The sequence below is a fragment of the Haliotis rufescens genome, unplaced genomic scaffold (assembly GCF_023055435.1).
Source record: "Haliotis rufescens isolate VD_foot unplaced genomic scaffold, xgHalRufe1.0.p SCAF_9, whole genome shotgun sequence".
Taxonomy (NCBI): Eukaryota; Metazoa; Mollusca; class Gastropoda; order Lepetellida; family Haliotidae; genus Haliotis; species Haliotis rufescens.
Window position 1 is genome coordinate 15,361,175 of NW_025964383.1, and position 144,179 is coordinate 15,505,353.

Below are 144,179 nucleotides of genomic sequence, written 5' to 3' on the forward strand. Positions count from 1 at the left end.
ATCTTCAATTATTTGCAAAAGATTAATCTATATGACGTCGCGTTGCTAAGTAATCAATTTGCACGAACTAGCCAATCAACGTAAAGCTGAACTTATAATGCTGAGCGAGTATGTCACCTTCATCCATGTCCATGTGGGTAATATTTATACTTAATACGCTAATGCATGATGTATGTATGTAAATACCTTAGCATTTCAACTGTAGTCTGAACTTTCACATTAGCATGCTCCCTGTGGCAGCGTATTGTGCATCTGAGCTTGGATCACTAAATATCTTTCTGCGCATACAACTAGTGAGTGAGTTGTGTTTAACGCCGCTTTTAACAGTATTTCAGTTATATCACGGCGTGTCAGCTTAATGTGGGAGGAAAGCCCAAAGTCGTGCAGGTCTCAGACGTTTACCACGTCAGTGAAACCCACGAGTACGGGTATGGTGCTGATAAACCTACATACGTAATCGGGGCGAACTGGGATTTGAACCACAATCATAGGTTTCTGGCGTGCCCAAGGGACACAACTCTGCACAGCAAATCGTGGTGCGTTTGACGACTGGGGCCACACGTTTCCCCCACGCCCGCCTACCCCTACAGGGTGGGCCACAAATTCCTGGAAACATATTGCAGCTGAAATACTGGGTAAAATGGCAACAAAAATAACCAATATCACATGATGTCTTAATGTATTTTATTCCGGTACAACACATATTCTGCACATGCACAGAGTGTCAGTTTGTGGCATAGAAAAATAGCTAGAAATTATCTCCTATATCTGCATGTAACTTTTAAGCACATTTCAAGTGTAGGTCATTTGCAGCAATGATGCATCACAGCAACCATCCATACTACAGTCTCTCTACACATCCCTGACAACACAACAGCATTCATTATACATGCTCCTAAAACCAGTGCCGGTGGCACATTCCCTCAACAGTATACATCATGCCAGCTTAATCTTAAAACTACGACTAGCATAAATCAAAGTTGGAAACTGGTCTCAATTTGAGCTTTCCCTTACAATGCATCCTGTCTAAACCATTCATGTGGAACAAAACTATATATCTTAGAGGTTTTGCAGCTTCAGAAACTATGGAAAACGCAAAAATATGTTTGACTCAGCACCAGAAGTCCACTGCTCACTAAACATGCTGGTTGTCCTGAAAGAAAATGTCTTCATATTTTTTTCATCTCTTTTATGAAAGAAGATAATTTGTCTTGAAGGACGGAACAGCAATAGTATCCTGTTTCTAGCAAAGATCCCAGTTTCCATCAGAATATTAAATGTTTGGTTCCTAAGGCCTGTTTAGACGGATCATGAGAATGTTCATGATATAGTAATATAGTGTGTGAGTGAGTGAGTGAGTGAGTGAGTGAGTTGTGTTTTACGCCGCTTTTAACAGTATTCCAGTTATATCGCAGCGTGTCAGCTTAATGTGGGAGGAAAGCCCAAAGTGATGCAGATCTCAGACGTTTACCACTTCGGTGAAACCCACGAGCACGGGTATGGTGCTGACAAACCTAGAAACATAATCGGGGCGAACCGGGATTTGAACTCGCCCAAGGGACAATATAATAATGTAGCATTCTGCAGAGGTGAAGACTTACTGGTTTAGACAGAGTGCATGTATTCTTGTTACCGAGATGAACGCCCAATGAAGTTCACCTTGTATTACCAGTCAGAACACACATCGTGTATTACAGCACACAACAGGTCTTGTTCAATTTTTTTTTGCATAGCAACATTCTGTATTTTACGAATCCGTGTGCAAACATTAAATTAGATCCTGAATACAACCACACAAAATAGTTATTGTACCATGTTAGAAACCTTTTAGTTAAATCCACCTATACTATTGCTTGATTACTAGGGTCAGTTTGGCCGATGGTTCACCTCCTAGATCTGTCTCCATGACATTTACACACACTGTATGTACACATTTGATCTGAAGTATGAAAAACAACCAGTGAATGGAATGTATGATATCACAAATGCTTCAAAAAACCATACCTGGTATCCACGCATACAATATTACAAGACTTTTGGCAGAAGCCGGACATACATAGAGACCTCCCAGATGTGTAGCCAGCTTACTTGTGTGAGTGAGTGAGTGAGTGAGTGAGTGAGTGAGTTTGGTTCAACGCCGCTTTTAACATTATTCCAGTTATATCACGGCGTGTCAGCTTCATGTGGGAGGAAAGTCCGAAGTGATGCAGGTCTCAGATGTCTACCACTTCGGTGAAACCCACGAGCACGGGTATGGTGCTGAAAAACATAATCGGGGCGAACCGGAATTCAAACCCACAATCATAGGTTTCTGGCGTGCCCAAGAGACGCAACTCTGCACGGTGAAACGCTGCGCCTTGGACAACTGGGCCACCTGTGCCCCCACCAAGCTTACAAGAATGAGGGAGTGAGTTGGGTTTAACGCTGTTTTTAACAGTATTCCAGTTGAATCACAGCGTGTCAGCTTAGGACCTTTAGGAGGACATACCGAAGTGATGCAGGTACTTGATGTTTACTTCGGTGAAAACCACGAGCACGGGTATGGTGCTGACAAACCTAGAAACATAACCCACAATCAGAGGTTTCTGGCATGCCCAAGGGACGCAACTAGGCACAGATACTTGCACCGCCTTGGACCACTTGGCCACCCGTGCCTCCACAAGAGTCAGGAATATTTCAAGACACTTTCGGGGATGAAACACCGAGAATGGGGAAAAAGGACATCACATTTTATTTCTATCTCCAGTGGAAACTAAGGCAAACCATTTGACTTACTTACCAAAATAACTGAAATCAATTCAGGAAATAAAATCCTGTACATTATATCTATTTTATACCTGAATTGGAAGTGGTTCTTGTGCAGTGGTGCCCTGTTTCATCCAACACCTGTCAATTTTCAAGGAAGGTGGAGTAACAAGGTTTTACTGTATACAAAACCAGAGGGAACACTGAACAGTGCAGTCCACGCCAGTTAGGCATGGATACAGCTTCAAGGTGGAGTAACAAGGTTTTACTGTATACAAAACCAGAGGGAACATTGAACAGTGCAGTCCACGCCAGTTAGGCAGTGACCATCAAAGAGTGGATACAGCTGCTCAAGGAGCATTTGAAGTTTTGGCAATTTATGTTTTGTTATCATGTAATTTTGTTGAATATCTATCATCAAGTGAGTTTGTGTATTCTGAAAGTACAGGACTTTTGCAATCATCTGAATGTATCAATGTTGAGTACGTATCAGAAGGGATGGGGTGGGGTGGTAGGTGGCAGGGGGAGGGTGTGGGTGTGTTTTCGTGGTGGGTGGGTGTGGGTGTGGGTGCACATGCCTGCTGTGGATCTGCACATGTAAGATGGACAGAGACCACATGTCTTGTACTCCATGCATTAGCTACTTCGTCTGTGTGCTCTGCTGGGAGGTCTGTGTGCAGGACAATCACATGAAACATGGACAAGCTTGCTAACACATCAACTAAACACAATTTCATTGCAAAAACACTGAGTATTTTCATTAAGCATTTGTTACACACATTGGAACAAACTTAAAGAACAATGTTCACATTGTCGCTAGAACATTATACATCATACAGATAGTCAGCTTTTCTGACTGAGTGAAATTTAGCATTTAGCATACAAAGTGTATGCTTGTTAATTATAAATCATGTTTGATTTGACCTACTGAAAATACTGTTATGTGAATAGGTACTAAAAATTGTGCATAAACAGTTTTCTTGATAAACGTTTTGAAATATAAATATATATTCTCTGTATTACTTTGCATTCCTACTGACATATCAGATAACATCTACTTCACAGTCCTATCACACCTCTCACAAGGACTTTTAGTCTTAAACCCTCACAAAGGAGGGTTTGGTTTTGTTCAACTAAGAATATTGAAATAAGTTCAGTAAACACTTACGTAATGAAAAATCAATGAGGTGGTCGAACAATACCCTCATCGGGTGTAGACATTTGTATATTACCTAGCCAGGTGTCTCTATAATATAGGATCACTCAAATCTTGTCTTGAGATTCTCATTAACCTCTTTCAAATGTAAACAAGATAATTGACACATACCTGTACCAAAAGGATACCTCATCCTCAGGTTAACAAAATCTATCCTTTATCCGCACATGTGGAGAATGTAGTGTAAATATATCAAACATTATCAACACAAACATTAGGACACAAGTGATATTCATCTTTCAGACTTGTTTCTCCTGTCAATACACAAATAAAAAAACAAAATATGACTGAGAAAAATATGACTGTCAGACTGGCGAGTCCTGAAAACAAATGGCTGACAACTAATTGTCAGCTAGAGTTAAAACATTGTTGCACATTTCCTCTGTTAGAGTCAGCCTTTATAAAGGGAGGCATGTATGGGTTTTAAAATAAGAGCCAGGACTCTGAAAAGGGGTCGGATAGTTACATGACAATACTGCTTGATTTCAAGGTTGAAAGTAGTAACTGAGAACACTACTGATACATAAATTTGTATCATTAACACAGTAGGCATTTGTCACTGTGACGTAGACCGTTAAAGATTTCTTCCCATTGCATTTTACAACCATACAGTTAACAAAACAAAGCCTCCCTTTTCATCACTGATGTGACATGAATAAGTGCCGACCTTCTAATAAGGCTGGCATCTGACATGGGCAATGTCTTAAAGTAATTTGAAGCTATTATGCCATCTCAGAGTTAAGAAGTAATTCTATGTCAAGGTAAGGGAGTTACGACAATTGTGGCCCCAAGATTGCGTTGCTGAATGGGCTCCTGGGCTCCTGGGCTCCTGGGCTCCTAACAGAGGTGATGTGGCAGAATATTATGTCCGTGGGACAGAGGTTTATATGAGGAAAGATCTTCCTTGTAAAATAAAACAATGAATGCTGATTGAGATACCGGCTGTAAAACAAGCAATCACAACTAGAGACTTTTAAATAAAACTGTGGAGGTGACAACCATGTGTAAAATTCAGTTAAGATGAATGCTGATAACAAACTAATTGCTGTCACATGATGGATTACGTACACATAGTGTAAGTTCTGAGACACTGACTACACCTGTGACGATCTGATGATGCTCAGGTGAAGCTCCATCTTCCTGAGGCAAGGGAATTAACTGACTGTAAAAGTCTATGCATAGTCCAATCAAAATCGCTTAACGAAAACAACATCCGGTTCGTAAACTGATTTTCGTCGATTACAGGATTTGCAAAGCATATTTTCCAAATATTTTGTTTTAATCAAGGTGCTTACGTCATTTGATGCAAGTAAGACCCGTTTTATTACAATATAGATCTTGATTATCGATCAGATATCCATTTGAAACAAATGCAAGTGATATCAGAGGTGAAATCTGATTGGTCAATAGGAGGGACATACAAGGGACATAATTTGTAATAGCCAATGGTGCAATCAAGCCCAGAACTTCCAGCCTAGTTTGGCAAGGGTGAAAACTGGACTTTTTCAGTCAGATAACTCCCTTGCCTCAGGAAGATGGTGAAGCACAGGTTATGCATCAGTCACACTCCTGTGAGAAAATGCTCTGGTGAAGCTCTGGTTATGCAGTAGTTACAAACCACTGACACTTGGACAATGCTCTGGTGAAGCTCCGGTTATGCAGGAGTTACATACCAGTGACACTTGGACAATGCTCTGGTGAAACTCATTACTCCACGACTACCAGTAATGGATTTTAAACCTTTTTGTCAACCTAATTAACATGTGAATCAATATTTGGACAGTGACAGTGACATCCGCAGACAAAATAAAACAGAATAAAAGAGATTCCCTTGCCAGTGATAGCTTACATCACGAACAACCTTCAACAAAACTATAATGTCCATAACAATGCACAAGGAATGAGATCCCAGGCTGATTCCTAGATGACCCACTGTCGGCACTCTTCGCCCCCACTCCTCTGGGTACAACCTCCATAACAATGCACAAGGAATGAGATCCCAGGCTGATTCCTAGATGACCCACTGTCGGCACTCTTCGCCCCAACTCCTCTGGGTACAATGTTCATGTTAATATTCACTCTTGATTAGTCTCCTTTTCAAACAGTAAAAAAATATAGAATAACTGTATGATATGCATATTAACTAATAATACTTCATAAATATCTGAAATATGTGCATCATACAAATACAGCGATGAGTCGACGTGGTACAGAGGGTCTTTGCATCACCATTCAGGGCTTGATTCAGCTATAAAAAAACATGCACCAGTGCAACCTATGATTGTAACATGCATCCTAATATTTATGTCTAAATGCGTATCAATTTTTTTCCAATTTGTGTCTAACCCTTACATGTCCATACAACATTGAGAATTGAACACATTCAAAACTTGAGAGCTTATTTTCCATACAAAAGCAATAATCTCCCTTATAATGTGTTATTTGCATTGCATTTCAGGGCTTGATGTCAAAATGGGAGTACTTCAAGATAATGTGCATGTTTTAACTTCGATAAATTTATAGGTACAGGGTGCAAGCAGTTTTCTTTTCTGGTACAACTAGGTTTGCGTGTCAACATGCACCTGGACAAGTTAAATCAAGTTCCTTAAATCAAGCCCTGGCAGTGTTGGTCCACCACGCACACAACAACTTGGATTTAGTATCAGTTGGTTTTCAACAAATTGGGCCTAAATTTAATGGGGGTGGTGGAAAGATTAACAAAGAAATCATGTATAAGTTTCTATGAATGGACGAAAAAGAAACAAGTTTGGTACGTAATCGATGATTTGTCGCTAGTTCCAGCTGATTCTGTCCTCTTGACACCTGCAAACAGCAGTGGATGTTGAGGAATGAGTGAGTTGGGTTTAACGCCGCTTTTAACAGTATTCTAGTTACATCACGGCGTGTCAGCTTAATGTGGGAGGAAAGCCCGAAGTGATGTACGTCTCATACGTTTACCACTTCGGTGAAACCCACGAGCACGGGTATGGTGCTGACAAACCTAGAAACATAATCGGGGCGAACCGGGATTTGAACCCACAATCACAGGTTTCTGGCATGCTTAAGGGACGCAACTCTGCACAGCGAATCGTGGCGCCTTAGACGACTGGGCCACCCGTGCCGTGGAAGTTGAGAACATCAAACTGTGTATTGGGTTTCAGACTGTTTAGTTTCTGAAGCCATCAGCAGCCCTATAGATAAGCTGTGGGTTATTTGGGATTTTACTCAGGGGTTCGATTTTGAGTGTGTATCCACAAGTTTTAGATGGTATTCAAAACATTTTTACCCACCTCTTTCTCGGCATTTGGGAATTTAACTTAAAACCTGTTTCGTAACAATCCCGTTTAAAACTATGTGAATAGTAGTATACCCGTCTGCGTCTGTTTGCGGCTCCCTCCCCGGGAAGACAATTTTTGTTTACAAAACCTAGCATTGTAAGAAAGCTATTGTTTTAATTACCAATCTGCGACTAATTAAGATACAACACGTACATTTGCCTAGGCACAACGTGCTTTTCCGAATGTAACTGTCGGTAAGTGAATTTGGTGATCGTCTGATACACAATAATTTTTTCTAACAGTTGTAATGTTCGCAACGGTTATATCAAATAGTTGTAATATACGCATTATTTTTATTTCAATAGTGTATTTATAGTTTTTGTTGCGTATTTTATACGCTAGTATTTTATTTGTCTGCAAACTTCAGTTTATTTAATGTGTATTTTACGCAAATACGCAACTTATCTCGAGCTCTGCATAAGTTTGAATACAGAAGTGGTTTCATCCTCTCACCGCCCACAAATGAAATTCAGTTCCCCATTGCAAAATATGTCAAAAGTAATTTCTTTTCTTCTGGTGTTTTAAAGTCATTCGGTCACAAAAATCAACCAACAGACAACAAAAGGCCCTGTGGTAGCACCAACACTGTCTATGAACCAGGTTCTGAAGTTCACCTTCACAATACCTGATAAAACCAAAGGACTGCGCCTCTAGGGTTAACTGAAAGGTGGCCACCCTACCCCAGTCACTCCGACAGGTCATCCTTCATACACACTGACCAAGGCAGTAGGAAACATAACATATACGTTGTAGCAAGTGATATCAAAGGGCAACAGCTCCACCATACACGCTGTACTCACAAACTGTGGCTCAAGGTACGTTCAATATTTTCACATTTGGTCATGAAATAAAGTTTCTCATCAGCTCATGAAAACATGAAATAAAGTTTCTCATCAGCTCATGAAAACATGAACTAAAGTTTCTCTCAGTTGCAGAATTTTGATAAACTCATAAGCAATGATGGCATCATATATATTGACACACTAAATAATGTTCAGACAAATGACAAAAAAACAAAGAAATTGGTTAGTGAGGCCTGAAGGCATGCTAGGTAATGTTGTCTGAGTTTGAATCCTCATTCCCGTTGTCATACCCGGACATAAGCTTCCCGTAACACTTGACTTGAAAGAGTCAAAATCAACTCTATGTATTCAAAGTGTTTCTGTATTGTTTAGACTAAAATTTCTTGCTGGCCAAAACCAAAATTATACATTTCAATGACACGGGATGAGAAACTTTATTTCCACTTTTCCTATCCGTACCTCACTGACGATCTGACAAGAAGTCTACTGATACAGCAGTCCTCTGTTTGTTGCAAAGCCTTCCCTGTTTCATGACAAGGAGCAAAGCAATTAACCCATTTTTCTTGGAATGATCCAATGTCACAACACGTTCACACACAGCCAGAGAGCCACACACAACTACCTGCCTTTGACAAAGACGACTACCAGACGTTCCGTGACACAGTGACGTAAGCTCACAAGGCTGTGTGTACCAATAAATACACCGTAATACACAGATAAAAATATTGCATCCAAACTTGTAGTGTCACAAAGAAAGACTATTGTCACATTGACCACCGGCCAGCTCTACTCCACTTCATACTTGCTGTCGGGGAAGGTGTTTCCGTTGTGGTATTGGCTGGCGTAGGGGTCGTTGTTGATGGAGGCCATGGAGTAGGATGATGCGGGCTGGTTGACCACGCCGCCGTGCCCGGCAGCCCGCGCCTCCACCTCCTCCACGAGGTCCCCGTCCGTCATGTTGTAGAGCAACTTCTCCTTCATGTTGCGAGATCGGTGGCCCTGGGCGCTGCGGGCGGCGCTGTTCAGGGAGATGGTCTCAGGACTGAAGGAAGTCCCGTATAATCGGATTCTGTAAATAGAATGTCACATGTCTTAGGCTGGTACATCTTTTATTTATCCAACACTTTTGTAAGTGTTGAGTGTGATTATGATCTAATCAGTGTTCTAATTGAATAGCAGTTTCAAACCTGTATGTTTAAGATATTCTGGACTTAAGATAACCCCCTTAAATCAAAACAATACACTCTTGGCTGGTTGGTTTGTTGTTTTACGCCGTACTCAGCAATATTCCAGCTATATGACCGCGGTCTGTAAAATAATCGAGTCTGGACCAGACAATCCAGTGATTGATATCATGAGCATCGATCCATGCAATTGGGATCGATGAAATACATCAACCAAGTCAGCGAGCCTGACCACCCGATCCCGTTTGTCGCCTTTTACGACAAGCATAGTCGCCTTTTATGGCAAGCATGGGTTGCTGAAGACCTATTCTACCCCGGATCTTCACGGGTCCAATACACTGTTGAAACAAGTTAAAACTTGTAATGTATACAACACTACAGTAGACCACGGATATAACGAACACGGAAAGAGCGAACACGGATAGAGCGAACAAAGGGATACAACTACCTGTCACAAAATCCATGACTTATCTCCTATATATTATCATATAAAATTTACGTACAGGACAAACTCTCTTCAGCAAATTTACGTATCTATCGAACTGATATCTGATCCCCGATAAGCACAAATTAGTGACATGTATAGCGAACTGAGAAATCTCATTCAGTGTCAAATGTCACTGACAATTGGCTATACGCAATCAGCAGTGAATCAACACAATCAACTGCGAATCCACACAATCGCGGCGAATCCACACAATCGCAGTGAATCCACACAATTGCGGCGAATCCACACAATCAGAGTAGATCCACACAATCGCAGCGAATCCACACAATTGCGGTGAGTCAACACAATCGCGGTGAATCAACACCATCGGCTGCGAATCACAATCAGCGTCGCTTGAACGCAACCAGGTTCGAAACAACACAATCAGCGGCGTTCACAATCAGCGTCGAATGAACGCAACCAGCTGCGAAACAACACAATCAGTGGCGAATCACAATCAGCGTAGAATGAACACAATCAGCGGCGTATCAACACAATCAGCGGCAAATCAACACAATCAACCTTGAATCAACACAATCAGCTGCAAATCACAATCAGCATCCCATCAACACAATCAGCGGCGTATCAACACAATCAGCGGCAAATCAACACAATCAACCTTGAATCAACACAATCAGCTGCGAATCACAATCAGCGTCGCATCACCACAATCAGCGGCAAATCAACACAATCAAAATGGAATCAACACAATCAGCTGCGAATCACAATTAGCGTTGCATCAACACAATCAGCGGCGTATCAACACAATCAGTAGCAAATCAACACAATCAACCTTGAATCAACACAATCAGCGGCGTATCAACACAATCAGCGGCGTATCAACACAATCAGCTGTGAATCAACACAATCAGAGGCGTATCAACACAATCAGCTGTGAATCAACACAATCAGCGGCGTATCAACACAATCAGCGGCGTATCAACACAATCAGCTGTGAATCAACACAGTCAACCTTGAATCAACACAATCAGCGGCGTATCAACACAATCAGCGGCGTATCAACACAATCAGCGGCGTATCAACTCAATCAGCTGTGAATCAACACAATCAACCTTGAATCAACTCAATCAGCTGTGAATCAACACAATCAGCGGCGTATCAACACAATCAGTAGCAAATCAACACAATCAGCGGCAAATCAACACAATCAACCTTGAATCAACACAATCAGCGGCAAATCAACACAATCAGCGGTGAATCAACACAATCAGCGGAGAATCAACACAATCAGCGGAGAATCAACACAATCAGCGGCGAATCAACACAATCAACCTTGAATCAACACAATCAGCTGTGAATCAACACAATCAGCGGTGAATCAACACAATCAGCGGCAAATCAACACAATCAGCTGTGAATCAACACAATCAGCGGTGAATCAACACAATCAGCGGCAAATCAACACAATCAGCGGAGAATCAACACAATCAGCGGAGAATCAACACAATCAGCGGCGAATCAACACAATCAACCTTGAATCAACACAATCAGCTGTGAATCAACACAATCAGCTGTGAATCAACACAATCAGCTGCGAATCAACACAATCAGCGGCGTTTCAACACAATCAGCTGCGAATCAACACAGTCAGCGGCGTATCAACACAATCAGCTGCGAATCAACACAATCAGCGGCGTGTCAACACAATCAGCGGCAAATCAACACAATCAACCTTGAATCAACACAATCAGCTGCGAATTAACACAATCAGCGGCGTATCAACACAATCAGCGTCACATCAACACAATCAGCTGCGTATCAACACAATCAGCTGCGAATCAACACAATCAGCTGCGAATCAACACAATCAATGGCAAATCAACACAATCAGCGGCGTATCAACACAATCAGCTGAAAATCAACACAATCAGCGGCGTATCAACACAATCAGCGGCAAATCAACACAATCAGCTGCGTATCAACACAATCAGCTGAAAATCAACACAATCAGCTGCGTATCAACACAATCAGCTGAAAATCAACACAATCAGCGGCGTATCAACACAATCAGCGGCAAATCAACACAATCAGCTGCGTATCAACACAATCAGCTGAAAATCAACACAATCAGCTGCAAATCAACACAATCAGCGGCGTATCAACACAATCAGCGGCAAATCAACACAATCAGCTGCGTATCAACACAATCAGCGGCAAATCAACACAATCAGCTGCAAATCAACACAATCAGCGGCGTATCAACACAATCAGCGGCGTATCAACACAATCAGCTGCGTATCAACACAATCAGCATTGCATCAACACAATCAGCGGCGTATCAACACATTCAGCTGCGTATCAACACAATCAGCTGCGAATCACAATCAGCATCGCATTAACACAATCAGCTGCGAATCAACACAATCAGCGGCGTATCAACACAATCAGCTGCGAATCACAATCAGCATCGCATCAACACAATCAGCGGCGTATCAACACAATCAGCGGCAAATCAACACAATCAGCCGCGAATCACAATCAGCATCGCATCAACACAATCAGCGGCGTATCAACGCAATCAGCGGCAAATCAGCACAATCAGCTGCGAATCACAATCAGTGTCGCATCAACACAATCAGCGGCGTATCAAACAATCAGCTGCAAATCATAATCAGCGGCGTATCAACACAATCAACGGCAAATCAACCTTGTTTAACTTTATGCTTTATGTTAATCTTAGTATTCATACCCGTTCATGTAATTGGACTAATCTTGTCTGTAAAACAAACATTAAATCTTTGCAGTTTCACGACTGCAGTTTGCAGAACGAGGCCAGAGCAAAATCGCCGACTACACATCTCCCCATATGTAAATCGTGAAATGCTAAATTCATATTTGATAAACAACCTTCTAAAAATGATATGAAATGTTATCAGTTGAATGCTATGACGTAATTACTGCTAATACAAGTCAATGCTACAATTATGTATTTTGTATTTTGCTTTATCCAAGATCATGATGGCAGACATTTCCAAGCGAAAACGTACATCACAAACAACATATAACGAACTGATTTCTCCAATCTACAGGCAAATGCTCTACCACTAGACCTCGGAGGCGGCCTACGGGCAATTGTACTATCCACTAGACCACAGAAGTGGTATATTGGCAAATGCTCTACAACTAGACCACAGAAGCAGTCTACATGTAGATGCACTATCCACTAGACCACGGAGACAGTCTACGGGCAGATGCACTATCCACTAGACCACAGATGGCGGTCTATGGGCAGATGCACTATCTACTAGACCACAGATGGCGGTCTACGGGCAGATGCACTATCCACTAGACCACGGAGACAGTCTACGGGCAGATGCACTATCCACTAGACCACGGAGACAGTCTACGGGCAGATGCACTATCCACTAGACCACGGAGACAGTCTACGGGCAGATGCACTATCCACTAGACCACAGATGGCGGTCTACGGGCAGATGCACTATCCACTAGACCACGGAGACAGTCTACGGGCAGATGCACTATCCACTAGACCACGGAGACAGTCTACGGGCAGATGCACTATCCACTAGACCACGGAGACAGTCTACGGGCAGATGCACTATCCACTAGACCACGGAGACAGTCTACGTGTAGATGCACTACCCACTAGACCACGGAGACAGTCTACGTGTAGATGCACTATCCACTAGACCACGGAGACAGTCTACGGGCAGATGCACTATCCACTAGACCACGGATGGCGGTCTACGAGCAGATGCACTATCCACTAGACCACGGAGACAGTCTACGGGCAGATGCACTGTCCACTAGACCACGGAGACAGACCATGTTTTGTTGGATGAGACCAAGGTAATGGACCTTGAGTGATGTACATACCTCTGTACTATGAACACCGTGATGACTATCACAGCTGACAACACGTCCACAGTCACCCACAGGATCAGGTAGCTGGCCGGCACCTGCACCAAACAAACACATTCGTTAACTCAAAGTGATGGACACTTTTCTCAACATTCAACACACATCCCCCATTTTCTGAAGAGACTGAGTGAGAAGTTGTTCATCCATATATCTTATCCTTACTTAGCCTGAGTGAGGTTTAATGAACAGAGTGAGAGTGACAGAGAGTGAGAAAGTGAGAGAGAAAGTGAGAGACGAAAGCGAAAGAAAGAGAGAAAAAATAAAAAATGAGGCAGTGAGTGTGTATGGTTTTACGCCGCTTGGAGCAAAACCACAGCGGGGGACACCAGAAATGGGCTTCACACATTGTACCCATGTCGGGAATTGAACCCGGGTCTTCGGCGCGACGATGCGAACTACCACCGACCACCCCTAAATGAGGCAGTGAGTAACACCAATGGAAACAACATCTTGCACCATAAGAACAGAACAGAACAGACTTTCATTCCAAACACAATATGTGATAATACTATCAATACTTGATTCTAATCATGAGGATAAGTGATTGATTGAGTAAGTCCGTGGGTGCATGGGTTTTCCTGCCTTGGTTCTGATAATGCATGCGTAGATGGTTGCGTGTGCGTGTGCGTGTGCGTGTGCGTGTGCGTGTGCGTGAGTGATTGAGTGATTGACTCACCAGATGCCAGATGGGCGCCTGGACGTGCCTGAGCGTGTGGCAGCTGTCTGCCGTGACGGAGGAGATGCCCATGCACCAACACAGGGAGTACATCCACTCGGAGTTCACCGTCCACATATTGATGCTGATGTTGGAGGCCTGGTACTCCCTGAAACACAAACAGTTGTCATAGTAACAGCTTGGAACTTCTAAGGAAGAGTCAGTGACTGAATTGAGGTTATCACAGCTGTGAACACTGTGTATATGATATCACAGCATGAAGTGGGATGTTTCACAGTGCTGACAAATCAGGAAAAATCTGGGCTCAAAGCCCAAATCATAGGATTCTGGCATGCCTAAGGGAAGCAACTCTGCACAGCAAATTATGAAATTATGGTGTCTTAGATGATTAAACCATCTTAGGCCTGTTATAAGAAAGAAATAAGACAGGGTTATGTCCCTTACATTACCAAATATTATTAGAACATGTACCCTACTGGTAATTTCCTGTGCAACAGTAGAACAGCCGACTTGTATTATTTGGGATGGCATGTTTATTTTGTAATCAAATCGGTGCTACAGACATTCTGGGATTCTGATCCCATTGTGCTGGCCTGATATTGTGTCCAGCATGTTCAACACGTGACAAACTGGTCCACACTGACTGATCGTGTGATGCCTACTGCAGGAAATGCCTGGTTCTGTGACTCACTCTATCTGGTCGTCGGTCAGCTCCGTGTACTGGACATTGACGATGGACATGTTGGCCTTCCTGAGACTGCTGACGGGGATGTAGTATTCGCCCACGACGGTGACACCGGTGGGGCGGCTGTTGTTGAATGTGGTCTGTAGCCACCAGACCTGAAGCAGGGATATGACTGTAACTCACACTGGTAGACCTATCCAGCATTCTACTGTGCCTGGATGCCTGGAGGTGCCCAGGGGTCCCGGGGGCTGCCTGGAGACACCTAGGATGCATGGCATGTCAGGGTGTTTGGGGGTGTCTGAGCTGTCTGAATGTGTGCCTAGTATGCCATGGAGTGTCTGAGATGTCTTGGGGTGCCTAGTTTGCCTATGAGGGTGTCTGGGGGTGTCTAGTATGCCTGAGGGTGTCTGGGGGTGTCTAGTATGCCTGAGGGTGTCTGGGGGCGTCTGAGGGTGTCTCGGTGTGTCTAGTATGCCTGAGGGTGTCTGGGGGTGTCTAGTATGCCTGAGGGTGTCTGGGGGTGTCTAGTATGTCTGGGGGTGTCTAATACGCCTGAGGGTGTCTGGGGGTGTCTAGTATGCCTGAGGGTGTCTGGGGGTGTCTAGTATGTCTGGGGGTGTCTAATATGCCTGAGGGTGTCTGGGGGTGTCTAGTATGCCTGAGGGTGTCTGGGGGTGTCTAGTATGTCTGGGGGTGTCAAGTATGCCTGAGGGTGTCTGGGGGTGTCTCGTATGCCTATGAGGGTGTCTGGGGATGCCTAGGTTGCCTGAGGGTGTCTAGTATGCCTGGGGGTGTCTAGTATGCCTGAGGGTGTCTGGGGGTGTCTAGTATGTCTGAGGGTGTCTGGGGATGCCTTGGTTGCCTGAGGATACCTGGGGGTGTCTAGTATGCCTTGGGGTGTCTAGTATGCCTGAGGGTGTCTCGGTGTGTCTAGTATGCCTGAGGGTGTCCGGGGGTGTCTAGTATGTCTGAGGGTGTCTGGGGATGCCTAGGTTGCCTGAGGGTGTCTAGTATGCCTGGGGGTGTCTAGTATGCCTGAGGGTGTCTCAGTGTGTCTAGTATGCCTGAGGGTGTCTGGGGGTGTCAAGTATGCCTGAGGGTGTCTGGGGGTGTCTCGTATGCCTATGAGGGTGTCTGGGGATGCCTAGGTTGCCTGAGGGTGTCTAGTATGCCTGGGGGTGTCTAGTATGCCTGAGGGTGTCTGGGGGTGTCTAGTATGCCTGAGGGTGTCTGGGGGTGTCTAGTATGTCTGAGGGTGTCTGGGGATGCCTAGGTTGCCTGAGGGTGTCTAGTATGCCTGGGGGTGTCTAGTATGCCTGAGGGTGTCTCGGTGTGTCTAGTATGCCTGAGGGTGTCTGGGGGTGTCTAGTATGCCTGAGGGTGTCTGGGGGTGTCTAGTATGTCTGAAGGTGTCTGGGGATGCCTAGGTTGCCTGAGGGTGTCTAGTATGCCTGGGGGTGTCAAGTATGCCTGAGGGTGTCTCGGTGTGTCTAGTATGCCTGAGGGTGTCTGGGGGTGTCTAGTATGCCTGAGGGTGTCTGGAGGTGTCTAGTATGCCTGGAATGTCTGGGTTGTCTGGGGATCCACGGGGAGTCTGGGATGCCTTGTCAGGATTTAGAATATCAAATGGTTGGTCGATAAGAGGCGAGAAAATGAATCGGGATGCGAGGCTGAGTTGACTATGTCTTGGTATTCTCCATTGAAGGCAAGCATGATGGCAATAGCTGGATTGTCTGGACATGACTAGATTACTTACAGACGCCGCTCATAACACACACAACAGGTTTGCCTATTGAGAGTCTGCCATGATATTGATGGAATATTTCCAACCGTGTCGTCACTCAATCACACATGCTGACTCACTCACACCGTATCCTTACGTTTTGTAGTGGGAATCCTGCTCTCGTGAGGGCTTGTATGGTGTAGTTGACGCTCAGATTGAAGCAGGGGTGTGACTGTGGCGGGGCCCGCAGGTCGAACATCAACACATTGTCACTGTAGTTTCGGCCCAATCGTGCAAGCTCCTCCAATGTCGGCAGCGTCTGATTGGCTACCTGTTTCCGCTGAGCATCGGTCAAGTCTCCGGCAGTCCAGAAAGGGTCATTCTGAGGAGAAGGTGAACATGGTTGTCAGGACATACAGTTTCAATGTACGACATTCCCATCAGAATAGGTATATCCCGAGAAACCAAGGATCATATCATCTTCTTGAGGCAAGGGTGTTAACTAACTATAAAAATCCAGTTTCAACCCTTCCTCTCTCATTAGTCTCAACCCCAGTAAACTGGAACCTGAACTTCTGGATGACGACTTAAAAAAATAAAAGAAATGGTTCTCAGGCAATGAATTTTGAAAATATAGTGCAGGCAGGCGGTGGGCATTTTTTGTTTGCTTGTTCAAACTGGTATATTACCAAACAAACAATATGGGAATCTGGAAAAGGGCCTCCATACATTCAGAGTGAGTGAGTGAGTGAGTTGGGTTTAACGCTGCTTTTAACAGTATTCCAGTCATTTTGGGGCGTGTCAGCTTAATGTGGGAGGAAAGCCAAAAGTGATGCAGGTCTCAGACATTTACCACTTTGGTGAAACCCACAAGCACGGGTATGGAGCTGACAAACCTAGAACCATAAAAGGGGCGAACCGGGATTCGAACCCACAATCATAGGTTTCTGGCTTGTCCAAGGGACACAACTCTGCACAGCGAATCGCGGCGCCTTAGACGACTTGGCCACCCGTGTCCCCCCATACATTAAGAAGAATACAAAGTTCTATTTGCCGCTATGACCATAATATGAGATGCACATTAAAGCTGTGTGCATGTGAAAGGAAGTAACTGCTATATTGGATCGCATTGTTTTTGAGTATTAGTATTAATTCATATTTTTTTTAAATGGAAACGAAATGTGCTACAGATGTAATTATGATGTGATCAGTGCCTGAGAACCAAGACTTTTATTTTTTTGGGAGTAGTATGAGTTGGTCTTGCTAGACTAGAAGTAAGTATACTTGACTCGGACTTTAGAATAGCGGATACAAGTTGCTGTTTATCAGCTGGTGTATAGATATTCAGTAAACTACATTTATAACGAACACGCTTATACCAAAATGAGGAATATAATGAACTGTTTGTGTGCCTAGGATGATCTCAGTTATAACGAACTAATATAAGGGGTCCCTTTTAGTGTGTTTGTATGCTATTCTTATAAGTAAAGGGAGGTAAGTTGGTAGAGTAACCTCAACTCCCCACAAAGATATATCCTGAAAGGGCATCCTTCATTGTTCTGCGGTACTCACTTGTATAAACCAGGAACCAGCATTCAAAGCTTTTAAATCCGACATGTTGAAAGACGATGGATCATCATTTACTCGGTCCGGGAAAACATCTTTTATATTTGTGGTCCTCTCTAAGCTCCTGTCATGGAGGATGAAGGGCACACAGTCCAGGCTGAAACAGGCACCAGCCATCAGTGGTTGTAGTGTAACGCTGCACCTACCAATATTCCAACTATATACTCAAGTCTGGACCAGGCAATCCAGTGATCAATATTGTCAGCAACTATCCATGCAGTTTAGGTACAAAACTAAGCACAACTGATCCACATATCCCCACGTCATCCAGAACAACTAATCCTCATGTCCCCACGTCATCCAGCACAACTAATCCACATATCCCCACGTCATCCAGCACAACTAATCCCCATATCCCCACGTCATCCAGCACAACTGATCCTCATATTCCCACATCATCCAGCACAACTAATCCTCATATACCCACATCATCCAGCACAACTGATCCTCATATTCCCACATCATCCAGCACAACTAATCCTCATATACCCACGTCATCCAGCACAACTAATCCACATATTCCCACGTCATCCAGCACAACTAATCCTCATGTCCCCACGTCATCCAGCACAACTAATCCTCATATACCCACATCATCCAGCACAACTAATGCTCATATCCCCACATCATCCAGCACAACTAATCCTCATATTCCCACGTCATCCAGCACAACTAATGCTCATATCCCCACGTCACATGTTTTCGAGCCCTTAAACAATAGGTCACCACAAGCCTTATAACGTAATTTAGGTGTTTTTTTTTGGTTTTTGGTTTAACACTGAACTCAGCAATATTCCAGCTATATGAAGGCGGTCTGTAAATAATTGAGTCTGGACCACACAATCCAGTGATTGTCATCATGATCATCAATCCAAGCAATTGGGATACAATGACATGCATCAACCAAGTCAGCAAGCCTGACCACTCGATTCCATTAGTCGCATTTCACTGCAAGCATGGGTTGCTGAAGACCTATTCTACCCCGGATCTTCACGGGTACATGGATGCGTTCATGAGCATAAGTTCACACAACATACCAGTATGTTTGTTTGTGCATCGAACCAATCTTATATCTCTTGAATATGAGTAATTCTTCATATATTAACCAAAATGCACGGTAATCACGTTTCTTTTGGGAGCAATGGGTCAGTGGCTTGGGGCTACGCTGATTTGAACACATCGTACCTGAAATCCTAGTATGTGTTTTGTTTGTTTGTCTGTTTGTTGTTTGTTGCAATATCACGGCGGGGAACAAATGGGCTTCATACATTGTACCCATGTGGGAAATCAAACCGAGGCACTGGGTGTGACGAGCGGACACTTTAACCACTGGGCCCAACCGCCCAACTATTCAAACAGTCCCTTATTGTGAGCATGACGTACTGGGAAACTGTTGAAGCAACTACAGCCTCCGGACCTACAGAGGAGGATGTCAGACTCACCTGATCTGCACGTCGCTCTCCACACCATAGCCTCCATCCTGGTAGGCAAACTCATACGCCATCAGTGTGTTCTCGGGTAAAATCTACAAACAGAACAGCTACATCATAACAACTTTAAACAATTAGTTGTACAACTCACCCACCCATGGTGGCTACACTGGACATCTCACACAGAGACCTGTAGCATGTTCCAAGCTGCTGGAGATGAGTGTGTGAGTTGGGTTTTACGTCAGCTACAGATATTCCACTTTAGTGAAACCAACATGAAAAGGGGCCAGGATTCTACAGGGCACAAAAGTATAGAATGGACACAAAAATAATTAAAGTGTGTTTTCAGGATGCACAGTAATATTCAGTGTAACAAATTATTGACAAGAAATATAAGGTCCATTAATGAAAGTGTTTACTTAATCTTACAGTAAAGTAAACACCACCGTATTATTACTTTACAGGAGCCTCATATTTCCTGTAAGGTAAGGGTAACAACAAGTACCATCTTTCAACATCTCTTGGTATGACGCGGCTGGGGATCGAACCCCACTTCTCCGGGTGGACACTCTACCACTTGACCACGGAGGCGGTCCAGGGCATGATAAGAGTGGAGACATTAAGTGTCGAGCCATGTAACACTAACCTCTGATGCTCCTCGGTGGGCTAGTATGAGACGCTCTACCACTTGACCACGGAGGCGGTCCAGGGCATGATAAGAGTGGAGACATTAAGCTTGGAGCCATGTAACACTAACCTCTGATGCTCCTCGGTGGGCTAGTATGAGACGCTCTACCACTTGACCACGGAGGCGGTCCAGGGCATGATAAGAGTGGTGACATTAAGCCTGGAGCCATGTAACACTAACCTCTGATGCTCCTCGGTGGGCTAGTATGAGACGCTCTACCACTTGACCACGGAGGCGGTCCAGGGCATGATAAGAGTGGTGACATTAAGCCTGGAGCCATGTAACACTAACCTCTGATGCTCCTCGGTGGGCTAGTATGAGACGCTCTACCACTTGACCACGGAGGCGGTCCAAGGCATGATAAGAGTGGAGACATTAAGCGTCGAGCCATGTAACACTAACCTCTGATGCTCCTCGGTGGGCTAGTACGAGGGGCTTACTAGGCAAGTTGTCGGCGTGAGTGACACACGGGGAATTGATGAAGTACGGGGATATGTACAGTCCGATCATAACAGCAACATACACGGTCAGCCACAACAGCTTCAACGCTGAAAGAGGACACAAAAAGAAAATATGTGAGCCTTAATTCTGCATTGAGTATTTTGTTGTTTAACTGCACCATCAGTACTGTTCCAGCTATATGACAGCAGCATATAATTAAAAGAGCCTGGACCTAACAACCCTGTGACTGTTATTATGAGCAACGATTCACGCCATCGGGGTATAATGAAATAATCCAAATCACCAAGCCTGCCTACTGGATCCATTAAGTTTCCTCATACAAGAAGCATAGGTTGTTTGGGGACAGTTCTAACCTGGAATCCCCACAGGGTCATGTAGGGGTATAATGTCCCTACATACTTTGTGTGATGACTTACACGTAGGTAACAGATTAGAATTGGTCTTTAGCAACCCATGCTTGTCATAAAAGGCGACCATGCTTGTCATAAGTGGCGACTATGCTTGTCATAAAAGGCGACTATGCTTGTCATAAAAGGCGACTATGCTTGTCATAAAAGGCGACTATGCTTGTCATAAAAGGCGACTATGCTTGTCATAAAAGGCGACTATGCTTGTCATAAAAGGCGACTATGCTTGTCATAAAAGGCGACTATGCTTGTCATAAAAGGCGACAAACGGGATCAGGTGGTCTGGCTCGCTGACTTGGTGGATGCATGTCATCGTATTCCAGTTTCTTACATCAATGCTAATGATGTCAATCACTGGATTGTCTAATCCAGATTTGATAATCTACAGACAGCTGTCATATAGCAGGAATATTGCTGAGTGCTGCCTTAAACAAGAAACTAACAAACAAATAAACAAACAAAAATATGTAGGAATCTGAGGTATACAACCCAGGGCCAATAAAATGTCCTATTTTTCTGATACGAGCAGAGTGACTCATCCATGCCAACATTTATGTCATGAAATAAACTCATGAATAGCTATCAAATTCTAATCACGAACTAAGGACCAGGACTCTCACAAACATCCAAGTAAATTTGGAACCTGATCACATTTGCAAGTCAATATATGTTAATGCCAATTAGCTGTTTGTGAAGGAGCAATAAACTCTCATGTCAAGGGCAGGATCAGGACCTTTGACATGCATTTGCAATCAAGGACAGGCAGGGTTACACTGAAGCACTACCACTGTCAAGTGATCGTGTCCCACAGAGAGTACGTGCAGGCAGAGTGTGCCCCAAGAACTGTGTTGAAACCTAAGCATGGAAGTCAAGGGGCACCTGTCACAGCCCTAATCAGGGCTCGAAAAAAAAATTTCAACCCTACTTGTCCTGCAGGGCAAGTACTTTTTATTTTGTACTCGTACTGCCAAATTATCACTTGCCCTATTGCTCAATGCTGAACAGACAATATCATGTATAATGTACCAACCACTGAAAACAAAGTAAATAAATTGTTTCAAGATATATTTTGTGTTTTTATTTCCACAGTAAGACAATATTGAATAAACTAAGGAATAATAAGTTAAGTTATTTTGAACAGTTAAGTTATGATGAAAGACACATCAGTCTGTCACTGTCAAAAACTTGGAAATTTTGAAAATGGTTCCCCTTCTATTGCAACATAGTAGGCTGTTGTGAAAAGCTTTTCATAAACTTCAGTTTTTTTCGTCAACTTTTTGCATTGACTTGGCAAACTGTGCAGATCAAAAATTTTATCATGTTCACAGCACTAAATATGCTTCCTACTTTTAGGGTGAAATTTCAAAGTTTCTTTTCTGAGTCCACATTTGGGATCAGATAGTTTGGGGTATTTTCGACAGACGGTGCAATACAACTCGCTGTCATCATCGTCAAATTTTGCCCATTCAAATTCACTCAACCACGCAGATTGTACAACACGTTTCCGCTTTTGTGTATCGTATTGTTTTTGACTAAGTTTTCGTTTCTCCGCCTGTGCAGTCAACTTTTTGTCGGCACGACTGTCCGATGAGAAAAACTTTCTCATATCCGCCATTTTGGTTCAGTTAGCAACCGGCCGCTTACATCAATAAATAAAGACTGGTTTCAGCGCAAAGCCTGCGCAAAGATACATCAAGAGACAAACCTCAGCCTAATTGTTAATGCTATACTCGACATAGATATCGATCGGCTGAATGGCCGTGATTTCCGTGTCAATATACCGCACATCAAATCAAATATAAATTAAACTGCTGTAAGCATCTGCTCGTCTGTCAGGACGAGTATTTGATCATTTTAGCTTGCCCGACATCAGTTACCACTCGTCAATACGAGCGGACGAGTGGATTTTTCGAGCCCTGCTAATGTTAAAAGTTGAGGACCTGGGAGGTCCCTAGATTCAAATACCATAGAAGACCTCAATGACCCGTCAACCCCTAATATGGAACATTGCAATTCCATTTTTGTATAAGACTAGTCCTTGACTAGTGAAAACCTTATGTCAATAGTCCTCCGAGTTTATAGCTAGTCCTGTCAGCCATCTAACCCACTCAGCCACCGAGGCCGTGCCAATTTACATGTCAGAGGGGTACTCCTAGTATGTGATCTAGACTACCAGTTGCCCGGCTTTCACTTTTGTGGCAGCCTCAGTGGGTTAGATCGCTGACTTTGTGTGCTGGTGATTGGGTGCCTCACTCTGGCAAGTACGGGCTTGAATCACAGATGGGACTCAACCCAAAAGAGTACGAGAATCTGTACTTTACTAAGAAAGTGTTATCCCAAATATAACATTTGTTACATGCGACCACGTTCTTAACGGCATCGTGTATTCCTGGTTTGAGGGGGTTAACATTTCCTGTGAAGGTGAGAGGATAAGGTTCAACAACAGCTGAATCAGTTGTGTCATTATTAGGATACCAGTGCACGTAATGAGACACATCTGTGAAATGAGCACTGCTTGCCCTCCTTTCATCACACCCACAGGTCAGAGGTCACGCAACTAATGAGTCCAATAACAGCCTGCAAAGGGAGATAACCCTTGTTGAGGCCCTCCCAGATGTGATCTGTGTGAAACATTCGATGATTGCAGTGCTGCCCAAACTCAAACCTTTATCAGTTTTTCAACAGATGGCATAAACCATGATGGCAGTCATCATTGTTTTAGCTAAGAACCCATCAGTGTGGCCAAAGGAACAAAACAAAAAGTTACAAACATTAGACTTAAAAAAATAAAAGAACTGGTTCTCAGGCAATGACTTTTGAAAATATAGTGCAGGCGGGGAGTGTTTTTTTGTCCTTTTTTTTGCTTGTTCAAACTAGTATGTACCCAAATAAACAGTTGTGTACCATCAACCTGGAAAAGGGCCTCCCTACATAAACAAGCATACAAACTCCTATTGCCGCCATGACCATAACATGAGATTAGCAGTAAAGCTGTGCACATGTTAAGGGAAGTAACTGCCTGCTGTTTTGGATCACATTGTGTTTAAGTATAAGGAAGTAATAGTCTTGGTTCTCAGGCACTGCCTGCATCATCATAAAGTCTTCCACACGTTTCGTTTTAATTTCCATTTTCCCAAAAAATAAAAAAATCATAAGTTACACAGTTACTTCCCATTACTGCACATCTCGTGATATGGTAGCAATAGGAGTTTGTATGCTTGTTTATGTTGGGAGGCCCTTTCCCAGGTTGATAGAAAACAACTGTTTATTTGGTTAAAAACTAGTTTGAACAAGTAAAAAAACACACGCCTGCCCGCACTATATTTTCAAAAGTCATTGCCTTAGAACCAATTTTTATTTTATTTTTTAAGCCTAATAATAATAATATTACATGGTGAACATGGCATCATGAGATTAACAATAAATATTAGGCTAAAAAAAATACTAGTCTTGGTTCTCAGGCACTGCCCGCATCATCATAAAGTCTGCCGCATGTTTCGTTTTATTTCGATTTTCAAAAAAAATTAAATCCTAATTCTTAAAAATAATGCGTTCCAATATAGAACTAGTATACGCTCTTATTAGACAATGCAAGCATGCTTCAGCTTTTTGCAGAACAACTCAGGTCCAACAGTTTGTTTCTTCATGCCATAGCCATCAATATTCCAGTCATGTAATGGTGGCTTATAGTTAATCTGTAAGACCTATAAGTGGTTGATATTACGGGCAATGTCTCTTGGCGTTGATGTTCAATGACACCCGACCCTTTCAGGATCGTCACTAAATGAATAATTTAACCCTTATGAACCGTGCCTTTACTGTTTAGTGGTGTTCCGAGCTGTGTCAGCAGAAGTGCCTACCTACCCCAATGTGAGAGTTTAAACCACTGAAGGGAGATAACCCATGTCATCAGAGTCATCAGCACAACTGCACCGATCTGGAGGAAGGGTCCCGTGATCTGCAACCAGAGAACGCAACATTGCACTACACTGATACACACTCCACATTTACTCACCGACAAAAGAAACGTGATTACCATGCATTTTGGTTAATATATGAAGAATTACTCATATTCAAGAGATATAAGATTGGTTTGATGCACAAACTAACATACTAGTATGTTGTGTGAACATCCCATGTGACGATATAGATCCATGACTTGAGATGCACCATTTATCTCATGCAGGATTAGCGTGTGAAGATTGGAAATCACGTGGATCATATCGTGATACAATAAAGACACTTTGTGGTAACACTTGACTGATTGTCAGTCTTGTCATTAAGTGGTACACATTGGAAACATGTCTTCTCAACTACATTCTTCTCTATATCAGTATATGTTTCTATGGTTTGCGTTTCTTTTGGTGGTGAGTATACTTGCGAGACTAGATTCAGTACATTGGGTGCTACAGCAAGTGTAAACCACCATCCCAAAAAACAAAATTGCATGGTCAGCATAGTGAGTAGTGAGGTGAGGTAAAATGGGGTTTGATGTCGCGTCCAAGATTATTGCACTTATATAGCGAAATGCATGCAGGTGTGTGTAAGTGTGGCTGCTCTTGCTAGACCAAATTAATGCCGATTTTATGGTGCTAGCCCACTGAGATACCACGCCACAGTTTAACATGAATATCCCACTCTGACACAGCATACTGACACCGAGCATAGAGTAACAACAAGTAGCATCTTTTGGCATAATGTGGCCGTGGATGAAACCCAGGAACTTCTGCTCTCTGGGATGATGCTCTACCACTAGACCACAGAGGCGGTTCAGTATAGTGAGTGATTGAGTGGGTTATGTTTTCTTAGTAACCATGCTTTCAACCAAAGAGTTTTTGTTTGTTTGTTTATTTGTTGTTTAAATTCCAGCTATATGAAGGGGTCTGTAAAAAATCAAGTCCGGATCAGACAATGAAGTGATTGACGTCATGAGCATTGACTCATGCATTTGGGACATGATGACAAGCAAATCAGCGAGCCTGACCACCCGACCACCTGATCCTGTTCGTCGCCTCTTTAGACAAGCATACGGTGCTGGTTACTAAGGGTGCGTGTTATTCCCAGTATGTCGGTAAATTGAGGTTCACTCTTTCCACGATACGTATCATAATATCATATTTAATGCTCGGTATATCGGGTGATTAAAAATGCCGATTTTGTAATGTGTTTAATGTGACACACTTGCCAAATACCCAAAGCCTGCATCACGAGCATGCATCAGCGCCTTTTTATTGAATGGCTAAACATAATGTTGTACTACTGAGTACCAGCATCTTTTGTTCCATTTCTAAACTTCAAATCATACACTGGTGTTTCAAATTGCTTCTGAATTCAAAATGTAGAATCATACACTGTATCGTGATACGTATCACAATACAGCCTTGCACATCCTGAAATATTGAGCTGAAGAGGTGAACTCACCCTGAGAGAGAGTAATACTAGTGTCCATTCAGAGCGCCACATCAACTCCACGGCAACCGTGATGGCAACGCAGCCCAGCAGGCTGAAAAGGATGACAGCGATGTGGACCGGGTGGATGTAGAGTTGGTGGCCGTGCAGGACGTGGCACAACACCAGGCACTGCAAGTACAGCACAACACAGAGGATGTTACACAGTAGTCAGACAAGAAAATAGCACAAAACATAGGACATTGGCACCATGGTTAGAGGTGGAGCAATGGGTCAGTGGCTTGGGACTACGCTGCTTTGAACATAGGACATTGGCACCATGGTTAGAGGTGGAGCAATGGGTCAGTGGCTTGGGACTACGCTGCTTTGAACATAGGACATTGGTACTATGGTGAGAGGTGGAGCAATGGGTCAGTGGCTTGGGACTACGCTGCTTTGAACATAGGACATTTGTACCATGGTTAGAAGTGGAGCAATGGGTCAGTGGCTTGGGGCTAAGCTGCTTTGAACACATCGTACCTGAAATCCTAGTATGTGTTTTGTTTGTTTGTTTGTCTGTTGTTTAAAGCCGCACTCAGCAATATTCCAGCTATATGATGGCGGTTTGTAAATAATCGAGTCTGGACCAGACAATCCAGTGATTGACATCATGAGCATCGATCTACGGAATTGGGATACGATGACATGCATCAACCAAGTCAGCAAGTCTGACCACCCAATCCCATTAGTCGCCTGTTACGACAAGCATAGTTGCCTTTTACGGCAAGCATGGGTTGCTGAAGACCTATTGTACCCCGGATCTTCACGGGTCTACCTGGATGTGTGAGTAATGGGATGCAGGTTCTATCATACAGCAGTAGTCGAAGTATGAATGGAAATCAAGGGGTCCTTGGCTTAATCAAAATTAAAAAAAGTTAAAGATATAAAGAGTTCCCTTGAAGCAAAAACTATGGGAGAAGATTTCAAGGACCACAGTACCACATGACACTGTACAGGATGTTAGTAGAACAACTAGTTCAAAACACAGGACCAGGGTCAGGGAAACGGCACGGTCCAAAGTAACCGCCAGCCCCCCTGGCCGTGACTGTCTGGCAGATAATTTTAAGACTACTTACATATTCACTTTTTTTATAACTGCTCACAGCTTCTCAATTAGTTGTTTGCATTATTTCAACTGAATCAAGATGCGATATGACTCTTATTTTTCGTGATTTTTCAACATTTATAACATCTGAAATCGGCAGATAACTTTGAAGATGGGCAGGCAACATTTACAGGTCACATGTGGGGAGTGAGTGAGTATGGTTTTACGCCACTTTTAGCAATATTCTCGCAATATCACGGCGGGGAACACCAGAAATAGGTTTCACACATTGTACCCATGTGGAGAATCGAACCCGGGTCTTAGTCGTGACGACCAAATGCTTAATCCCCGAGGCCAACACTCTAGCCACTACACGACCCTGGCGCCCACATGTCACACCCCCAGGCCATGACAACCCAGTGTCAGCATGGTAAGGGTGGTGGTGGTGGGCTGGTATCCTGTACAGCTACCCACCATGACTATAATGAAGTAGGCCAACACTCTAGCCACTACACGACCCTGGCACCCACATGTCACACCCCCAGGCCATGACAACCCAGTGTCAGCATGGTAGGGGCGGTGGTGGTGGGCTGGTATCCTGTACAGCTACCCACCATGACTATAATGAAGTAGGCCAACACGGCGCAGGTCAGCCCCAGGATGATTCTGTACCAGGGAACCCATGTCCTCAGCAGCCCAAACATGTGCCTGAAACCACAAACCATATGTGAAATCATACAGTGAAACCATAGACAGTGAAATCATAGACAGTGAAACCATAGACAGTGAAATCATTGACAGTGAAACCATAGACAGTGAAATCATACACAGTGAAATCATTGACACTGAAACCATAGACAGTGAAATCCTAGACATTGAAACCATAGACAGTGAAATCATAGACATTGAAACCATAGACAGTGAAATAATAGACACTGAAACCATAGACAGTGAAACCATAGACAGTGAAATCATAGACAATGAAATCATACAGTGAAACCAGAGACAATGAAATCATACACAATGAAACCAAAGACAGTGAAATCATACACAATGAAACCAAAGACAGTGAAATCATAGACAATGAAAACATAGTCAGTGAAACTATAGCGAGAAATCATAGACAGTGAAATCATAGACTGGGAAATCATACAGTGAAACCACAGACAGTGAAATCATTGTGTGAAACACTAGACAATGAAATCATACAATCAAACCAAAGACGGTGAAATCATAGACACTCCAACCATAGACAGTGAAATCATAGACAGTGAAATCATAAACATTGAAACCATAGACAGTGAAATCATACTGTGAAACTGGAGAGAGTGAAATCATAGACAATGAAAACATAGACAATGAAACCATAGACAGTGAAATTATAGAGTGAAATCATAGACTGGGAAATCATACAGTGAAACCACAGACAGTGAAATCATTCTGTGAATCACTAGACAATGAAATCATAGACAGTGAAACCAGAGACAGTGAAATAATAGTGAAACCATAGACAGTGAAATCATACAGTGAAATCATAGACAGTGAAACCAGAGACAGTTAAATCATAGTGTAACCAGAGACAGTGAAATCATAGACAATGAAACCATAGACATTGAAATCAAAGACAGTGACATCATAGTGAAACAATAGACAGTGAAACAAGAGACAGTGAAATCATAGTCAGTGAAACCAGAGACGGTGAAATCATAGTGAAACCATAGACAGTGAAATCATATACAATGAAACCAGAGACCGTGAAATCATAGTGAAACCAGAGACAGTGAAATTATATAAAGACCAAAGACCATGAAACCATAAACAGTGAAATCATACAGTGAAACCATAGACAGTGTTACTCCAGACAGTAACCTTCCAATGGAAATCATCTGGATAAACAATTTCCAATTCAACATGTTATTGGTACATAGATATATTTAATTAAATATATATAAATGCTGAAAAGTTGATCGGATCCTGACTATGGAGGTTTCACACAGAACTGTCAAGGCATATTGTCACCCTGAACAGAACCTCCAATGTGACTCCTGGGTTCCCCAGTGCTCCATGTTTTCTATAAGTCTATGTTTGTTTGTTTGTTTGTTTGTTTGTTGTTTTATGCCACATAATAATCCAGCTGTATGATGTCTGTCTGAAAATAATCGAGTCAGGACCAGACAATCAATTGATTGACATCATGAGCATCGATCCAGGCAATTGGGATACGATAATATGCATCAGCCACATCAGCGAGCCAAACCCCCAATTCCTGTTAGTTGCCTCTTATGACAAGCATAGTCGCCTTTTATAGCAAGCATGGGTTGCTGAAGACCTATTCTCTACCCGGATATTCACGGGTCTATCCACAGATGCAGTCTATTCATCGTAGGTAGTAGATGGATAAATACCCTTTTTTTACTTGCGGAAAAACAAACTCAACCCAGCTCCATTTCAACATGAAGGCCCATGACTATATATTGTGCAATTAGTGTGGAGGTATGGCTGTGGTCACTCACCAGTTGAGGTCATCAAAGCTGTTCTTGACGATGAGCCAGAAGTAGAAGTAGAAGATGATGTAGAGGAATGTCAGGCAGAAGAGGCTGAACCAGAACAGGTCTCGCTGAAACACAAGTGTAAATCTCAAACACATGATACAGTCTCGCTGAAACACAAGCGTAAATCTCAAACACATGATACAGTCTCACTGAAACACAAGCGTAAATCTCAAACACATGATACAGTCTCACTGAAACACAAACGTAAATCTCAAACACATGATACGGTCTCGCTGAAACACAAGCGTAAATCTCAAACCCATGGTATGGTCTCACTGAAACACAAGCGTAAATCTCAAACACATGATACGGTCTCACTGAAACACAAACACGAATCTCAAACACAAGATACCGTCTTGCTGAAACACAAACACAAATGTCATGAACAGATCACAGTGAAACTAAAACATAAATCTCAAGCACAGGATTTTGCTTTTGTTTTGTTCGTTTGCTGTTTAACACTGCACTCATCAGCCTGTTCATTCAAACCAGTGAGTGAGTGAGTATGGTTTTACACTGCTTTTAGCAATATTCCAGCAATATCACCAGAAATCGGCTTCACACACTGTACCCATGTCGGGAATCGAACCCGGATCTTCGGCGTGATGAGCGAACACTTTAAACACTAGGCTACCCGACCGCCCCATTCAAACCAGTATCTGATAACATTGACAACGATCCACACCATCAGGGTACAATGACACGCCATCAACCAAGTCACTGAGCCATATGCGATCATTTAGTCGCCTCTCATGTCTGGCAGAACCCCCATGGGGCTGTCTCAGAGAAAGGAACTGGTCATTATGAAACATAGACACAGGGATGGATATCAGCACTAGACCGGACCAGTATTGTTAATGTTAAAGATAACCATAAGAGCTGTTTCAATTATTTTATGGGGAGGGGGTATTGCTATGTGTTATCACTTTTCAGGATAGTGGACGTTCTTGGTTAATTTTCCTCCCAGACATAGAGACCTCCAACACCAGACCAGGTCACAGAGACACACCCTATCTCCAACACACACAATCATGGTGTAAAGGAGCTGTGCTGCCGTGAAACAAGAGACAGTTTCAAACAAACACTTACAGATATAAAAGCATCTCTTCATCAACCCACTTGAGTACTTGACAGCCCATAAATCACATTCCATACCAACTCCAGGTAGCCAGCTACAGTGCATGTTCACAACTGATGTGCACGTGTTCCTCCTGGTGGGACATTGGACAGCTAGGACCCATTCCGGACAAAATATAACATAAGCCTAAAGCTCAATCGTGAATTTAGACGTTGGTCCGGAGCGGAATCTACGAATATTCAGGTTTGGTATTAGCTCAACTATTAAACGTCCATGTACAAAGACTGATCTAAACAAAATTCTATAAATAACATGAGCCTAAAGCCAGTGATAGAAATTGGTGCTAGTCCTATAGTGAGTGAGTGAGTATGGTTTTACGCCGCTGTTAGCATTATTCCAGCAATATCACGGCAGGGGACACATGAAATGGGCTTCACACATTGTACCCATGTCGGGAATCGAACCCGGGTCTTCGGCGTGACGAGCGAATGCTTTAACCACAAGGCTACCCGACTGCCCTTCTAGTCCTATAGTTCTTGCCAAACTGCCCAATAGTTAAGGTATCCTAAGGATGAGTAGAAAATTGCCCTTTTTACCTTGTGGACTAAAACTGTTAGTTTCTACCGCACGCCACTAGTCCGGAGCGGAATCTACGAATATTCTGTTTGGTATTAGCTCAACTATTAAATGTCCATGTACAAAGACTAATCTGAAAAAATTTGTGAGTGTTGGCCTTCCAGACTCAAAAGCTTTTCTCACAGACTGGATTCTACCTGTTTCTTGCCTTAACCTACTGTCTGTTCTCTGATAAACCAAACTTGTATTGTACTCTCAGGCCTCAAAGTTTACATTTTTACCAAGTTATGGCTACAAATATTTTTTTCCAGGTAGCCAGTGGTATATTAAAGAGGTCAAGCCAATATTGTAAGTAGCCCAAAGCATTTGAAATGATCTTTTATCAAATAACTATTAAATGCACAGGTCATAGCACTAGTCTTGGAATTGTATATGAGTGGAAACTGTACTTGAGTTTTATTATTTATGACTCGAACAATGATGCAATACATGTATATATTACTAGATTATAGGTATATCCTTGCTTATCCAATAAACTATCAACTAAAATAAAATACTAATTAAATTAATATTCATGTATTTCGGTTCATTGTTGACTTTAGGAGGAATTATTTGTGAGTACAATTAGTAGCAGACATGTTTATTTTTGTGTCTACATATGTGAAGCAATAGAATTTAGTCGCCACAAGATATTTTTCAAGGTAGTCATTTGGCTACCTCTGAATTTTAGACAGTAGACAAATTGAAATTTAGGTCGCATTGGCGACCGTTTTAGTGGCAACTTTGAGGCCTGACTCTGGGCCACGAGTCCTCCAATACTGTAATGAAGAATCTTGAACACTGAATCTTGAATTTACACCAGGTGAGCCAGCTGACCATACCCAACTGTACACAATCAACCTTGCTCCACTGTCTGCAATGTGGATAAGAACTTATTTATACAAAGATAATTAACAGTCGATAAATGGTGTCATTTCAGAGACGAAATTGTTATTAAGTTACTATATAACAACATTGCTACACATGGTAATCTCGTCTGACAAGGATGAGGCACAGATGAAGGATTAACCCAGAGAAGCAGGGCCTCCCGTCCAGCAGACATCAGGAGCTGCTGTGTATTTTATGTGTTTGTTTTGCCGTTTTTGATAGACTGCTCGGACCCTCCAAGCCCATCACACAGAAGGAACTTCACATCAACACCAGCATCAATAGCCTCTGTATCATCACAGCGTGTAGCCCTGTGCAGACCACCTACCATATCAGTTTGTGACCAACTCGTGTTATTCTGGGACAAGCCGAATAACAACTTGTGCCCTTCTCATGGCCATTTTTGCGACCAGGTTCCGTCTTAGCGCAAAACCTAAAACAATTGTCAACTCGTTGCGTAATGGTTCACATATATTTTTTAATTATACAGTATGATTGAACACATTTCACTGTGTCTTGGGTACATTTTTAGATGCAAGTCATATGTAAAACCAAAAATTATTTCTGAGGGATTCTTTGACAAAAAACTTGAAATCATACCCCCATTCTGTTTGGTTTGTCATATTTTCACACAAAACATTCATCGATAGGGGGACGAGTCTTCTTGCAGGTTATAGAAAGGAGCGAGCGGTGACGAATGCTACCATTTATGACTGCAGATAAACCAAATATTGAGGACCAGTAAAATATTCTGTAGAAAAGGGTCGGCTTATGTATGGGTTAATCTTTCATCAAATTCTTTTTCTCTTTGTAAAAAAACATTGTATCGTTTCAGGTGAAGGAACAACACCATAACAAACTTTGTCAATGAAAATGTGCAATTTGCGATTAAACATCACTAGTCATGATGATTTACCATTCAGATTGTATTTCTTGTTATGCTAGGCATTGTTTTATATGCAGGGATAAAGATTACTGTGTGTATTGTCTCGTAAACTAAGCCAGAAATAGCAATCAGCTGTATATATACACACATGTTCTCCCAATCTACCGGTGATTACGTTACTACCTCGGTTTATCTATGAGATCGAATCAACTATGGTTATATACGGTACTGAAGCACTCCCTCATCCTGATGATGTGTGAATGTGCACACCTCCTGTGAATACTGCTGCAGCACCAGCCAGTAGGGCTGGCAAAAAGATTGATAATCAGAATTATCGTCGATGTGAAGAAATATTAACAATTATCAATATGAGTGAGGGAGTATGGTTTTACGCCGCTTTTAGCAATATTCCAGCAATATCACGACGGACGACACCAGAAATGGGCTTCACAGATTGTACCCATGTCGGGAATCTAACACGGGTCTTCGGAGTAACACGGGTCTTCGGAGAGGCAAGTGAACGCTTTAACCACTAGGCTACCCAACCACCCCTATCATCAATATGAAAATTGTGTCATCGATAATATCTTTTCACACTATTGTTATGAAAAAAAAGTTTTAACTACTGAAGCAGACTTGTTTTTGTCCATTGCCGAAGACAGGAAGCAGCTGAGTTTGTTATATCTCAAATGTCCACAAAGTAATCCATGCATGAATGTGTCGCCACTAACCAGAGACGTGAAAAATGTTGTTTTGTCTCTGAACTTTTTGCATATTTGCTCCAAGTTACTTAACGATTTTCAATCTCTGAGGTTTATATCAATAGCCAGCCATACCGGCTGGCCTGTCTGTCAGCGAGCTGGCATGGTGCAGTAATCGACAGTCGGACAAGAGGCCTGCAGTTCATAATCAGGCCTACCAATGAAATCCAGCAGAGAGCCAACAAACTACGGAATACGTACTTTAATCATTACGATGCACAATAGTCCTGCACCATGACTGAGGAATATATTTATTTTATGAAAAAAAATAAAAAAATCTAGAAACATATACAAAAGTAAGTCCAGCCAGCTCTAGCTAGCTCACATATCAGCATAGGGAAAATTATTTTTTTTATTTTTAGATTCGAGAAGGGTATTGTGTAATATGAGATTTCATAGACCAAATGTGAGTCTAGCCTACAGGGGATGTACAGCAATCTTCAGACAAGAGTCTTGATCCCATGGGACTGTGACTGGGGCTTACTTCACACAATCACAGATACCCATCTCTGCAGGGAGGGCACACTTCCTGTGACAAGGGAAGTAGAACTTTGTTGCAAGTAGTTGAACAACAACCTGCCACTCTACTGAAACGACTTCCACTGAGAACTGCAGTCAGAAATGGACACCTGATTACTATTTTTCCAACAGTATACAGACAAAGTGAAGTACAGAACGCCTGCTGCCTGACAGATCCTGGTTATTTGAGGACGAGACCCTGGAACAACCACTGTTTCAAACCCATTTGTGACCACGCACCATCTTGTTTATGTATGCAGGCTACAGTCTCAACACCTCTCATCGTTCTTTGCTTGCGCCAGAACACTTACCAAACTGGCCTGGAGAAATCACACTAATATTTCCCCATTCATGTTAATCACCATACATGTTATTGATGGTGGTACTGCTGTGTAGAGGTGACCTGCACTTCACTGACAACAGGACAGATATAGAGGATGAGGCCTCAACAGTTTGGTTAACATCATTGCACTGAATGCAGTGTTATCACACCTGTCTAAAATACCACTGAATTTAAGAAAATAAGAACAAAATGATCGATTTTCCCAATTTCTCTTCCAGAGACCCTTAATCTCGAATCCTAGATAAATCCCTGGATATTGTGAGCCACAATCTATGACATGAGAGTCGGAGGACCAGCAAGTCACCGAACCGCACCACCCAATCCACGACATGAGAGTCGGAGGACCAGCAAGTCACCAACCTGACCACCCAATCCACAACATGAGAGTTGAAGGACCAGCAAGTCACCAAGCCTCACCACCCAATCCACAACATGAGAGTCGAAGGACCAGCCCTGACCACCCAATCCACAACATGAGAGTCGAAGGACCAGCAAGTCACCAAGCCTCACCACCCAATCCACAACATGAGAGTCGGAGGACCAGCAAGTCACCAACCTGACCACCCAATCCACAACATGAGAGTCGAAGGACCAGCAAGTCACCAAGCCTCACCACCCAATCCACAACATGAGAGTCAGAGGACCAGCAAGTCACCAACCTAACCACCCAATCCACAACATGAGAGTCGGAGGACCAGCAAGTCACCAACCTGTAACTTATAAAGCACAGCACTCTACTGGGTGCCCAACAAACACCTTGAGAAGCTGTAACTAACCACACCACTCTACTGGGTGCCCAACAAACACCTTGAGAAGCTGTAACTAACCACAGCACTCTACTGGGTGCTCAACAAACACCTTGAGAAGCTGTAACTAACCACAGCACTCTACTGGGTGCCCAACAAACACCTTGAGAAGCTGTAACTAACCACAGCACTCTACTGGGTGCCCAACAAACACCTTGAGAAGCTGTAACTAACCACACCACTCTACTGGGTGCCCAACAAACACCTTGAGAAGCTGTAACTAACCACAGCACTCTACTGGATGCCCAACAAACACCTTGTGAAGCTGTAACTAACCACACCACTCTACTGGATGCCCAACAAACACCTTGAGAAGCTGTAACTAACCACACCACTCTACTGGGTGACCTCACAAACCCACTGAGGTGTGGAGTAGGAAATTGGGTCAGTAGGAACACTCTCTCCTGCCTCTTGAACACACACTGACACAAGTCTCCTGGCCGACCTAAACTTAACCTGCTGGAGTAAGACTCAAGACACAGCGGAGATGAGGCCCAGGCCTGGAAGTGCACGCCAGGGAGTTTCCTCCCATCAAAGGCCAGCAATCACCTCCAGCTGCCGACTCACTCACACATCTGCCCAATCCTCAGTGAAGTAATTAAACATTTAAGTGTGTTATTTTCAACGTGTTAAGTCATATGTGATGAAAAGGGAACAAGTCATATTTTTCCCATTTCTTTGTCGAAAAATTGCCGACGTGTTGTTTTTATCTGTGAAGTCCATTTCCCCTGGCGACTTGGTCTCGCAATCTTATCCTGCGTTACACGTGTCTCAACTCAGGCATGGATGTCGACATGCTATACACTTCACAACTACCCATCCAAACTAATGACTTTACAACATCATCTTCTCGACAGCTTTTTCACTTTTGAAACAAAATACGAAACAAACATGATAAACAATTACATTTTTTCAAAAGTAAATTGAGGAAATATACCATTTTATTCAATATTCAAATGAAAAAAAAAATGTAAACATTTAAATCAAGTTCTAAGAAATGAACAGCTTGACAACACCAAGCATGCTTGACATTGACTGGGAACTGCTGGCAAGCATGGAGGCGCCTCGCCCAAGCTGTTCACATCTCATTCCACACCACCTAGTTATAACATGTTATTCAATGTTCAAATGAAAAAAAAAATGTAAACATTTAAATCAAGTTCTAAACAAGGGCAAAAGTGAGCGACCCCCGACCCACCTAGTGTGTCAGTAGTTTCAAATTAAATAATGGATAGGGTTAGGGTTTGAAAAATTCATAAAAAAATGGAACATTAATATAAACAATTTTTTTCTTTTGACTGCACCCCTCCATATGACACAGATTATATGTACTAAGTTCGAAATGAATCCACTGAATAGTTTAAAAGAAATCGCACGGATAACATTTTCGGACGGACGGACGGATGGAACCTTGGTATAACTATATATTGACATTGACTGGGAACTGCTGCCAAGCATGGAGGCGCCTCCCCCAAGCTGTTCACATCTCATTCCACACCACCTAGTTATAAACTCCTGAGGAATGCTTCCTACAGATATAGACAAGTTTTATACATAACCTCTTATCACAACTCTTACTCTCTTTACGCTAAAAGCTTTTAAGTTGTGCGACAAGTAAAAAGTTCATTTTTAACATTTCTGTGAGATTCCAGATACTGTGGTCATCCTATTATGATTAGTTCTCAATATGCAGTCTCTCAAAATGTATTGTTTTGATAGAAAGAAGCAACTACATGTAAATTGAAATGGAGCCCCTGTATCACGTGACTTTCGGAACCTGTGGAATATCCAGACTTGCTTGAGTTTGGGTCACAGTATTACAGAAAGGACTGGGTGGAAGGGAAATCTTGATATGGTTCAGACACTGAGACAGACTAAGTGAGTGAGTTGGGTTTAACGCAACTTTCAACAGTATTCCAGTATAAGCCAGTCAGCTTAATGTGGTAGGAAAGCCCAATGTGATACAGGTCTCAGAGGTTTACCACTTTGTGAAACCCATAAACATGGGTATGGTGCTGACAAACCTAGAAACAGACTCAGGGTGAACAGGGATTTCAACCCACAATCATAGGTTTCTGGCGTGCCCAAGGGACGCAACTCTGCACAGCGAATCGCGCCACCTTAGACGACTGGGCCACCCGTGCCCCCAGACAGACAGAGAGTCCAGCAAACAGGAAACAAAACAATATATAAAGGGTATGAGTCTCAGATCAGAATATGTACCCAGCAACCTTCTGCTTGTCGTTAGAGGTGAATTAACAGTATCGGTTTATTGCACGTGTCAACGTACCTAGATGACGTGGACCGTTCTTTTATCAAACAATAACTTGCAGCATTTGACATTAAGGGGGGTGCCAGGGTCCTTTAGGTCATATTTTAATGTCGGTTGAATGTTTGGACCTCATTAATGTCTAACATTAGGGTTATGACAAGGACCCTTGACTTATTTCTGACTGGTTAATCTTGCCTTGATTTATCATTTACAGGCTGCCATGGTGTAGCTCCTGTGTTGTTGATGTGGCATACAACAACATCTAGGAGGATTTGACGAGACCAGAACGTTGATACACATACTCCAGATCAGTTACTGCAACCCCTGACCCGTGAAGATCCGGGGTAGAAGAGGTCCACAAAAGGTGACTATGTTTGTCTTAAGAGGCGACTAACGGAATCGGGTGGTCAGGCTCTCTGACTTTGTTGATGCATGTCATGGTATCCCAGTTGCGTAGATCGATGCTCATGATGTCAATCACTGGATTGTCTGGTCCAGACTTGATTATTTACGAACCACCGTCACATAGCTGGAACATTGCTTGAGTGCGGTGTTAAACAACAAACAAACAATTCGGAGCCAGCATTTTGCCAGTGGTCCCATGGACTTATCTGCATGAGCCCCGGACATTCCACTCCAATCTCCCCTGCATCAACAGGTGGTCAGTGTATGGCGGCCCACTCACCCCACTGATGCCCCATGTCAGAATCTTATCTCCCTCCAACATGTGGGATGGTTTTTTTCCAGGTTGTAGTGATTATGACCCTTGACATACATAAACATACTTTAAACGCCACTCTTTGACTGGTCGGGCAGCCATCACTGATCTTTCTTTTATCTGGCTGTTCCTGAGGGCGAGATTTATCCTCCATTAAACAAAGCCCCTGCTTCTAATCAGCCGTGTGTGTTCTGTGTCTCACCAAGAAAAAATGGCAGCTGTCCAGAAGTAAAATGTTATCATATTTTTTATGTGTGTAGAGATAAGGGTACATTAGGATACCATATATTTGCAAAAAGAGGCCCTCTCAACAGGAGTTACCTTCATTGTTAATTTCAGAGATTTAACTATCTCATTGACACTGTGTATTGAGGTGTATTTTGTCACAAGTGCTACTTTAGACGATCATTTAGTCTATGAAATCTTAAACTACACAATACCCTTCTTGACTTCTTGAAATGAAAAAAATAATTTTACCTATGCTGATTTCTGTGCAATAGCGCTAGCTAGAGCTGGCTAGACTTGCTTTTACATACGTTTCTAGATTTATTTATTTTTCATAAAATAAAAATATATTCCACAGTCATGGTGCAGGACTAGTAGGGCTGGGACGAGTCCAAATTTACTACCCAGGTACCCACCTCCCTATTACCCGACCCTACCCAGGTACCCGCTGTAGGTCTCAAGAGATAGGTAAACCATGTCCTAATGGGTATTGACCGCCTCCGTGGTCTTGTGGTAGAGCGTCCGCCCGGAGAGCGGAAGGTCCAGGGTTCGATCCCCGGCCGCGTCATACAAAAAGACGTTAAAAGATTGTACTTGTTGTTACCCTGTCTGGCGCTCGGCATTAAGGGGCTAAAACAAGGACTGGTCGGCTCGGAGTCAGTATACTGTGTCTGAGTGGGGTATTCATGTTAAACTGCGGCATGGTATCTCAGTGAGCTAGCACTATAAATCGGCATCAGTCCGGACTAGTACAAGCAGCCACACACACACATACACATGCATGCACGTCGCTATATAAGTGCAATAATCTTGGACGCGACGTTAAACCCAATTTCACCTCACCTCACCTAATGGGTATTACCAAGATTGACAGTACTCCTGCCAAATTCATTTGGATGCACGTATAAACCGATCTTCTCTTGCATACACTGAAGTTGACTGATGTTTTATCATTATGCAAACATATAAAGTCAGAAAGAAATGTGAACATTTATCACATATAGTGTAACCATAGAGTTCTAGGTAATTTTTGCCATTAAACAATATTATCACGTGAAAAACACAGGTCCGGGTAGTCCTGTGGGTACCCAGGTCCTACTCAGTACCCAACCGACCCAGGTACCCGAGTTACCAGTCCCAGCCCTAAGGACTAGTGCTACTTATATACAAACAGTGCTCAAATCAAATTGTGTTTGCCAGCCAAGTCAAATGTGTTTGTTATTGTGTTGCAATATGTTTACACTTAGAGTTAGACTAAACACTTACCCTCTGAAATGAGAACATTTTAAGATTTCTGTTAAAATCGTCTACTGATATAAAGAAATCTTGACTGGCCCATGTACTACTTTGGGAATTTCAGATCTGGTTGTGTTTCAGGGTCTGTATGGCATATCTGATCACCCACATTACTTATCATTAAACCCGTGGGGCTACCGGTAAAAACATACATCCCATGCTACAGCGTATCCTTGTTGTAAGAGACGACTAAATGGATCGGGTGGCAAGGCATCCGATGAGGGAGTTACACGTGTAAGATGAAGTCTGAAGAACCTGATACTGCTGCCAGGAGAGTGCATGTATGTCTGACTTGGTTGATTGCATGTCATCATATCCCAATTGCATGGATCGATGCTCATGATGTCAACCACTGGATTGTATGGCCAGGCTCAAATATTTACAATTATGTACTGGCCGATATATATAGGGTGTGCATCCCTGCTCCCCCCCTCAGGATCCTCATATATATCTACTATGTATCTTCTACGGAATCAGGAACTTCCTGCCACATCAATGTCAGAGCTGTCATCAGTACACATCCCGGTTATCAATGATGTCAGAGGGTGCCATGTGTTGTGCTTAATGTGTGGCAGAGTCAACCTTGAACTGAAGAGTCTATAGGGACTGTTCATGTGATCTTTTAGCAAAGGCCTATTCCTGGGGATTAACACCAGGTACTTGTTATTGCCTTGAGAGTTAATATTCATCATAACCGCTGAGTTAGCAGAAAGTGGTGTTTGAATCCAACTTGTGGGTTGTCGCCAAATAGCCAGAGCCAAGCAACAAACGTTTCACTGCTGTGAGAGAATCTTGTTTTAGGTCATAGTCAACAACATTTTGTTTGTTTTGTTTGTTGTTTAAAACTCCAGCTAATATTCCTGCTATACAGCACAGACATGTCACTTTTACTGATGAGTATAAAAAGAAAGAGTGAGTGAGTTGGGTTTAACACCGCTTTTAACAGTATTCCAGTATTATCACGTCCAGTCAGCTTAATGTGGGAGGAAATCTCTTAGTGATGCAGGTCCGAGACGTTTACCACTTGGGTGAAACCCACAAGCACGGGTATGGGCTGACAAACCTAGAAACATAATCAGAGTGAACAGGGATTTGAACCCATAATCATAGGTTTCTGGCATGCCCAAGGGATGCAACTCTGCACAGCAAATTGCGGCGCCTTAGACGACTGGACCACCCGTGCCCCCATAAAAAGAAAGAAAAAAGATACCTTGCACTGAAGAGTCTTATCCAAATTTTGGTGTGGTAAGAAAAATTAGAAAAAGGAACTTGTGAGTCAGTGGTGCCGACTGTGAGGCATGTATGGCATTGAGTGGCCTATCACAGGGAGTTAACACTGATGAATAATATATACAGTCCCATATCCAGCCTCTTGCATTTGGTGAAACTTTGGCAGTGTCAAGTAATTACTTTGAAATTCTGTTTTCAATTTGTAACAACATCAATCATGGCTTGCAGTGAGAGATTTATGAAGCTGCACCCAATTAGCATTCCACACCACTCTTCACCTTGCTGGGGGCTCCCTGAGCCAGCCATGGTCATTTGTCAGTGTAACTAAACATTATAGGGAGTAAAGCTCTCTGGTGCTAGCTAGGCTCGTCTTGACAAGGTGCAGGCCAGGCACAGAACACAGCAAGAACAATACAAAAACCTGGATAAGATCAATGTGTGTTTGTTTGTTGTTAAACGCCACACTCAGCAATATTCCAGATATATAAGGCTGGTCTGTAGATAATTGAGTCTGTACCAGACAATACAGTGATTGACATCATGAACATCAATCCACACAAGTGGGATACCATGACATGCATCAACCAAGACGGCAAGCCTGATCATCCGATCCTGTAAGTCGCCTCTTACGACGCCCTTTACAGCTGAAGGCCTATTCTACCCCTGATCTTCGTGAGTGAGTGAGTGAGTCACACATGGCTTTCTGCCAATTTAAGCAATATTCCTGATATATCATGGCATGGGACACAAGAAGTGGGCTTTATACAGATTAGGGGAATCAAACTCAGGTATTCTGTGGGATATTAGCAAACACTTTCACCACTCAGCTACACCACCACCAAAACCTAAGTGTGAACCATGGAGACACTGGGTGAGTAATATTCAATCAATTATTCAGCACTGCAGGGAACACAAGATCAGGGTTTCATTGTATCCATGTGGAGAATCAAACCCAGCATGGTTATGGTAATAATAAAGAAAAAATTAAAAGTGACAAAAACTAATGAAAGTGTGACAGATGGAGTGACTGATGAGGGATGTAGACTATGTAGGTAAAGTAAGAACTAATATTTTTTGCTTTGTGTGTGACTGTGATCATACTTATATCAAATCGTGACCCACCGATGCAACCGTGTATTGTCCTACTACTGCTGCGTTGTGTCCATTCATGGATCTGACAGTGACTCCAGAAATGTTGAAAGTGCAAGGTTCGAAAAATCCACACTCGTAGTGGCAACATGTGCAGGGCGAGAAAGAATTGAAGAAACGCTCATCCTACCGGGGAGAGTACATATATTTCAATTATGTCTAATCGTTTTCAATACAATATGCAAGATAATTTCGAACCTAAAATATGTTTTCATCCCTTGCACGATCTAAGTAATAACAACCTCATACATGTTGCTAATATCATAAATAGACGATTTACTTGGCAACTGTCTATTACAGAACACATCCCCGAGGCAAGGAAGTTTACTGACATTAAAAGTCTAGTTTCCACCCTTGCCGAACTAGGCTGGAATTCCGGTGTTACATTTTGACTGGGCTAACAAGTGTATGCATAGTCCAATCCAAATCGCATAACAAACTAGACAACAGGTCATCTACAGGTATTTTGCAAATCTTTTTATAATTTTAATCTAGGTACTGACACATGATTTTATAGTCCTTGCCTTGAGAAGATCATCAGGTTACAGAAGTAAACAGGAAGTGGTTTGTGCAGCATGTATCGAAACTAGTTTTTAAACATGTTAAAAGAGATAATTAACAAAAAGTGTTTTTGTTGTGAGCGACTCGTTACTGACACTCAAATGTCAAAGCGATAGTGAACAGCTGTCATGATTGATTTTCTGGCATACGGAAGATATTAAATGGAGATGGTGGGGTTAACAAAAAAAACATGATTTCCCTAACAAAGAGCTCAAGAAAAGGAAAATGTCTCAAAAACAGTATGATAATTAAAAAACAAAAAAAACCCTGCAAGACGCAGGGTTGAGCGAGTTTGAATTGGCGGAGATGAACGTAGATGGCAGATTTTGCACTGTCTTCCGTAAATAAAAACTGAGAACATAAGACTTGATGAAATTGAGTGAGTGAGTGAGTGAGTGAGTATGGTTTTACTCCTCTTTAAGCAATATTCGAGCAATATCACAGCAGGGGACACCAGAAATGGGCTTCACACATTGTACCCATGTTGGGAATCGAACCCGGGTCTTCGGCATGGCGAGCGAACGCTTTAACCACTAGGCTACCTGACCGCCCCTTATGAAATTTAACAGGGCAAGTGAAAATATTGCTGGACAAGTTCAAAATATTATCTTCTTGCCCTGCAGGACAAGTTGGGTTTGAGAAATGTTTTGAGCCCTGAAGTGAATTAATGTGCCCTGAAGTGAATTAATGTCCCCTGACAATACCTCCTGAGCTGCCATCATGATATGTCTCTGTACACATAAATCTACACTCATGTCGGAGGTAGAGAGGAGATGATATCACCTGTATCTACATCCCCCCACAGCAGACACTGTGAGGAGCTGACAATGTGTGACACCAGCCAGGATGAAGATGTTGAGATGGGAATGGGAGACAGCGTTTCCCTTGTATCCTACACTCCCTACACTGATGCCTTGCACCTTGACACACACACTGTGTGGGTGACAGCTATTTTTGTATAGGACTGACCCCACTGTGCACTTGTATTACCCCTACCCCTTCCTCCCGATATAGCCCACATAATGATGTGACATAATACACCACTCCCATGTCAGAATTGCTTATTGGGCTATTATCATATATACATGTGTGCATAGTATACTGTCACTGTTTATTATAATCCAGGGCTCCATTTAAGGAACTTGATTTCACTTGACATTAAAACTCAGCTGCACCAGACAAAACCAGGTGGCACCCTGGTTCCGTACATGTATCAAAGTTGAAACATGGGCTGGCCTGCTGCCAGTGTCAAATAAATTAATTGCCACTTCACAGCACTCAGTGAAGTCTGAGGCAAAACAAATATATTTTGAACCCGTTTCTTTTCAGGAGATCTAGCAATTATTTTTTGTAATCTGAAGCAAAATTACTTTCTTCAAGTATCTTCTGGAACAAATTATTTTGAAAAAAACAAAACAATCCAAGGCCCCAAGAACTGATAAGAAATGGTGGCTTCTGACCCCACATCTCACACTCCTAATAAATCTCTAAAAGTAGGAATAAGGCTAAGGACAGCTGGATGTCATCCTTAATCTAGAAAATAACCACACAACCTGGATAATTAAAAGGTCCTCTCTTCCATGAGTTCAGTGTGGTTATATAATGACAACATCCGTGGTTACTCCAGACACATCCCTCAATCCCAGCAGCTTCACATGGTGGTCTCTGCCCCTGACTGCTAACTGCACTGACAGAAGGTCACACCGGGCACACAGGGGATGCAGGAGACGGATGGCAGTCAAAGGGGATATACGACAGGTTATACCATGGCTAAAATATTATATACAGTCAGTGACTTGGGTTCAACCCTGCTTTGAACCATCTTCCCGAGGCAAGGGAGTTAACTGATAACAAAAAGTCCAGTTTCCACTCTTGCCGAAATTGGCTGCAATTTGCTAGTAATATCTTGGCTCGACTAACGAGTCTATGCATAGTCGAATCAAAATCTCGTAACGAAATCAACACCCGCTTCGTAAACTTCCGTGCGATTTAGGTCCATTGCAGTATTTGCAAAGCATGTGTACCGTCAACTCGGAGTTGACAGATATTTTCCAAACCTTTTCATGTTTTTAATCAAGGTGCTCAAATAATTGGATGCACTTTGGGAGGTTAAAGACTTGTTTTATTACGATCTAGATCTGGATTATCGATCAGATCATTCTGACTGGGTGCCGCCATTTTGTTTCAAGCAAATGCAAATATTATGATAGGTGGAATGTGATTTGTCAAAAGGAGGGACATAGAAGTGACATAACTTGTAATAGCCACTGGTGGCGCTACAATCGAGCCACGAAACTGCAACCTAGTTCGGCAAAGGTGGAAATTGGACTTTTATAGTCAGTCAACACCCTGCCTCGGGAAGATGGCTTTGAACAGTATGTACGTTCCATCACGACACGGTGTGGGAGGAAACACAGGTCTTTGGCATTACTACCTTGATGAAACACCAGGCGATGGGGTATTTTGATGACAAACCATGAACCATAATCAGGGTTTATTTCTGAGATTCAAACCCGGATAATTAGAACTCTGGCACACCTACGTGATGCCCCTGACATACAGCAAATTGCAGCTTACTGGGCGACCAGTCCCCACATCTCAGATATATTTTACACTGGCCTGAATAATACTTGGTAGACCCTGGTTTAGATAACAATATTGTGTCTATTTCCGAGACATAAAGTTTACTATTTCGGCTATGTGATAAGCTTTGCTAGAATCAGAATTAGAGTGAGTGAGTGAGTGAGTATGGTTTTGTTCCGCTTTTAGCAATATTCAAGCAATATCACGCGGGGGACACCAGAAATGGGCTTCACACATTGTACCCATGTCGGGAATCGAACCCGGGTCATCTGCATGACGGCGAACGCTTTAACCACTAGACTACCGACCGCCCTTCAGAATTAGAGAATGTTGCTCATCTGCACTTCTGCCAAAAATGATGAAGAGGACATTGTTAGTTTTGTGTTTACTTTATAGGGTTTTATTGTGCTGTAATGTTTTCAACGCTGAACCATTGTTTACAGATGACAGACAGATATGAAGGAAGACATACAAGATTATTTACGCTATGCGCTGAAGAATTACCGACCACATGGTACTGGGGAGGCGGCTGTAGCCAATACTGATGGTAATATTTATTTCTCCGATCTCATCCAGATACAGATGTTTCAAATTTTGATTAATCGCCTTGGCAACATTATTGTGATATAATCTATCTTGGTCTGTCTTTAGGTATATGGATTTCAGAATTCTTGTACCATCACAAATCAGGGGTAATGAGCACGTTACAACAATTGGAGCCCCACACAACCATCATCAATCAGTGTCAAACCCTCAACTACAGTAAAGTCCTGTAAACCCATCTGACATTCTACAGTGGAATCAGTCTAAACAGGACTCATGCATGTTTTGTGACAGTTTATTCCTATGTAGACAGAGGCCTCATGAGATAGATAAATAAAAAAAAAAAAAAAAAAAAAAATAATAAAAAAATAAATAAATAAATAAATAAATAAAATATCATTTATCTTAGGGTTAGTAAATTTGGGCCATAAATGTGGTCCAGAATTGACATAAATCCAGATTAATCAGAGTCTAGTTTTAACAGATTGTTGTGAAATCGACTGAAAGTTCATCAAACTCACCATCTTGAGCAAATATTTTCCAAAATCTTTCACTTTAGTCCACATTGTGCCAGGTTATGTTTACAGTATGACTGTTCCTGTAGGTCCACAGTTGTGTCACGAACAGGGTGACAGCTAGCCTGGATGTCGGGATGTAGGGACTGGTCATTGAGACTGACCTGCATCTGACCTCACAGATGACCCAATCAGTAAGAACCAATGAGTGCTTCAGGAAGTCTTACACATGTAGCACTTGGAACTCAGTCCAGCATCAGTTTCAAGTCTATCACCCCCCACCTCACCCCTCCCGAAGGAAGTCCTACAAATGTTGCACTTGGCACTCAGTCCAGCATCAGTTTCACAACTTTTGACCCCCCCCCCCCCCATCAGTTTGACAACTATCGACATCCCCCCTCCCCCCATCAGTTTCACAACTATCATCACAGACCTATATACAAGTCCATGCTATCACACGCCACCCCCCACCCCCCCCCCCCCCCCCACACACACCTCCCACAAAGGAAGCCCCCAGCATGAGTTTCATGACAGTCACCTCCCCCTCCCTCACAACACACATCCTCCCACAAAAGAAGCCCCCAGCATGAGTTTCATGACAGTCACCTCCCCCTCCCCCACAACACACACACACACACACACACACACACACACACACACACACTCCTCCCACAAAAGAAGCCCCCAGCATGAGTTTCATGACAGTCACCTCCCCCTCCCTCACAACACACACAGAAACAATCCCACTTCCCTCACACTCACACATACCCCCCCCCCCCCTCACATTTACCAGTATTCAGTGTCAAGCCTGAGTCAATGGGTCCTTGTCAGGACCCTGATATTACTTGTTAAGATTTAGTGGGTCAAATACCATAGAAGAACACCTTCAGGACTCCCCTTAATTAGACCACTGTTTACTATGTAACATCTTAGGCTTTGACTATTTTATTTGGCTGTCTGGGATTCTTATCAAAACAACTTCCTTTAGTCATCTATTTTTAAACATAAGTAAGTGTGAAACGGAAATGTTTTTATAAGGACGGACATCAAATTATTTTTTATCCACCGTACATAAAACTGCCTTTCATCAGCATCCTCAATTACTTAACTCAAAGGAGAATTTTCTCTCTTAGAATATGTTTATGATTTGTTTGTCTGTTTACTTTTTAACGCCGCACTCAGCAATATTCCAGCTATATGACGGTGGTCTGTAAATTATCAAGTTTGGACCAGACAATCCAGTGTTTGACATCATAAGCATCGATCTACACAATTGGGATTTGATGACATGCATAAACATGCAGCGAGCTCAGACCACCCGATCCCGTTAGTCGCCTCTAATTTTTACAATAAGCATAGTTGCCTTTTAAGCAAAAGGGAAGCATGTGTTGCTGAAGACCTATTCTAACCTCGGACTTCACAGGGTAATATTTTATGAAGGATCCTAGACTTACTAAAATGATGATTGAATATAAGCTGCAACATAAAACAAATAAAACCAAGGGTCAGGTGGGTTAGAAAGTTTAGCCAAGCAAATACTGGTAGTCTCTTGCATTGGCCATGAAACAAAATTATCCCGAAACCACCAAATCAACAATACTTAAAATTAAGTCTAGAATGTCTCACTTTAACATGTTTAAGAAAATGAAGAGATTCTCTGGGCTCCTTTCCATTATCTATTAAAAGAAAACACAAAAATCTTCAACCATTTCTATTTCAGAGATTAAATGTTGGTCTGAAACTGTGGTTACGGAGCCTGGCGACACATGTGGTTAAAGAGTACTCCAGTGCTCCAGCTGCTGGCAAAGCATCATGATAATCCACCAGATATTATTTCCATCTCATCTACCGATCACATCAATTCCACAACTTATGTCCGATTGCCACATATTTCAATTCTGTCAAAGTAAGTCTGTGAAAGTCATCAAGGATAAGTCGGCTAACATCCTCTATTATCTTTATTACTTGACAACAATGAAGGGTTGTCTCAGCGTATAGAGGCCATTAACAACAAGCTTGGCTCGAGGACAATCAACGATACATGCGCATTACTCAGATAAATTCATGTTTTAACCAGCCACCAATCGCCCTCTACATCTGCTGTGACACGTATACAAGCTGTGTATACAAAGAAACATCACATTGAAGTTATTGCAAAGAAAGGACTTGTTGTAAAACATACAACTCTAATTATAAGTGATGTTATCAGTTTGAAGGGGAATAGTCTTTGAAAGTAATCATTTATGTTATCATTGGGGCCATTGTATTCTGGAAACAATTTCCATTTCATGACCTGATGTTGATAATTGACTTTTATCTTTTATCTTCCCCCAATCTGTAACCATGGAACAAGTTTGTAGTATATCCCTGTTTACATTTACTGAGGTATTCATGCCGACATACAGCAACGATGCCTAATGTCATGCTGACTTAGTTTTAACACATTTATAAAGCAAAGAAGGATCTGTAAGTAAGCATTTCCACCCGTCAAACAGAGCAATCAACAGGGAATAAATACCTATTATAACACACCAGTAAAATAACCCTAAGTGACCTTAAAGATTTGTGGGTGCCTATATTCAAATATTATACAAGCAATCAGCATCCCTTTAAATTACAGCACTGCATACATTAGCAAACTTTTAAATCAGAAGTATAAACATATTTAAGATTGTGTTATATTCTACGACACTGGTTCATAGTTTTCTAAAAAATGTATCAACATTTTTTAATAATCTTTAAAAGTTGCAATGCTGAGTGTAGTATCAAAAAGTGACAAAATATAAAAATGTCATACATTACCCTGTTATTTGTCAAAATCACTGATAAATAACAGACAAATAAACATAAACAAGTAAGAACAATAAAAATTCCCTTGTCCTAAATTATTTTGCAACATAGATACCTTTCTAGTGGTGCGGCTTCCATTAGAGTGTTTGCTATAGTCGGCCATCACTGAGCACAGTAACGCAGCAACAGATGCTGGCACACTGATAGAAGAGATGAGTGGACTCCAGTCCTCACTGCCGCCGCAGCGTTATATCACTACTGAGGGCTGTCGTGCTGCTCGTATGCCGGTATATCAGAAATCAGCTGTCCGTCCATCACATGGTCCTGTCAGTCAGCACGTACATTTCAGGATGGAACTCCTCACATCAGCAACCTGCTTGTACATGAACAGCCGACTCCTCAAATATGTCAGGTTTTAAATTCCAGGTTAATAATAACAATTTTTTACAGGCTGTTATATTTTCTCAAACATCTGGTTACCATAGGAACAAATTGTGCATTTCCTTAACAGTAGCCTCTGTTTGTATGTCCTAGGGAGAGAAGTGAGTTGGGGACACCGATCACAGATCACACGCACAACCACTCAGCCACAAAGCCCTACTGACTGTTTTCTTTGTTAACTAGCATGACATTGACATGCAATAAAACGATCCCAGCTGTTCAAGAAATCCAGTTGAAATAAATCCTCATGCAATCTAATCCTTGTGAAAGTTTCCAGAGAAATCCAAGCCGAATATTCAACAAAGGTCAAATTTGTAGCAATACTGAAGTAAGGACAGTGTCTGGTGATTTATAGTAGGAGTAGCTCCTGCAAGTACCCTTCCCCACTGTATAATCTGACGTGAACCAACGCTGTGCCTCTCTGACATCTGACATTCTGTATTGCAACCTGCCTCAGCCCAGCATTACCTGTGTGGGCGGAGTCACAACACAGACTTAGCTGTGATACACCTTTACTCACACCTGTAGTTTTACCTGAGACATATCTTTACCCACACCTGCAGTTGTACCTGTGATACACCTTTACTCACACCTGTAGTTTTACCTGAGACATATCTTTACCCACACCTGCTGTTTTACCTGTGATACACCTTTACCCACATCTGTAGTTTTACCTGAGACATATCTTTACCCACACCTGCAGTTGTACCTGTGATACACCTTTACTCACACCTGTAGTTTTACCTGAGACATATCTTTACCCACACCTGCTGTTTTACCTGTGATACACCTTTACCCACACCTGCTGTTTTACCTGTGAAATATCTTTACCCACACCTGCAGTTTTACCTGTGAGATATCTTTACCCACACCTGCAGTTTTACCGGCGACATATCTTTACCCACACCTGCTGTTTTAACTGTGATATATCTTTACCCACACCTGCTGTTTTACCTGTGACATATTTTACCCACACCTGTAGTTTTACCTGTCATACACCTTTACCCACACCTGCTGTTTTGCTTGTGATATACCTTTACCCACACCTGCAGTTTTACCTGACATATCTTTACCCACACCTGCTGTTTTACTTGTTATATACCTTTACCCACACCTGCAGTTTTACCTGACATATCTTTACCCACACCTGCTGTTTTACCTGTGATATATCTTTACCCACACCTTCAGTTGTACCTGTGATACACCTTTACCCACACCTGCAGTTGTACCTGTGATACACCTTTACCCACACCTGCAGTTGTACCTGTGATATATCTTTACCTACACCTGCAGTTTAACCTGTGATACACCTTTACCCACACCTGCACTTGTAGCTGTGATACACCTTTACCCACACCTGCAGTTTTACCTGTGATACACCTTTACCCACACCTGCAGTTGTACCTGTGATACACCTTTACCCACACCTGCAGTTTTACCTGTGATACACCTTTACCCACACCTGCTGTTGTACCTGTGAAACACCTTTACCCACACCTGCAGTTTTACCTGTGATACACCTTTAACCAACACCTGTAGTTTTACCTGTAATACACCTTTATAGCCACCAGCTTTACCTGTGATACAGCTAGACCTCCATTCAGCAATACCTTAGATATTAGTCACAGTTATTCAGTCTGGCATGTCCCTCATACAAATACCCCCAACATGTTCATGTTGCTAATTTCACAGGGCTCTGTTCAAGGGAATGGCAGTATTACATAAATAAACTTGTAGCACTATAAGCAGATAATGTATGCGGATTTGGTAAATCACATCTATACAGATAGGGTAAATCCAGCTCTACCATATCTGCTAACAGTACAGGGGACTGACAATGTCACCTGACTTTACTGATAAAATATGTACTGACTGACACACTCAACAGTTTGATCAGGAAAGTATCTTAATTACAGTAACCAAACATCCACATACTGAATTTAGCACTGATAGATCTTGAAAACTCATAATTTTTTTAAATTTCTTTTTCAGGAATTGTAACAAATGATAAAAGTACTTCACATTCTTCAAACTTGAGGAATGTCCTCTTGGATTACTGATGTTAGCTGCACTAGAATTTAAATCAAGGACCGCCTAAATGTTTAACCATTAACATTATGACTATGACAAGGATCTGTTGACTTAGTTCCGAACCCTCGTGTTGACACATGGCAGTCAGCTGCAGTACAAAGTACTCTGTCAACAGAAGCACAAATGTATCCAGAAAAATGATTTGTTACAAACATTGGAAACTTACAGGATATGTCGCTTTCACTGATATAAACTCATGATTCTGACTTATAAATATTAATTAATAATTTATCACTCATTATATAATAACATGAAAACAGTCTCTGTCTAAATATTTTTTTTGTCTACTTATCCCTAACTTGTGTTGTGGGCATTTTTTTCGGTAGAAGTTGGATTTTATAAATGATTTTTTGCAGCTGAACTTACTCCACTGAAATCATTTTAGTAGACTCAGGTTTCGTAGTGATGGCTGAAGTCAAAGACGAGGAAATTAGTTAAATTTGTATGAGAGTCAGTACGTCTGGAAGGTGATCAGAGAGTGATTGGTGGTTGTCTATGTGTAGCCCACTGTTGCCGTATGTTAGACAATCATCAACAACACAATATATTTATTCCTCATCAGGTCCATCCTTGACCTGCAGCACATCCGTGAACCGACCTGTGGAAGTTTATCAAATGACACCAGTTCTAACCTCATACTGTCAACAGGAAAGAATTCTCATCCACAAAGGAAAAAACAAACAATTCCTGATCTACCGTACACCTCAACGCAACACTGCCAGTCATGTCGTGAATTTATATGATTGTGACATGTGACTCCATGCATCTGCCACTGAAGAATACCTGGGACTATCATAGACTTGCACTAGGGCTCCACAAACGAATACCTGGGACTATCATAGACTTACACTAGGGCTCCATAAACGAATACCTGGGACTATCATAGATTGGCACTAGGGCTCCACAAACGAATACCTGGGACTATCATAGACTTGCACTAGGGCTCCACAAACGAATACCTGGAACTATCATAGATTGGCACTAGGGCTCCACAAACGAATACCTGGGACTATCATAGACTTGCACTAGGGCTCCACAAACGAATACCTGGGACTATCATAGACTTGCACTAGGGCTCCACAAACGAATACCTGGGACTATCATAGACTTGCACTAGGGCTCCACAAACGAATACCTGGGACTATCATAGACTTGCACTAGGGCTCCACAAACGAATACCTGGGACTATCATAGACTTGCACTAGGGCTCCACAAACGAATACCTGGGACTATCATAGATTTGCACCAGAGCTCCACTGAAAAATAGCTGGACTTTAATAGACTTCCACCAGGGCTCAAGTGAAGAATACCTGGACTATCATAGACTTGCACCAGGGCTCAAATGAAGAATACCTGGACTATCATAGACTTGCACCAGGCCTCCACTGACGAATACCTGGGGCTATCATAGACTAGCACCAGGGCTCATATGAAGAATACCTGGACTATCATAGACTTGCACCAGGGCTCCTCTGGCGAATACATGAATTATCATAGACTTGCACCAGGGCAACATTGAAGACTTGCACAAGGGCTCCACTGAAGGAGACACTCAGAACATTTCGGTTATTGTAAAGGGGATTATCTGAATCTGCTCAGAGGACACTCATATGCCCCAAGACTGCAGCAAACAAAAATATCCACATTGGAACTAAAAAAACAACAATTCATGTGACTATAGAGACTGCATTGAATGCAATGTTTATATAACAATGTTAAAATTCCATGTTAAAATACAAATATTACAATGTTGACATAACTGTTAAACTAAGGAAGCAGGAAATCTTAATTTGTAACAAAACAAAATTTTCCCAATTTGCCAGTCCAGGGCACTAAATGGAATCCATGATAAATCCTGTATCTTGGCAATATAGATAGGCGATATTCCTTAAACCAGTATCAAAACAAGCTTTGGGTTTAATTATAACCTATTCAGCTGTAATATATAACCCTCTTTTAGACTTAAGCAAGTCTAGGCCTCCTCCTCCATTGCTACTCCCAACTACTGTGAAGTGATCAGGGCCTGAACACTGGAGTACCAAGGGTTGGAGTAACCGATCTGAGGCTGCCTAGTCTACTGCTGTGTTTCACCCTGTAGGGGACAATACCCTGAAACACAAGCAGCCCCAGGTGTGACCCAGGGAGTCATCCAGTCAGCCGTCACATCCGACCATCATAGTCTACTCGCTCTCCCTGGCTCATCAGAGCTGTAACAGTGAGTGAGTACGGTTTTACGCCGCTTTTAGCAATATTCCAGCAATATCACGGCAGGGGACACCAGAAATGGGTTTCACACATTGTACCCATGTCGGGAATCGAACCTGGGTCTTCGGCGTGACGAGCGAACGCTTTAAACACTAGGCTACCCGACCGCCCCCAGAGCTGTAACAAGGTATCTGGACTAACATCTAGTCTATGAAATCTTTCCTTTGAAAGGTTTAAGAAGTGATACACATAAGGAAGAGAATTCATGGATGTCAACTTCTTTATTATGAGGAGGACAATGTTTCAGAGTATATACTTGATCCATCATCAGGCGAATGAAGGTTCAAGTATATACTCCGAAACATTGTGATCCTCATAATAAAGCAGTTGATAACCAATACTCTTCCTTATATGCAATCTTTTATTACACAATACAATTCTCTCCTCTAAACTTAAAACAAATAATTGTCAATAAGCTGTCTTCATAATAGAGCTGGCTAGCTGGCTAGAGTTTGCATATATCTCTAGATTGGTTTTGTTTTCATAAAATAAATAAATTCCACAGTCCTGTTGCAGGACTAAAGGAATCCCACACTGTCCCGAACACTTGTCAGTCAGCCGCCACTCCCATGTGGCCCCATAGCACACGGTCACTGTCTCTTCCTCATCAGAACTGCTCCAAAATACATCACTGCAGCGCTAGAAACTAACAGTTTAGTCCACTAGTCCTTATAACGATAACAAAGAGCAAAACCCCTAAAAATAGCAATTTTCTACTGGTCCTTATGATACCTTAAACACAGGGCAGTTCGGCAAGGACTACATGACTGGTGACAATTCCTACTGCTCCACTGTTTGAAGTTACAAAGTGTCCTGGGGTCTAAGATCTGCTGCTGTAGTACTTGATTCAAGGGACCCCTATGTATGTAACATTACATCAAGATTACAACATGGAGCCTTGACCAATCTCACTAAAATCAGATCTTAGTTCTCGCTACCGCTAAACAAAGATCTGAAGACATCCCATTAGGGGTTTCGTCAGAACGACCTTTCATTCGATCAATCAGAGCGTCGCTTACCAGATTATGAAATTGACAGTCGGAATGTGATTTCTAATCATGCAACCTCGAAGACTTTAACACGGGGTATTCCGAATGTTAGTTACGGCTTTAACGACTGAATCCATACAATCTAGACAATCTATTAGCCATTCCAGAATGTTTTTCTGTTCAGGTTTCAAATTCGTAATCGACAATTTGTCAAAATATGTTTCGAAGCATAATCGCCAATTTGAAATTAGTGCCGTAAAGCATGGGAAAGCTGCCTTCTGATTGGTCATTCCATTGGTCGGGCAAAGTTCGCGCAAGGTCGGTCTGACGTGACCCGTAATGGGATGTCCTCAGACCTTTGTTTAGCGGTATCGAGAACTAAGGTCTGATTTTAATGCGATTGAGCCTTGACTGTCATACTTATTTCCACCACCACAGATGGTATGCACGTTCCTTCCTGCCTCATTACAGCTCTGTTGAACAACGAATCCCACACTGTCCTCTTCAAGTTTCTGGTTAACCCTGGGAGCAGTCGGTGCAACCAAGTAGGTTGCAAAATGATTTATGTAATTGGGAAACTAACTGATTTGACAACTGTTGTAAATCTTCAATGAGTTCCTTAACAAGAGTGAGTGAGTGTGGCTTACACTGCTATTCCATCTGTATCCCCCCAGGAGACAGACACAACCATGGGCCTGAATTCACATGCTGCACCCACTGGGAAATCAAGCCAGGTTTTTCAGCCAGACAAGCCAATCCTCAAGGCACAAGGCTACCCCACTGCCTGCTACTGTGTAGTTTGTTTGTTATTCAATCTTCCACTCAGAAATATTCCGCTTTTCTATGTCGGTGCGTAGATAATCGAGTCTGGACAGACAATCCAGTGATTGACATCATGAGCAGGTTGATCCACGCAATTTGGATATGATGACATGCATCTACAGGCCAGACCACCCGATCCCGTCTGTCGCCTCTTAAGACAAGCATAGTTGCCCTTTACCGCAACCAGGGGCGGCTGGGTAGCCTTGTGGTTAAAGCGTTAGCTCGTCACGCCGAAGACCCGGGTTTGATTCCCGTCATGGGTACAATGTGTGAAGCCCATTTCTGGTGTCCCCCGCCGTGATATTGCTGCAATATTGCTTAAAGCGGCGTAAAACCATACTCACTCACTCACTCACTCTTACCGCAACCATGGGTTGCTGAAAAGCACTTCTGTGGAAGAGTGAGAATGGTTTTGCACTGCTTTTTGTAATATTCCAGCAATTATAACCCGGCGGGGGACACCAGAAATAGGCTTCACACATTTTACCCATGTGGGGAATTGAACCCAGGCCTTCGGCGTGACGAGTGAACACTTTACCCACTAGACTACCCCACCGCCCTTACAATAGCAGAGAGATTACTGATGTCATTTCACTGTAACATCATGGTAACCGATGACATCACAATGTCTGCAAATCATTTGATGTAATCCATTATAGTTATACGAGATATCTGATCTCACTAAGCATTGTCTCCAGTGGAGGCCAATGGATGATAAACACCAGCTCATGGCAGCTTATGGTATTTTAACTGTGTTTTGTTGAGCATAATGCTGACTGTCACCCACGTCACAACACACATAACTCACATTATTGCACCGTGAGTGCAGGCTACAGTCTGTCAGATGTGCTTCAAGCTGACACCAGTCTCACAGCACAACATGTATATATTTTTTATGTCTTCTGATTGCATCCAAGGGGATGGATACTGATGAGCTCCAAATCAAAACGAGATGTTGTAAGTTCTGTTAGTCATCATGAGCAGCATGCTGCTGCATCCTTGACTTGCAAGCAATGTTCTGAGTGAACTCAACAGAACCACAGGACTGGTGGTTCAAACCACGGTCGGCAGTGTTCCAGCTTCACCATGGCAGCCTGAACATACTTGAGCCTGGAGTTGACAAAACAGGGGCTGATATTATGAGCAGTGTCTCAAGCCTGGGGTAAAATGGCACACAATAGATCAACCAACTCACCAAACTGTAGGGGCGTAACGACACCCAATCAACCAACTCACCAAGGGGTATAACGGCACCCAATAAACCAACTCACCAAACTGTAGGGGCTTGACGACACCCAATAAACCAACTCACCAAGGGGTATAACGACACCCAATAAACCAACTCACCAAGGGGTATAACAACACCCAATCAACCAACTCACCAAGGGGTATAACGACACCCAATAAACCAACGTATCAAGGGGTATAACGGCACCCAATAAACCAACTCACCAAACTGTAGGGGCATAACGACACCCAATAAACCAACTCACCAAACTGTAGGGGTATAACAAAACCCAATACAAGTTGTGGACTAATGTTAATTTTGAACAGCGGTGTATCCTGGATTCAGACACAATAGAAGAAAACTTCAAGTGACCCAAGCAAGACTCGTGACAGTGTGCGAGGGTTAGCCCACCTAGGCTGTACTGAAAGACAAGTCTATGAAAGTGTAGTAACTCTATCCTCCTAATAGGCAAAGACTCCAGTCTCTTATAGAGACTACTTGTTCTTACTATTTACATTATCTAGAAATTATGACTGAAACTAATCATTATTGCCTTAGAGACTTGTGCAAGTCTATGAGAGGGAAACAACAGTGTCTGGAATTCCAGCTCCAGTGATGCAGGGAGGGTGGGGTGGTTGTAAGTCAGTGCTATCAGTGTTGAGGTCACAGCACAGGACACAGGGACATCACACACTGTATCTACATGGAACACACCCTGTCTCTGACCCACCATGCAGGCAGCTCGCCACCTTGTTAGGAATAACACACGGAGCCCCTTACTTGAGATGAATTGGATCAGGAATGTGATTTGTAGTTGGCTTCCCTACCCCATGCAAGTGGAAGACTTGACAGTGAGTGAGTGAGTGAGTGAGTGAGTGAGTGAGTGAGTGAGTGAGTGAGTGAGTGAGTGAGGTTTAACGCCGCTTTTTACAGTATTCCATATGTCAGCTTAATGTGGGAGGAAAGCCAGAAGTGATGCAGGTCTCAGACGTTTACCACTTCGGTGAAACCCACGAGCACGGGTATGGTGCTGACAAACCTAGAAACATAATCTGGGCGAACTGGGATTCGAACACACAACTATAGATTTCTGGCGTGCCCAAGGGACGCAACTCTGCACAGCAAAATCGCGGCGCCTTAGACGACTGGGCCATCCTTGAGTGAGTGAGTGAGTGAGTGAGTGAGTGAGTGAGTGAGTGAGTGAGTGAGTGAGTGAGTGGGTTTAACGCTGCTTTGAACAGCATTCTCCAGTTATATCACAGCATGTTGGCTAATATGAGAGGAAAGCCAGACATGATACAGGTCTCTGATTGAAACCAATGACCACAGGTATGGTGCTGACAAACCCAGAAACATAATGAGGTGAACAGGGATTCAAGCCTTGATCATCGGTTTCTGGCAAGACAAAGGGACAGAACTCTGCAAAGTGAATTATGATGCCTTAGACCTGACTGTGGACTGTGTCACAGTCTACCCCGTACCATGTGGGCGTGTAAGAGATTATTTGACACCATGGCTATTGCGATGTGATTAAAATATATATAAAATGAGACGCGTCACACCTCATTGCTTAGAAGGAAGTAAAACATTCTAAAAACTAACATTTTATTCTACACTATTTTATAATTTTGGCAGTGTAAGTCATAAAGAAACATGCCTTGAAATGAAAAACACACAAAGATGATATATTTACCCATGTGCTAAAAATGTCTAATTAGAACGTTCCGTTCTGTCTGTTTATTCATGCTACAACATGAAGTGACTGACAGGACATGAACAAGAGCATCAGGCTCCCCCTCGTCCCTCACCTGGGTGAGGCAGGAACTCCTGGGGCAGCTGAGGGTAATACATCCCCATCACCATAATTACTATGGGATGTAGCACACCACGTCTTGGCTTGTTAACACAGACCACTTCCTCCCCACAGCAGTATGGCTATCAGTGAGAAGCCATTCATTTGCATCCATGTGGAATAGGCTGATTTAGTGATCAGCCAACACACTGCCATGACAACCTTAGACACAGCAGCTGCTACATCAGCAGACAAGCGGGGTCTGTAGCTCACCTTCCACAGGGTGAGTGAGTGAGGATTGTTTTACGCTGCTATATCATGGCAGGCGACACCAGAAAAAGGGCTTCACACATTGTATTCATTTGGGGAATTAAACCCGGGTCTCCGTGACAAACAAACACTTTAACCACTAGGCTACCCCACCGCCCATCCCAGAGGACAATTCAGTTCCAACATCAGTAACTGCATTGACAACCATCAGCTGCTACATCTGGTAGACATGCAGTCTCTAATACACGAACCAGGATTCCATTAGCCCATGATGTGTCCCTCTGGAGTGAGTGAGCTAACCACTTATCTATAAGTGGATAAAGTGTTGCCAGGTGAGCTAACAGCAAACCGAGAAGTTATAAAATGTCAGGTGGGCTACCACTAATCTAGAAGTGGATAAAGTGCTGCCAGGTAAGCTAACAGTGAGTGAGTGAGTGAGTATGGTTTTACGCCGCTTTTAGCAATATTCCAGCAATATCACGGCTGGGGACACCAGAAATGGGCTTCACACACTGTACCCATGTCGGGAATCGAACCCGGGTCTTCGGCATGACGAGCGAACGCTTTAACCACTAGGCTACCCGACCGCCCCGGTATGCTAACAGAATATCTAGAAGTGATCAACTGTCAGGTGGGCTACCACTAATCTAGAAGTGGATAAAGTGTTGCCAGGTAAGCTAACAGTAAGTGAGTGAGTGAGTATGGTTTTACGCCGATTTTAGCAATCTTCCAGCAATATCACAGTGGAGGACACCAGAAAATGGGCTTCACACATTGTACCCATTTGGGGAATCGAACCCGGGTCTATGATGCAATCAGCAAACACTTCAACCACTAGGCTACCCCAACTCCCCTGATCAAATGTAAGATTAGCTAAACACAAATCTAGGAGTGATGTCAGGTGAGCTACCTGTTAAACTAGGACGGCAGTCCAACCAGGAAGTAAGGCAAGTCGAGATGGTTTCACTTGGCCATCAGTTGGTCAGTAAAGTGTCAGTGTATGATCAGTCCCGACTGTATTGCACTTTGGCATGTACTATTATACAGTGGACTTGACATGCTGATGACTAACTGGAGTCACTGGGATGGAATGTCAGTGGACCCTGTCCTGGTTGGTCGTGTGTTATGAGAACCATCATTGTCCTTCAGTAAACATGTCTGTTGGAGTGGGAATCTCCATTTTTTTCAAATAACCTCCAATTTTTTAGATTCCTGAGAGAATCCTTTCAAGGTCATGGTGGCATGTGGTCCTGTGCACAGCGCACAGCGCACAGGTCACAAATCAGGTGAAGCTAAGCAACGTTGGTCGCGGAGAGTCTTTGGATGGGTGACCGCGTTTGGGCGGCTTGGCTCTCCAGAGTTTCTAGGGCTTTGGTCCTGCCCCACACTGAATCACATGTAACACCTGGGGAGTCTCCTTGGGCAAGTGACTTTTTTTTAAATGTGCCTCTGCTCACCAACAGTAGGATGAGACGGCAATGTGGTTGTTAACCTACTAGCGCCTAACAGGTAGCTTGGGTTGTATATTCCCCAGGGAGCTGAGATATGATTCTTAGTGCACATTGATCCAGTGACCAGGGTAATAATAGCGCTTGTAGCATGCCCCTGAGTGGTGTGGAAATATAAATAGCATATTATTATTATCATTATTCTCATTATTATTATTATTATCACAAAACAGGGACCACAAACCACTGGAGGTTCATAACTGGACAATTCTGTCAGTTAAATCCTGAAATGTGTGACTTTCATTATGGTGCTTTGAACAGTGTAAAACTAATTGGGCTAAAAAAGTCAAAACTCTTTTATACAGCCTTGGATTTGGATTTGGGAGAACCAATATGTTATTTGCCCCTAATCATTTATTTCCGAATGTGAAGATAGGTTAAAATTTGCTTACGAACAGGATTGGCATTGGTCTTTAGCAAATAGTTCTACAATGTTTCATTATACACTTTTCAAAAATTCATTTAGTCCAGAGTTGTATTTGTCTGCTATCACTATAAACAAATATCGTGTTGCACTAGCCCAGTTTCGCTGTAGCTCCCACACTCTCCACATTGAGACTGGTAGATACGTTAATACTCCACGAGAGCAGAGATTGTGCAATAGTTGCAATCAAAGATATGTCGAGAATGAATATAATTTTTTATTAATTTGTAATGCTTATGATGAACTTCGTCTTCAGTATTTACCACAGAAGTATTTTGTACATCATGCTCTTGCTTATGGCGGTGAACAATGAAACTGTTATTAGAAATGTTGCAACTTTTATATACCATGCTATGAATGTTAGACTCCAAACACTAAGCCTATAAATGTTAATGATGGACCAGATATTTGTACCATGGGCCGCTGGCCTACACATGTACATGAATAAAGAATTGAACAGTGTTTCAATCACATCATCAATGAGGGAACGAAGTCCAACGTGACCAGATCATAGACTTTTATGACTTCAGTGAAGCAACATTGGTGCTGACGGACCAAGGTTCATGTTATCAACCACAGGTTTGCGTGGAACTAAACCCAACTGAGCACCTGACACACAGGGCTACCCGCTACTCTGGACGGCAACAAATCCAATCCGACTGAATCCTGGGGAGTGATAGACATTCCCTGCAACAACCTCAGACATTCATTTCTTTAGACAAAGCCAAAACTTATTTCCCTCTTCCTCAGAGATGCAGCTAGTCCTGTTTGACAGATTTGAAATTCGAAAGCATGCAAAACTTCAAAGAATATCAAAGGCTGGCACAGTTATTGATGGGTTTCCTGAGTAATGGGTTTGTTTCACTATTGGGTCTGTACTGAATGGTCTGTGTCACATGATACCGGAAGTACATCTGACAGTCAGCCTCTCTCCTTAGCCCCACAGACCCGTGAAGATTCCAGGGTAGAATAGGTCTTCAGCAACCCAAACTTGCCGTAAAAGGCAACCACGCTTGTCGTGAAAGGCAACTCACTGGATCGGATGGTCAGGCTCGCTGACTTGGTTGACACATGTCATCAATCACAATTGCGTGGATCGATGCTTATGATATCAATCACTGGATTGTCTGGTCCAGACTTGATTATTTACAGACCGTGGTCATACAGCTGGAATATTGCTGAGTGCGGCGTTAAACAACAAACAAACAAACCAAACAGTAGCCCCACACTGCAGAAACACATAGAGTAGTCTCCCTTACACTGGCCGTCCATGGCCCCCTACCTGAGAGGTTGCATCAGCCAGTGAACATGCAGATCATATACATGCCCTGGTGTTCTTCTATCATATAAGTGAAACAAAAAACAAAGTAGAACAACAACTTCTTTAATTCACTGTAATGGCGACATTTCGGCATAAATGTCACCATTACAGTGAAGAAAAGAAGTTGTTGTTCTACTTTGTCATCCATCAACTTGTAAGAAATGCCATTCAAACAATGAAATAAAAAAATACATCAGGTAAAATGTAAAAAATATTCCTTTTGAATCACATTTGTGTTTATACCTATGACCCAGGATCCAGTGCATGTTCATCAGTTGATACTTAGCGAACCAATCATCTCTCCAATTTCTTGAATGAGGACTGATAATTGCGCTACCTCGTGTCCAAATCTCCTGTGTGCATGTGTACTCCATTAAACTGACAGTATCTCTTGATGAGGTCAGTAAGTGTTCTGTAATCCATCTCATGTTCCTTCCTTTCAGCAGACATAAATTCCTAATGTACGTAAAGCTTTAAAGGGGAGTACATTTGTTACACAAACAATTTTTTCACTTGTTTAAAATTTCATTTTTTTTTAATTTCATTTTTTAAGGGTCCAAAATACATTTCATTGCCTCTGTGAATGAGCAAACAGATGCACATATTACACTCAAACAGCAATTAGGAAACAGCTTTTGGTCCAATGTTTTTCAACCAAGATATTATTGCAGACATTTTCCAATAATTCATAGTACATATTTTCTTTCTTCTTGCAAACATATATATACAAGTTGTCCTGACAGCTTTCACCTGGTTTATCAATTTTTTGAGAGCATATAGACATCAAAATATACATTTCAGTACACACTATCAAGTTGAGACATCATGGCGGCCTTCAAGGCAGTAAAGACAGTGATTTTCTCGTGGCCTGGCAATGCTATTGACAAGGTCGTGAGGTGAGGTGAGGTGAGGTGAGGTGAGGTGAGGTGAGGTGAGGTGAAACAGGGTTTAACAACACATTCACAATTATTACCCTCACACAGTGACGTCTGTCGGTAAATGGCTTGTTGTATTCGTCTGATGCTAGTATTTTTGTATTTCCTGGCCAGCTGAGATACCATGTTTCAGGTTAACATGGGTCCCCTCAGACACATAACTGACTCCATGCTGACCAGTCCTTGTTTTATCCCCTAATTGCTGAGCGCCAGGCACAGCAACAACAAATATCATCTTTTAACATTTTTTGTTTCGCAGTCAGGGATAAAAATCTGACATGTGTTGGATCAAAATTTTAATCTGGTTTAGATTAGTAAATCGAATCCAGACATTCTTACAGATTCACTATACTGAAACAGATATCCCTTCCTCCTAATCTCATGAGCCTCACACTTTTAAAGAGATTTTCGACATAGGAATAATTCACAGCTACTAACTCCCTGACAAAAAAATAAAAATGGACAGAAATATCTACTCCCAGTCCCACTGGACACAACATAGTATGCCGGAATGTTTGAAACTCATTTAAACATGTACATAAGATTTATCTGATATTTCTGTCCAGAAAAAATAAATTAATACATGCACAATGCAAGTCAGTTTTCCTTAACTTGTTTACCAAGTTTCAATTCAATCAAGGAAGTCCTCATCTTTTATCAGCACATGGCATCATAAAGATATTTATTTGCTGTTGGTAACAGTGGGCAATCTGAGACCTCCAAATTAATGTCAGGATGATATTTTACCAAGATTCCTCAGGACTCACAAATATATAGAGCTAGACACGGACTTATCTAGGATTCCAACTAATTTCTCTTGTCAGGCTACTGGGGGACAAAACCGTTGTTTTGTTCAAAATTGGATTTTTTTTAAAGTTAATTAATTCAGAAGTATTACAGGTGAAATTGGGTTATTATTATTGCACTTACATAGCGACGTACATGCATGAGTGTGTGTGGTTGCTTGTAATAGTCCGAACTGATGCCAATTTATTGTGCTAGCTCACTCAGAGAAACTATGCCGCAGTTTAACATGCAGGGATGTGAGCAGGTTTTCCCGAAAAAAGAGAAATGTTTTAAACATTTGATTGCATTTTAAGCAATTTCGTGCAGTTTGGACAACATTCACACCAAGAAATGTAATAAGTCATACGCGCACCTGGCTACCCGCCAGTTCTGGGAGCAATACTGCCATAAACTTCACCCCCCATCCCCTAGACACAAGGACAACATTTGATGGCTGAAGAAACATTCATAGTTTTCTCGCAAATCACATGAACAACTGTAAAACATCTCATTGAGATTTCACATTCCTGAACATGAATACCCTGACCAGTCCTTGTTTTAGCCCTTTAATGCGGAGTGCCAGACAGGGTAACAACAAAACCCATCTCTTAACATCTTTTGGTATGACACGGCCGAGGATCGAATGATGGACCTTCCGCTCTCCGGGCAGACACTCTACCACTAGACCACGGAGACTGTCAGAAGTATTATAACATTAGTATTTTACCGCTGCATTCAATGTAAAAACGTCAACCTGAACATTAAAGCCTCTCCCCCTTTCTGGTTCTGTTACCAGTGATATTCATGTCACCTCCCAAAACATATTAACATGAAATTATACTAAACTTATTTTACACTACATACCGTATTCGACGTAATAAGCAATCTTTTCGTTTGTATCATTTCAGGCTGTCAAGCATAAACAACAAAATTTACAATCTTTTAACTCGGTTTTTTTTTCTTACCAAAATTATGCTCTAATAAGAGTCCCCTATTTCTAATTTTGAGAGCGCCCTCGGCGCTTATTACATCGAATACGGTACATATTTTTGGTCCCAGAAACACAAAACGAAAAACTAAAATCACAGTCACAGTTGGGGATGGGAACAGCAAGTCAGTTGAAAGGTACGGTACGTAGAATTATCAGTGTACTCATGCACCATATCTTCAGAAGAATTACCAAAAGTTGTTTACGGATAATTTGGAGAACGCCATAGGCGCTTATTACGTCGAATACGGTAGTCCGGAAACTTGAGATGATCTGTAAATAGAACAAACTCATGCACCTGACAAAAGACAGGGCTGCTTGAAATATTGCAGTTGTAAAACTCATGAATAAATTGCCAATAAATATCTAGAGCTCCAGACAACTTTTGTAGCAATTGAGTTTTTACTCTTGGGTTTCTATTTCAATTGGGTTATTACATTTTTCATTGGGTAACCAATATTCTTTCACTCATCTATTCATCACACTATTGGGTTTTTCCCAAAATTAGTGAACATTTTAAGATTTGAAAAAAATAAAATAATGTTTTAGACTTATATAACTGTTAAGTAAATTAGCTCGCAATTGTGTTTCGGAAATTAGCTCCTTTGTACGCATGCTGAAAAAAGCTTCATTGGGTATTTACGCGAGCTGTTTTTTTACATCCGAGTTTTTCATTTAATGCATGCATTTCTGTACGCAAGTTAATTGAAAGTAATTGGGTTTTGAATATTTGTGGGCGGTATTTTACTCAAATACAATGCTTATCCGACAAAGAAGGCTTTTCTCTAAGCTTGAGGTGGATTATAACAGCATGAAGCACTGCACTGGAAATCTAACACACACTTCTTGTAGAGCACACAAGCCACAAATCAGGCACCGAAGCAACGTTAGTTGGGGAGAGTAGGCGGACTAGTTACTGTTCTCAGTAGGGATGGATAGTGGATGTTTTAAGTGTATCAAAATATTTCACAATGCACATGACCCTATTGCGATGCGTATCACAATTAAAATTTTGAATTCAGAAGCAATTTGAAAAATCAATGTAGGAATTGAACTTGATAAATGCAACAAAACAAGATGCTGGAACAGCATAATATTTACTCATTCAATAACTATGCAAAGATGCCCGCTCCGGAACAGTGATGACTTGGTGTTACACCACTGCCACAGAGGAACTCCAGAATGCGAACTTGCATTTTGGAATTACGGTAACATTTCGAAGGTATTAGGCAAGTGTATAACATTAAACATATGATGATAAAAATAGCTACTTGAAATCACCCAATATACCGAGGAGTGAGTGAGTATGGTTTTACGCCGCTTTCTTAGCAATATTCCAGCAATATCACGGCGGGGGACACCAGAAATGGGCTTCACATCATTGTACCCATGTCGGGAATCGAACCCGGGTCTTCGGCATGACGAGCGAACGCTTTAACCAATAGGCTACCCGACCGCCCCCCGAGCATTAAACATGATATCGTGATACGTATCATCGAAAGAATGAACCTCAATTTACGATATGCCAGTAATACCGCGAATCCTTAGTTCTCGGCAAGTTTGACTCCCAAGGGTGTTGATAGAGATTGTCTCCTGCCCCACACTGACAGTTGACTCCTTGGGCAAGTATGCCTCTGTTCACCCAGCAGTGAAGGGGTACCCGGTAGGATGAGATGATGATGTGACTGTTATCCTTCTAGCGCCTCCCGTGTGGATAGAGATCGTCTCCTGCCCCACACTGACAGTTGACTCCTTGGGCAAGTATGCCTCTGTTCACCCAGCAGTGAAGGGGTACCCGGTAGGATGAGATGGTGATGTGACTGTTAACCTTCTAGCGCCTCCGGTGTGGGTAGAGATCGTCTCCTGCCCCACACTGACAGTTGACTCCTTGGGCAAGTATGCCTCTGTTCACCCAGCAGTGAAGGGGTACCCGGTAGGATGAGATGATGATGTGACTGTTATCCTTCTAGAGCCTCCCGTGTGGATAGAGATCGTCTCCTGCCCCACACTGACAGTTGACTCCTTGGGCAAGTATGCCTCTGTTCACCCAGCAGTGAAGGGGTACCCGGTAGGATGAGATGATGATGTGACTGTTATCCTTCTAGCGCCTCCCGTGTGGATAGAGATCGTCTCCTGCCCCACACTGACAGTTGACTCCTTGGGCAAGTATGCCTCTGTTCACCCAGCAGTGAAGGGGTACCCGGTAGGATGAGATGGTGATGTGACTGTTATCCTTCTAGCGCCTCCGGTGTGGGTAGAGATCGTCTCCTGCCCCACACTGACAGTTGACTCCTTGGGCAAGTATGCCTCTGTTCACCCAGCAGTGAAGGGGTACCCGGTAGGATGAGATGATGATGTGACTGTTATCCTTCTAGAGCCTCCCGTGTGGATAGAGATCGTCTCCTGCCCCACACTGACAGTTGACTCCTTGGGCAAGTATGCCTCTGTTCACCCAGCAGTGAAGGGGTACCCGGTAGGATGAGATGATGATGTGACTGTTATCCTTCTAGCGCCTCCGGTGTGGGTAGAGATCGTCTCCTGCCCCACACTGACAGTTGACTCCTTGGGCAAGTATGCCTCTGTTCACCCAGCAGTGAAGGGGTACCCGGTAGGATGAGATGATGATGTGACTGTTATCCTTCTAGCGCCTCCGGTGTGGGTAGAGATCATCTCCTGCCCCACACTGACAGTTGACTCCTTGGGCAAGTATGCCTCTGTTCACCCAGCAGTGAAGGGGTACCCGGTAGGATGAGATGATGATGTGACTGTTATCCTTCTAGCGCCTCCGGTGTGGGTAGAGATCGTCTCCTGCCCCACACTGACAGTTGACTCCTTGGGCAAGTATGCCTCTGTTCACCCAGCAGTGAAGGGGTACCCGGTAGGATGAGATGATGATGTGACTGTTATCCTTCTAGCGCCTCCGGTGTGGGTAGAGATCGTCTCCTGCCCCACACTGACAGTTGACTCCTTGGGCAAGTATGCCTCTGTTCATCCAGCAGTGAAGGGGTACCCGGTAGGATGAGATGGTGATGTGACTGTTAACCTTCTAGCGCCTCCCGTGTGGATAGAGATCGTCTCCTGCCCCACACTGACAGTTGACTCCTTGGGCAAGTATGCCTCTGTTCACCCAGCAGTGAAGGGGTACCCGGTAGGATGAGATGGTGATGTGACTGTTAACCTTCTAGCGCCTCCGGTGTGGATAGAGATCGTCTCCTGCCCCACACTGACAGTTGACTCCTTGGGCAAGTGTGCCTCTGTTCATCCAGCAGTGAAGGGGTACCCGGTAGGATGAGATGGTGATGTGACTGTTAACCTTCTAGCGCCTCCGGTGTGGGTAGAGATCGTCTCCTGCCCCACACTGACAGTTGACTCCTTGGGCAAGTATGCCTCTGTTCATCCAGCAGTGAAGGGGTACCCGGTAGGATGAGATGGTGATGTGACTGTTAACCTTCTAGTGCCTCCGGTGTGGGTAGAGATCGTCTCCTGCCCCACACTGACAGTTGACTCCTTGGGCAAGTATGCCTCTGTTCATCCAGCAGTGAAGGGGTACCCGGTAGGATGAGATGGTGATGTGACTGTTAACCTTCTAGCGCCTCCGGTGTGGGTAGAGCATTTTCCCCCCCGAGAGCCTCTAGGTGGTGGCTTTGTCTCATGGTTGAATAAACCGTCAAATAATTATCTCTGTGATCTGTATGACCCCATAGCCTTAGATAACAATAGTAGTGAACTGCCTTCAGCCAGAACACCTGAGTGTGCTACATGATCACTAAAACATCCTCTCACACCCGGACAAGTCAGCCGACCAAGATACAGCCACTAGACTGACCACTATAGTCTGTTTGCTGCAATATCTTACCAATGAAATCCAAAATAGATACAAATCAAAAAGCAACAATTCGTCTTAAATTGCATGAACAATGTTTGTTTGTCCATACCAACACGTCACTATAATTTCAGACATTGTCATGAAGTAGAGAAAAAGTTGTTTAACAAACCTACATGTACTTGCTGGTGTTTTAATGCATGTTGTTACAAGGGGGTCTGCACTGTAAAATGAATAGCCCTACATTTGCACGTGAAATCGCGAGTGTTAGGCCAACCCACTACTGTCTTTTCTGTAATAAAATCATGAAAAATGAAAAGCTTAAATCAGAAGCGTATCTTCCTGAATTAGTTATAAAATGGAATATACAATGAGAATTTGTAAAATATTCTCAAAGCAATGTTTGTGATGTTCTTGGTATTGCTATTCAGCTAATTTCAAACGCAAATAATAAAATAAACAGAACGAGCTCAATGTATCATTACAATACGGTACATGATGAAATTCACAGGTGATTTGAAAACCTTGGTATTTCATCTTATGATTATTGCATGTCGGAGGGGGCACACACAAAGTTGGGACCGGAATTAAAGCTTCATCTTGTAAAAGAGATGGTTTAGATCATGCAACTGTCGGTCAAATCATTATTTCAGTTGACAGTGACAGTGACAATGAATATATTTCAGGATAGAAGTTTTGAGACTACCCCTATGCCCCCCAGCTGTTATGTTTATTGCGCAGACCCCATTTTAACAAAAGGCATTGAAACACAACAGGTACATGAGAGTTTGTTAAAAAACCTTTTCTCTACTTCATGAAAATATCTGAAATTATGGTGACGCGTTGGTGTGGACAAATAATTAACTTTCAGGTCATTTGAGACGAATTGATGTTTTCGGATTTACCGTATTCAACATAATAAGCGCCCAGTGCGCTTTCAAAATTAGAAATAGGGGGCTCTTATTAGAATATTATTTTGGTGAAAAAAAACAGAATTGAAAGATAAATTTCGTGGTTTATGCTGACAGCCTGAAATGTTTATGTACGACAGATATATTTTTCTAGAATTTAATTGCCCATACTTAGGGGTGCATATAACACACAAGTGCGTATTGTACGTGGATAAATAAGTCTGGTGAACATTGATCAATCGGATGGGGTTCTAATTGGGGTTGTTCACTAGCCAATATATTAGCAAATACCGCCGTGGGCGCTTATTAGAGCAGGGCGCTTATTACGTCGTATACGGTATATCTATATTGTGGCAGATCATTGAGGTCATGTAGATACTGGGTCAATAGTGCGAGTCATACACTAAATATGGCTGACACATAAACTTGATATATAGGAGAGACACAGCCTCATGAGACATTGTCAGTCAAGTGATTCATATGTCGTCAACTTCATGATGTATATTGATGTAGCAGTCACCAGTCGTTTCCATGGTTACTGATTGCCCGAATTACACAAAGGTTCTGTTTCAGTTTCACACAAGGCACCATGACATCTACATCCAGACTGCAGCACAGACCCTGCCTTCAGAGATGTCCTCTGGGGAACTGGAATATTTGTGGGGATAGTTTGCCTGTGTGGTACCATGCTTACAATGTTCAAGCTTATTTTTTTTTTGGTTTGTTGTTTTACGCAGCACTCAGCAATATTCCAGCTATATGATGGCGGTCTGTAAATAATTGAGTCTGGACCAGACAATCCAGTGATTTACATCACGAACATCGATCCACGCAATTAAAGATCGATGACATGCATCAACCAAGTCAGCGAGCCTGACCACCCGATCCTGTTAGTCGCCTTTTACGACAAGCATAGTCGCCTTTTAGGGCAAGCATGGGTTGCTGAAGACCTATCCTACCCTGGATCTTCACAGGACTGTTCCCCCCCCCCCCACCTCCAACACATTTTGTTTGTTTGTTGTTTAACACCGCACTCAGCAATATTCTAGATACATGACAGCGGTCTGTAAATAATCAAGTCCAGATAATCCAGTGATTGACATCATGAGCATCAATCCATGCAACTGGGATACGATAACATGCATCAACCAAGTCAGCAAGTCTGACCACCCGATCCTTTTAGTTGCCTCTTGTGACAAGCATAGTCGCCTTTTATGGCAAGCATGGGTTGCTGAAGACCTATTCTACCCTGGACCTTCACGGGTCTAATGTACATGTAGGCATTATCACCCGACCCAAGTGGCACTTATAGAGAATCAGATTACAGTAAACCATGTTTATAACAAACACGCTTAAAACGAACTGACCGATAAAACAAACTTATTTTTTAGTACCTGCCATTTGTTGTATATATATGCTGTATATATGCTTATAACGAACTACGGTTATTACAAACTCAAATTAGTGGTCCCTTTGAGTTTGTTATAACCGTAGTTTACAGTACTTGCAGGTTGGTCAAAAGGTAGGTCAGGGGTCACTTCCTGGAGCAGGGCAGTTAGTACAGTGAATGCAGCATAAATATATGGCAGTCTGTCATCTAATGACAGGTGAGCATAAACGATGTGACAGTATAAAGCAGGTAAACCATCATGAATTAATCATCAGACCATCATCTCCTCACATCACTTCACTGTCCCTGATACCTGGAGCCTTTACATGACGAATGACACCCCACATGTAGTCCTATCCAGCCTTCATGTCGCCCACCACAAATGATAATCGAATACTAAATTCACTGTGGCTAAAATACAATGAAGATACCAGGGCTTTATGAAACGCACAAATATGCATCGAGTGCACACAAATATAGAGAATGGATGCACACAAAAAAATATATATATAGTTTCCCAAGTGAAACAATAATATCCATTGCATCTACAGCACATCAAAAGCAGTTATAGCTATTTTATCCATCAGTCATGACCACTGTCCATATGATCGTTGATTCATTCCCAGCTCTAATGTAATATCAACACATACAGTACACTACCCCATTTCATTACATTACTGGACCCTCATATTGCCTGGACCGCCTCCGTGGTCTTGTGGTAGAGCGTCCGCCCGGAGAGCGGAAGGACCAGGGTTCAATCCCGGGCCGCGTCATACAAAAAGACGTTAAAAGATTGTACTTGTTGTTACCCTGTCCGGCGCTCGGCATTAAGGGGCTAAAACAAGGACTGGTTGGCTCGGAGTCAGTATACTGTGTCTGAGTGGGGTATTCATGTTAAACTGCGGCATGGTATCTCAGTGAGCTAGCACTATAAATCGGCATCAGTCCGCACTAGTACAGGCAGCAACAAACACACACACACACGTGCATGCACGTCGCTATATAAGTGCAATAATCTTGGACGCGACGTTAAACCCAATTTCACCTCACCTCATATAGCCTGCAAGGACCCTTAAAATTTATCATTGGGGTCACCTGGACTCCCATTTTTGTAAGTCAAGGTAAAACCCTGAGATATAATGCAATGTTGGACCCAGCAGACAGGGAACAGGCACTTATTTGTTTGTTTGTTTGTTTTTTAACGTCGCACTCAGTAATATTAAAGCTATATGACGGAGGTCTGTAAATTATCAAGCCTGGACCAGACAATCCAGTGATTGACATCATGAACATTGATCCACGCAATTGGGATATGACGACATGCATCAATCAAATTAGCGAGCCTGTCCACCCAATCCCGTTAGTCGCCTCTTACGACAAGCACTATCAAGCATGGGTTGCTGAAGACCTATTCTACCCTGGATCTAACACGCACTTAACACATGTACTATATAACAGTGTATGACATCAAGAGGATTCGTGGGTCCTTGAGGTCTTCTAAATATATTTGAATCCAGCATGTCTAGAGACCACCTTCTAACACTGGGTCATATGTTGGCTGTGCAATGCTGCATTCTGCAATATTCAACCCATGTGATCGTGACCTGTAAATAATCAAGTCTGGACCAAATAAACCAGTGACTGATACAATAAAAAACAATCAACCATATGGTCCAGTGACACACAACCACGGTGCAGAGTCTGGTCATCCAATACATTCATAAACTCACCTTTTATGGGCATAGGTTGCATAGGTTGCTGAGGATCTATACAAATAATTTCTAACCTGGAATTCCTGTGAGGCAACCTTTGACAAGGACCCCTTGACTTTCATGCTTAATTTCAAATACTGTATACATAAGCATGGTATAAACTAGAGCTGAGTATCGCCTGGTATCTTGCGATATGATACTATCATGATACAGACTACGATACTACTGGTATCACGATACACCACATCAAATAGTATGAAATGATTAAGTCACTTAATTACATCTCTAAACCTCTTTCTGCATACATTTATCTCAAAAACTCTAACAAAGAAAACCACAAGAAGAAAACAGTCTTAAACACATGTTAAAAGAGTGAGTGAGTGTGGATGGTTTAACGCCGCTTTTAGCAATATTCCAGCAATATCACGGCAATGGACACCAGAAGTGGGCTTCACACTTTGTACCCATGCCGGGAATCAAACCTGGGTCTTCGGCATGATGAGCGAACACTTTAACCACTAGACTACCCAGCCACCCCAAGTCTTAAAAGAAGGGATGCAGAGCTCCAGATAAGCTTTTGGTGTTGTGGGTATTTTACCCATGCATTTTAAAATCATTGGGTATCATTAATTCTATCTGCGTATTCAAATTTCTGTTACTGACTAGTTTTTACACATGTGGGTATTTAAGTTAAATATTTAAAAACACTATTCATCTAGTCCCTGCAAACTGGTGTCGTGTGGGTTCGAGAGCTTTATAGGACTCAAAAATACCACGATACTTCCACAAGAAAGTGTGATGGCAAATGATCATGATCTGACAAGGTTGACGGAATGCCAACTTATAATTTCATAATAAGTTGCTCATTTGCTAATCGAATACGCAGGGTTACTTCACAATATTTTGATGATACGCACAAGTTTTATTTTTGTAGCGTATCCGTAATGTTCGTTGCGTATTTGATAGGCTTGGATTATATTTTACTGCGTATTTCTGATGCGTATTTCACGCAGATACGCAGCTTATCTGGAGCTCTGAGGGATGGTTCTTAAATGTAATAGTTAGTAGGCTAGTCCTCAGCCACCACGTCCTCGTGTTCTGCCATGGTTCCAGGTGGCACAATGATACTCTGCTATTGAGGGAGGTAACTCTCAGTGATTGCATTGGTCTCCACAATACGTGGGTCTCATGGATGCTGCAGCCACGAGCGCCGCAGGCGCTAGGCTATCTAGGAGGGTTTGGGTGCATTCCCCCCAAGATATATTTCAAATGTAGACCCAAATTGGTGTGTTTTAAGCCACTCTGAGCATAAATAAAGTGTCTGGTTTAAATCCTTAAGTGTCTGTTTTATTTGTGTATCACATGAATTTTGTGAGGTAAGAGAAACCTAAAACAAAACAACAACGTGTTATGCGAAAAGTAAACTTTTAATAAAATGAAAAACGTGTAAGGGGATGTGTGAAGGTTTTGGTTTCTTTACATCCCAGTTTTTTTCAGTGTATATTTTTATATGTGGGACACCGTAAACTCAAACTCTGACTATTAGTTCCTGTTCTATTTATAGTGTATCCTGATCCCACAAGCTGACAATTCAGTGTCGTGTGTACCGAAGTATCCATGAATCGTTACCGCCCTAGTGTAAACATGATAAAACAATTTTCTCCTTACCTTTCGACTATCTCTTGTGGACTGTTTGTATCGATGCCACCGACATCCCAGCATCCCCGTCATACAGACGAGGCAATAGTTGTGCCGGTAGTACTGGAGTTTGGCGTGGCTTACTAGTTTGCCTTTCATTATGGGTGATCAGGCGACACAGACTTGTTGGGGTGTGGCTCACACAGGCAATATCACAGACGTAAGGCATTGAGGCAGGTGGGAGACACAGCCTCACGACATCTGCAGACAGACAACAACATACCATGAATGAGGAGATCCTGTTTTACACTGAGTCAACAATAATTCCGGTATATCATGACGTCCTTTAGGTGATAGTGTCTGGGTCTGGTAATCCAGTGGCTGACAGCATGAGCAACAATCCTGTTTAACGTCAGTCAGCAATATTTCAGCCATATCTGATTAGCTTGTTAAGTCTGGGCAATCAGTGATTGATATGATGATACACAAACAGCAAATTAGTCACCTAATCGGATCACCAAGTTAAAATTGTTCACCTCTTGTGACCAGCTATGCAGATCGAGTGCTGGCGACCTATTCTTAACACAGACATGTCCCTGTGAGCAATGGTGAGCCATGAGCTAAGAATAACTATGAGATATTGTCACATTTAATGTAAAACATCAAGATACATACCACCATATAAGTAGCATCAAACACACACTGCACCATAGGTTTCGGTAAATGCATGTGTACTCAACTAATTTAAAAGAAACAGTCTTTAAACACATACATTGATACCGGTCATTATATAGTCAGCATGGATGTTGTTTGTTTGTTTTTATATTTGTTTTTTAACGCCGCACTCAGCAATATTCCAGATAAATGACAGCGGTCTATAAATAATCGAGTCTGGACCAGAAAATCTAATTATTGACACCATGAGCATAGATCCACACATTTGAGATGCGAATACATGCATCAACCAAATCAGAGAGCCTGACCTGCTAGTCGCCTCTTACGACAAGCACGGGTTGCTGAAGACGTACTCTAACCCGGGTGGCATGGACGCCTACAGAGATCCTATTATTTGTTTACAAATTACAAATCATTGAACATTTGGTTTCAGTTTGTTAAAACGGCTCTCAGCAAAATTCCTACAATAATCAAGCTCTGACAAGACAATCCCGTGATCAATATTGTAAGCAACAATCCATGTAGCCGGGTACAATGACACCAATAAACCAAGTCACCAAGCCTGACCATCCCATCCATTTAGTCCACTTACGACCAGCACAGGTTCAGCTACAGACATTGGCACTTGTCTCATAATCCCTGCCAAACTGGCCAATAGTTAAGGTTTCATAAGGACAAGTACAAATTTGCCATATTTAGGGCTTGCCAAGTGTTATAATTCTAAGGACTAAAACAGTCTATACTGAGGGACCAAATATACCCGGAATATCGACGAGCCTTAGGCCTACCGAAACAACAATGAATCAGCGTAAAATACTAGGTATCTCTTATCTGGGCCTTGGAATACACAGTTGCGACAGGAATCCTAGTGAACTAAGTCATATTATATTTAGTCTCACAGTCACGTTATGAGTGGCGCGTGGTTGACAAGGCTCCTCGTACGATACTCGCTGCACAACAATGACATTGACAGGTGGAACACATTTCGGAGATGTAAAACGAATGTCTATGTTTCAAGGACCTTAGATTATTTAATGAGATTAAAATGGTGAATTAACAAATGTATGGCCGTCTGGTCACCTTACAATTTTTTCAACACAGTTTCCTGAAATAAACAGAATGTGACTTACCACACGAGCACAACTCACACAAACACAGCGGGTCGCCATGTTGGAATGTCGTTGAGGTCAGAGGTCACGTCATGACAAGTGCTTGAATAGAAAACCACGGACGCAAAGGATACGGACAATGACACTCAAAACCACAAGTTTTTATACACATATTACAATCACGAAGCTTGCTTTAAAATTTAAGGTTCGACAGTTATCTTAATCTGTGTTATTTCACGAAACAAACTATGCATGCGAAAGAATTAAGAAAAGACAATGGCGAAACCGGTAATAGTCTCTGAAGAAACGAAACAGAAATCCCTACTTTTTACACAACATGTGATTAAAAGATAAACATAAAAGAAAGATTATCAAACAGGAAATATATTTTTTATATATCCTGGTTTGATAGTATTTCTATATTTTTGTATAATCAGAATAATTCACGTTTATTCTTTTTTTCCACCTTTATTTTAATTTATATAATACATTTTTAAAGGAAATTACCGAATAAAATTAAACGAATATAACAACAGCCACATATTTTGTCAAATCATTCTTTTGCTTTCAGCATGCATGTTAAAAAAAATTACTTTTTAAAGACAAAATAGTTTGTAATTTTAAGGTATTGATGAAATTCATTATCTGCGTCCCATGTTTTCTTCATCTTCTTGTATTGTACACAAAACATATTACAACTTAAAATAAATAAATATGAAATATACTATTTACACAAACATGTTTACTAACTTCATACCTAAATAATATGAACTCATCTTATAAAATGTCACAGTTTAATATAATCATTCACAAAACATTCTGATATGATTTTACTTAATTGTAACTCCACATTCGGGGGTGATTCACAAGTAAGCCCAAACCACACAACCCTAAGCGAGCAAAGTGACTGCTCGTTCCACGCAGCGTGCCGATATAAGCTTCAGAGCGGTAGCGAGTTTGTTTACCATTCGCACAAAGCAAGCAAGAGCTGCTTCAACGACATTTCCAGAGTAAATCGCCAAAGGAATTCGGCCACTGTCTGTGAAAGCATTGGTATGTATTGGAAAAGGATTGATTCTCACGTGAATATTGTAGTTAAGCGTTATAAGCATTGCTGGTGTGTCGATCAATGGCTGTTGCCAGTGCTCACGAGCATTTCGCTCGAGGCCCTAGTTGACCTACTTTTAGAAACAGTACGGTTCCTTTACATCATATATAACTATAAAGACTCCGTAACAACAGCTGTGAGATGTGCCTTTGAAACGGATATTCCCGAAGAAAGACGCGGTCGTTTAATTACATTGTTACGTAATTATATTGTTTGTAACCATATCGCCACCAAAGCTCTTTGTTGGGTCACCGTGACCGGCACAGCAATGAGGCCCTATCAGGGTTGAACATACGTGTAGGTATGAGGTTCAGTTCGTTTATTCTGGAGTGACAATTTTTAGTGGTGTTTACCTTTTGGCCCCGCAATAATTCACTTATTTGTAAAGACAAGATAGTTTATGGATAACTACGTCTTTATTCTATGATGATGCGACGTTTCGGTATAGACCCTTATACCGTGTTCAAGCAAAGAGTGAAGTTGTTTGTTTTGTTTGTTTGTTTGTTGTTTAACGCCACACTCAGCAATATTCCAGCTGTATGACGGCGAGTGAAATAAGACAGCACAGTATAGAATTATATCTAACAAGTCAATGCCCCATAAACGTCAGAATAAAAGAACATAAAACATCTACCACCAAGGTAGATCGAAAATCAGCCATCTGAGACAAAATCACCAACTGCCCCAATCACAATATCATGTGGGACAACGTACACATCCTATGAAACAATCTGATAAGGATTTATGCCGAAACGTCGCATCAAAATAGAATAAAGAAATTGTCATCCATAAAATATCTTGTCTTTACTGTCACATACCAATTTCTAAAAAAAAATTAAAAAATTCTTAAACAGTTCATTCATTTATTTTCTCAGGAAACCATAATGAAACAGTTTCATAAATGTCTGGCGTGACAGCTCCAAGCAGCTTCCCGAGGCAAGGGAGTTAACTGATTATAAAAGGTAAGACTTGATTTTTGCAGTCAGTTGACTCCCTTGCCTCGGGAAGATGGCTCCAAGTTGCCGTTTGATTATAAAGAAGTCGAGTTAGTATAGAAGGACCCGCGAAGATTCCGGGGTAGAATAGGTCTTCAGCAACCCATGCTTGCCGTAAAAGGCGACTATGCTTGTCGTAAAAGGCGACTAACGGGATCGGGTGGTCAGGCTCGCTGACTTGGTTGATGCATGTCATCGATCCCAATTACGTGGATCGATGCTCATGATATCAATTACTGGATTGTCTGGTCCAGACTCGGTTATTTACAGACCGCCGTCATATAGCCGGAATATTGCTGAGTGCGGCGTTAAACAACAAAGCAACCAAAAACCAACTAGTATAGAAGAACATAGAGTTAGTACCTGATATGTTTGGTGTAAAGCTAAGTTGAGTTGTTTGTTTCATGATGGACAATGGTGACGTTGCAAATATTTTTTTTATGCATTTGGGGATTTGGATTTCATGTATTGTTATGATATTCTAGTTAGTGTCCGCGAAGTTCCCCATATACGCCATGCAAACATTAAATCTTGTAGGGTACAGAAGTGACATTTTGCAACATAAACACAATCTAGCGCTAGTTTTGTGAATAATCATTTTATCTATTTTTGGCTAATTATACGGACGAATTGTGAAAATTAGAGTCTCTTATAAAAAATAATGTATTAAGACTGTGTTTGTTTGTTGTTTAACGCCGCACTCGGGAATATTCCAGCAAAATGAGGCGGTTTGTAAATAATCGAGTCTGTACCAGACAATCCAGTGATTGATAGGTTTCTGGGGACCTAATGTAACCCGGACTCCTCACGGGATGATTAACAATACGATGATATCAATGACTGTGACAATCGTCAGTATGGAACTACAGTAAACTACGTTTATAACGAACACGCTTATAACGAACTTACCGATGTAACGAACTTATTTTTAGTCCCGGCCATTTGTTGTATATATGCTGAATATATGCTTATGCCGAACTACGGTTATTACCAACTAAAATTAGTGGTCCCTTTGAGTTCGTTATAACCGTAGTTTACTGTACTGTTCTTTTTATTTTAGTTATTCTTTCACGTACTTGTCTTGTGTTGACATGTGTCAAATTTGAACATAATCTTGAATGATAAATCTTAAGTTTGTATTTTCTGACTTCAGGTATACCTATACTTGGGAAGGCCGGTTACCATGGCGATGAAACCGGAACCAATGGAGCTTGAAGGAGAGGAGACCTCGAGGCCAAATCAGGGGTCCGTCTTTCCCATGCAGCTAATTCAGAATGAAACCCTTAACGATAGAACGCTTCACACAGAGCAGAACAACCCACTTGCCACGGCCGGAGACATCAACAACGACATTGACGCCATCATTGCATCTACGTCAGGGAGCTTCTTACAGAACGCTAACCTCGACCATCAGTTTGAGGAAACCCTTGAGATGAAACCCGTACACGAGAAACATCACAGTGCAGTGTCTGAGATACTACTGGGAAGAGAACAGGGGCATCCGGGGGCACGGGGCAAGCATTACCAGGACTCCCACTTCCCCACCTACACCATAGCCCGCGGGGAGGTGGAACTCAACTCCAAGTTCCTCCCCAAGAAGTACAAGTGTGCGTTGTGTCTCTACAAGACCAGCTACAAGTCTGATCTCAATAGACACATGCGGCGCCATGCTAACGGTCGAGAGCTTGTGTCGTGTAGAGACTGCCATGCCTCGTTCACGTCCCAGTCAACGCTTGTGTTCCATCAGATGAAGTGCCCGAACAGTCACGGCCCCACAGCGGGGAATGTGACGGTGAGCTGTGAGATCTGCCCCTATTCCACCTCCTACAAGTCGGACCTGACCCGTCACATGAAGAGTCACTACACCCACGAGTTTGCGTGTGATGTATGTCTTAAGCCTTTCAAAGTTCAGGCCTTGGTAGACCACCACAGACTGACGGTTCATAACATTGTGGTCGGTGATGTTGGTGATGTTGGGAGTGAAGGGACTTACGATTCGATGGTTCAACTCTATAACCCCTATTACCAACCGACGGCGGAGACAGCAGGGAAGTCGGATGTGATATTTCTCCAAGATACAAGCAACCCAGAACTCGCCTTCGATGATGCACAAGTTCTACGCCAGATTGAATACCGACCTGAAGATGTGCCATACGGTGATGGGGATGCCGTGACCGAAGACTGTGTGGTTATCGATGATGATGAACGGGAGGAAGCTAAACCCAACCCTGAGTTACTTGTCTCGGAGTATGTTGTTAACGATCGTCCAAAGAAACGAGATTTCATCCATTCTCGTCCAGTACCGAGTGTTGTCAAGGGCAACTCTCAGGGAAACATCCTGATTGGTCAGTCAGCGAAACAAACTGGAACAACAGGTCGACCGGAAACACCAGAAGTGGGTAACAAGTGTCAATTACAGAGACAGAGCCGAGTCAGAGAGCTTCTGTCTCTCAACAGTGGCAAGCAGGCGACCGTTACTGTGCCTATCAGGCAGTTCTGTTGTGAGAACTGTCATGGTGTATACGCCTCAGTCAAGGAGCTGATAAATCACAAGAAATCCTGCCTTGGATCCAAGACTCCACAAAGGGTTCACCGCTGTAGTCTATGCTCCTTCCAGACGTGCAATGTTTTGACGTTTCAGAAACACAGAAGCAAACATTCTGCAGTTTATAGATGTGAAGGCTGCGATCAAACCTTCTTGAAGGAAACCAGTCTTTTCAAACACAAACCCTTCTGTCGGAGAGCAGTGGCGAACTCCTTAGTTAGGATAAAGTTCGGGCAGCCTGGGTCATCAAGAAACAGAACTAAGTCCTCTGATGCTGTTCTTCAACAGAAACAACACAACATGAAGACCCTTGTTCCAGATCCGATGAAAGACCCGTCGCCAGGGGTAGTTCAACGCAAGCAAAAGCATGTCAACCAGTCACACAATGTGCCATCAAACCCAGGAGACATACTGACACATCCTCCTGATACCGGTCGTTTTGCGAGACTCATCTCGGACTTTGACGACTTTGCAAGGAGGCCTTATGCCTGTGCTCTTTGTTTCTACCGGTCGACAAGTGTTCATGTTCTTTCAAAACACGTGGAGAATCATCTCACTGGATGCAATGTTGACCCAATACCCGAGTCTGCAAGATTTCGCGTTCAGAAACAAAACTCAGAAGTGTCACATCCACAATTATTACAAACACACCCTGAACATTCAGTGGACGCTCAGAGGGAAGAGGTCAACAGAACCGCGCAAATTGACTGTAGACCCGCATCACTAGACGGAACTCAGTTCATTAGTAATCCTGTCCCAACCAGGATAAGACAGCAGGCAATGACACAGACAGGTTCTGTGAGACAATGGCGGGCTCGGGGACGGGTCCGGGTGCCTCGATTCACCAAGGCGTTTGCCTGCCGCGTGTGTAGCAAGCAGTTCACGGTGCGGAGTCTGATGCAGCGGCACCTCCAGAAGATGCACAAGGATGACATGGATACAGGAGACGACCAGTCTAAAGAATAACCTCGTCCACACCTAGGTCAGTTGCTGGACAGCCTTAGGGACAATGAGCTATTGTGTATGGACAGATAATTCTGCATCCTCGTATTTACACTTACAGTGAGTGAGTTTGGTTGAACGCCGCTTTTAACAGTATTCCAGTTATATCACGTCGTGTCGGCTAAATGTGGGAGGAAAGCCCGAAGTGATGCAGGTCTCAGACGTTTACCATACGGTGAAACCCACGATTACGGACTGTATGGTGCTGACAAACCTAGAAACATAATCGGGACGAACCGGGATTCGAACCTTCAATCATAGGTTTCTGGCGTACCCAAGGGACGCAACTCTGCACAGCGAATCGCGGCGCCTAAGACGACTGGGCCACCCGTGCCCCGACACTGAAGAATAACTGTATTGTTTTCTTGTGATGGCCTTGTCCTGTTGCAGATCTGTTCCTTCACACTTAGCATTGTGTTGGTCAAGTATCAGTAATTATTGTTGCATTAATAGAATTATTCGAATAGGTCTTCAGAAACCCATTCTTGTCGTAAAAGGCGACTATATGTTTGTCGGAAGAGGTGAACAACGGAATCAGGTGCTCAGGCTCGCTCACTTGGTTGATGCATGTCATCGTATCCCAATTGCGTGGATCGATGCTCATGATGTCAATCACTGGATTGAATGGTCCATACGCGGTTATTTCCAGACTGCCGTCATATAGCTGGAATATTGCTGAGCGCGGCGTTAAACAACAATCAACCAACAAACCATGATTGGAATTAATTGTCCGACCATCAGTCTTTACAAAAGACAAAAATTGTTCACTGAACATGCAGGATGTCCTGAAATTTTTTTACAAGCACAGTAATAAATAATTTCAATGTCCGGCCCAATTTCTGCATTCCCGCGAAGATATCCGGGGTAGAATAGATCCTCAGCAACCCATGCTTGCTGTAAATGGCGACAATGCTTGTCGTAACGGGCGACTAACGTGATCGGGTGATCAGGCTCGCTGACTTGGTTGATGCATGTCATCGATTCCAATTGCGTGGATCGATGTGCATGACGCCAATCACTGGATTGTCTGGTCTGGTATTATTTACAGACCGCCGTCATATACCTGGAATTTTGCTGAGTGCGGCGTTAAACAACCGCTCGGTTGCGGTTTGATAGACGATAATAAAAACAGGAAATTTCGTCTTATTATTGCTTTACATTGTGATCATTGTGTAGAGGAATGAATAGCGTGAAACAACCTGTGTGTGAGGTCAGTCGGTGTTCGACCCGTGAAGATCCGGGGTAGAATGGGTCTTTAGCAACCCATGCTTGCCGCAAAAGGCGATTATGCTTGTAAGAGGAGACTAACGGGATCAGATGGTCAGGCTCGCTGACTTGGTTGATGCCTGTCATCGTATCTCAGTTGCGTGGATCGATGCTCATGATATCAATCATTCGATTATTTACAGACCGCCGACATATAGCTGGAATATTGCTGAGTGCGCCGGTACACAACAGTGGATCGGGTGGTCAGGCTCGCTGGCTGATGCATGTCATCGTATCTCAATTGCGTGGATCGATGCTCATGATATCAATCACTGCCTTGTCTGGTCCAATCTCGATTATTTACAGACCGCCATTATATAGCTGGAATATTACTGAGTGCGGCGTTAAACAAACAAACAAAAAGCAAAAAGACATCTAAACAGAAGGGGTTGTTCGGGCTAAACATGACTGTTGTCTTCCCTTGACATCTAAACAGAAGGGGGTTGTTCGGGCTAAACATGATTGTTGTCTTCCCTTGACATCTAAACAGTCGGGGCTTGTTCGGGCTAAACATGACTGGTGTCTTTCCTTGACATCTAAACAGAAGGGGGTTGTTCGGGCTAAACATGACTGTTGTCTATCCTTGACATCTAAACAGAATAGGGTTGTTCGGGCTAAACATGACTGTTGTCTTCCCTTGACATCTAAACAGAATAGGGTTGTTCGGGCTAAACATGACTGTTGTCTATCCTTGACATCTACACAGAAGGGGGTTGTCAGGGCTAAACATGACTGTTTTGTTTCCTTGACATCTTAACAGTATGGGGTTGTTCGGGCTAAACATGACTGTTGTCTTTCCTTGACACCTGAACAGAATGAGGTGTGTCAGTGTGTGTGATTTTACGCCTCTTTTATCAATATTCCAGTAATATCACGAGGGTGGACACCAGGATTGGGTTTTACACATTCTGTCCATGTGGGGAATCGAACCCGGGTCTTCGACGTTACGGGCGAACGCTTTAACCAATGGGCTACCCCACGAACTGTGCTACAGACAAAAAATTGCCTGCCACAAAACTTTGCATTGTTGCAAGGTGTTATTTTAATAAATATTCAGTCTCATTGTTTTAAATACAAAACTATCTGGTTTTGTAGGTGTAGCTGAAAAAATATAATTTCGGTACACATTCCAGCTCCATTACAAAATAGCGCAGGTCAATGTTCTGTGCTTATTTATAGTTATGTTCACTTGGAGATAATAATAATAGGTCAGTACGCCTTCTCACGGTTCGCCCCGATTATGTTTCTAGGTTTTTTAGCACCATACTCGTGTTTTTCACCTAAGTGGTAAACGTCTGAGACCTGCATCACTTCGGGCTTTCCTCCCACATTAAGCTTACACGCCGCGATATAACTGGAATACTGTTACAAGCGGCGTTAAACCCAACTCACTCACTACTAGACACATCACGCTGAAACGTTGTAAAATAGTACAGATTTTGATCAAAGTGGCGTTAACCCACAGGTCACGTTAGTCAAGTGTAGTCCTTGGATGGGTAATCGTGTTCGGCTGCTTGACTCCTGAGAGTATCTTGGTTCTCGTTCCTCCCCCACACTGAAGCACACGTAGTACATGTGGTGTCTCTTTGGGCAAGTGTCTTTGTTCGAAATCACATCATATGAGCATGATATTCAGCATGGAAAAAGTGTCATACAAATGGACTATTATTATTATTGTTGTTGTTTTTATTATTATTATTTAAAGATTAAAATTTTAAAAAATGCAGCAAAGATGGTTTGGGTGATCCTGGCACAGTCAGGCTGATTAGGCTCATCATCAGCTCAGGGCCCTTGCCCCCTCTACACGCAGCCCAGACAGCGAATGGGACTTCTCCCAGGAAGCGCTGCCTAGTCAAACACACCAAGACCTTTTAGGAAAATGTGACTTCCCAACACTGCAGCCTTCTGCATCACCCAGGTTGTCAGAAGGGCTGTAATCCTTGTAGCAAACCCGGGTACTCTCCAAAAGGTCAGTCAGCAGATTGGGAGGTACCAAACCTAAGGCACCGAGAACAATGGGGAGTCGGACAACTTGGTATTTGAGATACAAGCGTGACATTTCGAAAGCAAGGTCCGCATATTTGCCATGTTTTTCCTGAATCTTGTCGATCACATTAGTGTCAAAAGGGACAGAAAATTATATAAATGATTTCATTGGATTTATATAAATAATATAAATGATTTCATTTGATTTATCAAAAAGAACCAGATCAGGTTTGTTGGCCTAGATGCGTCTGAGGCTGTAAACTGGCCTATTCCAAGGAATTTTGTATTTATCATTGTCCATGACACCCTCTACATATTCCGGGTCATACAATGGATGGACCTATGGCGAAGACGGTAATAAAATGATCGAGCCACTCCATCATGTCGCTTAAGATACTGTGTTTGTGCAAAGCTGGGCATCCACTGTTATTATAAATAAACTCACTCACCCGCTCAAATCGACCTGTGCAGAGTGGCATCCCCTAGGCGTGTCAGAATCCTATGAGCGTGTGTTCGAATTCGCGGTTCAGCCAGATTATGTTTCTTGTTTTGGACCTACATTAATTCTGACTTTCCTGCCCCCATCTAGCTGACAGGCCGTAACAGAAATACTGTTCAGAGCGGCGTTAATCAATACTCACTCACTCTCTTACGAATTTCACGATACTGTTTTTGCGGTGTCTTTATTTGAGTCATAGATACTTAATCGGAGTTAAAAGCACATAATTTAGTTAACGGACGCTCCTTCAAGGACTTGTGTATGCACATTTGTAATTGTTACTGAGTTCGATCACTGATCAGGATTCACCTTTAACCATACATAATGTTTTGTTTTTTCTTTCAAAATAAGCAGTGACTATTAAAAGCCCGACAAGGCGACAAGGCGGCATTTTGATGAAATATCAAAATATGCAGTAATCATTACAAGAGCGACAAGGCGACATTTTGATGAAATAACAAAAGATGCAGTAATCATTACAAGCGCGAATGTCACATCGACCCATTGTCGCGTTGTCACGCTTTTACAAAACGAAGCAAGTTTTCGTTTGTGCTCTTTAGTATCGAATTATGGTTTATTTTTAGCACAAACTGAATTGGACCAAATTTTTGGCCTTTGTTTTTTTAATACTGGTATATAAATGTATTCCGTAGTATTGCATAAGGATACGTAGTAATTAGGTCAACTGCCATTTGATTAGCTGTTTTTCAATGATTTTAAACCCTGAAACAGACAATGATATATATTATAAATCATAGTCTGTTTCAGGGTTTATATATATATGATCAGTGTGTGTCTGTGTGTGTCTGTGTTCTATTCTTGTAATGATTTTCCAAAGCTCATCTTTCTTTTGGCGACCGATTGTACAGCGATCACTGATGATCAGTGATGGCACCAGGTGTTCATGAAAAGTGTAAGCATATCCTGTCTTTAAAACATGCAGTTGATAGTTTCTAGGGCCTCGTAACGCATATTGTGTCTCTTTGTCGCGCTTTGAATAATCTTTTTAATCTATTTTAATCTATTATCTAATAATCCATTTCACCAAATGGCGACGGTGTGACTGAACTGAACGGAACGGAACTTTATTACTCTCAGACTGCAAACGGCAGCATAAGAGGTAAAGTATATATACAATATTATATGTACAAGGTATATTCAGTATAAACATTGATGTTGAACTTGGGTTTGTAACACACATTAAATCAAAAAAGAGAAAGAAAAGATGAGGTACAAGTTAAACAGAAAGGATTGTAAGCTACTAACATGAAATAAACATACTTACTTTCTAAAGGCAGACATATAATCTTTCAGAAAATAGAGAGTATCCTTACTGTTCCTACTTTATGCTTATAAAAAGAATATTCGTTTTATACATGTTTGGTTTTGTGTAAGAATGTTTATGAATTAGCTATTTCCTATCAGTTTCAAAGTTGGGACAAACAAAGAGATGATGAAATTCATCACCGACATAGTTCAGGTTACATTAATTACACTTTCTTTCAAAAAATGGGATTTCTTTCGATCTACCTGTCTCAGTTGGAAGATAATGATGTGAGGTTCTGAATGTAAGCAATATTTTTCTGTTATTCTCTTGCAGAATACTTAGGTACGATTCGAAATAAAGATAGAGTTTTTTAACAATGTTATAAATAATTCCTTTTGAATAGTTTTCTTTTGTTGATACCCATGTTTGCTGATAAATATCATTCAATTTAGTTTTGATGATAATTTTTAGCCTATGGATACTTTTGAATTTCTGTAATGTCCAAATGAAGCTTAACGCAAGTTCATCAAATGTTCTCTTAATCCAGATTATCCATTTATGGTCATGTGATTCAAAGAAGTGGTCATTAAAATCAGTTTGTAAATAAACAGAGATAGTTTTGACGATTTTCACGTTAGAAGTTTTTTCGACATTTTAGAAGTTCAGAAAGGTGATACAAAGTAAAAAATGTCGCGTTGTCGCATTGTCGACTTTTGGTAAAATAAGAAAAAATGTTCAAAGCGCGACAACGCGACAACGCGACAATGCGACAAATGGCCAGAATGTGGTGTTGTCGCATTGTCGCGCTTTAGTTAATTTCGACACTTTTTGCTTGTTTTTGCGAGGGTGACAATGCGACAACTCGACAATATGCCTTCTAGGATTCCATACAAGACAGGGAACCTGACCACCTGATCCTGTTAGTCGCCTCTTACGGCAAGCATGGGTTGATGGAGACCCATTCTATCCAGCATCTTACGGGTCCATAACTATACTCAATCAAACGGGCGTTACATGACACATTAAACATTTGCTTCATGTGATTGCTGTCTGTTTGTTTAAGGCCTCATCTCAGCACAATTCCAACAATTGGGGTCGGGCAGCCTAGTGGTTAAAGCGTTCGCTCGTCATGCCGAAGATCCGGGTTCGAATCCCAGCGTGGTTCAATGTGTGAAGCCCATTTCTGGTGTCCCCTGCCGTGATATTTCTGGAATATTGCTAAAAGCGGCATAAAACCAGATTCACCCAATCACTCACTCCAACAATTGGAAGGTTGTGTATATAAAGGAATCTGAAACTGACAACCAGTGATCATTATGATGAGCAATGTTCACGCTGTTTGGATTTGACAATACACAGTCGGCTAAGTCACCAAGCCGACCCATTGTGCCGATTTCTGCGACCACCAGTTTAAGGTAAGGTAAGGTGAGGTGAGGTGAGGTGAGGTGAGGTGTGTGTGTGTGTGTGTGTGTGAGAGAGAGGCTGGTTGTACTAATCCGGACTAATGCCGATGTTATGGTGCTAGCCCACTGAGATACCATGCCGCAGTTTAACATGAATACCCCAATCAGACGCAATATACTGACTCCGAGCTAAAACCCCTTAATGTCGAGCGCCAGGCAGGGTAACAACAAGTACCACCTTTTAACGTCTTTTAGTATGACGCGGCGGGGGATCGAACCTCTGACCTCCGCTCTCCGGGCGGACACTCTACCACTAGACCACGGAGGCGGTCGGGTCCTAGTTTGAAATTCTGCCTCGTTTCAAATTCTCTGTGAGTGTCATCAGTACCTGTCACTCAGTCATACCTATTAGGTACCGTTTCCTCTTGCTGAAGGGCGGTCAGGTAGCCTAGTGGTTAAAGCGTTCGCTCGTCACGCTGAAGACCCGGGTTTCATTCAAGACATGGGTTCAATATGTGAAGCCCATTTCTGGTGTCCCCCGCCGTGCTTTTGCTGGAATATTGCTAAAAGCGGCGTAAAACCATACTCACTCATTCACTCTCCTTACTGAAACCTTATTTAACAAGGACAGCAATAATCAAGGTATTTATCAAATATTTGTTGTTTAATAAATGCTGTGAAATGATTGCATACGGTGATTTTGTTGTTGACCAGAACAGAAGCTATTAAAAAAGTATAAAATAGCTGCATGTTATATAGTTTGTTCTGATATTTCCAATATCAACGAAAATACACACGAGCTAACCTTGTGCGCATATTATACACTATGTATATGTTGGGGAGAATACTCTCACATTTTCGGGAAATATTATTTCGACCTTTCAGTTCCCCCTAGGTAATCCAATACTAGCCTATCACCACGTTATTTACGTTATAAACACACATCCGGGAACTACTGATGGTAATCACGATATTTTCAGAAATAATATTTCTATTCTTCATTGCAGTTCTTTCACGGAGACCCGGATACGTTATGCACGGCTGTGTTTGCCGCGATTGGCAGTTCATATATCCCATTATGTACTGTCAAAAACAAGTCGGGGATATTAAGGAATAAAAACGATTAAAGAGGTGGTGATTTATGGTTGAAAGGAAGGACAAGATGTAAGATTACAATTAATATATCATGTTCACGGTGTATTGTAAGGGTGCAAGTAACCAAGAGGTGGGCACGGGCGGGCACAGGTGGGCACAGGTGGAAACGGGCGGGCACAGGTGACCACAGGCGGACACAGGTGGGAACAGGCGGGCACAGGTGAACACAGGTGGGAACAGGAGTGCACAGGTGGGCACAGACAGGAACAGGTGGGCACAGGTGGGCACAGACAGGAACAGGTGGGAATAGGAGCGCACAGATGGGCACAGACAGGAACAGGTGGGAACAGGAGTGCACAGGTGGGCACAGACAGGAACAGGTGGGCACAGACAGGAACAGGCGGGCACAGACAGGAACAGGTGGGAATAGGAGCGCACAGGTGGGCACAGACAGGAACAGGTGGGCACAGAAAGGAACAGGTGGGCACAGGTGGGCACAGACAGGAACAGGTGTGAATAGGAGCGCACAGGTGGGCACATACAGGAACAGGTGGGCACAGACAGGAACAGGCGGGCACAGGCGGGCACAGACAGGAACAGGTTGGCACAGGTGGGCACAGACAGGAACAGGTGGGAACAGGAGTGCACAGGCGGGGACAGACAGGAACAGGTGGGCACAGACAGGAACAGGTGGGCACAGGCGGGCACAGACAGGAACAGGTGGGAACAGGAGCGCACAGGTGGGCACAGACAGGAACAGGTGGGCACAGGCGGGCACAGACAGGAACAGGTGGGCACAGGCGGGCACAGACAGGAACAGGTGGGCACAGAAAGGAACAGGTGGGCACAGGTGGGCACAGACAGGAACTGGTGGGCACAGGCGGGCACAGACAGGAACAGGTGGGCACAGAAAGGAACAGGTGGGCACAGGTGGGCACAGACAGGAACAGGTGGGCACAGGCGGGCACAGACAGGAACAGGTGGGAACAGGAGTGCACAGGCGGGCACAGACAGGAACAGGTGGGCACAGGAGTGCACAGGCGGGCACAGACAGGAACAGGGGGGAACAGGAGTGCACAGGCGGGCACAGACAGGAACAGGTGGGAACAGGAGTGCACAGGTGGGCACAGACAGGAACAGGTGGGCACAGACGGGAACAGGTGGGCACATGCGGGCACAGACAGGAACAGGTGGGCACAGGAGTGCACAGGTCGGCACAGACAGGAACAGGTGGGAACAGGCGGGCACAGATAGGAACAGGTGGGAATAGGAGTGCACAGGTGGGCACAGACAGGAACAGGTGGGCACAGACAGGAACAGGCGGGCACAGACAGGAACAGGTGGGCACAGAAAGGAACAGGTGGGCACAGGTGGGCACAGACAGGAACAGGTGGGCACAGGCGGGCACAGACAGGAACAGGTGGGAACAGGAGTGCACAGGCGGGCACAGACAGGAACAGGTGGGCACAGGTGTGCACAGGCGGGCACAGACAGGAACAGGGGGGAACAGGAGTGCACAGGCGGGCACAGACAGGAACAGGTGGGAACAGGAGTGCACAGGTGGGCACAGACAGGAACAGGTGGGCACAGACGGGAACAGGTGGGCACATGCGGGCACAGACAGGAACAGGTGGGCACAGGAGTGCACAGGTCGGCACAGACAGGAACAGGTGGGAACAGGCGGGCACAGATAGGAACAGGTGGGAATAGGAGCGCACAGGTGGGCACAGACAGGAACAGGTGGGCACAGGCGGGCACAGACAGGAACAGGTGGGCACAGAAAGGAACAGGTGGGCACAGGTGGGCACAGACAGGAACAGGTGGGCACAGGCGGGCACAGACAGGAACAGGTGGGAACAGGAGTGCACAGGTGGGCACAGACAGGAACAGGTGGGCACAGGCGGGCACAGACAGGAACAGGTGGGCACAGAAAGGAACAGGTGGGCACAGGTGGGCACAGACAGGAACAGGTGGGCACAGGCGGGCACAGACAGGAACAGGTGGGAACAGGAGTGCACAGGTGGGCACAGACAGGAACAGGTGGGCACAGACGGGAACAGGTGGGCACAGGCGGGCACAGACAGGAACAGGTGGGCACAGGCAGGAACAGGTGGGAACAGGAGTGCACAGGTCGGCACAGACAGGAACAGGTGGGAACAGGAGTGCACAGGTGGGCACAGACAGGAACAGGTGGGCACAGGCGGGCACAGACAGGAACAGGTGGGAACAGGAGTGCACAGGTGGGCACAGACAGGAACAGGTGGGCACAGACGGGAACAGGTGGGCACAGGCGGGCACAGACAGGAACAGGTGGGCACAGGAGTGCACAGGTCGGCACAGACAGGAACAGGTGGGAACAGGCGGGCACAGATAGGAACAGGTGGGAATAGGAGCGCACAGGTGGGCACAGACAGGAACAGGTGGGCACAGGCGGGCACAGACAGGAACAGGTGGGCACAGAAAGGAACAGGTGGGCACAGGTGGGCACAGACAGGAACAGGTGGGCACAGGCGGGCACAGACAGGAACAGGTGGGAACAGGAGTGCACAGGTGGGCACAGACAGGAACAGGTGGGCACAGACGGGAACAGGTGGGCACAGGCGGGCACAGACAGGAACAGGTGGGCACAGGCGGGCACAGACAGGAACAGGTGGGAACAGGAGTGCACAGGTGGGCACAGACAGGAACAGGTGGGAACAGGAGTGCACAGGTGGGCACAGACAGGAACAGGTGGGCACAGGCGGGCACAGACAGGAACAGGTGGGAACAGGAGTGCACAGGTGGGCACAGACAGGAACAGGTGGGCACAGGCGGGCACAGACAGGAACAGGTGGGCACAGACAGGAACAGGTGGGCACAGGCGGGCACAGACAGGAACAGGTGGGAACAGGAGTGCACAGGTGGGCACAGACAGGAACAGGTGGGCACAGACGGGAACAGGTGGGCACAGGCGGGCACAGACAGGAACAGGTGGGCACAGGAGTGCACAGGTGGACAAGAGCCCCACCTTGGTTGCCTCACCTTTTCGGACATACCCTTTTCGACCAAACACAAAATGGCCTGGCGTGCCCGTGCGCGAAATACGGATATGTCGGAAAGCACACCTTAATTCCTAATGTAAGTAAGTCTTGGAAGACAAGCCATGGGCTATCATGGCTCACAGGCGGCACGCTAGACTAACATCTTGTCTCTGAAATGAACATATCGTACAGAAAAAACAACAACAGTATCTTAAAAAACAGTTAATAAAAAGGAGCCCAGAGACACTCTTCATATTCATTTGCTGTAGAAATCTAGACTTGAATGGGCTGCTTTTGATATATTAGTATCAGGGTCTGCAAGACAGACTAAAGGCACACCTATTGGCGCCAGTATGTTGTCTCCGTAGTTTAATTCAGTGACCCTTCCATGGGCAAAAGGCAATAGCGTTCTGGCAACCATTGTGATCTCGCCCCATTATCATTACAGTTCTACCCCCAAATCTGGCATGTTGTCTTACGTTCACGTTAGCATTGTTGTCTTGCTGGAATATGTCAATTTGTCCACAGTGCTACAACACGTGGGAGCCGAGCATCCAGACACCTTCTTATCGCCAAGTCAGTAACATGGCGCAAATGAACAATGATTTGATTGTTGTTTGAGCTCGAATTCTTTTAGCCTGATTCTGATTAATCGACCCCGGACCTGTGTTGTTGACCTTGGAAACCCCGTGCGGGGCCGATCATTAAAATTCTGTTGGAAACTGTTCCAAAGTCTGCAAATCACAGACTGAGACACATTCAGTATATTGGCTACTTCTCGCGGAGTTCTACCAGTTTGCTGCTTACCAATAGCCCTGAGGCGTTCATCATGTTGTAGACAAGGCTTTCCCAATCTGATCACAGATACTACATTAAAGCAAGAGAAGACAGCTTACTTGTTACTGTGGATAATGAAAATCAACAATAATAATGGTTCAGGGTGATTTGACGACCTTTCACTGAAGTGTCGAAAAGCAAGAAGTGACACCGACCTACGTACGCTTAGGAATGGTCCACGTGGAATTTTACGGGTGTGTCCGGGCGTTTGGTTTTGGTTGGAAACCGTTCTATCTCTTGACAGTCATTTTCAAAGCTGATTGTTCTTCCGACGACCCATCATAACATTCATACTTCGTGATCACCTACTATTTTTGTTTAACGATATTTATTTCCACTTGGTACAGTGGAAGGGGATTGATAAACAGGCAGAGCCTATATAAATATTTCTCACTATCAAAGTTCGAACAAGCAGCAGTAGTATTAATGTTATACAGTAGTATAAACTTGATATTAAGTCACATGTGGTACATCAAAGGTAAAACAGTTGTTAGTGAGATTTATATAAGAGTGCATGTTTAGTCGCCTTTTAGGGCAAGCATGGGTTGCTAAAGACCTATCCTACCCGGATTTTCACAGGCCTTGTCCTATTTGTAAGAAGGTTTTACAGATTTTCTCTATACTCTCAAATCCCCAAAATGTCAGATGCATACAAAAGAATCGGACTACTCTGACAATCAAATAACTCAAAGAACACGTTGGAGGCAGTAATAGATATGTTTCTTGTTGTAGTAAGTAACGCATATCTACTTAGGCTTAACTTACAGGCGAAGACTAATCCTAGATGTCTATTAACAACCTCTACAACTTGTCCTATATAGTACCATACTTCTTTAACTGATACGTTTCCTCCTCTTTTACAAACAACATTTGATTTGTGCAAGTTGACAGTCATTCCCCACCCATCTGCATATGAATCTAGAATAAAGAAAGAGAATATACATTAACCTCATTATGCAAAACACCCCAGGACGGGCTGACTCATATGACAAATGACAGCAGTGATTGTTTTCCTGTCATATTGTTGTTGTAGCTGTAAAGTCCCTGTTTCCCGGATGAGGTTATCAACGTGTCGTGTCTTCATCAGTGGCATCACAAGAGCATATTTAGACATTTTTGCTTACCAAGCTACAGTTACAGATTAAATAAGTCTTATTTGATATAGAAATTCATAGGCACATATTCGTCAATTTTGAAAGGAAACTTCAGTATTTTTATTTACATTTTGCGCTGTGACTATTACTGAATATTGTTGAAAGCGGCGTAAAACCAATCTCTCCTACATTATATTTACGTTTAAATTACATTACATGTAAAATTTTTTATAAATACCCGGAAAAATATGCGTGAAGACATTCGAGTAGACAGACCAAACTATGTTCGAGTAAACTATGGAGTACCTTTACGTGTAGACATTAAAGTTGACGATGTTGTTCGAGTAATCCTAAGAATAGACATTCGAGTAAACATACGGATATATATTCGAGTACACATATGAATAGACATTCGAGTGCACATACGAATAGACATTCGAGTGCACATACGAATAGACATTCGAGTACACATACGTATATAGATTCGAGTACACATATGCATAGACATTCGAGTGCACATACGAATAGACATTCGAGTGCAGATACGAATAGACATTCGAGTACACATACGGATAGACATTTGAGTACACATACGAATAGACATTCGAGTGCAGATACGAATAGACATTCGAGTACACATACAGATATACATTTGAGTACACATACGAATAGACAGACATTCGAGTACACATACAGATAGACATTTGAGTACACATACGAATAGACAGACATTCGAGTACACATACAGATAGACATTTGAGTACACATACGAATAGACAGACATTCGAGTACACATACAGATAGACATTTGAGTACACATACGAATAGACAGACATTCGAGTACACATACAGATAGACATTTGAGTACACATACGAATAGACAGACATTTGAGTACACATACAGATAGACATTTGAGTACACATACAGATATACATTCGAGTACACATACGAATAAACATTCGAGTACACATACGAATAAACATTCGAGTACACATACGAATAGGCAGACATTCGGGTACACATACAGATTTGAATACACATATGAATAGACATTCGATTTCACATACGGATAGACACTCGAGTACACATACGGATAGATATTTGAGTACACATACGAATAGACAGACATTCGAGTACACATACGAATAGTCATTTGAGTACAGATACGAATAGCCATTCGAGTACACATAGGGGTAGACATTCGAGTACACATACGGATAGACATTCGAGTACACATACGGATAGACACTCGAGTACACATACGGATAGATATTTGAGTACATATACGGATAGACATTCGAGTACACATACGGATAGACAGACATTCGAGTACACATACGAATAGACATACATTCGAGTACACATACGGATATACACTCGAGTACACATACGAATAAACATTCGAGTACACATACGAATAGACATTCGAGTACACATACAGATTTCAGTACACATACGGATAGACATTTGAGTACACATACGGATAGACACTCGAGTACACATACGAATAAACATTCGAGTACACATACGAATAGACAGACATTCGAGTACACATACAGATAGACATTTGAGTACACATACGAATAGACATTCCAGTACACATACGAATAGACATTCGAGTACACATACGGATAGACATTCGAGTAAACATACGGATAGACACTCGAGTACACATACGGATAGATATTTGAGTACATATACGGATAGACATTTGAGTACACATACGAATAGACAGACATTCGAGTACACATAAAGATAGACATTTTAGTACACATGCGAATAGACATTTGAGTACACATAAAGATAGACATTTTAGTACATATGCGAATAGACATTTGAGTACACATACGGATAGACATTTGAGTACACATACGGATATACACTCGAGTATACATACAGATAAACATTCGAGTACACATACGAATAGAGAGACATTCGAGTACACATACAGATAGACATTTGAGTACACATACGAATAGACATTCGAGTACACATACGGATAGACATTTGAGTACACATACAGATAGAAACTCGAGTACACATACGAATAGACATTCGAGTGCACATACGGATAGACATTCGAGTACACATACGAATAGGCAGACATTCGGGTACACATACAGATTTGAATACACATATGAATAGACATTCGAGTACACATACGGATAGACACTCCAGTACACATACGGATAGATATTTGAGTGCATATACGGATAGACATTCGAGTACACATACGAATAGACAGACATTCGAGTACACATACAAATAGTCATTTGAGTACAGATGAGAATAGCCATTCGAGTACACATAGGGGTAGACATTCGAGTACAAATACGGATAGACATTCGAGTACACATACGGATAGACACTCGAGTACACATACGGATAGATATTTGAGTACACATACGAATAGACATTCGGGTACACATACCGATAGACAGACATTCGAGTACACATACGAATAGACATACATTCGAGTACACATACGGATATACACTCGAGTACACATACGAATAAACATTCGAGTACACATACGAATAGACATTCGAGTACACATACGGATAGACAGACATCCGGGTCCACATACAGATTTGAGTACGAATACGGATAGACATTTGAGTACACATACGGATAGACACTCGAGTACACATACGAATAAACATTCGAGTACACATACGAATAGTCAGACATTCGAGTACACATACAGATAGACATTCGAGTACACATAAAGATAGACATTTTAGTACACATGCGAATAGACATTTTAGTACACATAAAGATAGACATTTTAGTACACATGCGAATAGATATTTGAGTACACATACGGATAGACATTTGAGTACACATACGGATAGACACTCGAGTACACATACAGATAAACATTCGAGTACACATACGAATAGAGAGACATTCGAGTACACATACAGATAGACATTTGAGTACACATACGAATAGACATTCGAGTACACATACGGATAGACATTCGAGTACACATACAGATAGAAACTCGAGTACACATACGAATAGACATTCGAGTGCACATACGGATAGACATTCGAGTGCACATACGAATAGACATTCGAGTGCACATACGAATAGACATTCGAGTACACATACGGATATAGATTCGAGTACACATATGCATAGACATTCGAGTTCACATACGAATAGACATTCGAGTGCACATACGAATAGACATTCGAGTACACATACGGATAGACATTTGAGTAGACATACGAATAGACAGACATTCGAGTACACATCCAGATATACATTTGAGTACACATACGAATAGACATTTGAGTACACATACGAATAGCCATTCGAGTACACATACAGATAGACATTCGAGAACACATACGAATAAACATTCGAGTACACATACGAATAAACATTCGAGTACACATACGAATAGGCAGACATTCGGGTACACATACAGATTTGAATACACATATGAATAGACATTCGAGTACACATACGGATAGACACTCGAGTACACATACGGATAGATATTTGAGTACACATGCGGATAGACATTCGAGTACACATACGAATAGACATACATTCGAGTACACATACGGATATACACTCGAGTACACATACGAATAAACATTCGAGTACACATACGAATAGACATTCGAGTACACATACGAATAGACAGACATCCGGGTACACATACAGATTTGAGTACACATACGGATAGACATTTGAGTACACATACGGATAGACACTCGAGTACACATACGAATAAACATTCGAGTACACATACGAATAGACAGACATTCGAGTACACATACAGATAGACATTTGAGTACACATACGAATAGACATTCCAGTACACATACGAACAGTCATTCGAGTACACATACGGATAGACATTCGAGTAAACATACGGATAGACACTCGAGTACACATACGGATAGATATTTGAGTACATATACGGATAGACATTTGAGTACACATACGAATAGACAGACATTCGAGTACACATGCGAATAGACATTTGAGTACACATACGGATAGACATTTGAGTACACATACGGATAGACACTCGAGTACACATACAGATAAACATTCGAGTACACATACGAATAGAGAGACATTCGAGTACACATACAGATAGACATTTGAGTACACATACGAATAGACATTCGAGTACACATACGGATAGACATTCGAGTACACATACAGATAGACATTTGAGTACACATACGAATAGCCATTCGAGTACACATACAGATATACATTCGAGAACACATACGAATAAACATTCGAGTACACATACGAATAAACATTCGAGTACACATACGAATAGGCAGACATTCGGGTACACATACAGATTTGAATACACATATGAATAGACATTCGAGTACACATACGGATAGACACTCGAGTACACATACGGATAGATATTTGAGTACACATGCGGATAGACATTCGAGTACACATACGAATAGACATACATTCGAGTACACATACGGATATACACTCGAGTACACATACGAATAAACATTCGAGTACACATACGAATAGACATTCGAGTACACATACGAATAGACAGACATCCGGGTACACATACAGATTTGAGTACACATACGGATAGACATTTGAGTACACATACGGATAGACACTCGAGTACACATACGAATAAACATTCGAGTACACATACGAATAGACAGACATTCGAGTACACATACAGATAGACATTTGAGTACACATACGAATAGACATTCCAGTACACATACGAACAGTCATTCGAGTACACATACGGATAGACATTCGAGTAAACATACGGATAGACACTCGAGTACACATACGGATAGATATTTGAGTACATATACGGATAGACATTTGAGTACACATACGAATAGACAGACATTCGAGTACACATGCGAATAGACATTTGAGTACACATACGGATAGACATTTGAGTACACATACGGATAGACACTCGAGTACACATACAGATAAACATTCGAGTACACATACGAATAGAGAGACATTCGAGTACACATACAGATAGACATTTGAGTACACATACGAATAGACATTCGAGTACACATACGGATAGACATTCGAGTACACATACAGATAGAAACTCGAGTACACATACAGATAGACATTTTTGAGTACACATACGAATAGACATTCGAGTACACCTACTGATTAAGATTTGAGTACACATACGAATAGATATTCAAGCACACATACGAATAGACTTTCGAGTACACATACGGATATAGATTTGAGAACACATACGAATAGACATTCGAGTAGACACACGGGTAGATGTTCTGGTTAACATAGGAGCAGACATTCGAGGAGACATTAGAGTAGATTTATTGGAGTAAACATTCAAGTACACTTTCCAGTAAACATTCAGTGATACATTCGTGTAGACATTAGGATTTTCATATACGAGCAGACACACCAGAAGACATTCGAGTTAAAATATGAGCAGACATTGAGTAGATACATCCGAGTAAAGATACGACTAGACATTCACGTAGATATTCGAGTTGACAAAGCGATATATAGAATTTCGAATGAACAATCAAGCAGACATAGGAAACGAATTACTTGTAGACATTCGAGTTCACATACGAGTAGGCATTCAAGGACACTTTCTAGTAGACATTAGACGAGTAAATATACGAGTTTGACATACGGATGAACATACGGGAATGGACATTATAGATAATCGAGTATATATTCGAGTAGATATGTAGATATAAACAGTTTAACAGACACAGTTGGTTGGTAATCGAGTAGACACATTTGAGTGGATATATATGAGCAGACATTCAAGTAACATTGCAGCACATCCCACTGTTAGACTGTGACAAAGCATTCTTTTGCAGAACGTATTTGAAAAATAGACCAGAACTTCATATGTAATGGCGCCCTAAACGAGGACTTAATCAGTCGCTAGTACATTTGTCAATATGCTTACAGGTGCGACAGGAAACAGAGCCCTGAACAAGGACATCTTATGCGTCTCCTGTTTTTTTTCACCCCAGGGACGGCCGGTGTCCTGGTATAAACTCTCCCCCGTACAAATTCTCCCCCCGGAGATTTTATACCGTACAGATTCTCCCCCGGAGAATCTGTTCTGAAATAAAATCTCCCCCGGCCGGATATGTTTCGCGCCCCCCTCAGTATAAAGTCTCCCCCCTGATTATTCGGTTTCTTGCAATGTCTTTAAGTACTATATTCCAAAAATAGTTATCTTTAATGTAAGGAGGGTTACTTTAAAAAATAGATTATGAAATATGGTCATTATGAATTGATATTTCAGCATATTTTATTTGGTAACTGTACCTTCCATCCTAAAATAATTATAAGACATATATCATACCAAACAAATTTGAATGAAATGACTTAATGTAACAAATACATGTACGGTTGCTGTTGTAACTGAATTCAGAAATCTTATTAATCCTCGCAAACATTCGGTTTTAACACTAACTACGTAAAAACTGTCAATATATCCACGCGCGCCTCCAGCTCAGGCTGTCCGTTATACTCTGATTTTAGATCTAAAATATATTCCTTAATACAGGCTACGATATAAAAATGGTATCAGTGTAATATCAGTGGCTAGAATATCATGGTGCAAGCAGGTTTCTGTTAAACATACAACATCATAACTATCTAATTCAGCACTGATAAAATCTACTTTGTCTGTAAGACTGCGTACGTTTAGATATATAATCTTTAAATCTGGACTATGCAAAGGTCCTGGATTCGGATGGATATCACCGCAGCAGAAGAGAAAAAGTAAAACTAAGAATGATAATCGGAAATTATATAAGCAAAGTAACCCAAAATATAGAGAAATGTGTATCATCTTCCCGAAATGATTAGCATGTAGAATAGATTCAAAAACACCCACTATCAGCCTGTATTGAACAACATCAACCGGCATCGACAAAGCAAAGTGATCATGTAATTGTTACAATCGGGCTGGCGGTGAATCTGAGAAGGGATTAATACGTTATATACAACTTAAAAAAAATAAGATTATGAAAAACGAAAGGAAAAAGGAGTATGCTTGGATTATCTTTTTTTTTCAAATGTGCTCCATTCAAGAAAAGTTATATAGAATTATATATTTACTCTCCCCCATGTATTTTGCTCTTTTATGTAAAAGCTTTTTCACCTTACACATTTTAATTACAGATTCCTTTGTTTTGATTTTAAAGCAAATAAACCAGGCTTTTGAAATGCTATACAAAAACTATGCTTAAAAGTTTACAGAGTTTGTTGTTTCTAATACAGTTTTTGTTGTCTGTATACATTTTTTTAATATACCAGTTTGAGTCTACATGTGAACACAATCGATGGTTGAAATGTAAGTCTAAGAACAAAACATGAACTAATTCTCAAGAACTCTGATGTATAAAGTTACCTTCATCTTTGATTGACTGATGTATTTTCAATCTTTATTCAGCACTGAAGAGGCCACAGGCCTATAGTACGAAGCATTAAGTTTATGAATAATCAGCATTGATTTTGACTCCATAAACTGTCATAAAATACGTGGTTAAAGCGTTCGCTCGTCACGCCGAAGACACGGGTTCGATTCCCGACATGGGTACAATGTGTGAAGCCCATTTCTGGTGTCCCCCGCCGTGATATTGGTGAAATATTGCTAAAAGCGGCGTAAAACCATACTCAGTCAGTCAGTCAATTCTTCTCCCCAAAGCCTTTCGTAATTACATTTACATGTATATGAACATCGTTGCAGGTAACATAATGTAACAAAACTTTATACATAATATTTACTGAGCTTTTAATAATTATACAAATATTTGAAATTATTTATTAGTTATTGTTACATTTTTCTGTCACTATATGAGGTCGACTTTTAGACGTCTCCAAATTTTAAACTGCGGGTCAGTGTCTCGCTTGCGCCTCATTTTTTCTACAAAATTTGAAATAATTCATTTTACTTTCAAAATACAAACAGTTCCGTTAGTTCAGAGTATACATAATTGGCGTCCAGTAGTCTATACGTGCAAAATAATGCATCGTTTAAACAATAGATTGACGTCATATATGTGCTTCATGTAGTTTCGGGATCCGGCGGAGCGTGCAATTCATGGAACTGGGCCGGAATCTTCAACACACTAAACAATATATCACATGAACGCTCAGATTGACGGTTATGCATAACACCTCAGGCGTTTCCAAGAAATCCTGGACAGTTTCAGTGGGCGTGAAAAAACGTTCGTCCGTCACAGATCCGGGTCATCACTGTATATAAGTCACGGTGATGCAACAAACAAAACGTTCAGCTGACGCCGGCTACAGTGCGAAGACGTTTGACCACTTAAGGTATGAAACAGAATCATATTCACTATCGTACTGATATGTTTAGTTAAACACATGTTATCACGGATAGTCGATAGTACATAGGAAGGGATAACCTTGTTAATGTATCTGTAACCTCTTACAATTTGATATGTTTTAAAATGTTGGAAATATTACACTTAACTTTCATGAGAAGTGATCAAACTTGTATTGACAAAACAACTTCTACCGAGTATTGATTGTGTTTACAGGCGCTTTGTGAAACAACTGAACGCTGAAAAACTACTTTTTTGTGTGCACAGACTTATCAATCTGTGAAGAAATATACTTCATGTCACCATTATTGATTAATATTTATCAGTTATCAATTAATGTATGTGATTCCAGTTATGTTTGCACGTGTATATAATGTTATGTGGATAATTTAATCGTGAAAATGTCCAATCTGACCACACCACGAACAGTTTTTACTGACATCGATAAATATTGTATCTATTTTGTTATTCATGTGATTCCACGTCATCTTGTGTTACAAACCACGAACTGTAGAGTCAAACCGCTCCCATCACTGATCATATTCGAAACACAAAATAGTTGATAGACTAGCGGAAAATGGAAACAAAAATGCATAATTTTTTGTTTCATCAAAGTGAAGATTAATACACATGAATCATATTTTTGGTGAACAAATTACGATATATAGAGGATATTTTATGTGTCTCAAGAAATATCTCCTTTTGCCCCGTCACGAGATAAAAGAAACATGATATTTAACGAGACACATGGAATATCCTATTTATTATATACTTTGTGTGTAGTTGTCTACTGGAAAATTAAATTATTTCATTACAAATTTAAAACCTTGAAATGAAATTCTCCCTACCTAACACAAGGGGACGATTCACCTCCACTTGTATTTGCGACTTAAAAATAAGTTTTGTGTTTGCGAAAACTTTATAAATATATAAAAAAGTAGCAAAAAATATTTAGGGTCACGAAAATTCTTTATCATATATATGATTATATACAAATCAGCAGTAACAAAAAGATATTCTTGAAACTTCGAGACCTCTGTTGAAAGGTAAAGAATACACGCTGGTCAAGTAACAATAACGGCGTTTTGCGAAACGAACCGTCTCGAGGTTAAATGAGCAATTTACAGTGAAATATCAAGTGATATGTTCCTTTCATTCCTGACAATATCCTTTTTCTCAACTTCAGAAAAAAACTCGGTATATAAACTCTTATAGCCTTATATCGTTATTTGTTCATACAAAAATATCATTCATGCACATTTGTCTTCACCATTTATTTATGCTATCCCGCGGACAAAGTGTTTTATACATCACATCAAGATATTGAACATATCAGTACATAAACTGTTTTAACCTTTTATTATATGCTTCAATGTGAAAGACTGAGTTTTCTGAAGTTTTCGAAAAGTGATATTTTCATTGCAGTGTAAATAACACTTGATATTTCACTTGCAGTGAACATTACAGCTTGACGGAACTATTGTCATACAAGAGTTACCTCCTATCGAAAGTGTCTAGACCGAACACAAACTGTTGACGTCCTTCTTACGTTTTTACATTGACAAGGCATGACAACGACCGATGGTCATTTTTGGATTTAATATCGCGTCTTGCTGTTTGTTATTCTTTGAAAATGTTTCGTTATAAACTGTAATTTTTGATACTTTTGTTTATGTCATATATATGATAAAGAATTTTCTTGACCCTGAATATTTTTTGCTACTTTTTTTTATAGATTTAAAATTTTCGCAAACACAAAACTACCTTTTAAGTCGCAAATATAAGTGTTTTTTTTCACTTTGCCCTCGTCACTTGATGAGAGAAAAATATTTCACTCGACACATGAACTATCCTCTATATATTCGATATCTTGATGGGGTTTACACAAACAATTTGTCGGCAGGATAGCCTGAATAAAAATCAGAACAACAGCCATTTGTTTTAGCGTCTCCACGTCTTCATTTATTCGCCCCTGTCTGGGTGACAAAGTTGCAAATGGTGATACCGCATTATCAGAAACCTCGATAGTGACGATATTTGATCTCCCCACTCCCTCGACATGACACTCAACAATATGTACTCGTTATAACAGCGAACATAATACTCAACAATAGGCGGTCATTAGATAAGTGAACATGGCACTCACCAATTTGTACGTATTGCAGGAAGAAGGATGGCGACGATGCAGTTGCTGACGACGCTGGTGGCTGTTGCACTGGTTCCATCTGTTGCTAACGGGATTTGTCTGCGTGAGTATTTAGGACAACCCTCGAGCTCCGTAAAGTGATTCTTCTGTACTTCACACAGGTCACAGGCTGAGCAGAGGGCCATTAACGTCAAATCACTTCTGTCACTGGCAATAATTTTGAGCAGTTGTACCCTAGGGCCAATGGTTCTACCATAAGCCTGGGACTCTTAAGGCTGAATGTTGAGAGACTCCCGAATAATCACATGATCGGACACGATGCTTGACACAATAGGGCAAGTTACTGTTCTGTGACTCCTTATAGTTACGTTCATTTAGACATAACCTTACCAACAGGTCAGTACCGCCTTCTGCCAAAGGGTAATATGTACCCTATGTTCGTGATGATATTACCAATAGGTCAGTACCACCTTCTGCCAAAGGGTAATATGTACCTTATGTTCGTGGTGACATTACTAATAGGTCAGTGCCACCTTCTACAAGTGTAATATGTACCTTATGTTCGTGATGACATTACTAATAGTACCACCTTCTCCCAAAGGGCAATATGTACCTCGTGTTCGTGATGGCGTTAGTAATAGTACCACCTTCTGTCAAAAGGCTAATATGCACCTTATGTTCGTGGTGACATTACTAATAGGTCAGTGCCACCTTCTGCAAGGGTAATATATACCTTATGTTCGTGATGACATTACTAATAGTACCACCTTCTCCCAAAGGGCAATATGTACCTCGTGTTCGTGATGGCGTTAGTAATAGTACCACCTTCTGTCAAAAGGCTAATATGCACCTTATGTTCGTGGTGACATTACTAATAGGTCAGTGCCACCTTCTGCAAGGGTAATATATACCTTATGTTCGTGATGACATTACTAATAGTACCACCTTCTCCCAAAGGGCAATATGTACCTCGTGTTCGTGATGGCGTTAGTAATAGTACCACCTTCTGTCAAAAGGCTAATATGCACCTTATGTTCGTGGTGACATTACTAATAGGGCAGTGCCACCTTCTGCAAGGGTAATATATACCTTATGTTCGTGATGACATTACTAATAGAACCACCTTCTCCCAAAGGGCAATATGTACCTCGTGTTCGTGATGGCGTTAGTAATAGTACCACCTTCTGTCAAAAGGCTAATATGCACCTTATGTTCGTGGTGACATTACTAATAGGTCAGTGCCACCTTCTGCAAGGGTAATATATACCTTATGTTCGTGATGACATTACTAATAGTACCACCTTCTCCCAAAGGGCAATATGTACCTCGTGTTCGTGATGGCGTTAGTAATAGTACCACCTTCTGTCAAAAGGCTAATATGCACCTTATGTTCGTGGTGACATTACTAATAGGGCAGTGCCACCTTCTGCAAGGGTAATATATACCTTATGTTCGTGATGACATTACTAATAGAACCACCTTCTCCCAAAGGGCAATATGTACCTCGTGTTCGTGATGGCGTTAGTAATAGTACCACCTTCTGTCAAAAGGCTAATATGCACCTTATGTTCGTGGTGACATTACTAATAGGTCAGTGCCACCTTCTGCAAGGGTAATATATACCTTATGTTCGTGATGACATTACTAATAGTACCACCTTCTCCCAAAGGGCAATATGTACCTCGTGTTCATGATGGCGTTAGTAATAGTACCACCTTCTGTCAAAAGGCTAATATGCACCTTATGTTCGTGGTGACATTACTAATAGGTCAGTGCCACCTTCTGCAAGGGTAATATATACCTTATATTCGTGAAGATATTACTAATAGGTCAGTACCACCTTCTGCCAAAGGGTAATATGTACCCTATGTTCGTGATGATATTACCAATAGGTCAGTACCACCTTCTGCCAAAGGGTAATATGTACCTTATGTTCGTGGTGACATTACTAATAGGTCAGTACCACCTTCTGCCATAGTGTAATATGTACCTTATGTTCGTGATGACGTTACTAATAGTACCACCTTCTCCTAAAAGGTAATGTGTACCTTATGTTCGTGGTAACATTACTAATAGGTCAGTACCACCTTCTGCCAAAGGGTAATATGTACCTAATGTTTGTGATGTCATTACTAATAGGTCAGTGCCACCTTCTGTCAAAAGGTTATATATACCTTATGTTCGTAGTAACTTTATGTGCATCCAGGGAGAGCACCTTTCACTGTTTAGATTGATGTCACATTTTCTGTAAAAACCAGAATTGCAGACTTAATCTTTGGACTATCAGCTTCCACCTCACCTTCTATTTCATACATTGGCTGTGCCTGTGCGAGTGCCCTGATGAGTTTCAATGTTGAAGACGTGATATTACCATCCAGTGATGAGGGTGTTGTGACGTTAACGTCATGTTATAGTCCTTTGAGTTTTCGTTGTATTAGGGTATAACGTCAGTAAGTTGCGTCAGATTAATTTATTGTAATTAAACATAACGTTAAGTAAAGTAAAGGTCAATGGTGCCGTACATTCTACATGAATACATTGTGTTTTATTGTAAACTTTCATTATGGTTTGTGCAAGGGTGTTTGTGATACACCAGATGACCTAAGTAACTAAGTAACTAGCCTACTCTCATATAATATTCTATTAGAAATCTGTGAACTTAACATAGAATAAGCATTTTCGATACGCTGCTGCGATTCTTTTGATTAAAAGATAAGGATTTCACGTTTCTAATGTGACATTTTCTACATTACATGTGGCGTAGCCTACGTGGAACTTGCGACTAACACAACTTACAGCTACCAGTCCCTCCACGAACAGGGCGTAGATTTGGCTCCTGGCGCCACGACATTCAAGTTCAAGGTGAGCCAGGGTGTGTGGGCGTGAGTACGGTTTGCAATATTCAGCAATATCACGGTGGGGGACACCAGGAAAGGGCTTCACGCATTGTGCCCATGTGAGGATTCGAACCAGGGTCGTCGGTGTGACGAGCGAACGCTTTAACCGCTAGACTACCCACCCCACTGCCCCTAGGTAAGCCAGCGACTGAAGCCATGTCATTATCTGTTCATATAGGTAATCACTATTTTGGATTCCTGTGTAAACTGACAGTCAAGTCAATGTTTGATCGCGGTTATTACATGAGAAAATAATAAAGAAAAGTGGCTCTATTTATAAATTCCGGTTGTAAAGTTAAGTTGCTTTCTCCAAGGTCCGCGCGTCAAACGATGCTCACCTGGCCCTGCTACGGGATGATGGAGTAACCGATCAGAACATATACGAGGTGGTGATTGGCGGATGGGGCAACACCCAATCAGTTATCAGAACAGGCATGCAGCACGCCAACAGAGTAACAGTTCGCCACACACCTTTGAGTGCAACCCAGTTCCGTGATTTCTGGATTTCTTGGGAGAATGGTGTGATCTCTGTTGGGGCGGGGACGGAGGTCGGAGTTGGGAGGTTCATGTCGTGGAGAGACCCTTCCCCTCACGCCGTCAGGTTCATCGCTGTGTCTACTGGATGGGGATCAACGGGTCAGTGGCAGTTTGGTAAGTAGCTTATTGTCACCGTCTGCAGTAAACAATGATGTGAATGACAAGAAATGTTTTTTTTGTGATATCCGTTTCTCAATTTTAAATCTGTTTTCACCTTTATACTCAGTATGTGAAATTTGCAACGTTAAGCTAGGGCTGCATTTTCTGAACAGAAATCTAATAGAAAACGTTAATTATCGGTATTTTCTTTGTCTAATGGTATTATTTTCTACAATACATGTGGATCAGCCCCGTCTTCTGATGTCTCACTTGCGACGAACACAGTTTACCGATACCAGTCGCTTCATAATCTGGGTGTGGATTTGGCGCCTGGAGCCACGTCATTCACGTTCAAGGTAAGCTTTGTTTGTTTGTTGTTTATTGCACCGTCAGTTAATTCGAGCTATATCTCGGCAGCCTGTAAATAATCGAGTATGTGCTAAGTAGTCCTAAAATATCCGGTGGTTGTTATTAAAACTAACGCCCAAAGAATGATGCACAGGTCCGATGGCACGATTGACATCCCGACCAAATTGAATCAACCAAGAATTAACACATTGTCATATATGTTTACACATGAATTTATACAGTTCCTTTGTAAACGGTCAGTACAAATGTTATCAGTTCGAACCAGCTACATGTTTTTTTATAGGTAAGAGAATGATCATAAGAACAAAATATTCTATAAATTCCCCGTTGTAAAGTTAAGTTGCTTTCTCCAAGGTCCGCGCGTCAAACGATGCTCACCTGGCCCTGCTACGGGATGATGGAGTAACCGATCAGAACATATACGAGGTGGTGATTGGCGGATGGGGCAACACCCAATCAGTCATCAGAACAGGCATGCAGCACGCCAACAGAGTAACAGTTCGCCACACACCTTTGAGTGCAACCCAGTTCCGTGATTTCTGGATTTCTTGGGAGAATGGTGTGATCTCTGTTGGGGCGGGGACGGAGGTCGGAGTTGGGAGGTTCATGTCGTGGAGAGACCCCTCCCCTCACGCCGTCAGGTTCATCGCTGTGTCTACTGGATGGGGGTCAACGGGACTGTGGCAGTTTGGTAAGTAACTTATCGTCACCGTCAGAAGTAGTACCTGGTTGATGGATTGAGTTGTGCTTTATTCCCCTTTGTAGGGTATTTCACAGCGTGCCATGCGCTGATTGTAGACACGTTCACTGTGAATATTGCAGAAATGGTGACGATTATAAAGCCATTTTTTAAAACGTTTTATCAATAAAAATACAAGCGGACGACTGGGCTACGTGTGCACTTCTGGGCATGTTTAAGTATATGAAGAGAAGTTTAGTTGACAAAATGTTTGCTTTTTTAAATATTGTTGAATATGGGATGAATATGTGTTGTTGTTTTGCATTTACTACCTGACCAGAAAAAGAAACGATTGGATGTCTGTATAAACATTAGTCAAGAACCAAAACTAGCCCGAATCTGTTTTCTCTCCAACATAAGCACAATAACACAACTGTATTTCCAAAGTTCCTATTGCAGAGCGCATCCTTCCACTGGTTTGTTTGGAAACGGCCAACGACTACCACTACCACTCCGTCCATGACCGTGGATTTCACCTCAATGGACGAACATCCTTCACCTTTTGGGTGAAGACTACCAATGACGCTCACATTGCGTTACTACGCAACAAAGGCGACTACGACCAAAACATGTACGAAATCGTCATCGGAGGCTGGGGAAACACCCAGTCTGTCATCAGAGACAGGAAGCAAGGGAGAAACCTTGCGCTTGCGCGTCACGTTCCACTATCAGGGAACAAGCACCTGCCCTTCTGGATCAGCTTCAGCGATGGTACAATCGCCGTTGGTGCTGGCACAGAGGTCGGGAGACGTCAGTTCATGTCTTGGAGAGACCCATCTCCAACACTGATCAGATATGTGGGCGTGGCAACGGGTTGGGGGTCCACGGGAAAATGGCTTTTTTGTGAGTAAACAAGTTCTTACTTCATGACGTTACTAACATTATTTTTCGTTCTTTCGCTTCCCAAAAAAAATAAAAAAAATATTGCGGTCGTCGGTGTAACCTGTATCTTGCTAAAAGGAATAAAAATTATTCTGCTCTTGTCTAGCTAACATTCAATAGCAAAATAGATGCGTGTCTTACACAACCAATAAAGCAAATACTTTAGTCTATTTATCTCGGTGTGTTGTAACTTTCGTCAATTTACAACTGCAATAGCCGCTAGTGACCACAGGTTTGGAGGCGTTCTGACTATGAACTGGTAACAGCTCAAATATCTTTGGAACACAGTTATACGTGGCACAATATTTTGTCACAATGGCAGTATTGTTTTCCATCATCTACATGGTGTGAGATCAGGCGAGATACTGCTACAAAGAATTGCACCCGATTGTTTTGCAGACCTACTTCTAACTACTATGTGTATCGAGGTGTTTTAAACTTTTATCGACAAGTGTTGGTATACTTGATAAAAAAATACTCTCGGATGATGGTGATATTCTCTAGTTCTGCATTATTGAAATATGTAAGGTTCGCTCATGGAAAAATTGTCTGTTTTAGAACCAGCCGATCCACAAGATGAACAAAACCATTGCAACTGTTGTAAAGATGGGGAAACAAGTACCTGGCTCCCTGTTGATGGACGAGAACAGCACAGCAGTTGAAGATCCTATTCCAATGCATGGACATGAATAATGAACCTTTAATAATATAAAGGACAATACTTTTCTTTGCTCATTCTACCTTAGAAGTTTTCGAAACATTCATATTTCACCTGATATAGAAATCCAATAATTGTAACCATTCAGGACAATTATTGTACTCGGTTACTTTTTATTGTTGTTATCTACAATGCATAACCCATATAAGATGTTTTGTTCTGAAATAAAGTGACTGCAATATGAATGAGTATTGTGTTATACATACAATTCTACAGTAGGCTACGCGCATACATCATACTGCCAAAAAAACAACCCCAACTATAGTGTTTTTTCAGCGCACTGCCTCGGGACGTGTATACCTAGCAGCGAGTCTCCTGAGTTGAACGACAATGTATTGTTCAGCGTCCTGCCTCGGTTCATGAATGAATGGATGGATGGATGGATGGATGGCTTAGATTGGATTGGATGGATGGATGGATGGATTAGATTGGATTGGATGGATGGATGGATGGATGGAAGGATTGGATGGATGTATGTATGTATGGATGGATGCATGGATGTATGGAGGGATGGATGGATGGATGGATGAATGTTCTTTATTTCTTCCAATAGTGTCGGAGATTACAAATACTATCATATTGTTAACACAACGCATTACATGTATGTACATGAACAATGAATTGTCAGATTATACAGGTAAGTTAGAATGGATTATAATTCATGCTGATATTCTTTCACAGGTATAGTATAGATTTTAGGTTCCATGAACATATTTCTTTTGACACAATGCTTAAGAATTAGTCGCACAGTTTAAGGTCCATATCCTCCACGACATGTGTGATACTACCTCGGAGTGTGACCATTGTAGCGCCTTCCTTACAGTCTTCCAGTCTTATAAACCGTTCTAGCATAACTGATTCCAACAACGTTTCGTACATAACATTTCTCTGTAGAAAACGCTCTTCACAATTCAACAGTTGATGTTTATTTATATCGCCATGCCCTTCCTGACAATATTGGGAGTAGACCAAGTTACACTAAAGCATACAACATAAGGCACATACTCCACACTCGATGTGGCATCAATTTATTATATTGACAGCAGCGGGTGAGTCGCCTAGCTGAACACTACCAAGCTACTGTCGTTCATTTCTCAATGAACGTCACTATGTCACATGATTACGTTGTCAATCGCACGTAGACAATAAGAACTACTTTAGGGGAATTTCCCAAAGTCTAAAGATAACATTAAAAATAATATTAGGGAACAAACTGAGAGCAACATCGATTTAGGTGATGAATGATTGCAGGTTTTGAGTGAGTGAGTTTGGTTTTACGCCGCTTTTAGCAATATTCCAGCAATATCACGGCGTGGGACACCAGAAATGGGCTTCCCACATTGTACCAATGTCGGGAATCGAACCCGGGTCTTCGGCATGACGAGCGAACGCTTTAACCACCAGGCTACCCGACCGCCTTGCAGGCTTTGAAGTCAGACAGATCATGTATATGTCGGGTCACCGAAATGAAGCGTCCATTCGAAGCTATAACAGAGAATGCACTACTCTCCAAAAGAAATCACCGAGCTCCAGACTATCGTGCCTCAGTAAATCCAACCGCGCCGCCTCAAGCGGTAATCCCCGTCATCAGCAGCCGTAGTATGACTCAAACACGCACCAAAAGTTCACAGAACGTTAATATGTATCCATTTTCAGCATGAGCCGGGTCTGGATTTCTTTCCAATTCCAATGCTAACTTTACTGGGGGCAACTTATATTTCAAGCGAATGACATTGCGGTAGCCGCCATTTTGTGCCGTTTGTAAAAAAACGATGTCACTCCAAATGGAATGTTTGGGACGGATGACGTCACGACGTCACGACTCTCCGCGTTCACATAGTTCGCTTTCAATAATTAAAGTTTGATGTTTAATGGATTGTTTTGTTATGATTTATGTATCTGTCAGTATATGGAATTTGCTCAGCTGAGGCACTGTCTTCATCAGCTGATGAACGTCAACAAATACAACTTCAATCCTTAAATACAAATACAAATGACGTCTTTCTCCGACGTTATCGAAGTCATTCTAGGTGAGAATTAGCTGGGGATAAGTCCAATGTATGTTCGTGGTATTTCGTTCACGAGGAACTAAACTATTCCAACAGAAATATCGATATTGAAACTGTATACGTTTAGGTATAAAAATAACCATAAGAAATTATGAAATCGTACTTCATAAAACAGGAAGTAATAGCGAAATGGATCGTCCATCTGAAGCGCTTCATGATAAATTTGCTCACGTGAGGCACTGTCTTCATCAGCTGATGAAGGTCAACAAATACGACTTCAATCCTTAAGTGAATGGAGTAGAATCGGTTCAGGTCTCGATTCTTTGATTTGTTCCGGCCATCTCAGCGTCTCTTTATCAACAACTTACCATGAAAGGCGACTATTCTTGTCGTGAGAGGAGTAACGGGATCAGGTTGTCAGGCTCGCGGACTTGGTTGATGCATGTCATCGTATCCCAGGATTACTGGATTACTAATCCAAACTCGATTATTTACAGAATGCCGTCATAGGGCTCGAATACTGATGAGTGCGGCGTTAAACAACAAACAAACACTGTCTTTATGAAAACATCTTGAAAGCGGTGTTAAACCTCATTTTACATGGCATTTAACATAACGGTCAGTCGGTTGCAACTTCAACTCCAAGCATGGTTTTGACCTCCTATCACACAGTCGCTACATACATGGGTTGTCTCCCTTGAGCTGTAACAGATCCACGCCATCGCTACATGACTGGCTTGTCTCCCCTGTGTTGTTAGAGATCCTTCGTTGCACTCTCGGTAACATCACTGCCACCACTGTGGGTGCGGACATTACAAGAATCTTGAAATGTGCCCTCTAACCCTAAATGTAGCAATGCTTATTCTTTTGTTTTTGTCTTTGGGAATGCCATCATAGTTCATTTTGGTAAGGTTTACGACTGACCATATTTCCCAAACGAATCTTCCTTTCGTTTTGTTTATCTAGATTGGTTCGAGATTGAAGACGAACGGAAAATCATCCAACTTATCCCTTACATTCTAACTATTCCAATTAAATGATAGTTGAAATGAAATAGAAATTCAAATTGACAAACAAAGAAAATAATTTAGCAGGGGTGAGAGTATTTGGCGTCACGGCAGTCACCACTTGTTTGTAAACATAACCGTCGGCCGGTTGCGACAAGCATGGTTGTAGCCACCTATCACAGTTTTGACTGCAGCGATAGTATAGAGAGCTCCACGATCGCTATGGCTGTGGGGAACGTGGTCCGAGATATGCATGGGTTGTCTCCCTTGTGCTGAAAAAGATCTACGCCATCGGCATATGAATGGCTTGTCTCCCCTGCATTGTAAGAGATCCTCCACACAGTCGCAACATGCATGTTGAGAGTCCCACCTTCGAAATGACGGTCACTGCAATCGATCATAAATAGGGAAACAGGGAAGTTGTTTTTTCATTTGGTCTGTTTCGGATTCAGTTGGGTCACGTGAACACTTCACTTAGGGTTCGACTGCGGGCTCTCATGTACAGAGAACATTCCATGAATAACTTTGCTTAATGGGGTTGATATTCTTTAGTTGTAGTCAACTTTGTGTTTCATGTCTTCCTGAAGAACGAAACCGCTTTGAATATGTTTCCACGAGGAAATGTTTTGCCACGAGCTTAAATGCATGCTTAGAAAAGTAATCACACTGTGTGTCCTCATCGATGAGTGACTTTTTCTTCAAACTCTTGACTATGAATGACAGCGTTCATACAAAAACATACAAAACAGTTACTGAAGCTGTTAATATCAGCATTATACTCATTTCTTTACAGACAACCTAACAGTTACAGTCTGTGTATGTTTTTGCATGACATTATTATTATTATTATTATTATTACAACTGCCACAGAGAATTGCCATTTTTTTTACCAAATACTAATTTTATTATCATCGTTATAATCATCATCATCATCAACAGTGTTGCCTACAAGTTTAATTGTAAAAGTAGATGACATACATTCCTGCCTGTTTGATGCTGATGTTATAAAAATGTCAGGTGTAATGACGTTTGAGAATAATATTTAAAGATTGACTGTGTATTCTTTTCGGTTCATTGAGGTATGAATAGAAAAACCGATGTGCAAACTGTATGAATCCGCGTAGAGGATGCTTACAAAAGTCTGCACATCGGTTTTTCGATTCATACCTCAATGAACCGAAACAAATACACAGTCAATGCCTTTAATGACATTCGACAACGTAAAACATGTTTTATCTACAATAGTTTAACCAAAAACATTTGTATATATCAAAACAGACATATATGACGAGATTGATAAACAATGCAGGTGTAGGAATACATACTGTGGCGTGACATGAATCAGGTGATCGTTTAATTTATGCACATAACTTTCCACGCCCACACAGTCAGTAGCCAATCAACGGAGAGTAGGATCAAAACAATCTTCATTGGACCTGTCAATTAAGGCAAGGGGCGAAAGAACTGCACAAGTCAGACTGTTACGAACCGGAAGAAATATGTCAGGGAGAAGGCGGCTGTTTCAAATAACATGGTCAGTTACCCCCAAACTCAAACATTACTACCCTGATTACGGTAAAGCACAGTTTGAAAAATGCTAGTTAGAAATGAAACCCGAAGACATAAAATCTGAACCGAGGCGAGCGAGCCTGTACGCTTGTTGTTTCATTCATTCTCCGCCTTCGGTTTCAAAGGGTAGTTTGGACAATGCATATGCACGGAAGTCGGTAAAGGTCCTGTGCGTGACGATACAGGTGAGCAGAAAGGGAATTCCTTCGACTGTAATATTGGGATTTCCCGACATTCCGCAGTAATAAAAGTAGTGGGCCTCCGTGGGCAATCTCAAGCTGGATGACAATGAAGAGAGCAGGACGGACCCGCCATGTGATGAGATAAACATTCATTTGTGAAGATGGCTTAGCACCATATATTTCCCTTGATAGAAAGTTAAAGATTCACAGTTGTAGTGAATTATTTTGCATGAGGTTGAAAACACTCCCATGTGCGAATGTGTCAGTACAATCTAAACAGGAAATTAAACATCCAAATCAGCTTTGTGGTGTTTAAATGCGTTGGCGACCTTCGGTCAACGTACAAACATGTCCCTTGAATATGGGTGATACTTCCTCGTAAACGGGAAATATAATTTGCACGAACAGTCTCTATCATACGGAAGCCTTTTAGGGCCAATTGTTTTTTTATTGTTTTTTTTCAAATTGAAACATACTAACATGAAATTTCAAGATGTTATGTTGAAGTTTGAAGATACTAGGTTGAAATGTCAAGTTAGAATCTTAAAATTTCAACTTATCACCTTGAAATTTCAACTTAGTATCTTGAAAGTTCAATATACATACTAAGATGAAATTTTAAGATAATAAGTTGAAATTTAAGTTTCTCACTTGACATTTCAACTTTGCATCTTCAAACTTTAACATAATATCTTCAAATTTCAAGAAAAATAACAAAAAAACAAACAACAAATGGCCCTAAAAGGTTTCCGTACTTTCATCTCCTTCATTTAGCTTCCGAACAGCGAGTTGTAAAGTTCGGTCCATCGAGACACTCGAAAATAAACCATGCGATTTATTTCCTTATCATGTACATTGAATTTTGTCATTGCTGTTATACGTATATGACCAATAGATAATAGAAACATTACACACAGACAATATACAGATAATAAATAGATGATGCATAGATAATGAAAAGTTGATACGTAGATAATGGAAAGGTGATACATAGATAATAGACAATATGCAGATAATAAATAGATTAATAGATAATAATATACTCAACAACAAAAGTTCATGTGACACCAATATTTTAGTGTATTTAAAAAAAAAGTGAAGTTTGGTTTTCAATCTTGTAGTACATGTATGGAATCAAGTCACAAAAAACGCGACTGCTACAGAAAAGCATGCATTCCATGCAAAAGTTGACTTTTATGCAAGCCCCATGCATTCACTACCAAAGAATGGGTATAAAAACATGTGCGTTAACGGGATTCCATATGCATTGTTTAGCATCGTGCTGACAACAACCACCCAGAAAAGCAACAAAATTACGCAATTATTCAACATTACGAAATGCCACGCCTGTCCGAAAATGAGCGTCTGCGAGCCATTGGTATGCTTGAAGCAGGATCGAGTCAACATGATGTTGCAAGACAATTCAACGTCCACAGAAACACCATTTAGTGTTTATGGCAACGTTGGCAACATACGAGTGCAGTCAGATACCTTCCTCGGAGTGGCAGGCCACGCGTAACCAATAATCGACAAGACAACTGGATTCGAACAACACACCTACGAAATCGATTCAAGCCAGCAACACTGGCTGCAAGAATCATCCTTCACAAACCGTACGTCGTCGCCTCAGATGTGCAGGGATTGTCGCCAGAATACCCGCCAGACGTCCCATTTTGACAGCAAACCACCGTCAAGGACGTCTACAGTGGTGTAGACAGCGTCTATCCTGGACGGCCATACAATGGGGACAAGTTCTATTCACTGACCAGTCTTGTTTTCACCTCAGCCACAGCGATGGCCGGATTCGAGTGTACCGACGTCGAGGTGGACGTTACGTCAATCATTGTGTCATGCAAAAGATCGGTTCTGGGGCGGCAGCGTTATGGTTTGGGGTGGGATTACAGCAAGACAGAGGCCCGTTTGATAGACGTTTGATAGATAGTTTGGTAGAAGGAAATCTCAATGGACAGCGCTACCGCGACGAGATCATCGGCCCTGTTGTTCTACAGTTTTTGCGTCGTCATGGCCCAGGCATTACCTTTCAACATGACAACGCCCGGTCTCATATTGCTCGACTTGTTCAGGATTCTCTTCAACAAAACAACGTGAATGTCAGCCCCTGGCCGGCTCGCTCCCCTGATCTCTCACCAATCGAACACATGTGGGACGAGATGGATCGGCGCCTTCGAGGTCAACCACGCGTTCCACAGACACTCCAGGAACTTCGAAACATTCTCCAGCAGATATGGACAGATATCCCACAGGACTTTGTGCGACGCCTGGTCAATTCCATGAGACGATGTGTTGCTTGCATCGCAACCAGAGGTGGACACACACGCTATTGATTTGTAAATTGACATTTTGGCATGTCTTTTATGAAATCACGCATTTTCTGAAGTCAGTCTTCCAAATTAAACAATTTGAACACTTACAGGAGTCTTTTATCTGTTGCAAATCGAAATTGTTACAGATTTGGTAAAAAACGTAACTTTGCATTAAATCTTATTCAATGTCACAATATTGTTGTTGTTCATTACATATTAATAATTATTGCACTTATATAGCCACATGTATGAACGTGTGTGTGTGTTTGTGTGTGTGTGTTTGTGTGTGTGTGTTTGTGTGTGTGTGTGTGTGTGTGTGTGTGTGTCTATTTGCGTGTGAACGCTTGTACTAGTCCGGGCTAATGCCGATTTTATAGTGCTTGCCCACTGAGAGCCCATGCCACAGTTTAACATGAATACCCTACACGACCAGTCCCTTACAAAATGCTGAGCACCAGGCAGGGTAAGAACAAGTACCATATTTTATCGTAACTGATAAGAAGTAGATAATATAGAGATAATACACATATAATACCGCTGCTGGCCTGAGACCTGAGGCCTGAGGCCTGAGGCGCTGGTAGCATACATACTTATAAGACCTAATAAGAAATGGACAGTAATGGTAAACTGTGTTCTGTCAACTTTTGCAAAGGCTACGTTAATGGAAGCTTCATTTCATTAACAGCTGTTGAAAAAGAAATATTCTGACAACAAATCCTTATTATTGCCCAACAACAAACAAAGTGCGTTTCTTGAAGGACTCAAAGAAGCTTGTTCTGCTAAGACTTAGTATTACATTTTTGGCCGGTATGAAATTCTTCAGTGTTGTGATATTGAAAAGTTAATGCGTAAATGCAGTGACTGTGCTCAAGAACTCATATACTTTACACTAATCTATATGTTTGACAGCATTAAGAACGGTCACGTTTCAACTGGTCATGCTGATCGTTACAAAATTACATTAATTATGCTCATATCACTCGTGAGGTAGTAGAGCTGTACAAACTGCTTTGCATTGAATGTCTAAACGCATCACAGCAAAGGGCGTAGTTGTTAAACACAGTCCAATGTCCAGGGATTTTGGATCTGGAGGGCAGGTCGACCTTGTCGACATGCAGTTAATGGCTAATAGATCAGGACCATCTTACTAAGTATTGTGTGGCCCACCTCAGATTTAGCAGAGTGATAATGGTGGGGAATTTACTGCATTTGTTATCTCTGAGTTCTAGCTTCTATGGCCTGATGGTATAGTGAAAACCAAGACACCCACAAAGCCAAGGTTCAGTTGAACGTTTAAACTGTGACGTACAGGACATGCTCATTCCGTGGTTAGGGGACAATGATTCAACAGACTGGTCTATGGGACTCCGTATTGTACAATTCCAAAAATGCAGCAGCCACCATTCTGTTATCTAGCAGTCACCATACAAATCCTGATTTGGTACTGAAGCCCAAGTCGACTTCGTACCTATTCCATACCAACGGAACTTCTCGAGAGAATGGTGTCTGAAGACGTTCTTATCGCAGCATACTCTCAGACAAACCAGACAAGTGAAATCGCCACATAGTTGCAACAGACATCTGAAGAGACTGAAGATGTCCCAGAGGCTCAGCTAAGGACCATTGAGCTATACATCCAGGTCCAGCAACAAAGGGCAGCCGATGGACAACTTGCACAGGCTGAATGCATGCTCAGGCGCAGTCGTTTTATGCTCGTTCCTGGCAACCCTGGTGATAATGTAACAGTTGCCACCCCTCTTGGCCGTCGTGGTGATGGCGATCCTCGTAATATCATGAGCATCATTGCAGACAGAGACAACATTGACCTGTATCAGGTAGCAGCAGAACCCAGTTCGACCTGTACAGCATTTAGGACACGTGTAAAGACAAAGACCTGAGCCTCCGCCAGGGAGTGTAAAATGAGTGCGATGGTCAGAGATTTACCAAATGTTGTTGTGTAGTAAGCGGCAAACAGTGTTAGACATTGGATGCAAATGTTACAAGGCAGGTTTAAGATGCAAGAGCAGGTGCTACTCAAGACTAACATGTGACAAAAATAACTGTCCAAAATAAACGGAAATAGACGGATCATGTAGTTGTTCACATGTAACAACTGCGAAACATTATGTGCAAACAATATTACTAAGTCATATGTTTGTTCACAATATATTCTGGATGTTCTGTAGCTGAACTGCATGTTATGTCAATAAAAATAAGTAACATATAAAAGGACTCTAGTATTCTTTCGTGTTTGAAGAACCAATCAATTAACTGTGGAACTTCTTATATAAACTGACGTCCAAAAGAAACTTTACCAACTGAAAATATAAATTTCAGACAAAGTATAAATTTTTTTTACGATGAAGTCTATCTAAAACACATAACCTAAATACAACAATAGTGTATGCAGAAAATGTTAATCGTCTGTTACATGTTTTCGCGATAACACGCGAAAAAGTGAAAAACACGTGCACCACGGACAACTGCAAATGCACGTGTGAGTAAGGGTATAAAACGATTGCAACGGCAAGTCAGACATCCACAGTGATACAAAAACACAAAGGAAATGCCACGACTGACAGTCGAACAACGTGAACGAGCCTTGGGTATGGTACAGATGGGAGCCACCAACGCCCATATTGCACGAACCTTCGGTTGCTCCCGTGTTGCCGTTACCAACTTGATGCAATGTTACAGACAGACAGGGCGGACCGCTGACAGGCCAAGAACAGGCAGACCCAGGGTGACCACGCACCATGATGACCGGTACTTGCGTACCTTGCACCGAAATCGCTTCCTGACAGTGACGTCATCGGCGACAAATGCCTTAGGTCACAGGGTTAGTCGGCAGACAGTGGCCAGGAGACTCAGGGCTCATGGAATCAGGGCTTTTAGACCATACAGAGGACAGCTATTGACAGCGCAACATCGTCGTCTGCGATTGAGATGGGCCCGGACTGTACGACGTTGGCAACGACGTGACTGGCAGAGGGTTGTCGTCATTGACGAAAAGTCGATTCTGTATGTTTAGGGCTGACTGAAGACAACGTGTTTAACGCCGAAGGGGTGAACGAACGGCGGCGTGTTGCGTGCAGGAGGTCGTACCATATGGTGGAGGGAGTGTCATGGTGTGGGGAGGGATCTGTGGGCAGGAGAGGGCACCGCTGGTCATCGTTGACGCAAGCTTGACAGCTCAGCGTTACATGAATAACATTCTTCTTCCAGTTGTCCTACCATTTCTCCAACAGCAGCCACGTGGTGTCATTTATCAGCATCACAACGCTAGAGCTCATACAGCCAGAATTGTCACTCACTTCCTCGCAGCCAACAACGTCAACGTCCTGCCGTGGCCTGCACGCTCACCCGACATGTCCCCCATAGAACACCTCTGGGACCTGATCGATCGTCGGGTTCCACAACGACCACACTCTCAAGCCAACCGGCAGGAACTGAGCTTGGCCCTCCAAGAAGAATGGCGTCAAATCCCACGTGACCTCATCAGACGACTGACTGTTTCTGTGCGTCGAAGAGTTTTTGCGTGTATTGAGGCATTTGGTGGTCACACACGCTACTAATGACTTGTTATTGAACGTGAGCGATTGTTTATGTACTCTGCCTATTGTCCATGATTCTGAAAGCTAGAGTGGGGGGCTCTGACGTCGTTCTCGGTCGCGGTATGATTGTCATTTTCAGTGTTGATTATGTTGATATATTGATCTTCTCGATACACTTTACTTCATGCATGTATGTTGTTGTTTTTTTTAGCAAGAGTGATTTCAAACTCTGGTAAAGTTTCTCTTGGACGTCAGTTTATAAGTTACTGTGATCTTCGTGAGATCAAAATAGATCCAAATTAATATGAGGAGATTAAATGTAATGAAGGAGTACACTGGCTGAAACTTTCAGTCAGTATGTACATTGCCTGGGTGAATCAGTCAATGTACATATTGCCTGGATGAATCAGTCAATGTACATATTGCCTCAGTGAATCAGTCAATGTACCTATTGCCTTGGTGAATCAGTCAATGTACATATTGCCTGGGTGAATCAGTCAATGTACCTATTGCCTGAGTGAATCAGTCAATGTACATATTGCCTGAGTGAATCAGTCAATGTACATATTGCCTGAGTGAATCAGTCAATGTACCTATTGCCTGAGTGAATCAGTCAATGTACATATTGCCTGAGTGAATCAGTCAATGTACATATTGCCTGGGTGAATCAGTCAATGTACCTATTGCCTGAGTGAATCAGTCAATGTACATATTGCCTGGGTGAATCAGTCAATGTAAATATTGCCTGAGTGAATCAGTCAATGTACATATTGCCTGGGTGAATCAGTCAATGTACATATTGCCTGGGTGAATCAGTCAATGTACCTATTGCCTGAGTGAATCAGTCAATGTACATATTGCCTGAGTGAATCAGTCAATGTACATATTGCCTGGGTGAATCAGTCAATCTAATACAGAAGCCATTTATTTGTGATTGATGAATTTACCATCCAGATAGTTTCTGTGGTTTTGCGGTCAACCTTTGGGATGACATAAGCTTGTGACTACCACACAGAGAATGTGTAAAACAGTTGGTTTGATTGATGCCAAATGTACTAAATTACATTTATCACTAAACCATTGACGACGCAAAGTTAAATAAATATCAGCTCTATTGAGTAATAGCATCATTTGCTGACGGAGTTATTGTCGGTCATTCTCTGGACATGGGATCGTTGGTAGCAGTGCGCAACTATTCACTCTCATCTGATTGATCTTCTCCCAATACACCCTTCTAACGTTCAAGAAACACCTGAGAAGCGTCAACAAAATATGCCTGTATCTCAGATGTTGTCGAATTATTCACATTATTTACTTAATTTTGTCCAAGTTCACTGTTATTATTATAGTTGTGTTTGATCTAGCGCATGATTTGTGAACGGAAGAGTATACAGACTCTCCAATAAGTCATATATCGGCATTACAAAATATTATGTTTTGGTATCATCACATTTATCACCACAATAACTACGACCTCGATCTTTGTGATGTAAATGAGTGTGGCCATCCTTGGATCAGTTGGCCACAAGCTCCTTCCCACCACGTGTCACCTCAATTACCATGAGGGGATGTTGTACAGTGTATTACCAGGTAGCACAGTGAGGGAAGAGTCTGTACACCATAATTGTGCCAGTGATGTCTTTTTCCAACTTTAAACTTTTTTCTTTCACAATTTATGTGAGTAAAAATACATTACTATACGCGTCCACATCATATATACTGTTTCTGATATAACTCGTGTATTTGTTTGAAAACAAACAACATTTTGAAATATACTCGTAATAGAAACGGTGTTCAAACGGGGAATCATTTGGTAATGTTCTACATGAAAAAACAAACAAAAACAGTCTGATTACGTAGCTAATAAAAAGATAAAATCATTAAGTACATTTTGCAACATGACTAAGAGATAACTCTTCTCATTAGAGAGCACATGTTTTATTAATGAACAGATTCGTTTCACACTTCCCCCTTATAGGGAAGTTGAAAGTTAACTGTCAATATGAAGTCTGATTCCGCGATTACAACTCGCACGAGTTAACACCCGGAGGCCATATCAATTGCTATAGCTTGATACACCAACATTGAAAATGTTCCTTTCTCATTAGCAGTAAGTAGATTAAACATATACTTATTTCGAGTAATACATAAATATGTTTGTTGTGCTGATAGGTGGGTATATATTATTTTCCATTTTCAGACATATCATGACTTCTGTGGTGATCCTATGTTTTGCATCCGTTCTACTTTTCATACAAGGTAAGTTTGCAGATATTCATTGTTTCGTCCAGGAATCCGCTTCGAAAGATAAACGTTTTGGTTTTGTGACTATAGGAGGCTAATGTATCATATTATTAGCGTACTTATTTCGACCCGTGAAGATCTGAGGTAGTATCGGTCTTCAGCAACCCATGCATGCCCTAAAAGGCGACTATGCTTGTCTTATGAGGCGACTAATGAGATCGGGTGGTCAGGCTCGCTGACTTGGTTGATACATGCCATCGTATCCCAATTGCGTGGATCGATGCTCATGATGTCAATCACTGGATTGTCTGGTTCCGACTCGATTGTTTACAGACCGCCGTCATATAGCTGGAATATTGCTGAGTGCGGAGTTAAACAACAACAAACAAGCAACCAAAGCATATCTATTTCAACCTGGACTATCATTTACATGAAGGTTTCAAAAGTCCATTACACTCATGGATCCAATATCCTACTTTCAAAAGTACTATTACAACTACCCAGTCGTCACAGTTTGCTCTCATAGCTTTGCCTTTTCGGTTACCTCTGTCCGATCTAAATGCTTATTCTTTCTTTTCAGCAAAACCCTGCAATTATAGGCAGAACTGCTTAAAGTGTGACGACACAGGTTACTGCGCATCAAGGTGTGACCTTGGGTATTTCGGCAAGAGATGCACATCTAAGTGCAACAGTGGCTGCAGATATAAATTATGTGATCTACACACAGACAGTGGCACCGAGGTATGCACCCATGGCTGTATTTCAGGATTTTACAGTGTAAGGTGTAACATACCATGTGATGAGAACTTGAGACAGTGTACAGAATGCAAAGAAGGGTGTGTCGGTAAGTACTGCCAGCTGAATTCATCCTGTGTTTCTGGATGTGTCGACTCCTACTATGGCCTTGACTGCAAGAACTGTTCTGAACTATGTAAATCGTGCAATAGAAGCACTGGAATATGTGACCAGTGTCATTCGCCATACACTGGTCCCAACTGTGAGATGTCATGTGAGAATTGTAAAGGAACATGCAAGGCCGGATGCGTAGAAGGTTGTAATCGCGGATTTTATGGTCACTGGTGTGAAAAGGTGTGCAGTGAAAACTGCCACGCTGGTCCTGGCGCATGTGACAGAAAAGCTTCAAAGAACTGTAGTCCCGAATGTGACAAAATGACAGGATTCTGTATTCATGGCTGTAATGGCGGGTGGTATGGAGCTAACTGCTCAACTCAATGTAACCCAATGTGTGTAAATATGTCCTGCGATGATTCAGGGGCGTGTGTAGCTGTCTGTGCACCAGGATATGCTGGTTCAGACTGTTCATGCTTTGAAAACTGCATCGAGCACATTTGTTTCTCTGAGAACGGAACCTGTGCAAAAGGGTGTGCTAGTGGTTATTACGGTGCATTTTGTAACACCACCTGTGAGATTTGCATTGATGGGATTTGTAACCAGGAGTCTGAAACCTGCACCAAAGGATGCAACATTACTGATAAAAGATGCAAGTCTCCCTGTTCAGGTGACTGTCCCATAGATACCTGCGTCAAGGAAATTACATGTGGTAAGACCCTTTTTTTTTAATTTTATGGTCACTGGTGTGAAAAGGTGTGCAGTGAAAACTGTCGCCCTGGCCCTCACGCAACTTCTGTCCCAGCATGTGCCAGAAATCCCACCACCTAACATTTGAAACGTCGAATGTGACAACTATTCAGGAGATCGTATCCACGGTTGTGATGTCGGATGGTATTGTACTAATTGCTCATCTCGATGTAACTCGAAGTGTGTAAATATGTCCTGCACTGATTCAGGGGCGTGTGTAGATGATTGTACACCAGGTTATGCTGGGTCGGACTGTTCATGCTTTGGAAACTGCATTGATCACGAATGTCACTCTGAGAACTACCTGTGGGATATTCATTGACGGTAATAAAGATCATTACATGTTATACATACATGTCAATAGTTTAGAAAAACGACACCCAAACATCCTTAACAAGATGTTGACAAACACTGACCATCCGAAACCTGACAATTACGGGCATTCCCCGTGAAGGAATTAAAACAGATGCATCAATGGAATAGAATAATACATCAACCAATTTATATGATAACTCGTTTGTGTGTGAATATGATATTCTGGGTTCGATTCCCAACATGGGTACAATGTTTGAAGCCCATTTCTGGTGTCCCCCGCCGTGATATTGCTGGAATACTGCTAAAAGAGGCGTGAAACCATACTCACTCACTCACTCGTAGTTTAGAGATAAGGTTAGAATGGGTCACAGGTGTTGATTTTATGGGTTTTCCTTAAACCCTCTCTAATGTTCCAACATGACCCAATCTAATTTACCCTGAGAAATAGATAAACATTTAGGTCATCCACTTTACTTGATCAGAGACAATTGATTTACGCATCCTATTTGAACATCTGTCCATTTGTAGGTACTTTGTGTCATAAGTTCAAGGTTTTAGGTATTGCACCTATTGATACAGAGGCCCTGCATGTAAACTATTTTACTGCGCCACTATTCTGGTGTTTATAAGCGACATATACGTATTCGTACACATTAACAATATAATTAAACTTGATAACATTATTGTTTCCACAGAGCCTACCTCTCAGAGCCTTCCACTGATCATTATCGGAACATCATCAGCGTGTTGCCTGGTTGGCATCATGGTAGCTGTATGCATTGGATGCTACGAACGCACCAAAAGGTTTATATTCAAGTGTTTTATGTAAACAATGAACATGACAAATTGAGAATGCTTTCTGTGATATTTAACATATATGCTCTCATCTGAGCACTGTGACGTATCCTATTTTACATCTATGCTAAGGACCGACAATTTGATATTCTGGTTATTATTTCTTTCAACAGTCTGAAGCATAATAATTTTTTTCAAGCCTTTCCAGGGACAATTTCCTTCTTTCGATAAAATCCACACACTCCACGCCCCACACCTCCCTGAATACGGAGATAATATTCCCATGTCCTATTACCAATGACGATAAACAAATACATTATTTCTCTTACAGGCAAAAAAGAGATGACAAAGAAGAGGAATATCCAGCGGGACAACCGGAAGCACCCCAGTACGAGCTGATGGATATTGATCCTGATAAGAACGAAACAGGCCCTGTGATAGTTTTCCTTTAGTGTAGGATCACGCCCCATAATCTCCCACCACACAACACAGCACAGCACAACACAACACAACAAACCACAGAACAGCACAGCACATGATATAATATATTCCAACAATACCACATCATTATTTTTAGAATATATTTGATAACTTGCTTGAATCTATGTTAACACATAACTTTAAATACAATTCAGAATTCTTATCATTCTTAATTTCTACGGTATGATAAGCATGCTTAGCTGTCTTATGCAGTAATGCATTAAGCATTATATGTTATACTTTCATATCAATAGTTTGCAAACCTAAACCCAAGCTGTCTGTCTTTGTGACACATGTTGACTAAACACTTGCCAGTTAAAACATTCCCCATGAAGCAATCAAAACAGTTACATCGATGGAAAATATTATCTAATCCTCACGAATCTACAGAGCATAAAGTATATTATTTAGGAGATAAACCTACTGTGTTTTGAAATTTGATTGAGTCCCGCTGTAGAGTAGATACAAGTTACACGAAGCAGGATGACAACCCCAATCTATGATGTGGTTGAACATTAACTTGTAGACTTATTTGGAATAAGCCTGATGGTGCAACGTGGTTGCCAATGGAACTGGAGAATGACTGAACAGCCGCTTTTTTAGGCTGCGGATGAGCCGGCTATTTTGACAGAAGGGATCTGATTTGACCTGTCAGTTTCATGATTTCCCAGTATTCGACGCCAGTGTGTGAAACAAATGTGACAGTTTTTGCCAAAAAAACAGTGGTTTGTGTATGATTTTATCAGTTATGCGTGTTCAGAAATGAATTTAATCAAGTTTGATAAGATGTTATGATCAAGTGCCCGTGCTGTGACTCCAGTGATGTTGAGACATTGTTTTCGTGGCCTTTCAAAGGGAGGGGTGTATTCTGATGGACTTTCAAATCCCCTCCTGCCAAATCCTAACGTTGGTGGTTGACGGACATGGCAATGATTGTCGATTACAAAACAGTTTGTAAACAACATGTTGTCATGAATAAAGTTTTTTACAACACTTTTTATAATGTTATATTGTACTTTCATTGTCAATGAGGAAATTGCCTGTTCTGGGTCTATTCATCGAACATGTCGTCACGATATGGCTGAAATATTGCCGATGTGACGTAAAGCTTTAACTCACTCACTCATCGAACATGTCCCTAACAGTTTCATAAACATTATCATTTGTATGCAAAAGATATGCTTTCGTTAAGCCTTATAATCTCATCACATCATCGATAAAAACATCCGATATCAAACTACCGTATTTCCTCTATCAGCCGCTAGTCCGTCTATTAATGTCGGTGTGTATCTGAGACCTGTCTTGCATTGGCGACATAGCGTGTACTAGAGGTAGTGCTTAATGCTTTAAGTTCCTATGGGTAATCGAACGGCAGCCATTATTTATGAATCAACTTGTAGGTATTCGAAGTATTCATATGCACGTTTTTTTTGTGCGTGAAAAGGCTTAATATATTTAAAAGGGGCTTCCGTAGCAAAAAATTATCAGAATCAATTATACCTCAACGTCATGGTAGAGTTAATGTCAGTGAGTTTTGTGGTTAGAATGAATCTTTTAATAAACAGTGTATTTGATAACTACCATTTAATAATACATAGAAAATTTAGACGTTTTTCTTTAGTGGAGGATGACGTCAAACAATGTCTTTAGAATGTGAAACACTCATGAATTAAATCACCAGCAGGTGACCCCAGGTCACTGACTTTGTATAGGTTATAGTCATCGGGGTCGAGATAAAATTACACGTGAGTGAGTGAGTTTGGTTTAAACCCGTGATCATAGATGTCTGGCGTATCCAAGGGACACAACCCTAGACAGGGTCATCTATGCCACCGAGTGAGTGAGTACGTTTGGTTCAATGACGCTTTGAACAATATTCCAGTGAAACGGCGTGTCAGCTTAATGTGGGAGGAAAGCCTAAAGTTATGCAGGCCTTAGACGTTTTCTAATTTTGTGAAATCCACGAGCATGGGTATGGTGCTGCCAAGAATATACTCATTGTGTGGTGCTCGTCACTGCTTTGTGCAAAGTAATAGTCATTGATTTCAAGAGGTTATAATGTAATGCAATGAAATGCGTTGCGTTGTGTTGTGTTGTGTTGCGGTGAGGTGAGGTGAGGTGAGGTGAGGTGAGGTGAAGTGAGGTGAGGTGAAGTGAGGTGAGGTGTGGTGAGGTGAAGGAAGACAACACAATAGAAGGTAGACACAATTTTATTGATAACAACTTCTTTAATACTGTCCTGATAAGTACAAAAAGAATGTATATCAATAAAATGGCCTAAGCACGATACCGCTTGAATCATAAAAGACAGGAAACCGTTGATTGGACTGAGCAAAGGCTGCCACGATAAAGTGATTTGTCATGTAATGAATAAAAGTTGAGTGAACTAATTAATAGTAACACCTTCAGTCAGCAAAGCAGTGATAGCTGTGCAACCATTTCGGATTGTCAATAATCATGCGCGACGATCAGCGGGCAGATATATGACAAATGGTCCTGTTTTCATACTTTCGGGGTAAAATAGGTCTTCAGCAACCCATGTTTTCTTTATTTAAAAAAGAATCAAATGAAAAAAAGACCAAACACATCTACACACGTGCACATAAGTCTAATGTAATTGTTCCTCCGTGTGCATTGCCTGCTCCCTTCACTACATCGTATGCGTGTCGTATTAGGCGACTAACGGGATCGGGTGATCACAATTGCGTGGATCGATGCTGATGATGTCAATCACTGTATTGTCTGGTCCGGAACGCCGACAAATAGCTTGAATATTGCTGAGTGCGGCGTTAATCAACAAACAAACAAACAAAACCGAGTCCTTTGTGACTGATGAACTGATCATCTAGATAGGATCTGTGGTTTTGTGAACAACCTTTGGGCTAAAATAAGGTTGTTACTACCGTACAGAGAATGTGTAAAACAGTTGGCTTGACTGGAATACGCATTAACCACTGTCTTCACCAGACATGGGTAGATGAACAGATATTATGTGCAATGACTGGCCACGGATCAAGGGCTGTGCATAACTACAAATTACAAAATCTCAGAAGAAAGACCAGGTCGACTGTGAAGGTCATTGATGTTCGCAGTGACTGAACGACTGAACCTTGTTTGATCCACGTCAAACTGCAGTCAACGAAAATGTTTTGAAGATCCGGGGTAGAATAGGTCTTCAGCAACCCATGCTTGCCATAAAAGGCGACTGTGTTTGTCGTAAGAGGCGACTAACGGGATCGGGTGGTCATGTTCGCTGACTTGGGTAATGCATGTCATAGTATCCTAATTACGTGGATCGATGCTCATATTGTCAATCAATGGATTGTCTTGTCCAGACTCGATTATTTACAGATGGCCGTCATATAGCTGGAATATTACTGAGTGCGGCGTTAAACAACAACAAAAAAAAAAAACCAAACCATACCAAAAGACGTTAAAAGATGATACTTGTTGTACCTGTCTGGCGCTCGGTATTAAGGGGCTTAAACAAGGACTGGTCAGCTCGGAGTCAGTATACTGTGTCTGAAGGGGTATTCATGTTAAATTGCGGCATGGTATCTCAGTGAGCTAGCACTATAAATCGGCATCACTCCGGACTAGTACAAGCAGCCACACAAACACACACACGTGCATGCACGTCGCTATATAAGTGCAATAATCTTGGACGCGAATTTAAACCCCATTTCACCTCACCACCTTACAATAGTTGAAATATTAGAAATTCAAATTGACTAACAAAGGAAACATTTAGCTGAGGTAAGTGTCTTTGGCTTCACGACAGTCATCTCTTGTTTGCAAACACCAGTTAGTTGATTGTGCGTTCAACTCCATGCATTGTTTCAGGCTTCTATTGAAGTGTAGGGACCTGTTTTGGGCAGCGATAGCATAAACAGAGTTTCGCGAACGGGCTATCCATGTCAGGAGCTTGAAATGGACCTTTTCAGAAATGTCGTTGACCAGTGGCAATGTGCAATCTAAGCGTTCCTTTATTGGTGACTGAGTGAAGTTGTTTGAGCCCCGCTTTGAATGTTATTTCGATTATATATCATCGTACCAGCTTCTTGTAAGAGGAAAGCTTGAGGCGTTGAAGGTATAAGACGTTTTCACTGTCGAATCCCACGAGCACAGGTAAGATGGACTGGTCGGCTCGGAGTCAGGATACTGTGTCAGAAAACAACAAACAAACCAAACCAAACCATACCAAAAGACGTTAAAATATGGTACTTGTTGTTACCCTGTCTGGCGCTCGGCATTAAGGGGCTAAAACAAGGACTGGTCTGCTCGGAGTCAGTATACTGTTTCTGAGTGGGGTATTCATGTTAAACTGCGGCATGGTATCTCAGTGAGCTAGCACTATAAATCGGCATCGGTCCGGACTAGTACAAGCAGCCACACAAACACACACACGTGCATACACCTTGAATATATAACCGCAATAATCTTGGACGCGACGTTAAACCCAATTTCACCTCACCTCACCTTGTCAGGAGCTTGAAATGGACTTTTCAGAAATGTCGTTCTGACCAGTGGCAACAGGAGAAATGTGCAATCTTAGCTTTCCTTTATTGGTGAGTGAAGTGAGTTGAAAAGAATTACGATTATTTTACATCGTACCAGCTTCATGTAAGAAGAAAGCTTGAGGCGTTGCAGGTAAAATACGTTTTTACTTCGTCGAATCCCACGAGCACAGGTAAGACAAATCAGGTCTACACAGCTAATTGCGTCTCCTTAGACGACATTCTAACTTGTATCCCTGCCATTGTTGCCTTTAACCACAGGGATATGAGGGATGTTGTACAGTGTATTTCCAGGTTGCACAATGAGGGGAGAGCCTGTACACCACATTTGTGACAGTGATGTCTTTTTCCAACTTTAAACTTTTTCTTTCACAATTTATGTTAGTAAAAATACATTACTATACGCATCCACGTCAGATATACAAAAACAAACAACATTCTGAAATATACTCGCAATAGAAACGGTGTTCTAACGGGAATCATTTGGTAATGTTCTACATGAAAAAAACAACAAAAACAATCTGATCACGTAGCTAATAGAAAGATAAAATCATTAAGTACATTTTTGCAACATGACTAAGAGATAACTCTTCTCATTAGAGAGCACATGTTTTATTAATGAGCAGATTCGTTTCACACTTCCCCCTTATAGGGAAGTTGAAAGTTAACTGTCAATATGAAGTCTGATTCCGCGATTGCAACTCGCACGAGTTAACACCCGGAGGCCATATCAATTGCTATAGCTTGATACACCAACATTGAAAATGTTCCTTTCTCATTACCAGTAAGTAGATTAAACATATACTTATTTCGACTTATACAGTAATATGTTTTTTGTGCTGATAGGTGGGTATATATTATTTTCCATTTTCAGACATATCATGGCTTCTGTGGTGATCCTATGTTTTGCATCCGTTCTACTTTTCATACAAGGTAAGTTTGCAGATATTCATTGTTTCGTCCACGAATCTGCTTCGAAAGATAAACGTTCTTGGTTTTGTGACTATAGGAGGCTAACTTATCATATTCTTCACATATTTATTTCAACCTGGACTTATTCAATCCCTATCATGGAGGCTTTTTCAAAGGTATATAACACATGTTCCAATATCTTACTTTCACAAATTGACTAAGTGTTGCGAAATATAAAGATATATTAAACATTGTAGTTTGTTTCAAAATAAGCATTACTATTATAAGAAGTAACTTTCATTATTGGCCTAGCTACTACTACTACAACTTCTACTACTACTGCTACTACTACTACTACTACTACTACTACTACTACTACTACTACTACTACTACTAAAAGTACCATTACTACTACCCAGTCGCCTGAAGCTTCACAGGGTGGTAGCCTAGTGGTTAAAGCGTTCGATCGTCATGCTTAAGACCCGTGTTTGATTCCCGACACGGGTACAATGCGTGAAGCCCATTTGTGGTGTCCCCCGCCCTGATATTGCGGGAACATTGCTAAAAGAGGCGTAAAACCATACTCACTCACTGAAGCTGCACAATTTGCTCTCATAGCACTCAGGGATCCAATATCCTACTTTCGAAAGTACTATGACTACTACCCAGTCGTCTGTAGCATCACATTTTTGCTCTCATTACTTTGCCTATTTGGTTATCTCTGTACGATCCCAATCCTTATTCTTTTTTCCCAGCAAAACCCTGCAATGATAACCAGAACTGCAATAGCTGTGACGACACTGGTTTCTGCACATCAAAGTGTCACCCTCGGTATTTCGACAAGAGATGCAAATCTAAGTGCAACAGTGGCTGCAGAAATAGATTGTGTGAACTACACACAGACGGTGGCATCGAGGTATGCACCAATGGCTGTATTTCAGGATTCCAAGGTCCAAGGTGCAACATACCATGTGATGAGAATTGGAGACAGTGTACAGAATGCAAAGGAGGGTGTGTCGGCAAGTACTGCCAGCTGAATTCATCCTGTGTTTCTGGATGCGTCGACTCCTACTATGGCCTTGACTGCAAGAACTGTTCTGAACAATGTAAATCGTGCAATAGAATCACTGGAATATGTGACCAGTGTCATTCGCCATACACTGGTCCCAACTGTGAGATATCATGTGAGAATTGTAAAGGAACATGCAAGGCCGGATGCGAAGAAGGCTGTAATCGCGGATTTTATGGTCACTGGTGTGAAAAGGTGTGCAGTGAAAATTGCCTCGCTGGCCCTGGCGCATGTGACATAAAGGCTTCAAACAATTGTATTCCCGAATGTGGCAACATGACAGGATTCTGTATTCATAGCTGTAATGGCGGGTGGTATGGAGCCAACTGCTCAACTCAATGTAACCCAAGGTGTGTAAATATGTCCTGCACTGGTACAGGGGCGTGTGTAGCTGGCTGTGCACCAGGATATGCTGGTTCAGACTGTTCATGCTTTGAAAACTGCAACGAGCACATTTGTTTCTCTGAGAACGGAACCTGTGAGAAAGGGTGTGATAATGGCTATTACGGTGCATTTTGTAACACCAGCTGTGAGGTTTGCATTAATGGGATTTGTGAGCAGGAGTCTGGAACCTGCACCAAAGGATGCAACATTACTGATCAAAGATGCAAGTCTACCTGTTCAGGTGACTGTCCCATAGATACCTGCGTCAAGGAAATTACATGTGGTAAGACCTATGTTTTTTATTTTATGGTCACTGGTGTGAAAAGGTGTGCAGTGAAAACTGTCGCCCTGGCCCTCACGCAACTTCTGTCCCAGAATGTGCCAGAAATCCCCCCGCCCAAAAATTGCATCTTCGAATGTGACAACTATTCAGGGGATCGTATCCACGGTTGTGATGTCGGATGGTATTGTACTACTTGCTCATCTCGATGTAACTCGAAGTGTGTAAATATGTCCTGCACTGATTAAGGGGCGTGTGCAGATGATTGTACACCAGGTTATGCTGGGTCGGACTGTTCATGCTTTGGAAACTGCATTGATCACGAATGTCACTCTACCTGTGGGATATGCATTGACAGTAATAAAGATCATTATATGTTATACATTCATGTCAATAGTTTAGAAAAACGACACCCAAACATCCTTAACAAGATGTTGACAAAACACTGACCATCTGAAACTTGACAATTATGGGCATTCCCCGTGAAGGAATTAAAACAGATGCATCAATGGAATAGAATAATACATCAACCAATTTATAAGATAACTCATTTGTGTGTGAATATGATATTCCGTTGATGTAACTGATTACCACTATCATTCTTCGTAGGAAGCGATCGCTCGTCACGCTGAAGACCAGGGTTCGATTCCCAACATGGGTAAAATGTGTGAAGCCCATTTCTGGTGTCCCCCGCCGTGATATTGCTGGAATATTGCTAAGAGAGGCGTAAAACCATACTCACTCACTCACTCACTCGTAGAAAGGTTATCAGCTGTCCTCAGACGAATGATAATTAGACTTTGTTCAATGTCACACTTGTATGGTTTGGATTTATATCAATTAGTTGAGAGACAAGGTTAGAATGGGTCACAGGTGTTGATTTTATGGGTTTTCATTAAACCTTCTCTAAAGTTCCAACATGACCAAATCTAATTTACCCTGAGATGTAGGAACGGAGAATACAAATATATGATAAACATTTAGTCATCCACTTTACTTGATCACAGATAATTTATTTACGCATCCTATTTGAACATCTGTCCATTTGTAGGTACTTTGTGTCATAAGTTCAAGGTTTTAGGTATAGCACCTATTGATATAGAGGCCCTGCATGTAAACTATTTTACTGTGCCACTATTCTGGTGTTTATAAGAGACATATACGTATACGTACACATTAACAATATAATTAAACTTGATAACATCATTGTTTCCACAGAGCCTTCCTCTCAGAGCCTTCCACTGATCATTATCGGAACATCATCAGCGTGTTGCCTGGTTGGCATCATGGTAGCTGTATGCATTGGATGCTACGAACGCACCAAAAGGTTTATATTCAAGTGTTTTATGTAAACAATGAATACAGCTGATTAAGAATGCTTTCTGTTATATTTAACATATATGCTCTCATCTGAGCACTGTGACGTATCCTATTTTACATATATGCTAAGGACCAACAATTTGATATTCTGGTTATTATTTCTTTCAACAGTCTGAAGCATAATATTATTTTTCAAGCCTTTCCAGGGACAATTTCCTTCTTTCGATAAAATCCCCACACTCCATGCCCCACACCTCCCTGAATACGGAGATAATATTCCCATGTCCTATTACCAATGACGATAAACAAATACATTATTTCTCTTACAGGCAAAAAACAGATGACAAAGAAGAGGAATATCCAGCGGGACAACCGGAAGCACACCAGTACGAGCTGATAGATATTGATCCTGATAAGAACGAAACAGGCCCTGTGATAGTTTTCCTTTAGTGTAGGATCACGCTCCATTATCTCCAACCACACCACTCAGCACAACATAACACAACACAACACAACACAACAAACCACAGAACAGCACAACACATGATATAATATATTCCAACAATACCACTTAGTTATTTTTAGAATATATTTGATAACTTGCTGGAATCTATGTTAACACATAACTTTAAATATAGTTCAGAATTCTTATCATTCTTAATTTCTACGGTATAATAAGCATGCTTAGCTGTCTTATGCAGTAATGCATTAAGCATTATATGTTATACTTTCATATCAATAGTTTGCAAACCTAAACCCAAGCTGTCTGTCTTTGTGACAAATGTTGACTAAACACTTGCCAGGTAAAACATTCCCCATGAAGAAGTCAAAACAGTTACATCGATGGAAAACATTATCTAATCCTCACGAATCTACAGAGCATAAAGTATATTATTTAGGAGATAAACCTACTGTGTTTTGAAATTTGATGGAGTCCCACTGTAGAGTAGATACAAGTTACACGAATCAGGATGACAACCCCGATCTATGATGTGGTTGAAGACTAACTTGTAGATTTACAGGGAGTGAGCCTGATGGTGCAACGTGATTGCCAATGGAACTGGAGAATGACTGAACAGCCGCTTTTTCAGGCTGCGGATGAGCCGGCTATTTTGACAGGACGGATGTCATTCGACCTGTCAATTTCAAGATTTCACAGTATTCGACGCCAGTGTGTGAAACAAATGTGACACTTGTTGCCAAAAAACAGTGGTTTGTGTATGATATGCTTAATTATGTGTGTTCAGAAATGAATTACATCAAGTTGGATAAGTTGTTATGATCAAGTGCCCGTGCTATGACTCCAGTGATGTTGAGACATTGTTTTCGTGGCCTTTCAAAGGGAGGAGTGTATTCTGATGGACTTTCAAATCCCCATCTGCTAAATCCTAACGTTGGTGGTTGACGGACAAAGCAATGATTGTCGATTACAAAACGGTTTGTAAACAACATGTTGTCATGAATAAAGGTTTTTATAACACTTTTTATAATGTTATATTGTACTTTCATTGTCAATGAGGAAATTGCCTGTTCTGGGTCTGTTCATCGAACATGTCCCTAACAGTTTCATAAACATTATCATTTGTATGCAAAATATATGCTTTCGTTAAGCCTTATAATCTCCTCATGGAAGCAGGGTTACTGCCTAGAACATCACATCATCGATAAAAACATCCGATATCAAAGTACCATATTTCCTCTATCAGACGCTAGGCCGTCTATTAATGTCGGTGTGTATCTGAGACCTGTCTTGCATTGGCGACATAGCGTGTACTAGAGGTAGTGCTTAATGCTTTAAGTTCCTATGGGTAATCGAACGGCAGCCATTATTTATGAATCAACTTGTAGGTATTCGAAGTATTCATATGCACGTTTTTTTGTGCATGAAAAGGCTTAATATATTTCAAATGGGCTTCCGTAGCAAAAAATTATCAGAATCAATTATACCTCAACGTCATGGTAGAGTTAATGTCAGTGCGTTTTGTGGTTAGAATGAATATTTTAATAAACAGTGTATTTGATAACTACCATTTATTAATGCATAGAAAATTTAGACGTTTTCCTTTAGTGGAGGATGACGTCAAACAATGTCTTTAGAACGTGAAACACTCATGAATTAAATCACCAGCAGGTGACCCCAGGTCACTGACTTTGTATAGGTTATAGTCATCGGGGTCGAGATAAAATTACAACTGAGTGAGTGAGTTTGGTTTAAACCCGTGATCATAGATGTCTGGCGTAGCCAAGGGACGCAACCCTGGACAGGGTCATCTATGCCACCGAGTGAGTGAGTACGTTTGGTTCAATGACGCTTTGAACAATATTCCAGTTATACGGCGTGTCAGCTTAATGTGGGAGGAAAGCCTAAAGTTATGCAGGCCTTAGACGTTTTCTAATTTTGTGAAATCCACGAGCATGGGTATGGTGCTGCCAAGAATATACTTATGGTGTGGTGCTCGTCACTGCTTTGTGCAAAGTAATAGTCATTGATATCAAGAGAAATTGGAGGTTATAATGTAATGCAATGAAATGCGTTGCGTTGAGTTGCGGTGAGGTGAGGTGAGGTGAAGTGAGGTGAGGTGAAGTGAGGTGAGGTGTGGTGAGGGGAAGGAAGACAACACAATAGAAGGTAGACGCAATTTTATTAATAACAACTTCTTTAATACTGTAAAAAGCGAAGTTTCGGTATAGATCCTTATACCGTTGTTGACTTGTCCTGATAGGTACAAAAAGAATGTATATCAATATAATGGCCTTAGCACGATACCGCTTGAATCATAAAAGACAGGAAACCGTTGATTAGACTGAGCAAAGGCTGCCACGATAAAGTGATTTGTCATGTACTGAATAAAAGTTGAGTGAACTAATTAATAGTAACACCTTCAGTCAGTGAAGCAGTGATAGCTGTGCAACCATTTGGGATTGTCAATAATCATGCGCGACGATCAGCGGGCAGATATATTACAAATGGTATATGACAAATGGTACTCTTTTCATACTTTCGGGGTAAAATAGGTCTTCAGCAACCCATGTTGTCTATATTTAAAAAAGAATCAAATGAAAAAGACCAAACACATGTACACACGTGCACATGAGTCTAATGTAATTGTTCCTCCGTGTGCATTGCCTGCTCCCTTCACTACATCGTATGCGTGTCGTATTAGGCGACTAACGGGATCGGGTGGTCACAATTGCGTGGATCGATGCTTATGATGTCAATCACTGTATTGTCTGGTCCAGAACGCCGACAAATAGCTTGAATATTGCTGAGTACGGCGTTAATCAACAAACAAACAAAAAAACCCGAGTCCTTTGTAACTGATGAACTGATCATCTAGATGGGATCTGTGGTTTTGTGAACAACCTTTGGGCTAACATAAGGTTGTGACTACGGTACAGAGAATGTGTAAAACAGTTGGCTTGACTGGAATATGTATTAACCACTGTCTTCACCAGGCATGGGTAGATGAACAGATATTATGTGCAATGACTGGCCACGGATCAAGGGCTGTGCATAACTACAAATTACAAATTCTCAGAAGAAAGACCAGGTCGACCGAGAAGGTCAACGAGGTTCGCAGTGACTGAACGACTGAACTTTGTTTGATCAATGTCAAACTGCAGTCAACGGGATCGGGTGGTCAGGTTCGCTGACTTGGGTAATGCATGTCATAGTATCCTAATTACGTGGATCGATGCTCATGTTGTCAATCACTGGATTGTCTTGTACAGACTCGATTATTTACAGATGGCCGTCATATAGCTGGAATATTACTGAGTGCTGCGTTAAACAACAACAAAAAACCCAAACCAAACCATACCAAAATACATTAAAAGATGATACTTGTTGTTACCCTGTCTGGCGCTCGGCATTAAGGGGCTTAAACAAGGACTGGTCGGCTCGGAGACAGTATACTGTGTCTGAAGGGGTATTCATGTTAAATTGCGGCATGGTATCTCTGTGAGCTAGCACTATAAATCGGCATCACTCCGGACTAGTACAAGCAGCCACACAAACACATACACGTGCATGCACGTCGCTATATAAGTGCAATAATCTTGGACGCGAATTTAAACCCGATTTCACCTCACCACCTTACAATAGTTGAAATATTAGAAATTCAAATTGACTAACAAAGGAAACATTTAGATGAGGTAAGTGTCTTTGGCTTCACGACAGTCATCTCTTGTTTGCAAACACAAGTTAGTTGATTGTGCGTTCAACTCCAAGCGTTGTTTCTGGCTGCTATTGAACTGTGGGGACCTGTTTTGGGTAGCGATAGCATAAACAGAGTTTCGCGAACGGGCTATCCATGTCAGGAGCTTGAAATGGACCTTTTCAGAAATGTCGTTCTGACCAGTGGCAACAGGAGCAATGTGCAATCTTAGCGTTCCATTATTGGTGACTGAGTGAAGTTGTTTGAGCCCCGCTTTGAATGTTATTTCGAGTATATATCATCGTACCAGCTTCATGTCAGAGGAAAGCTTGAGCCATTGCAGGTATAAGACGTTTTCACTGTCGAATCCCACGAGCACAGGTAAGATGGACTGGTCGGCTCGGAGTCAGGATACTGTGTCAGGAAACAACAAACAAACCCAAACCAAACCATACCAAAAGACGTTAAAATATGGTACTTGTTGTTACCCTGTCTGTCGCTCGGCATTAAGGGGCTAAAACAAGGACTGGTCTGCTCGGAGTCAGTATACTGTGTCTAAAGGGGTATTCATGTTAAACTGCGGCATGGTATCTCAGTGAGCTAGCACTATTAATCGGCATCACTCCGGACTAGTACAAGCAGCCACACAAACACACACACGTGCATGCACCTTGTATATATAAGTGCAATAATCTTGGACGCGACGATAAACCCAATTTCACCTCACCTCACCTTGTCAGGAGCTTGAAATGGACTTTTCAGAGATGTCGTTCTGACCAGTGGCAACAGGAGCAATGTGCAATCTTAGCGTTCCTTTATTGGTGAGTAAGTGAATTTGGTTAAGCCCCCTGAATAGAATTACGATTATTTTAAATCGTACCAGCTTCATGTAAGAAGAAAGCTTGAGGCGTTGCAGGTATAAGACGTTTTTACTTTGTCGAATCCCACGAGCACAGGTAAGACAAATCAGCTCTACACAGCTAATTGCGTCTCCTTAGACGACATTCTAACTTGTATCCCTGCCATTGTTGCCTTTAACCACAGGGATATGAGGGGATGTTGTACAGTGTATTTCCAGGTTGCACAATGAGGGGAGAGCCTGTACACCATATTTGTGCCAGTAATGTCTTTTTCCAACTTTAAACTTTTTCTTTCACAATTTATGTGAGTAAAAATACATTACTATACGTGTCCACGTAAGATATACAAAAACAAACAACATTTTGAAATATACTCGCAATAGAAACGGTGTTCTAACGGGAATCATTTGGTAATGTTCTACATGAAAAAACAACAAAAACAGTCTGATCACGTAGCTAATAGAAAGATAAATCATTAAGTACATTTGTGCAACATGACTAAGAGATAACTCTTCTCATAAGAGAGCACATGTTTTATTAATGAGCAGATTTGTTTCACACTTCCCCCTTATAGGGAAGTTGAAGGTTAACTGTCAATATGAAGTCTGATTCCGCGATTACAACTCGCACGAGTTAACACCCGGAGGCCATATCAATTACTATAGCTTGATACACCAACATTGAAAATGTTCCTTTCGCATTACCAGTAAGTAGATTAAACATATACTTATTTCGAGTAATACAGTAATATGTTTGTTGTGCTGATAGGTGGGTATATATTATTTTCCATTTTCAGACATATCATGACTTCTGTGGTGATCCTATGTTTTGCACCCGTTCTACTTTTCATACAAGGTAAGTTTGCAGATATTCATTGTGTCGTCCAGGAATCTGCTTCGAAAGATAAACTTTCTTGGTGTTGTGACTATAGGTGCCTAATTTATCATTTTCTTCGCATATTTATTTCGACCCGTGAAGATCCGGGGTAGAATCGGTCTTCAGCAACACACGCATGCTGTAAAAGGCGAGTATGCTTGTCTTATGAGGATCGGGTGGTCAGGGTCGAGTCGATTGTTTACAGACCGCTATCATATTGCTGGAATAGTGCAGAGTGCGGTGTTTAACAACAAACAAGCAAGCAAAGCATATTTATTTCAACCTGGACATATTTTCAATTATTAACATGAAGGTTTCAAAAGTCCATACCACTCATGGATCCAATGTTCTACTTTCAATATTACTATGACTACTACCCAGTCGTCTGAAGCATCACAATTTGCTCTCATAGCTTTGCCTATTTGGTTACCTCTGTCCAATATCAATTCTTATTCTTTCTTTTCAGCAAAACCCTGCAAGTATAGCCAAAGCTGCTTAAGGTGTGACGACAAAGGTTACTGCTTATCAAGGTGTCACACTGGCTATTTCGGCAAGAGGTGCACATCTAAGTGCAGCAGTGGCTGCAGATATAAATTTTGTGAACAACTCACAGACAGTGGCATCGAGGCATGCACCCATGGCTGTATTTCAGGATTTTACGGTACAAGGTGCAACTTACCATGTGATGAGAATTGGAGACAGTGTACAGAATGCAAAGGAGGGTGTGTCGGTAAGTACTGCCAGCTGAATTCATCCTGTGTTTCTGGATGCGTGGACTCCTACTATGGCCTTGACTGCAAGAACTGTTCTGAACAATGTAAATCGTGCAATAGAAGCACTGGGAATATGTGACCAGTGTCATTCGCCATACACTGGTCCCAACTGTGAGATATCATGTGAGAATTGTAAAGGAACATGCAAGGCCGGATGCGAAGAAGGCTGTAATCGCGGATTTTATGGTCACTGGTGTGAAAAGGCGTGCAGTGAAAACTGCCGCGCTGGTCCTGGCGCATGTGACAGAAAAGCTTCAAAGAACTGTAGTCCCGAATGTGACAACATGACAGGATTCTGTAGTCATGGCTGTAATGGCGGGTGGTATGGAGCTAACTGCTCAACTCAATGAAACCCAAGGTGTGTAAATATGTCCTGCACTGATTCAGGGGCGTGTGTAGCTGGCTGTGCAGCAGGATATGCTGGTTCAGACTGTTCATGCTTTGAAAACTGCATCGAGCATATTTGTTTCTCTGAGAACGGAACCTGTGCTACAGGGTGTGGCAATGGTTATAACGGTGCATTTTGTACCTGTGAGATTTGTATTGATGGGATTTGTGACCAGGAGTTTGGAACCTGCACCAAAGGTTGCAACATTACTGATCAAAGATGCAAGTCTACCTGTTCAGCTGAATGTCCTATAGATACCTGCGTCAAGGAAAATACATGTGGTAAGACCTATTTTTTGGATTTTATGGTTATTGGTGTGAAAAGGTGTGCAGTAAAAACTGTCGCGCTGGCCCTCACGCAACTTTTGTCCCAACAATTGCCTCCTCGAATGTGAC

At 42.0% G+C, this 144,179-nt stretch overlaps 7 protein-coding genes across 9 annotated transcripts in view; 5 read left to right on the top strand and 2 right to left on the bottom strand.

Moving 5' to 3' along the window:
- Nucleotides 1-6,991: 6,991 nt before the first annotated feature.
- On the bottom strand, nucleotides 6,992-77,427 carry LOC124150201 (glycerophosphodiester phosphodiesterase domain-containing protein 5-like). Its single transcript, XM_048391145.1, has 14 exons — nucleotides 77,336-77,427; nucleotides 75,561-75,791; nucleotides 30,380-30,483; nucleotides 28,481-28,574; nucleotides 26,795-26,953; nucleotides 25,238-25,331; nucleotides 20,907-21,052; nucleotides 19,829-19,911; nucleotides 18,333-18,483; nucleotides 16,918-17,142; nucleotides 15,044-15,192; nucleotides 14,353-14,500; nucleotides 13,632-13,714; nucleotides 6,992-9,171 (listed from the first exon to the last, which is right to left on the bottom strand). The coding sequence occupies exons 2-14, from the start codon at nucleotides 75,687-75,689 to the stop codon at nucleotides 8,889-8,891; spliced, it is 1,848 nt and encodes a 615-aa protein (XP_048247102.1). The 5' UTR covers nucleotides 75,690-75,791; nucleotides 77,336-77,427; the 3' UTR covers nucleotides 6,992-8,888.
- Nucleotides 77,428-78,228: 801 nt separating this feature from the next.
- Nucleotides 78,229-83,093, top strand: LOC124150226 (zinc finger protein Xfin-like). Of its 2 annotated transcripts, XM_046522176.2 has the most exons (3): nucleotides 78,229-78,367; nucleotides 79,298-79,384; nucleotides 80,571-83,093. In XM_046522176.2, exon 3 carries the CDS (start codon nucleotides 80,601-80,603, stop codon nucleotides 82,926-82,928), a length of 2,328 nt encoding a protein of 775 aa, XP_046378132.1. In that variant the 5' UTR covers nucleotides 78,229-78,367; nucleotides 79,298-79,384; nucleotides 80,571-80,600; the 3' UTR covers nucleotides 82,929-83,093. The 2 variants fall into 2 exon arrangements, with proteins under 2 accessions (XP_046378132.1, XP_046378131.1); XM_046522175.2 differs by lacking the exon at nucleotides 79,298-79,384.
- A 7,468-nt stretch (nucleotides 83,094-90,561) lies between these two features.
- LOC125377505 (kielin/chordin-like protein) lies at nucleotides 90,562-93,513 on the bottom strand. Its single transcript, XM_048391118.1, has one exon. The coding sequence runs from the start codon at nucleotides 93,511-93,513 to the stop codon at nucleotides 90,562-90,564; it is 2,952 nt and encodes a 983-aa protein (XP_048247075.1).
- A 10,167-nt stretch (nucleotides 93,514-103,680) lies between these two features.
- LOC124150225 lies at nucleotides 103,681-112,355 on the top strand. 2 transcript variants are annotated; one of them, XM_046522174.2, is made up of 8 exons: nucleotides 103,681-103,772; nucleotides 105,949-106,032; nucleotides 108,694-108,791; nucleotides 109,141-109,477; nucleotides 109,712-109,818; nucleotides 110,186-110,522; nucleotides 110,970-111,413; nucleotides 112,011-112,355. In XM_046522174.2, coding segments are annotated over exons 2-8 (1,401 nt in total). In that variant the 5' UTR covers nucleotides 103,681-103,772; nucleotides 105,949-105,956; the 3' UTR covers nucleotides 112,013-112,355. The 2 variants fall into 2 exon arrangements, with proteins under 2 accessions (XP_046378130.2, XP_046378129.2); XM_046522173.2 differs by having other exon boundaries at nucleotides 103,704-103,770; nucleotides 105,946-106,032.
- Nucleotides 112,356-125,815: 13,460 nt separating this feature from the next.
- Nucleotides 125,816-128,220, top strand: LOC124150214 (multiple epidermal growth factor-like domains protein 6). Its single transcript, XM_048391120.1, has 3 exons — nucleotides 125,816-126,620; nucleotides 127,669-127,798; nucleotides 128,100-128,220. The coding sequence occupies exons 1-3, from the start codon at nucleotides 126,062-126,064 to the stop codon at nucleotides 128,218-128,220; spliced, it is 810 nt and encodes a 269-aa protein (XP_048247077.1). The 5' UTR covers nucleotides 125,816-126,061.
- Nucleotides 128,221-133,456: 5,236 nt separating this feature from the next.
- Nucleotides 133,457-137,253, top strand: LOC124150223 (cell death abnormality protein 1-like). The gene is made up of 5 exons (XM_046522172.2): nucleotides 133,457-133,549; nucleotides 133,640-133,698; nucleotides 134,433-135,413; nucleotides 136,629-136,737; nucleotides 137,060-137,253. The coding sequence occupies exons 1-5, from the start codon at nucleotides 133,530-133,532 to the stop codon at nucleotides 137,178-137,180; spliced, it is 1,290 nt and encodes a 429-aa protein (XP_046378128.2). The 5' UTR covers nucleotides 133,457-133,529; the 3' UTR covers nucleotides 137,181-137,253.
- Nucleotides 137,254-143,764: 6,511 nt separating this feature from the next.
- Nucleotides 143,765-144,179, top strand: part of LOC125377506 (keratin-associated protein 5-1-like) — a 2,433-nt gene continuing 2,018 nt past the window's right edge. Inside the window, exon 1 of the mRNA XM_048391121.1 lies at nucleotides 143,765-144,065. Within this exon, the coding sequence (XP_048247078.1) occupies nucleotides 143,765-144,065 (301 nt within the window). The remainder of the gene's footprint in view (nucleotides 144,066-144,179) is intronic.

Coding starts and splice junctions, on each gene's coding strand:
- LOC124150201 (XM_048391145.1), bottom strand. CDS start 75,689: ATGAAAGGCAAACTAGTAAGCCACGCCAAACTCCAGTACTACCGGCAC. Junction 28,575..30,379: donor AGCTTTGATGACCTCAACTG/GTGAGTGACCAC, acceptor TTGTGGTTTCAG/GCACATGTTTGGGCTGCTGA. Junction 18,484..19,828: donor GAGAGCGACGTGCAGATCAG/GTGAGTCTGACA, acceptor TGCCTGTTTCAG/CCTGGACTGTGTGCCCTTCA.
- LOC124150226 (XM_046522176.2), top strand. CDS start 80,601: ATGGCGATGAAACCGGAACCAATGGAGCTTGAAGGAGAGGAGACCTCG.
- LOC125377505 (XM_048391118.1), bottom strand. CDS start 93,513: ATGTCCGAAAAGGTGAGGCAACCAAGGTGGGGCTCTTGTCCACCTGTG.
- LOC124150225 (XM_046522174.2), top strand. CDS start 105,957: ATGGCGACGATGCAGTTGCTGACGACGCTGGTGGCTGTTGCACTGGTT. Junction 109,478..109,711: donor AACGGGTCAGTGGCAGTTTG/GTAAGTAGCTTA, acceptor CATGTGGATCAG/CCCCGTCTTCTGATGTCTCA. Junction 109,819..110,185: donor CCACGTCATTCACGTTCAAG/GTAAGCTTTGTT, acceptor GCTTTCTCCAAG/GTCCGCGCGTCAAACGATGC.
- LOC124150214 (XM_048391120.1), top strand. CDS start 126,062: ATGTCATGTGAGAATTGTAAAGGAACATGCAAGGCCGGATGCGTAGAA. Junction 126,621..127,668: donor CGTCAAGGAAATTACATGTG/GTAAGACCCTTT, acceptor TTGTTTCCACAG/AGCCTACCTCTCAGAGCCTT. Junction 127,799..128,099: donor TTTATATTCAAGTGTTTTAT/GTAAACAATGAA, acceptor TTTCTCTTACAG/GCAAAAAAGAGATGACAAAG.
- LOC124150223 (XM_046522172.2), top strand. CDS start 133,530: ATGTTCCTTTCTCATTACCA. Junction 133,550..133,639: donor ATGTTCCTTTCTCATTACCA/GTAAGTAGATTA, acceptor TTCCATTTTCAG/ACATATCATGGCTTCTGTGG. Junction 136,738..137,059: donor TGCTACGAACGCACCAAAAG/GTTTATATTCAA, acceptor TTTCTCTTACAG/GCAAAAAACAGATGACAAAG.